This window comes from Dendrobates tinctorius, unplaced genomic scaffold, assembly GCF_039654945.1.
Source record: "Dendrobates tinctorius isolate UK_male_01 unplaced genomic scaffold, ASM3965494v1 ptg000231l, whole genome shotgun sequence".
Lineage (NCBI taxonomy): Eukaryota > Metazoa > Chordata > Amphibia > Anura > Dendrobatidae > Dendrobates > Dendrobates tinctorius.
In genome coordinates, this window is record NW_027361898.1 from 23572866 (window position 1) to 23717044 (window position 144179).

Consider the following 144179-nt stretch of genomic DNA (forward strand, 5'->3'; position numbering starts at 1 on the left):
ACAGTGGCATATTTACCAGTCCACCACCTCTTCAAGGAACAGGATTTAGCGGCAACTTTGAATATGCTATCAGCTCATTTATGCCTAGCAGTGACACTATCGATTTGGTGAAAACAGACCCTACATTCAATTGAAAAGGCGACTTTGTGATAAAGGCCGATGTGGCCGAAACGTCGTTTGATGTCGCTTCCTCACTGTCAAGCAATAAATTTACTTCACATTAAGTACAATCAGCGTGTGCAGTGACTATACATTGTTTATGCGATTCTGGGACTATCCGTTCCTTCTCACTGGCACCGCGAACTCGAACCCTCTGGCCGAGTGCTAACCATCTGTATTACCTACTAACCCCAAATGTACAGCCACTTAAAAGCTACATTCAGCATCAAGGGCATACATATAAATCATGGGCCCCATTGCAGACGTTTTAATCGGATACACCTTACACACACACACACACACACACACACACACACACACACACACACACACACACACACACACACAAAGAAAAACAATATTATTCGATGGGGCACAGAAGAGCATATCTCACAACTTTCCAGCACTTGCAGAGCAACTTTTCTTCTACTGAAGCCCTAGATTCCCCTTTCATTACCCCATAAAGTATGATGCAAAAAAAGTGCTCCCCTAACACAGGTCCCCAGCACAGCCCTCCATGCATTATATTGGCCCCCTCACACAGTATGATGGACCCCACACATGCCTCCGCACTGTATAATGGCCCCACAATAGCCCTCCAAACAGTATAATTGTCCTCACATATTCACCAAAACAGTATAATGGACCCCCACATAGCCTTCCATATAACATAATGAGCTCCACATAGCTTTCTATTTAATATAACTGGCCCCACATAGCCCTCCATATAGTATAATGGGCCCCACATTGCCTTCCATACAGTATACTGGGCCCCACATTGCCTTCCATACAGTATACTGGGCTCCACCTAGCCCTCCACATAGTATAATGGGCCCCACAATGTACTGTTTGATAAAAAAAATATAAGCTCCCCACTGCTCTGCTCTCTTTAACGCATCTTCTGCAGCTGTGCACTGCTCGGCACAGTGGGTGGGCTTTAATGACATCATCGCGCCCGCTGACCTAAGACGTCAGACGCAGAGGGAGAGTGATGGAAGAGGGAGTATCACCTGACGCTCCCTCCTCCATCACTGTCTTCAACTGTATCCGCATCCAGTTGAAAGTCGGGCGGGGGGAGACCCGATGGACCCTTCTAACTCACAGGCTCCTTAGTGGCCACATTGTCCACTGTTCAGTATAAAGAACAGCAAAGAGTCCTAGAAGTGATTATATGGTTCCACAGAGCCCTGATCTCAGCATCATGCAGTCTGGCTCGAATTACATGACTGAGACAAGGATTTGCACAATGGCATCCACAGAAGGTCTGTGGATAGTGTGAATAGTGGACAGATGTGTTTGAATGTAAAGGTGATATGTGTGAGTGTTAAAGAGAACCTGTCCACACGATTTTGTAAAGACATTACTGTAATTGTGCTGTAATACTGATTACATTGATATCTTTGTTGAAGAAAGCCATTTTGTGGTTCTTTAATCACTATTTGTAGTTTTCTGCTAATTAGCCTGTTATAGATGCAATGTCTTTTGCAGAAGCTACATGCGAAACCAGTGGACAACACTATTTTTAACACTCTGGCGGTATAGGAGGCTCTCTCGTTCCTGGAGGAACTCGAAAGAGAGCTCTCCTAATGTACATTCCCCACTTCTCCTTGTGCCCTTCTATTGAGATCTTTAATAAGTTGGTCTTGGATGACTTGAAAACAATACCCAATACAAACAAAGGGGATTATTTGACGAGGGCACACTGAATAGGTCTGAAGGAATTAAAATCAATAGATGACGTTGTAATTAAACCAGCAGATAAGGGGGGATGTGGTCATCTGGCCAACGTGCAAGTACAAAAAAGAATCTTTCTGCCTGCTCAGGGAACGTGACTCCTACACTACGCTGTCATATATCCCTCCGGGTAGCTTCTCAAAAAGCCTATATCAGATCCTTGAGAGAGCCCATACATAGGGTATAACATCAAAAAAGATCTTTGAGGGGTTGTATGTGAAGAATCCGGTGGTCTCTACTTTCTTTCTCCTGCCAAAGATCCACAAGGTTCCAATGGATCCCCCAGGACGTCCGATTGTTTCTGGCATAGGCGGGCTATGTGATCCTATTTGTAAATTCATTGAATATTACTTACACCCATTGGTAGAAACACTGCCCTCCTATGTCAGGAACACTATGGACGTCCTGAGGAAATTAGATGGCCTACATCTTGAACCCGATATGTTCTTTGCAACAGTGGATGTGGAATCCTTGTATACTAGCATTAAACACTCAGATGGACTGGAGGCAGTGGAGTTCTTTGTAGGCATGAGTAATTTGGATTCAGAATGACGATCCTTGGTCTTGGAACTTTTAGAGTTCATTCCATCTCATAATTATTTCACACTTAAGGACCGGTTTCATCTTCAAAGTTGTGGCACTGCGATGGGCATGGCGTGCATGCCGTCTTACACTAATCTGTTCCTCGGGTATTGGGAGCGGGAGATTTTCGGAGACGGCGCGTGCATTGCCTCCCAGGTGCCGTGCTGGTATAGATATATTGACAATGTTTTTATTATTTGGCAGGGTCCTGAGCCTGGCTTTCTGAATTTCATCCGTGGCCTTAATCAAAATGGATGCAATATCAAATTAACATATAAAACTGCAACAAGTGAGATTGATTTCTTAGACATTAAAATCATGTCATGCAGTGATGGCACAATTCAAACTGATGTGTTCCGAAAAAATAAACATCAGTTAATGTGTTGCTTCATGCTACATCTGCAGATACATCTTCTACTATATGTGCACTTCCTATCAGACAATTTTTGAGGATGAAACGAATTTGTTCAACGGATGGAATTTTTGAGAGCCAGGATCGAGGATATAGTATGCGTAACATCAAAAAGGGCTATTTTTGTACAAGGAGGGCTCCACGACACCAACTCCTCTGTAGGACATCAGTTAGTGCTAACAAGGACCCACCACTTAGATGCATTGCAACATATAGCCATCAATGGGATAAGATACGGCAAATGATGCAGAAATATTGGTCAATATTGAAAAATGACGCTACAGTAAAATATATTTTACCTGATCGACCACTTTTGATGGCAAGAAGGGGGAGAAATCTCAAGGACCTATTAGTGAGGAGCCAATATGTGGTTAATCCTCCGAACCTCTTTGGAGCTAGCCGACAAAGGTGGGGCTGTTATCCTTGTGGGTCTTGTTTGGTGTGTAGAAACATCACACGTGCAACCATATTTGGTGGGAGTAGGGACTACTGGATCACATGCTATATCTCATGTAGCACTAGCTATGTTATATACTATGTTATGTGCACATTTAATTTGATTTTATGTGGGCTTCACCCCCCAGAAGTTCTGTATTAGGGTGAGGGAACGTGTCAGAGACATCAGGGTGGCCAAGTATGGGTCATAGATAGGGTACATTGTGGGATTAGAGGCTGTGACCTCAAAAAACTCTTGGCTCAGCTGGAATGTCGTTGGATAGTCTCCCTAGGAACCATGTCACCTCATGGGTTATATGAGAAGCTATCATTTTACCATTCTTATGAGGTTTAGTGTAGGGGTGTTGTTTAGTTTCCTTCAAGCTGTTTTTTTTTTTTTTTAATTTTCTTCACCCCTTCTTTTTCCCCCATTTTTTCCCTCCCTTTCCCCCCTCCTCTCCTCACTTATTATTAAGTTGTTCATTTTCCCCCTCACAATCTTTTGTTTTTAATTGTTGTTGCTTATTGATTTTATTCTACTTTTACTTATATTTAGTATTTATGTTTGGACATTGGCTGTGGATTCCTATCTGCTCAATGGATTTGCCTAACTGCCCTCTTTCTATGCTATCACACCTGGACTATGTATCTGGTACATCTGGAGACAAGCATGGACATCTAATACTTGTATTGTAACTATTTAAATAATATCATTTTTGCACAGTGCTATTGCGTTGTAGTTGCATTATGCAGGTGCATCTGTGCCCTTGATGTAGATTTATTGATGTCTCAATATGTGGTCAATTCTGTGCTCTCTCTCTTTACCATTGGTTCCAGACTTACTTGTTGCCCAGCCTGTAACCCTTATCAAAGGTGCGTGCAGGGGTGGCGGATCTGATCTCTGCCCCATCCCCAAAGGCATCCAATTGGTGCTTTGCGGGCCACTGACGTCACAGGAACTTTTTCTTTGACCCGCACGTCAACTGAATTTAAAGCATAGATCCACCTAGATTCTATTTGTAGCAGTGGTTTATGCAAACTGCCGCCCCTACCACTCAAAAAGATTTTTTGTCGCCAACAATTTTTAGGTTCCTAGAGGAACCCCCATATACCACCAAGAAATGGGCGGCTATAGGTGTAAGGGTCTTGCCCTTCTCTTGATCAATGGCTGCCAGATGTATCGTAGATAAATGCTTAACTCTTGGGATGTTTGCCCAACATATATTTTATTACATGGGCAAATCATGGCATAAATCACATCTCTTGATTTACAATTCACATAAGTTTTCAACAAATGCCTCTTAGAATTAGCGGGATCCACAAACGTCAGTGATGAACCTAATCTGTGGGTTCTGATTATGTCTCATTGGGGACAGAAGGGACACCTGGCCGTGCTTCCTTGCACGTTGAAAAGCCTTAGATACTACTCATTTCGGATACACCCTTTGTCGAAACCGATCAGTAAGATGACAAGCCTGTGATAAAAAATCCCAGTCACGGGTGCAATTTCGTCTTATTCGTAAGAATTGGCCAATGGGTACACCCACCTTGGTATGCATTGGGTGAAAGCTATTGAACTCCAATAAGGAATTAGTTGCCGTTGGTTTACGAAAAAAATTAGTAACCAATTGATGACCTTCAACCTCTATCTTCAAGTCCAGAAACATGGCGGAGCTGTTGGAAATAGCGTGGGTGAGGAAAATGTTATAGGAATTAACATTGAGACCATTCAAAAACCGTATGCAGCCTCCTTCAGTACCCATCCATACAAAGAAAAAGTCATTGATGTAACGATGCCAGTGACGAACCTGGGCTTGAAAGGTCTCAGATGGATATACAACATTCTCCTCCCACCAGCCTAAAAAGATGTTGGCATAGGCTGGCTCACACTTATCCCCCATCGCCACTCTGGACATTTGCAAAAAGAATCTCCTATCAAAAAGAAGAAAGTTATGATATAGGACAAACTTAAGGAGTTCATGAAGAAAAGAATCATGTCGATGGTCCGTATGACTAGCCTTTTCCAAAAAGAAAGTGACGGCATCGATGCCATCAGTAAGACTGATATTGGAAACACAAAAAAAGGGAAGTACAAGACAAAATAAAATATGGAATTTTTATTGATCACAATTAAAATGATTCATATGCAAGGAGTTATATAGAGCAAGGCAGAGTGTACCCAATGACACCATAAAAATAAAATCAAGTGATCAGGTATACGAAGCAATAGAAACACTACATTAATAGCAGACCAGAATCATAACCACTGATTTCATAATAATAAATCCAAGTGGATACATGAGTGGTGGACTAAGATCCTGTAGGACACTGTATGGAATCAAAGTATATCATACAAAGTGCACAGTGCCAGAATACAAAGTGCCATGTTTCATAAATTCATGCCAAAGTGCATTGTGCTAAAAGAGATTACAGTACTAAGATAACTCTGTGGACCCAGGGGTTGTCCCAATTAATTAAGCCTCATACTAAAGCAAAAAAAGTGCTATGAGAAGAGTGGTAAGGGCCGCTAATCACAGATCAGCCAAAAGGCTGCAAATAGTAAAGTACAGTATATACCTGTCAGATGGTGACACAGAGGTGAGGACCCCCATGCGCGTTGTCACTTCTTCTAAGGGGACATCAGTATATACAGCGATAGTGTCAGCTATATAAAGGGTGTAAAATCCCTGCGTCCAATGTGGCGCTGATGGAATCCACATGGATTTATTATTATGAAATCAGTGGTTATGGTTCTGGTCTGCTATTAATGTAGTGTTTCTATTGCTTCATATACCTATTCACTTGATTTTATTTTTATGGTGGCATTGGGTACACTCTGCCTTGTTCTATATAACTCCTTGCGAATGAATCATTTTAATTGTGATCAATAAAAATTCTATATTTTATTTTGTCTTGTACTTCCCTTTTTTTTGGGTTTCTAGAGATGATCGGCCGACCGGGTTTTTTTTGTCATTTTTGTGCACTTTTGGCAGCAAATAAAATGTTCCAATAACAGGATTATCCATGTATCTCTTTTCACTACTAGTGATGATGTCATATCTGATCGCTTTACATAGTAGTGCTTGAAGTTTAGAAAGAAATACTTGTGTGGGATCAGAATGAAGTTTCTGATAAAACCGAGAGTTATTCAGCTGCCTGTTGCCTCTTCCAGATGTAAATGGATAGGTCACAAAATGACATTACCCCCTTTGTCGTCCTCCTTAATGATTATTTCTTTGTTATTCCTGAGATCTGCCAAAGCACGTTTCTCCACCAAAGTCAAATTAGGCGAGGTACCCACCAGGGGAGACATTGAAGAGATGTCCCGTTTGACCAGTTCCAAAAAGATTTGAATAGCAGGTACCAATGAAAAAGAGGGGGCTCTTAAGGTTTTTTTTTGTATGGAAATCTCATCCTGTTTGTAATGGACTCATTTTCTTCTAATAATTACAGTAAATCCTGAAAGGCATGCCATTCATGTGAAGGAATTGATTGTATCTGGTCTGGTTTCTTGTAAATGACCTGGAAAGTAAAGGGTCCGTTACACATAGCGATATCGCTAGCCATATCGCTATAACGTCACTGGTTTTGCGACGCAGCAGCGATATTGCTAGCGATATCGCTACATATGATACTTACCTCCAACCGGCTCCCCCGCTGGTTATCGCTGAAAGCGCAAGAACGTCCTGGGCGGTTTCTTGTCGTCTGCTTCCTGCTGGGCTTCCTGCTGTGGCGACGAGCGACGCGTGGACGCGGGCGGGAGGACGTCTTCTTCGCCTCGTCTGACAGGTAAGTAGCGACCGCTGCTATGTCGCTGGTGAGATCTACCTGTTTGGCAGCTCACTAGCGACCACTTAGCGATGCACCAGCGATCCTGACCGTGTCATATCGTTGTCGGGATCGCTGGTGCATCGCTAAGTGTAAGGGTACCCTAAGGTTCCTGCAGAAAAGATAGAGATCCTTGATTAAAGAAAATTTGTCTACTTTGTGTGTAGGCACAAAAGTTAGACCCCTTTGTAGTACAGATAATTCCACAGATGACAATGTATACCCCGAAAGATTAATTACCTGTAACTCATTAGGCAAGATTTCAGGGTCACGCACAATGGGGCCAGGTGCAACCTCAATGCTTACTTCCGTCTGGTCTGATACGTATGCAGATATAGGGAGATCCGACCCCTGTAACGATTTGGCCTTCTTTTGGCGATTTTTGCGTCCTCTACCGCGTCTGGTCCGCGGTCTAGCTCGCTTCCCGTTGAGGATAAAAAAAATCACTTGAACTAGCTTCCCTCAAAGAGGGTTCAGTTGTAGGTGGAGGAGAATTATTTCTACTTGGTCTATTATAGCGAGCATTGCCTCTGTGCTTCCATCTATAGACCATTTTTTATTCATAGTCAGTTTTCTCCCTTTGAAACTTGCCTCGTTTTCTCAGAGTCACCTCTGCTTCATATCTATCCAATGTATCTTTCAATTTAACCTTAAATGCATTAACCTGAGTAACTTCAAATTTGCTGAGGTTAGTCTCTAGGTCTTTAATATGCATTTTAGTAGAGGCAAAGAGACCTTTATCATGTTCCAAAAGTAGATTAATCAATATATTTGAACAACCTGCAAGACCTTCTTCCCAGGTCTGTTGAAAAGAAGCAGAGGGTTCCCATGCCTGGAAAATAGAAACACGTAGGCCATGTGGTACAAGACCTGCTTTTAGATATTCTTCCAAGTTTCTCATATTCCACCAAAGCCTAACTCCAGTCTTAAGAGCCTTAGTAAGCTCAGAACATACTGCAGAAAAGCCAGAATCTGATATAAAGGAATCTGTGGTTTGAAACAAATGAGATGGTTGTGCCAACCAGGTGGCCTCCCTAGCATCCCAATCCATAATAGATACACACCAGTATAAGTAAATATATGAAGCAACAATCACATGAGACAACGTTACTATAAACGTGGGCAACCCTAAGAAAAAAACCCTGGGACATAGGATAAACCACATATGAATAATTGAAAAAAGAGTGCACTATTGTCAGTAATATTAATAAACAGAGAGCAATACCTAGCCTGTATAACAATGGAACCAAGAAAAAAGAAAAAGAAAGACTAGACTAATAATGGTATGCACCTCCATATATTAAAATATGAAAAAACCTTTATTTCATCTTGGACATAATAAGCTTAAAAACATTTAAAATACAACCCAATAACCAATACCTCCAAAACCCCCCAAAAATGACCAAACTATACAAGCCTTCAATAAAGCCTTCAATAAAGCCCATACAATGGGTAAATAACAGCAATAACAGTCCCTTAACATATTATTGCAGGGATACATGTGTCATTATAGTAATACAATTGCATGGCATATATCACAATACATGAAAAATACAGGCTGCAAATAATGCGAGTGGCCAAAGGTCGTTACACACACATATATCTCTGATGAACATCAGATGGCACTATCAAACCTAAGCCACCTTCTTGGGAAAGGCTCCTATAATGATCAAGAAATGCATGGCCCCCAAAAAATACCAATGTGCAAGATGAATTACCAAGAGGAATATGCCCAAGGAGCTAGATATCTGAAAAATATCAGGTATATAATCACCACATGATCGCCAGACCACCAGCTAGACACAGCCCTGGGGGCAATAAAAAGTCCAAATGGGGAAAGAAAGGGGGTGAGGAAGAGACCCCACGCGTATCGCTGCTAAAGAGCAGCTTTGTCAGGGGAAGTGAATCCAAGAAAAAAATGAGCTGGTTTATATACACATACCGACGTATAAGCATGATCCAAGGAATTCAGTTGCTCCAGCAGGGCTTAATGAGGAACGTCTCTTTACTGTTTTTTTTGGGTTGAATAGATTGGTAATTTTTAGGGGGTTTTGGGGGTGTTGGTTTTGGGGTTGTGTGCTTTTAAATGTTTTTAAGCTTATTATGTCCAAGAAGAAATAAAGGTTTTTTTTTCCCAAATTTTAATATATGGAGGTGCATACCATTACTAATCTAGTCTTTCTTTTTCTTTTTTCTTGGATGTCAGACCTCGGCTGATCAGACATCGATGACCTATCCTAAAGATAGGCCATCAATGTAAAAGCAGTGGACAACCTCTTTAATGCTCCTCAATGTACTGTATCATTACAATTGGATGAATTGAATGAATAAGATGCCAAAATTCCTGAGGAACAGAAATAGAAAACACACAGAACAAGTGATTAATAATTGTTTCTGAGCAGGAAATTAAAAATTGTAAAATCATTATGGAACTATATGCACTTTGCTCCTTTTTACAAATCTATATATATAAAATTGAATGTGTGTAAGTGTGTATTACCAACCAATCACGAAGCATCTTTCATTTCACAAGAGCTTTTTAAAAGAAGCTGAGCTGTGATTAGTTGCTATGAGCAACAGTTTTCCCACTCCAGGACAACACTTCAGCAGACACTGACATGGTGGTAGAAATCTAGCATCCCAGGGAACATAAGCTCCCAGCCATTGTCTGCCCCCCCAGAAAGAAGCAGAGAGCACGACTGAAATTAATCACCCCCTCCCATACCCATATACCCAATCACACATCCATCCTCCATCCCATAGGCACATCTTCCATCTTAAAGGGATCTCCGGTATGGAAGTTAGGGCAAATCCCTCAGCGCTGATTCTGATCCTAGGCTTCTATTAAAGGGATCATTGGTTTGGAAGTCAGGGCAAATCCTTCCAGCGCTTTGTTTCTGACCCCAGGCCTCTCTTAAAGGGATCCCCGGTATGGAAGTTAGGGCAATTCCACTCAGTGTTCTGGTTCTGACCCCAGGCTCTCTAAAGGGATCCCCCATATGGAAGTCAAGGCAATTGCCTTCAAATGCTCTGGGTCTGACCCCAGGCTCCCTTAAAGGGATCTCCTGTATGGAAGTTAGGGCAAATCCCTCAGCGCTCTAATTCTGACCCCAGGATTCTATTAAAGGGATCATTGGTATGCAAGTCAGGGCAAATCCACTCTGTGCTTTGGTACTGACCCCAGGCCTCTCTTAATGGGATCTCCAGTATGGAAGTTAGGGTGAATCCCTCAGCACTCTGATTCTCACCGCAGGTCATTGGTATGGAAGTCAAAGCAAATCCACTCAGCGCTCTGGTTCTGACCCCAGGCTGACGGGATGATGTGGGATATTAGGGGTAGTAGTTCGGTGGCTCTGGCTGACGGGATGATGTGGGACATTGGGGTAGTAGTCGAGTGGCTCTGGCTGACGGGATGATGTGGGATATTAGGGGGAGTAGTCCAGTGGCTCTGGCTGATGGGATGATGTGGGATATTAGGGGGAGTAGTCCGGTGGCTCTGGCTGACGGGATGATGTGGGATATTAGGGGGAGTAGTCCGGAGGCTCTGACGGATTGATGTGGGATATTAGTGCTAGTCGTCTGGCAGCTGTGACAGGATGATGTGGGATATTAGTGGTAGTTGTCTGGTGGCTCTGGCTGACAGGATGATGTGGGATATTAGGGGTAGTAGTCCGGTGGCTTTGACGGGAAGATGTGAGATATTAGGGATAGTAGTCCAGTGTCTCCGACGGGATGATGTGGGATATTAGTGGTAGTAGTCCAATGGCTCTGGCTGACGGGATGATGTAGGATATTAGGGGTAGTAGTCCGGTGGCTCTGGCTGACGGGACGATGTGGGATATTAGGGGTAGATGTGGGACATTATAGTGAATGTGGCTCTGCGGAGTAGGCGGGGCTCTACACTCAGCTTGTACATATACAGTATATATATATATAATCATTATAATTTGTTATAACTAACCGTAGTTAGTTACTATGACCGGGCAGCGCCGGGCTCTAAAGCTAGTTGTATCTAAAAGCAAAATATATTTTTTCCTCTTCCCGCTCCTTTCAAAAGAATGTAGAGCATGGTCCAAAATCTTGAGTTAGTCATTGCTGTACCAATGTTTGGTTTTGTTCTTCCTGTTTAACAAGAATGTGAGACTTAATACAAAAGGAATATACGCTATATACATAACCTAGGGAGCTGTCAGTGACACATCATAATGTATACCATGCCTTTTAGTGTTGCAAGAGCAGAAATTTATAGAAAGTCAATTACAATTCCTTGTAGATGAATTCATTGTAGAGTTGTGGCCAAAAGTATTGACACCCCTGCAATTCTGTCAGATAATACTCAGTTTCTTCCTGAAAATGATTGCAAACACAAATTCTTTGGTATTATTATCTTCATTTAATTTGTTTTAAATGAAAAAACACAAAAAGAATTGTCCTAAAGCCAAATTGGATATAATTCCACACCAAACATAAAAAAGAGGGTGGACAAAAGTATTGGCTCTGTTCGAAAAATCATGTGATGCTTCTCTAATTTGTGTAATTAACAGCACCTGTAACTTACCTGTGGCACCTAACAGGTGTTGGCAATAACTAAATCACACTTGCAGCCAGTTGACATGGATTAAAGTTGACTCAACCTCTGTCCTGTGTCCTTGTGTGTACCACATTGAGCATGGAGAAAAGAAAGAAGACCAAAGAACTTTCTGAGGACTTGAGAAACCAAATTGTGAGGAAGCATGAGCAATCTCAAGGCTACAAGTTCATCTCCAAAGACCTGAATGTTCCTGTGTCTACCGTGCGCAGTGTCATCAAGAAGTTTAAAGCCCATGGCACTGTGGCTAACCTCCCGAGATGTGGACGGAAAAGAAAAATTGACAAGAGATTTCAACGCAAGATTGTGCGGATGTTGGATAAAGAACCTCGACTAACATCCAAACAAGTTCAAGCTGCCCTGCAGTCCGAGGGTACAACAGTGTCAACCCGTACTATCCGTCGGCGTCTGAATGAAAAGGGACTGTATGGTAGGAGACCCAGGAAGACCCCATTTCTTACCCCGAGACATAAAAAAGCCAGGCTGGAGTTTGCCAAAACTTACCTTAAAAAGCCCAAAACATTTTGGAAGAATGTTCTCTGGTAAGATGAGACAAAAGTAGAGCTTTTTGGGCAAAGGCATCAACATAGAGTTTACAGGAGAAAAAAAGAGGCATTCAAAGAAAAGAACACGGTCCCTACAGTCAAACTTGGCGGAGGTTCCCTGATGTTTTGGGGTTGCTTTGCTGCCTCTGGCACTGGACTGCTTGACCGTGTGCATGGCATTATGAAGTCTGAAGACTACCAACAAATTTTGCAGCATAATGTAGGGCCCAGTGTGAGAAAGCTGGGTCTCCCTCAGAGGTCATGGGTCTTCCAGCAGGACAATGACCCAAAACACACTTCAAAAAGCACTAGAAAATGGTTTGAGAGAAAGCACTGGAGACTTCTAAGGTGGCCAGCAATGAGTCCAGACCTGAATCCCATAGAACACCTGTGGAGAGATCTAAAAATGGCAATTTGGAGAAGGCACCCTTCAAATATCAGGGACCTGGAGCAGTTTCCAAAGAAGAATGGTCTAAAATTCCGGCAGATCATTGTAAGAAACTCATTGATGGTTACCGGAAGCGGTTGGTCGCAGTTATTTTGGCTAAAGGTTGTGCAACCAAGTATTAGGCTGAGGGTGCCAATACTTTTGTCTGGCCCATTATGAAGTTTTGTGTGAAATGATCAATGTTTTGCTTTTTGCTTCATTCTCTTTTGTGTTTTTTCATTTAAGACAAATGAAATGACGATAATAATACCAAAGAATTTGTGTTTGCAATCATTTTCAGGAAGAATCTGAGCATTATCTGACAGAATTGCAGGGGTGTCAATACTTTTGGCCACAACTGTAGATGTTGTCCTTGGTGGGATTTGAACCCAGGACCCCAGCGCTGCAATGCTAACCACTGAGCCACCATGCTGCCCAATTGCAAATGCATTGTAAAATCAAATGCATTTATGAAATGCTAGCTGTGGTTTCCGCATGGTTTTTAAGCGATAGCTGTTTTCTCCACTTATGTGTGTGATAAAATCGCAAATAAACCACATACCGTAACAAATGAGAAAGACTTGGCAGGTTTTTGTTTTTTAATAAAAAAGCTACTGCAGTGGAAAAGGGCAGAAAGTGTAAATGTAACTTTCTAACAGAGCAATGCAATAAGTGGTAGTAGTTTACACCTAAACGGCAATTATTTCTACATTTTATCACCTTTCAGAATGAAAATGACTCAGAACTGACAGATCTGAGCCGTGTAGTGATGATGACTGCAGGCTCGGGCTATATGGACCCTAGTTATTATACTGTAAAGATTAAGAGAATTAGAAGTCATTTGTCGTTCAGTGAACATTGCCGATCTGTCAATTTTAATCAAACTTCTTTATTTTGTAGTAATTGGTCCCTTTTATTCATCTATTGAAGGATAAGGGGACTTACTGGATCTTGGACTATCCATTGCAGACAGGACTTTTTATGAATACACAATGGAATTCAAAGATTACGGTCTACAAAATGACAATATATCAAGCAGGGAATAAATGGTTAAAATTTGCCGTGGTGCATCTAGACTCCAAATACACTAGAGGTTTATTTTTTTTTACATTATTCTTGGTCTATACTTAATGTGCAGGTAACAAACCACAAAAGGGAGGTTACGTCTGGGACAATCAGTTGATTGCTAAAAGTGTGGCTTTGTTCCAGCTTGTGTTCCAGCATTTTCAGCATTATGGAGCACTGGTTGGTCTAGATGGGGAACCAGAGCTAAAGGAACCATACACTTTAGATAACTGTTGACAATCAGCAATCTCTTCCGACTCACCCATGCAACATAGGAGTTGCAGCACGCCTGCTTTCAGACACGAGTACAACTGAAGCTCTGACCGCTGGGTCAAGACAACGTCAGCATCGTGATCAGGTCATGTGATCACGCTGCTGATGTCACTCGCTGGCACTGCAGAGGTGCACATTTGTTGGTAAATGCTTCAGTGGAGCTAAAGACACTGAAGATTTATTGTAGCAAGGGGTTTTAGGGGGATAGATTTGAGGACACAGTGTGGGCAATGAGAAAAACATCAGTGCAGACACAATATGGGGGGGGTTAATATTTGAGGACAGTTTGGGGAATGAGGAAAGAATGTGTACAGACACAATATGGGGGGGCAAGAACTGATGACAGTTTGGGGAACAAGGAAAGGATGGGTGCTGACACAATATGGATATGGAGGGGAGTAAGATTTGAGGCACACTTTGGGGAAAGGGGAAGAGATGGGTGCAGACACATTATGGGAGGGAGTAAGATTTGAGGACACAGTTTGGGGAGCAAGGAAGGGATAAGTGCAGACAAAATATGGGGTGGGGAGTGTGGGAGCAGGAAAAATTTGACTACACAATATGAGGAGCAAATGGTGGGATGAGGGAAAGTATGAGTCAAAATGTGGCCAGAAGTACTGTATACAGATTGCATACTTGTGCTCACATGACTGTCCACTCATACCACTGGCTAGGGAGAATCCTAAAAGTGTGCAGTGCACACTGTGAGCATTAAGAAGCCTGTAGTGACCTAGAGTGGCTGCAGACTTTCATCTCAAACCTGTACGAGGCCTTTAATTTTAAAATGAAACCCTACAGCTAATCCTAACAGCACGTAATATACTCACTGCCAGGATCCAGCTCTGCTTGCTGATTCCAGAGATTTCACTCATGCGATTTGCATACTTACGGTCACCTGAGCTTTTCTTCCTGCTTCTCTCAGTTTTTCACTGAACATTGAGAGAATTAGGGAGAGCAGCTCGTTGGCACGTAACTAAGTGTGGAAATCACATGTGTGCTTTGGTTGGGGGGGGGGGGGGCACCGATCTGAATTCTTGCCCTGCGTGCTGGAAAACCTAGATACACCTCTGCCATACACCGAAACTTTTGTCTCAGTTGGGTGCTCCTGTGTTCTCTATGAGAAGGCTGCCACCAGAACCCCCTAGCGGCGGCTTATCTACTCGCCTAATAAAAGGATCGGCTGATCAAATTGCAATGACTGAAACTCTCTCTCTCCAGCATCGTCTGTTACAGGAGAGTTGGGAGGCTCCCATACACATTATCTGTTCTGCTGATCATGATGAAATTGGCGGCTTTGGCTGACCTTTATCTTACATGTATGGCGTACTTCACGAGCAGCTCTATCTTCTGGATAGGGAGGTTTTAACAGTTCTCTAGAGACCTTTCATATAGACCAGACTAACATGTCAATATTGGTATTATGGCCTCACAGGGTCAAGTCCTAACTTTTGGTGACTACAGGGTTCCATTTGAAAAGATCCATAGAACTTTCTAAGAATATATGTGCTCTGCTATGAGAATCTTTTGAGAGGAGTGGATGGTGTATCCTGGTATACCTGCATACATATAATGTGCTGGGTTCAGAATTGGGTGTAATAAGTTGTGACTATTAGCAGGAATTTCTGCAATGAATCTGCCTTGTGTAATTATACTCCTAGGGCTCATTCAGAAGTCCGTGCAAAAAGGTCCCATCTTGAACTGCAATGCACGGACTGGCCATGAGTCTCCTGACCGGAGCAATGCAGCATGTATTTCTATGAGGCTGTCATGCTCGGGTCAGTAGAACCGTGGTCATTCTGTGCATTGCGGTACCAGATCACATTGATTTGCATGGGCGTCTGTATGAGCCCTTTCACCCGTCATGTGCAGTATTAGGGTCTATGCGACACTTCTGAAGAATGCATTGCTGTCACAATACTTGGATTTACAAGAGGTCATATCCATTTTGTGCACAGGTCACTGAAACTGCCATCATGGGTCTCTAATAGACAGAAAATTGCCCAAACAAAGAAGAGACAGGAATGTAAAACAAGATTAACTCCTGAAACTGGATTTCCCACTTACACCCAGAAACTAGGAGCAGATAATAAAACAACAGTTCCTTGTAGAATCCCTCAGTTTTATGGTCAGAATATTGGTAATCACATATAAAATGAGTAAGAATAGAAGTCTGGCTCAGATCGTTAAGATAAGAATATATTGTGGATTTTATAGGATATTTTCTATTTTGGGCATATTATAGATTTCAAAGTATCTGACACCATATTCTGACAATATTCATTAGATGTGATATTCGCCAAAACATTTCACCAATGCCATGATATTTTATGCTGTAAGGTGTTTATTATGGGATACTCAATAGGAGTTTGTGTGGATTAAAAGATTTGACAGGACCGCATTTTATATAAATTTATAAGTGGCTATCTTCAGAAATAAGCATCTACAGAACATACGGGAAGCTGCTCATCTGCCGCAATAAATCATATGTATGACAGTAAAGAAATCAATAACGACCAATCATAGCAACCTAATCTACAAATTTTGATTGGTTGTTGGTTATTTTCATGTGATTTTCCCGCTTTAACTGAACAATGATATCCTGTATAATCCTTCCAGCTGAGCTCCGCACTGAGACACTAAGACACAGTGGAAACCGGTCTGAGAACGGTCCGCTAATGCCCGGACTGACCGCGGATCTCACAACCCGAGCATGACAGCATCATGTATTTCTATGCTTGGGTCAGGAGAGCCTCGGCTTGCAGGGAATTGCGATCCAATCTCAGACCGATTTGCAAGGAAGTCTGTAAGAACCTTAAGTCAATGTGCACACTAAGTATTTGCTCCATTTTTGTTGCGTTTTTTCTGCATGGATTTTGACACAAAAGCTAAAGGATTTCCTAGTGCTAAAGTGAATATGAATATTCTGAAGTCTCATACACAAACTGCTTATTGTTTCAAATCTGCAGCATGTCAATTCTTTGTTTTTTTGCAGCGTTTTTCACCTATTTCAACAAATGGAGAAAATACACAAAAAACACATGCAAAAAATATGTAAAAAACCCATGTAATTTACGCTGCATTTTTCATATCATCACATCAGTATTTTTAGCTTCTTCATGCAGGTCATGTGATTAGATGGTGACCAATAACCCTGCATTTATCTTTTCTCAAGGGGTTACCATCTCAGTAACCACAACTGCCTGTATGATGATCCTGAATTGGCTGAACATAATATTTTTTCACAGGGGTGATAGAAACTTTTATCGCAGTTAATGCTGACAATTCTACAGCTCCAGTCACTTAGTTTTAGTTTTAATGACAGTTCAGCCTCATTGACTGCTTACTTATAATCTACCTTATTTAGAAGAATTTAAAAACAATATGATAATAGCCTCTTAGCAAGGAAATCGATAGCTACCCATGTAATGCTATCCTGATGCATTATGGGACTGATAAAAGAGTACATAGGAATAAAATGTGGGATGATAGCTAGGAATCAAGATGGAGTATGAAGGAATAAAATATTGGTCACCTTGTTTTATAATTTGTTAATTACTATAGTTTTTCAGCTTTTTATCCCCTCCTGTAAACAGCGATGTACCAGTCATTAGCATAGGGAACAGGCTGGAAGACAAGTGATTTCTAAAGCAAAATGACAAAAAAAAGTACTATAATTGTTACATTATGTTTGTTGTTTGAACATCGCCAGCTCACTAGATCATGAATCAGTGGTCATTTTTACTAATTGATCTTTACAGTGCCTTGCGAAAGTATTCGGCTATCTGGAACTTTTCAAACTTTTCCCACATATCATGCTTCAAACATAAAGATACCAAATGTAAATTTTTGGTGAAGAATCAACAACAAGTGGGACACAATTGTGAGGTTGAACAAAATTTATTGGTTATTTTAAATTTTTGTGGAAATTCCAAAAACTGAAAAGTGGGGCGTGCAATATTATTCGGCCCCTTTAACTTAATACTTTGTTGTGCCACCTTTTGCTGAGATTACAGCCGCAAGTCACTTGGGGTATGTCTCTATCAGTTTTGTACATCAAGAGACTGAAATTCTTACCCATTCTTCCTTGGCAAACAGCTCGAGCTCAGTGAGGTTTGATGGAGATCGTTTGTGAACAGCAGTTTTCAGCTCTTTCCACAGATTCTCGATTGGATTCAGGTTTGGACTTTGACTTGGCCATTCTAACACCTGGATGCGTTTATTTGTGAACCATTCCATTGTAGATTTTGCTTTATGTTTGGGATCATTGTCTTGTTGGAAGACAAATCTCCATCCCAGTCTCAGGTCTTTTGCAGACTCCAACAGGTTTTCTTCAAGAATAGTCCTGTATTTGGCTCCTTCCATCTTCCCATCAATTTTAACCATCTTCCCTGTCCCTTCTGAAGAAAAGCAGCCCCAAACAAAGATGCTGCCACCACCATGTTTGACAGTGGGGATGGTGTGTTCAGGGTGATGAGCTGTGTTGCCTTTACGCCAAACATATCGTTTGGCATTGTTGATTTTGGTTTCATCTGAGCAGAGCACCTTCTTCCACATGTTTGGTGTGTCTCCCAGGCGGCTTGTTGCACACTTTAAACAACACTTTTTATGAATATCTTTGAGAAATTACTTTCTTCTTGCCACTCTTCCATAAAGGCCAGATTTGGGCAGTGTTCGACTGATTGTTGTCCTATGGACAGACTGTCCCACCTCAGCTGTAGATCTCTGCAGTTCATCCAGAGTGATCATGGACCTCTTGGCTGCATCTCTGATCAGTCTTCTCCTTGTTTGAGATGAAAGTTTAGAGGGACGGCCGGGTCTTGGTAGATTTGCAGTAGTATGATACTCCTTCCATTTCAATATGATTGCTTGCACAGTGCTCCTTGGGATGTTTAAAGTTTTGGAAATCATTTTGTATCCAAATGCAGCTTTAAACTTCTCCACAACAGTATCACGGACCTGCCTGTTGTGTTCCTTGGTCTTCATGATGCTCTCTGTGCTTCAAACAGAACCCTGAGACTATCACAGAGCAAGTGCATTTATACGGAGACTTAATTACACACAGGTGGATTATATTTATCATCAATAGTCATTTAGAACAACATTGGATCATTCAGAGATCCACAATGAATTTCTGGAGTGAGTTTGCTGCACTGAAAGTAAAGGGGCCGAATAATATTGCATTCCCCACTTTTCAGTTTGTGAATTTCCAAAAAAAATTTAAAATAACCAATAAATTTCGTTAAACTTCACAACTGTGTCCCACTTGTTGTTGATTCTTCACCAAAAATTTACATTTGGTATCTTTATGTTTGAAGCATGATATGTGGGAAAAGGTTGAAAAGTTCCAGGGAGCCAAATACTTTCAGAAGGCACTGAACATGACAAAGAACCTAAGATAACACTTAGACGTCATAGGTAAAATTCAAAATAACCCGCTAAGCAAGTTTGCAAGAAAAGTTTCATGAGGTTACTGTAAAGGGTTAGTGCCTTCTAATTAGAAAGCTCCCCTGAGGCTAATCGCACGACTCCATTATGATGACGGTTACATCAGACTATGACTCTGGAACAGGAACTGGATCTGGAAAAACAGAGTCTTACAAGATAATGATTATAGTGACGTAGTGAAGAGTAAATGCTAGTTATGGTGTCAGCTACTCTACTGCCTACAGAGAATGGGAGAATTATTCTCTGTGTTTCCTGGGTGTAAATTCTTAAGTGAACTCCACCTATTTCCTTTGGTATGACAATGATGTAAGGATACAGATGATATATATGGACCAAATAAATATCTGTGGACAGAACTAGAGACACTAGACTGCAAAACAGGACCTCAAAAATCACAGCGCAGACGACTCAAGAGTCCTCACAATGCTTTCTGCACTCGTCAATGTAAGTGAGATACATGAGAGTATTCAATTCATTTTCTTAAAATTTCCTTTTTTTTTTTCTTCTCCCACATTTATGACCATAAGGACACACATACATATTTAGATAGATGCACTTACTTTTCACATTTTCATTCTGTAACATTAAAATCCACCTGTGGATATGCTATGAATATATTATATTTCCAGCTTGCTAAAACAGCATGGTATAATTAATATTGTTTCGTATTATATTATTTTATGCATGCCACAATTGCATTTCAGCAAGAGATCACATTTCCCCACATTTATTTCTTCTATATTCATTTTGGAAATTCAGGCTATTTTTTTAAAAAACATTCAATGTTTATTTTGTTAAGTCAAATTCATCTAATTGTATACAAATACGTTGCAATTTTGTTTTGTATATTTCCATCGCCTGCTTTTTACAAGTGGTGAAGATGGAGCACCCTCTATTGGTTGGATCAAGTATTACACTCAAATTCACTTCCAAATTTAGACAAAATTAACTAACTAATCTCTTAGCATCACTGGCATTTTACGGAATAATCTCCATTACTTTTTACATATATTTTTACATATTAACTATAATTAATAATAATAATTTAGAAATAATCATTTATAAGTTAATATACTAATAAAATAATGACAATTGTTACATTACATATATTTTATAAATTTGCACTTCTAAATTAAAGTGAAAACATATGATATAAATTAAGCTATATAGTGACTATACTATTGTATATGCAGCTGACCCTGTTATTTCTGTATAAGACAATGTTTTTATAGCACATTCAGAATAGCATCTAAGGATTGTTTTTATTTCCGTTCTGCAGTTTAAGAGGACCTGTCAGCTTTCCGGACCTGTTTTAGGAAATACTTACATTTATGAATAAATAATTATTTCTTAGAATTTAGATTTGTGATGTCCATCTCTTTTATTCCTCCGGTAAATGTAGGAAGAAACGCAAAACTATTCAACTGTTCAAAAAGCTTTTTTTTGCTATAATTCTGGCATAAAACTGCTTATAATATCACAACATTTTGCACAACTTAAATTTGCTAAAAAAAGTTGCAATTTTTGGCATTTTTACGCCAGTCACACCCAACTCTATCAACTTTTTAAGAAGTAGGTGAAGCAGCCTGACACATTCATATTTTATGCTCTAGAGGTAGTGTACATTACCAAAGAAATGTGCGGCGTGGACATTTCTGGGGGTGGCACATGGCGGCTGCAAAATATGACAAATTCATTAAAGAGGTGCATGCCTGCTAATGAATTCAGCGCATCTTACTCCAGGGATCCCTTCATTAAGACAAGTGTACAAACGCCAATCTTAGAAGATGCATGCTTCCCGAACCACGAGCAGCATGAAACACGGAAATCAGTAAAAGGTGATAGGGTGTTTAGTTAACGCTATTTTGATCAAAAAAGCATAAAAGCCACCCCACTAAGTGAAGGTGTACCCATGGGGTAAATGTATGAAAGTCTCATGTTCTCCACAAATATTCTAGTTACAATGTTTCTTTTTCTTCTAGAACACTGGGAAGTTTCATCAATTATCAAGGCATATTCACAAGTCTGCTGTGAAAGGTAAATAGTTATCATGTTACCCCCAAAGTTGTATCTTTGCCTTCATGTGACCTTGTATCATGAGGCCAGAATGATAGTAAGGGCTCATACTCACATGCGAGAAACTCAGACAAGTCTCGCACGTCAATACCCGGCACTGCCGCTGGCACTTAGATCGGAGCGTTCAGCTGCGTAGAAATACATGCAGCCGCACACTCTGGTCTGAGTGCCGTCGGCAGTGCCAGGCAGTGACATGCGAGACTCGTCTGACTTTCTGAAATGTTGTATCAAACACAGATTAAACAAACAAATGTAAGAAGAAAGTACGAATACTACTGACCAGTAGAGGATCGGCACTGTTAATAATGAGATACGTTTACTTTCAGTGATTACTGGAAACCAGTTGGAAGACTCGGTAACCAACAGTTTTGCATCATTTATTGATGGGATCCGCCCTGAGCATCTGTCTGATGTTGTCCGGCACAGAAGTAAGCGCATGATACTGGACAACATTGGTGTGGGACTGGTTGGAAGCAACACACACGTCTTCAAGATTGTGGTGAAATACTGCCAGGTAAAGTAACAACCGCGTCCTATGGGATTATAGAGGAACATTCAGAAGGAGCAAACACTATACAAAAACACAGCAGATTGTGACCGCAATAGAGCTAGAACTTTTTACAAGAAAAATATGTTCTTGTAATATATTTTTTGTGGGTCAAAATTATACTGAAATAGATACTCCACCAGATATAGGTGTAAGGTAGGGTTTAATTGTAAATGTTGGAAGCATTGCAGAACATGGATTTATCCTAACGTCATTGCCACATTATTAGTTACACAAGCGATCTGGCACTTGTTTTTCGTGTGAGAGAGGCTGTATCCATAATTGTATATTTATCATGGAAATATTGTAATGGTTACATTATTCTGTGTATTATTCCTTATCTTAGGACCTGCACTTCTCATCTTCTGGAAATTCTGCCTTTTGTTCAGTCTACGGCCAAAAAGGTTTAAAGCTTTCACCGACCCTGGCAGCCTATGCTAATGGCGTTGCTGTAAGTATATATTAAAATGAGGCATAGTATTAGGAAATCTAAGCTAATAATCAGTATTAACTAGTAATCATGTATTAAAGGGATTGTCTGATCTTGTAATAACAGTCTGCAGTCACTCTATGTGACTGCAGATGTCTCAATCCTAACAGCGTACACACTTCACAGTCAGGATTCTCTGATGTTGCCGGTAAAAGCAGGCGGGCATGTGACCACGAGTATGAAACCTATGTAGATAATCTCACCAAATAAGTAATGTAGAACACGCATATACTCTCATGGAATATAAATCATGGAGATTATTAGGGAAATCAGAAGAAGCCAATAAGTAATATATACAGTAAAATACTTTATATATACGGTATATGATATCAAAAATATAAACAATATGAAAATATATGAGACTTGTAAAAGGACATACAGAGAAAAGGACAGCCGGGCTGTATGGGGAAATTTACCCTCTTAGTCCTACAAATCAGGGGTCTATGCACAGAAGATATAATTAGATGTACATATGCATATTGGTATATAGGTACACAGAAAGGTCATTATAGAGAATAAAAGCTTAATAGCTAGCTAAATAGTCCTCCATCCATATTAGCATTGAAAAAATAATTAGCCATAGATACAAGACTTGTCTAGTAAATGACAGACAAAATCAAATGAGGAACCCTCTCATTGTCATATATCCTGAAAGTACCAGCCAGCATCTATAGGGATTAATAGCCCAGTAGAAGAAACATTTTTTTTTTATCTTTAGATAGCTATGTAAGGTGGAATAGCACCTGAGGCAATGACTCCTGTGTGGAGGGACAAATGTTCACCACAACACCGTGCTGAGTTGCACCTCGATGCGCGATTCGTACTCTAGGCTTCACCCTCTAGGTGGCATGTGACCATCAGTATGAGATTTGCATAAATGTGATCACATGCCAACTAGACATAATTGGCCTTGCGCAATTCACTTGTATTGAGTGAAGTCAAGCACATCTAGTTGGAATGTGGCTGGAAGTAAGCAAATTGCATACCTGCAATCATTGACTGCCCACTTTTACCGGCAACACCAGAGAATCCTGACAGCATGCAGTGTGAGCTCTGTAAGGATTCAGAAGTGAGTGATTGCAGACTTGCCACAGTAATGAAGAACCCTTTTAATCACAGCACAAAATCAAGCTTGCATAGCTAATCTGCCTGTTCTCCCAGGTACACTCTATGGACTTTGATGACACATGGCACCCTGCCACCCACCCATCGGGGGCTGTGCTTCCTGCCCTTCTGGCACTGTCTCAGATGCTTTCAAATGACAGAAGAGTCAGTGGTGAAGATCTCCTGACCGCTTTCAATGTGGGGATTGAAATCCAAGGAAGACTGATGAGTTTCTCTAGTGAAGCAAAGAATATTCCTAAAAAGTGAGTAGTTAGCCTTATTGGTTAAGAAAATTCTGTTACCTTGTTTAATGTAATGGAAGTAATCCATGAAATGTTTTCTTAATGCAGGTTTCATCCACCTTCTGTTGTTGGCACCATGGGAAGTGCAGCAGCTTCAGCCAAACTTCTTGCACTAGACAAAGATCAATGTACCCATGCCCTGGCGATCGCAGCCTCTCTCGCTGGTGCTCCAATGGCAAATGCTGCCACTCTAGCTAAGCCATTACACATTGGCAATGCTACTAGATTAGGTCTTGAAGCCGCCATTCTGGCTGCTCATGGTATGGAGGCCAACTCTCTCATACTTGATGACGTGCCTGGATGCTCTGGCTTTAGTGCTTTTTATGGTGATTACCAGCCTAAAGCTCTTGCTTCACCTGGAAGGCAGTATGAGTTTCTTCTTGAGAAGCAAGACATTGCTTTCAAGTCTTTCCCAGCCCATCTAGGAATGCACTGGATAGCTGATGCTGCTGTCTCGGTGAGAAGCAGGTTTGAAGAGCAGTATGGATCATTCGACCCATCTGCCATTCTGACTATTGTGCTTAAAATTCCAGTCTCCAAATATATCAATAGACCCTACCCTGACTCTGAACATCAGGCTCGTCACTCCTTCCAGTACAATGCCTGTACTGCACTGCTGGATGGTGAAGTCAACATTAAGTCTTTCCATGATGACAAAATATTTCGTAAGGAAATCCATAATCTCCTGAGCAAAGTGGTAGTGGAGCACCCACAGGACAATGAAGCCAACTTTGATAAGATGTATGGAGAAGTGGCCCTGCTGCTGAAAAATGGAGATGTGATTATTGGAAAATGTGACACTTTTTATGGGCACTGGAGGAAACCTTTGAGCCGAGAATCTCTGCTGAAGAAATTCTTGTCCAATGCTGGAGACATCCTACAGAAAGACCAAGTTCAGGGTGTAATAGAGATGGTAGAAAACCTAGAAAGTATCACAGATAGCTCACAGCTTCCACTTCTGCTCCAATAAAGGCAAAACATTCTTACTATTTGCAATATTTTGTAGCTGAGAAAAGAAAAAAAATGTGAATTCAGATGTTTACAAAGAGTCTTATAATCTGCCCAATGTAAAATGGTTGTTTAAAGCCTCAACACATGATAGTGTATAGTGTATGTTTAATAAGTCTTAGATTGGGTGTGAATATTTATGTATATTTATCTTGTCTAAGTTTATTGTCTAAGTGTATTCATTGTTGAGGGGATAGCTGTCAGACTGGGATTACAAGGCAACGTCTGTCAAAGATATGCAAGTGAATCATATGTACTGGGTGCACATATACCCCAAGTCAATGGAGACTGCTGAGCACCACTTGGATCTTTCACATGTTGGATCAATGATGTAGCTTCTGTAAAAAAGTTCAGCATGGAAAAGTTGGTGAACTCTGCTGATTTGTGCTCCTAATCACAAGGTTCTAATTTAGCATATTTACATGACTTTTTTTTTTTTAATTTATGTACATTTTTTGTAAATTGTTAAATAAACTTTTCTTCATAAAACACTTAATATACAGCTTGCATTCTTCATTGCAGTCCTTTAGAAAAGTTCTTTATAACATCATAAAAGCTTACGGTAATTATGTGTAATGGGTCCCATATAGCGCTCCATACATTGGTATGGGCCCCACATGGTACTCCATGGAGTATAATGGGCCCCACATAGTGCTCCATACAGTATAATGGGCTGCACATAGTACTCCATACAATATAATGGGCCCCACATAGTGCTCCATATAGTATATTGGTCCCCACATAGTCCTCCATACAGTGTAATGGGCTCTACATAGTCTTCCATACAGTGTAATGGGCCCCACATAGTCCTTCATACAGTGTAATACGCCCCATATAGTACTCCATACAGTGCAATGGGCCCAACATAGTGCTGTATGAAGTATAAAGTGGCCCTGCACTGCCTTCCATACAGAGTTTTCCATATAGTATAATGGTCCCACTTATTGCTTCATACAGTAAAATGACCCCACAGTGCTCCATACAATATAATGTGCACCATATAGTATAATGGGCCCCACATGATGCTTCATATAGTATAATGGGCCCCACATGATGCTCCATATAGTATAATGGGCCCCACATGATGCTCCATACAGTATAATTGGCCCAAGATAGTCCTCCATACAGTATAATGTGCCCCACATAGTGATCCATACAGTGTAATGGGCCCCACATAGTGATCCATACAGTGTAATGGGCCCCAGAAACTCCTTCATACAGTGTAATGGTCTCCACATAGTACTCCATACAGTGTAAGCGGCCCAACATAATGCTGTATGGGGTATAAAGTGGCCCTGCAGTGCCTTCCATACAGAGTTCTCCACATAGTAGTTCCACTAATGGTTCCACTTAGTGCTTCATACGGTAAAATGGCCCCACAGTGCTCCATACGCTCTAATAGGCCCAACATAGTGCACCATAAAGTATAATGGCCCCATAACATGCTTCATACTGTATAAAGGCCCCACATGATGCTACATACAGTATAATGGGCCCCGCATGATGATCTATACAATATAATGGGCCCCGCATGATGATCTATACAATATAATGGGCCCCGCATGATGATCTATACAGTATAATGGTACCAACATAGTCTTCCATACAATGTAATTGGCCCCACATAGTGCTTCACACAGTATAATGGGGCCCCAGCATTGCCTTTCGTACAGTATAATGGGCCCACAGTGTCCTCCATACAGTATAATGCTTCCATAGTCAGTGAAAGAAAAAAGAAACATCCGGCACTGTCCCTGAGAAAGAAATACCCGCAAAGTCACTTATAACTGCTATCAGTGTGACACCTGTAAACCTTGCTGAACGGGTGCTTTATCCATGTGAAGAAAAAACATGAAATATCATAGTAGAAAAAGACAGCAGGATGGCACTCACCGTTCTCTTGAAATGATTCACTTTATTTCATATTAATAAAGCATAGGCAATTGTCCGTCTTTTTGCATTTCTCCCGTGCCATTGCCTATGCTTTATTAATATGAAATAAAGTGAATAATTTCAAGAGAACGGTGAGTGCCATCCTGCTGTCTTTTTCTACTAGTATAATGCTTCCACTTACTGCTTCATACAATAAAAAGAGAGAAGAGCCAGCACTGCCAGTGGTCAGAACGCATAACATGAGGTGCATATGCACATATCTTACTGCATTCAAAATGAGACATTTAGCAAAATATTGATCAATATATTGAGCCACCCCGCCACGCCAAGGCAATCTCATATGGGGGGTCCTACTCTACATTTTTATTTATTCACTGTGCCATTGCAGCCTCCTAAATGTTTTAAAAGCAAGACCATATCAAATGCAATCCATACCTGAAGCATATCTGCATCACTCCCGTGCAGCCAGATGGAGCTGGTGCAGATGAAGGACAACCAGGTCTGAACACAGACATCTCAGGTTTGACCTCCACACACTGCCCGTCCAGCAAACACAGATGAAGGGCAATGCAGGCCCAGACATGGATGCAAAAATAAATAAAGCCTGGGGCAGGGCGGGGCTGCCGTGAGTGTGCACAGCAGCCTAGATCAATCACAATAAACACAGAAAAGATGGCGAACATGACCCAGCGTGCACGGCAACAGTGGTGGTCAGCTCAATATATTGATCAATATTTTGCTAAATGTCTCATTTTGAATGCAGTAAGATATGTGCATATGCACCTCATGTTATGCGTTCTGACCACTGGCAGTGCTGGCTCTTCTCTTTTTTTTGCAAATTGGTTTTGTGGCTGACCACCACTGTTGCCGTGCACGCTGGGTCATGTTCGCCATCTTTTCTGTGTTTATTGTGATTGATCTAGGCTGCTGTGCACACTCACGGCAGCCCCGCCCTGCCCCAGGCTTTATTTATTTTTGCATCCATGTCTGAGCCTGCATTGCCCTTCATCTGTGTTTGCTGGTCAGACAGTGTGTGGAGGTCAAACCTGAGATGTCTGTGTTCAGACCTGGTTGGCCTTCATCTGCACCATCTGGCTGCACGGGAGTGATGCAGATATGCTTCAGGTATGGATTGCATTTGATATGGTCTTGCTTTTAAAACATTTAGGAGGCAGCAATGGCACAGTGAATAATAAAAATGTAGAGTAGGACCCCCCCATATGAGATTGCCTTGGCGTGGCGGGGTGGCTCAATATATTGATCAATATTTTGCTAAATGTCTCATTTTGAATGCAGTAAGATATGTGCATATGCACCTCATGTTATGCGTTCTGACCACTGGCAGTGCTGGCTCTTCTCTCTTTTTTTTACTGCTTCATACAGTATTATGGCCCCACACTGAAAAAATAAATACATAACTACTCGCCTCTGCCTGTTCCCCCGCTGCTCCAAACTTCACATATCACAGTCCTACCCGTGAGCACGTGCGTCATCTCAGCACTACCGCCACACTTGCCCCCCTCAGCACGTGCGCGGCCTGATGGGACGGTGCGCATACAGAGGAGAGTGACGGGGGCGCTAGTGATCAGGATCTATGTAGCTTAGCCAATCGAGTTATGGCAGCTTCTGGTCTCCTATGGAGGCTATTGAATTGAAGCATGCAAAAAGTAAAAAAAAAAAAATGTGTTTAAAAATATAAAAAGATATAAAAGTTCAAATCACCCCCCTTCGCCCCATTCAAAATAAAACAAAAATAAAATTACACATACACATATTTGGTATCGCCGCGTTAAGAATCGTCCAACCAATAAAAAAAAAAAAAAAAAAAGGATTAACCTGATCGCTAAACGGCATAGCGAGAAAAAAATTCAAAATGTCAGAATTACGTTTTTTGGTTGCCACGACATTGCATTAAAATGCAATAGTGGGCGATCAAAAGATTGTATCTGCACTAAAATGGTATCATTAAAAACGTCAGCTCAGCACACAAAAAATAAGCCCTCACCCAACCCGAGATCACGAAAAAGACGCTACTGTGAGCCCTCGCGGGCAGGGTCCCCTCTCCTTATGTACTTGTGTGTCCCTTGTCTTACACATGTTTATTATAGTTGTCTATATTTCCCCTTTTCACATGTAAAGTGCCATGGAATAAATGGCGCTATATAAATGCATAATAATAATAACCACCCTCTGCTTTCTATCACTAAGCCAGTTACTTACCCATTTACACATATTTTCCCCCAGACCCAGCATTCTTATTTTGTGTACCAACCTCTTGTGTGGCCCGGTATCAAACGCTTAGGAAAAATCAATGACTCACCTTGGTCCAGTCTATAGTTTACCTCTTCATAAAAACTGATCAGATTGGTTTGATAGGAGCGATTCCTCATAAACCCATGCTGATATGGAGTTAAACAGTTATTCTCCTTGAGATAATCCAGAATAACATCCCTCAGAAACCCTTCAAATATTTTACTGACAATAGAGGTTAGACTTACTGGCCTATAATTTCCAGGTTTACTTTTATGGCCCTTTGTGAATATTGGTACCACATTTGCTATGCGCCAGTCCTGTGGAACAGACCCTGTCGCTATAGAGTCCCTAAACATAAGAAATAATGGCTTGTCTATTACATTACTTAGTTCTCTTAGTACTCGTGGGTGTATGCCATCTGGACTCGAAGATTTATCTATTTTAATCTTATTTAGCCGGTTTCGCATCTCTTCTTGGGTTAGATTGGTGACCCTTAATATAGGGTTTTCTTTGACTCTCAGAAAACTGTGGAGAAGGTGTTTAATATATTAGCTTTTTCTACGTCATCTACAACCATTCTTTCCTCACAATTTTTTAAGGGGCCTACATTTTCACTATTGATTCTTTTACTATTGATAACAGTTTGGGATTAGTTTTGCTCTCTTTAGCAGTGTGCTTCTCCGTTTCCTTTTTGGCTTCTTTATTTTTTTTTATATTATTTTTCTCCCTATAGTTTTTTAGAGCTTCAACGGTGCCATCCTGCTTTAGTAGTGTAAATGCTTTCTTTTTACGGTTAATTGCCCCTCTTACTTCTTTGTTTAGCCACATTGGGCTTTTCCTATTTCTTGTCCTTTTATTCCCACAAGGTATAAACAGCTTACAGTGCCTATTTCGGATGTTTTTAAACATTTCTCATTTATTATCTGTATTCTTATTTATGAGGACATTGTCCCTGTCAACCAGATTAAGGACATTTCTAAGCTGGTCAAACTTTGCCTTCCTAAAGTTCAGTGTTTTTGTGACTCCCTGACAAGTCCCCCTAGCGAAAGACAAGTGAAACTGTACAATATTGTGGTCGCAATTTCCTAGATGCCTGACGACCTGCAGATTTGTTATTCTGTGTGGTCTATTAGATAGTATTAGGTCTAAACGTGCTGCTCCTGTGGTTGGATTCTGCACCAATTGTGAAAGATAATTATTCTTGGCTATTAGCAGAAACCTGTTGCCTTTATGGGTTTCGCAGGTCTCTGTTTCCCAGTTAATATCCGGGTAGTTAAAGTCCCCCATAACAAGGACCTCATTATGGGTTACAGCTTCATCTATCTGCCTTAGAAGTAGACTTTCCATGATTTCTGTTTTATATGGGGGTTTGTAACAGACACCAATGAGAATTTTGTTACTATTTTTCCCTCCATGTATTTTGACCCATATGGACTCGACATCCTCATTCCCTTCGCTAATATCCTCCCTTAAAGTGGACTTTAGACAAGACTTTACATAGAGACAAACCCCTCCCCCTCTCCGATTTTTACAATCCTTTCTAATCAGACTGTAACCCTGTAAGTTAACTGCCCAGTCATAGCTTTCATCTAACCATGTCTCGGTTATTCCCACTATGTCATAGTTGCCTGTAGATATTTCTGCTTCTAGTTCTTCCATCTTGTTTGTCAGGCTTCTGGCATTTGCAAGCATGAAGTTTAGAGAATTTTGTGTTGTTCCAATCTCCTCCCTGTGGATTGTTTAAGAAATTTTCTTACCTTCCTTTCGTGTATGTTGTCTTGGGTCTCCTTCGCCGCACCTCATATCCTTCATCAGTATATTTTCTGGTTTCATGTTCGAATCTAATGTTTTTATTCCCGCCCCCTCTTCTTCTAGTTTAATGCCCTCCTTATGAGTGTAGCGAGTTTTCTGCCGAATGTGTGTTTCCCATGTTTGTTGAGGTGTAGTCCGTCTCTGGCGAGGAGTCTGTCGTACAGGTAATTCACCCCGTGGTCCAGGAATCCAAATCCTTGTTGTCTGCACCATCGTCTTAGCCAGTTGTTTGCATCAAGGATCCTGTTCCATCCCTTGGTGCCATGCCCGTCTACTGGAAGGATAGAAGAAAAAAAAAAAAAAACAAAAAAAAAACACTACCTGTGCATCGAGTTCCTTTACTTTCTTCCTCAACTCTTCAAAGTCCTTGCAGATTGTCGGTAGGTCCTTTCTTGCCGTGTCATTGGTGCCAACATGTATCAGCAGAAATGGGTGGACGTCCTTGGAACTGATGAGCTTTGGTATCCTATCGGTCACATCCTTGATATTCGCACCTAGGAGGCAGCATACTTCTCTTGTGGTTATGTCCGGTCTGCAGATGGCTGCTTCTGTGTCTCTCAGTAGTGAGTCTTCCACCACTACCACTCTTCTTCGCTTTTTGGCTGTACTTTTTGTTACTACTTCTGAGTGCTGCTGTGTGTCCTTTTCTTCTTTGCTTGCTGTTAGTGCCTCATCCTTAGGTGTGCCACCTTTGTCTTCCACAAGGCCTTAGTATCAGTTTCTCAGTTGTGTGATTGGTGATGTCTTCAAGGTCTCCTTGAGTCTATTGGTCACATGCTTCCGCTCGTCTGCTTTTGGAGGTTCTCTGACACTTTATTCAAAAATTTTTTTTTCTTTTTTAAGCAAAGTTTGGAATTTTTTTCTACCACTTAGTTAAAAAAGGACCTAGACATGTTTGGTGTCTATGAACTTGTAATGACCTGGGGAATCATAATGCCAAGTCAGTTTTAACATTTAGTGAACCTATCAAAAAAAAGCCAAAACAAAAAACAAGTTTGGGATTGCACTTTTTTTTTGCAATTTCACAGTACTTGGAATTTTTCTTCCCTTTTTCCAGTACACGACATGGTAAAACCAATGGTGTTGTTCAAAAGTACAACTCGTCCCACAAAAAACAAGCCCTCACAAAAAGCTCTGGGGGTTAAGGGGTTAAAATGGCACAGTTTCTTAAAGGGTCTTGTCACCAGGTTTTTCCAACATAAACTATATAGTTCCATCATAACAAGCAGTCCGGTCCGATAGGCATCACTGGTCTTGCTTGACGTCGCCTCTATCCCCTGCAATCACCGTCATTCTATCTTCATTGATGTGGATGATGCAGTCTTACATCATCCACACACACTTATACAGATTTAGATTCAGGGAGACTACCTGAGTTATGGAATATAACGATTGGAAACAAAGCTTTAGCTACAGAAAACCAAATATATGAGTACATGTCTGTCACTAAATAAACAGAGGCAAAGACAATTACAAGAAATTAAATTGCAATATCAGTTTATTTTTGCTGAGTAAAGCAAGTGGAGATATTTTGGTTTTCTTATATCCGACAAGTAAAAGCAGAGTAACTTATATAATGTATAAGAAATAAATACATTTGTCTCAAAAAAACAAAAAAAAACCCAACATAAAATCATTAAATATGATATATACAGATGGACATTACTGCTAGAATTCCACATAACTGTGAAATACAGAAGTGGGAGAATGTAGTTACTGATAATTTAGTGAAGAATATAGGAAACATAATACAATACATGAGGCTCTCTGAGTTCTGTATAAAATCCTTTCTCTGGGTTTTTAGAAATGGGAGGCTTTAAATATTCATATAAATATTAGATACAAGTCATCCAAACCCACAAATCCTATACACAATGTATAAAAGTCATCCAAACCGGCAGAGTTCACCTGCACCACCCGACTACCTGATGTGTATGGGGGCCTCCTGACCCATGCCTGACAGAAGATGTTCAATAATAGTGGAAATTCAACTCAACATTTTCTTTACAGGGTAGATAAGCAGCTGACAGAGGTTTCTATTAGTGCTAACTGCCATTAAAAACACATGAAAGTTTGGCCGGGCTGAGTATTCACGAGTAGGGGGGAGTATGGAGAAGTAGCTGTAGGCCAACAAGAGTGGAGTTGACTGTTCTAGCAAGTATGTGGCCAATCTACCAAGGTATGCCATAAATGTCAGACAGATAAGGGTACCACCTCTGATTCTACACCTACCTCCAAGAATAGGGGTCCCATCTTTCCATCCACTTGTATGGAAGATCTTAGTTTTTGGAACTTCCAAGGAATGGAGACAGTCGCACATATCTGACCACCTCTATTCACTGCTGTCACCTCAACAGAAAGAAAGAACAGACTGCCCCCATTTCGTAGACAGATGGGGTCTCTGGGAACTATCAGATGCATCATATATCCCTATATAAGACATATATGGACACTGGATTAGAGATGAACGAACCCAAACTGTAAAGTGCTGACCTCCAAACACAGACATCTCCTGGAAGTCAGTTTTAGAGTTCAGAGAGGAAAAAGAAAGTGTTCTGTTACCCAAATCAAACTTCGGACTACAGTTCGGTCAAACTCAAACATCCACGGGTCCGCTCAGCCGTACTGCCTGAAACTAGGATGAGCTTTTACGCTGGTATACACAAGGGATAAGAGAGTCTCTTGCACAAATATAGGGGTGAGTCTTATCCTTTCACACCACTTTTACTGTATCTAGCCTGTGGATATACCATAAAGGTTTTGATTATACTTTCAAGTATAGTCCAAAACAGTGGTCCCCAACCTTTCTGACCTTGAGAGCCACATTCAGCTCAGAGAGGGTCACAAACCATATTCAGCTCAGAGAGGGTCGCAAGCCATATTCATCTCCGAGAAAGGGGCACGAACCATATTCAGTTCTGAGAGAGGATCGTGAGCCATATTCAACTCCTAGAGAGCGTTGCGAGCCACATCCAGCTCCCACCACCTTTCAGTAGTGGTAACCAAAGCCCCCCATTACGGGTATAATGATAACCAATGATTTTCCACAGAAATCACCACAACACAGTATACCAAGATCCAGGGGTCCCACAAGACCCCCATTGTCCCATCAAGAACTCCCATATCAAATTATCTCTAAACCCAAGCCCAGTATATATGCATCCACATCTGCTCTTCTCTGCATGACTACTGACAAAATTCACCATTTTGAGATGTGCTCTTCATACCTGTTTACTAGACGCTAATTTACCAAACTGGCAGACAGCCGCGAGCCACAATTCATGGGACCACAAGCCACAGGTTGGGTACCACTGGTCCAAGGTATAAATCAGAAATTTCAGCTTTGAGATGACGTCTGCTGAAACCTCCCTCATTTCCCCGACATCGGCATTGGGTCAGCTCTTATACACACAAGATTGTCAGTTGATACAATGGTGTCAGGGACCTAGATTATTTTTCTAGTGACCAGTTGGCTCAACTCTGGTAAAAAGCTTAAAAGGTAAATGGTCATTAGATTTCTGGTCCCCGAACCCCAGGCAGCATAAATAGGCAGCCAGTTTTATATTTATCAGAAATGCTGCAACATTTCAGAAACACAGTTAGTAAAGCCAGCTGGGGACTATAGACCTAGACCTCACTAATCTGATGATGTCCATGGCCATCTTCTCGCCACCCTGCCCCAGTTAATTGACAAACCTCTCTCCAAATACACACCCATGGTTCATGCAGCATGAATCTAATGACTGGTTCCCTTTAAAAAACGTTAAATACCGTTTTCTTGTGTCAAGTTATCAAAAGTTGAAATCAAAAGGTGGAAAAGTTCTGTTGTCTGTCTGACTCGCTTATCACTCAACTCCACTGAAGGTGAGGAGTTCATCACAAAGACACTAGGTCTTATACCATCCATTCATATTTCTTATTGTATTTTTTTCTGATGCGATAAAAAAAATAACAAACTGCTTGGTAAAGGCTGTTACAACCTCAGTCACTATGATAACATTGGGCTTTTGGAGCACAGCAGGAAATGGAGCATATACAGACAATCTTACAGAACAAGACCCAGAAATTGGACATTTAGGAAATAAACTTCGCCCTTTTAAAAACACAGCAGGGAATTATATATAGAACTTTCAGAAGTTTTCCTTTAACACCTAGCAGCGGGCTACAGGAACGGAGCAAAAAGAATAAACTAAACCTATATCGGAGCACACAACATATGAGATGAGGGCCTCTTCATAAACACACTGGTAATAAATTAAGCCAAAATAATCTTCCATGACGTGAACATTTTATCTGACTCTTGCTTCTTTAGAAGGTCTTTGCAGCATGTAGGATCAGATTAGGGAATTGGCAAACAAATATTTTTAATGGATCTTCCACTCTGAGTGAGAGTAAAATAATACCCAAATATATATCACATCACAAAGTGCAGAAGTTCGATCAGGAGGTGAACGTAGGTTTGTCATCTTTTCACGTTGACGGTGCACTTAGCAAAATTAATGTAAAAGTCTCCACTGCTTTCACAAAATGTCAACACTGATTCTGTACGTAGATTTTCTATTAATGTTTGGTAGATAGGTCACCGGGATGACTTCTCTCTAACATATCTGCCATTGCATATGTGAAAAGCAAAAATTTGTTTAAAAAAAATAAAAAAAAAATCAGGACATACAATTTACCCATTCAAAATGGGAACGTAAAAAGCAGAATGATCACCAACAAAACAAAACCAAACAAAACAAAAAAAAAAAAGAGGGGTGTTAATGTCCTGACAGCATTCCAAAGCGTCCTGATTAATATATGATAATAGTCTCAAGGCAAAAATAAGGCACATATGTTTACAAGTCAATGGCTCCCCGAACCTTGCTACTACAAGGTGATGCTGCATGGTATTGATATGACGCTACAAAAGGCTCATTGGTACATCACTTTTGTGACAAGTGTCCTTTGTCCGCCAAGTCCGGCCACATTGGCTCTTAGGTATGTTCTTCCATTCATCTGCATTCCGCAGACACAATGAGCAGTCAGTACAAGAGTCACTAGAGTATTTTGGTGCTTCTGATCACAGGAAGGTGTCTTCTTCCCCTCTTGGGTCTTCTAGAAGTAGTGTATGTTTGTCGGGGTCATGTAGTGGGACGCTGTGCTGAGAATGTTTATCAGAGAGGAAGGAATTGAGGGAAGCACGGCTGTAGGTAATAAAGCGGTCCAACATGCTGAGCTTTGGCGAACTTCTCCGATTTTCAGAGATACCGATATGAACGCTAATTTCTGATGGGGTCTTTTGTTTTAGCTGACCTTGAGACTTCAGTTCCAGTTTCTCTGGACTCGGCTTGCGGTAACTGTAGAGAGAAGTATTTAATTAGTATTGTAAGCAGCACACTGAATGCCCAGTGAATACAGTCACTGGCTTGCAGGGTGGATACTTAAAGGGGGCACTTGAAAGACAATTTTTTGTTCAAACTGAATGACAGCTATTCTGCAAGTTTTTCCCAGCAAGCATTGTTCATAAGTCTCCCTATACAACCACATATTAACAAGGAGAATATACCCTTCTAGACCTGCTATATAGGCATCTCAGCTATACAGTTAAACACTATTCTGTACTGATGAGAAGCAAAAAGTCAGAAACATTCCTGGAAAATAAGGTCTCTGGTTTGCCTAAATATCCCTCACCATGAAAACGGATTTATGGTCGATCAGGACCTAGTTCACCGGTCATGCCATTAATCTGTAGTCACTGAACGGGATCCCTGTAAACCATCTCTTACATGACAGCATCCACGGCTCCTCATTTGATTATCCAGCCTGCCACGACGCTAAATGCATGTGCAATCACGTTGTGGCAGGACGACTAATCAAAAGGAGAACCGCCAATGAAGTCAGGCAAGAGGAGGTTCAAAAGGCTCCCATCCAGTGATCACAAATTACCGATGAGGCAGATGGACTGGGATCTGTGAACTGATATGCACCCTTTCTAATAATCAGTAGTACATTGGCCTACAGGGTAGCTACCTAAAGTTACTTATGGGGGTAAAACTATGTATCAATGTATCATAAAAACAAAATCACAGGTAGAAGTAGAAAAATGAAGCACCACTTACAGTTTAAGCAGCAAAGAGGAGAAAACAACAGAGACTGAGGAGGCAGCCATAGCGGCAGAGCCCATCCAGGGCTGCAAAATCAAACCAACCGGCATGAACACACCTGAAACAGTGGACAGGATTAGGTATGTAACAAATAAGTGATTGTTTATTAATAGGTCAACACCTACGATTACTCCTAACACCAATTGTGTTTGGTAAAAGTACAGTCTTCATTTTATAGTACCCATGTAGTTTTAAGATGAGCCACCAATAATTGGGGTGTCTACTCCTAGTACACTAGCTCGTCCCATTCACATTAGGGATACGTTTCAGTACCACAATCGTTATATGGCGGAGCCACTGTGCATGTAAGCCAAGAAATGGAATAGATGTGCAGAAAGGTGAGGGTGCAAACAATACAGTCCCAAAGACCTCTTTAATATCTATGTGAAATTTTGTGAAAATTATGGAAAGCTAGAATTACCAGCAATAAAATGCTTAGCTCATGAGATATTGTGGTATTTCTCAAGAATAGCATCTAAGGAGCATCTCTGGGTCGGCATTACATACCTGCAGCTATAGGGATGCCAATCAGATTGTAAATTAAGGCAAAGACAAAATTTATTCTTATTCTTTTCACAGTCTTGCGTGATAAGTCAATGCTGGCGACTACATCAAGGAGATTATTCTGTATGAGAAAAAAAAAAAATAGATTTAATGACCTGTTAATGTCATGTATGTGTCTGTTAGCAGGCAACACTCTCAGGGCCAACAGAGTTCCAACACACTGTGTATCCACCAAGGGTGACCAGGAAGAGAATAAGCTCTCTTATATGGCTACCTGACTGCTAGATATGGATATGCATGTATGGGAATATATTTAGGCTAAAAAAAATCGTTCAATAAAAGCAATGGAAACTGCCAACAAGTAGGTCATTTGGCTACTGCATTGTGAGAACATTGCCTAGGAAAGTAGAAGTAGATTATGTAAGGTTTTAAGACTTACCCGTATCAGTACCACATCAGCAGCTTCAATGGCAACATCTGTGCCAGTCCCAATGGCAATTCCCACATTGGCCATTGCCAGAGCAGGAGAGTCATTTATTCCATCTCCCACCATTGCCACTCGGGTACCTTGGTCCTGCAGCTGCTTCACCTTGGCTACTTTATGAGATGGGAGAACCTCCGCGAACACTGTTGTTATACCAACCTTGGGGGGAAAAATATAGGTTATAGTGCATAAATTATATGGATTTTAATAAAATCACAAAACACAAATGGCAAATTACAAAAAGCAAATTGTTATTTTTCAAGGATACATGAAAACATTAAAAAATTGGTATAATCTCTTTAAAAGGGAATATGTCAGTAGGATCAATCCTTCTAAACAGTCTACATGGACATGCAGGTCATAGGAAGCTCAATAATATGATACCGTGATACCTGAGATCTGAGGTCTTATTCCAGAGAAATCCATGGTTTTCTTAATATGTAAATCAGCTGTTAAGATCTATGGGCTGGACATAGATCGCCGAGAATCTGCCTCCAGAGATTATTATAAATGAAAGGAGGAGTTACCAGTGTGAGATGTGTAGACAGGAGAGCAGACTGTTAGTTATTATATGTCTCACACCAGTAATATCCCCTTTCATTTATAATAATCTCTGGAGGCAGATTCTAATTGAGATCTACAGGGGTTGAACAAAATAATGGAAACACCTGGAAACATCAACAAAAGTTAGTTTAATATGGTGTAGGTCCACCTTTTGCGGCGATTACAGCCTCAATTCTCCGAGGTATGGATTCATACAAGGTGTGAATCGTTTCTAAAGGAATTTTAGCCCATTCTTCAGTTAAAACACCCTCCAGTTCTTTGAGTGACGATGGCGGCGGAAATCGACGTCTAACTTAAATCTCTAAAATTGACCATAAATGCTCAATAATGTTGAGGTCTGGGGATTGTAGGGGCCAGATGAGATGCTCAACTTCATTAGAATGTTCCTTGTGCCATGCTTGAATGATTCTATCTGTATGAATTGGTGCATTATCATCCTGAAAGATGGCGTTCCCCTCCGGAAAAAGTGCTTGAACCATACGATGCCCTTGGTCGCCCAAAATGCCTAAATAATCTCGGCTGTTAATTCTTCCATGAAGGAATATCATTGGCCCGGCGGATCTCCATGAAATAGCACCCCAGATCATCACAGAACCTCCACCATGTTTTACTGTTGGGAGAAGGCAGTCTGGATGGAATGCTTCTTTCGGCTGTCTCCAAACGTACACTCGGCCGGAGGTCGGAAATAGGGTAAACGATGATTCGTATGAGAATATCACGTTTCTACTGCTCGAGGGACCAATTCTGGAGGTTTCTACACCACTCTAAACGCTTGGAAACATTTGTCATTGAGAGCAGCGGTTTTCTAATTGCAGCTCTTCCGTGGAATCCAGATTTGTGCAGCTCCCAATGAACAGTTTTCGTGGAAACTGGGTTCTGTAGGTGTTCATTGAGCTCAGCAGTGATTTTCGGAGCTGTGGTCTTGCGATCTTCTCTCACAATTCGCTTTAGAATCCGACGGTCTCTCTCAGTCAACTTTGACTTTCGGCCATTTTTCCTTCTCTTTCAAACGCAGTCATTACTTTGGAGACAGTACCGCTTGACACGCCAAGCATTCGGGCACTTTCTGTTACACTAGCGCCTGCCATACAATTTGGCCAACAATTTGGCCTCTTTGAAAATCCGAGAGGTCTGCCATTGGGATCAGGTTCTCATCAATGTTCTTACAATTCTGCAAAACAAACAGTTAATTTACATACACATATCACATGACACAAATAATCAACTACAAAACATTACCATATGTCACAGTTTGCATGTTTATAACATGTTTGAAGATTATGATGCCAAACCGTTAGGTGTTTCCATTATTTTGTCCAACCCCGGTATGTCCAGCCCACAGATCCTAACAGCTCATTTACATATTAAGAAAGCCATGGATTTCTCTGGAATAAAGGGGGTTTTACACATAGCGATATCGCTAGCAATATCGCTAAAGCATTACCGATTTGGTGACGCAGCGATATCGCTAGCGATATCGCTATGTGTGATAGTTACCTCCGACCGGCTCCCCCGCTGTCTGTCGCTGATCGCGCGGCTCCATTTCTCGTCGGGCACTTCCTGCTGGCGCCAAGGAGCGAAGCCTGGACGCGGACGGGGGGACGTCAGCATCGCTGCATGTGAAAGGTAAGTAACGACCGCTGTATCGCTGCTGCATCGCTGGAAAGATCTTCCTGTGTGGCAGCTCACTTGCGACCATTTAGCGATGCACCAGTGATCCTGACCGGGTCGTATCGTGGTCGGGATCGCTGGTGCATTGCTAAATGTAAAGGGGTCTTAAGACATCAGATCACAGATATCAAAGTATCATTGTATTCAGCTTCCTATGACCTACATGTCCATATAGACGGCTTATCCTACTGACAGATTCCCTTTATTTCATCCCCTATCAATAGGATAAGGCACAACTTAAATGATCTCTGAGACCCCCAGTGATCCAGACAATGGGCTCAGCAGTTACTGTATTCCCTACATTACTCCCAATTATAAGGGCGCAGACAAGGCCTCATGGGCAATACTAGTCATCATACTCTACGTTTGATATATTAACAATGAGGTTTTCCAATCATATTAATAAGGTGACTGGACAGACTGCACCTGTTCCCAGAATTATTTAAGTTACCTGAGAGGCAATGGTCCTTGCAGTTTTGCTGTTGTCCCCAGTCATTAGTACCACATCTAGCCCCATTGAGCGCAATGTGTTAACTGCTAACGTGGCTTCCGGCTTCACAGTGTCCGCTATGGCTATTAATCCGCAAAGGACACCTGAAAAAAGCGCATAGTGCATGAATGTCTGATGCCACTCCATACACGTTTGTCAGTGTGAAGATGCTCAATCACTTCAGGTCATATTACTTACCATCCACTGCAACCAGGACTGCGGTGTGCCCTTTATTCTCATGTTCAGTCATAAGAGCATCCGTATCGTTCTGCAAACTAAGGAAATTGCGATTCATCCACTCCCGGTTGCCAATAAGCACAGAATATGTCTGATATGACGCTGTAAGGTGTAGAGCACAGAAAACGCAACTCTTCATTATTTGTTCTGCAAATTATCTCTTCAGGAGGAGGAAGAGGGCTACAACTCTAGCGCCACCTATAGGAAGCTGCGATCCTAAGAGTCAGGCTTGGCGCGTCAATCTCCACAAGGAGAAACATTACCCCATAGACCCCACTCCAGAGACACTCAGCTAGCCAAATCAGATCTCATACTTAGCACTGACGAGGGGCAACACTCCAACACAGTGTGCTTGCAAACTGAGATTTTGGCATTGGCTTTTATCCTAAATCATATTGCAAGGTTTGTTAAAGAGCAGCTATTGACTTTAAGTTCACTGCTTCCAACAGGTGGCGCTAGAATTCAAGTCATCTTTCTCTCTGAAGAGGCAATTTGCATATTTAATTTCCCAGAGGAGCATGCAAGGCCTATAAGTCTCCTCACTCTGACATGCCAAACTTGGGTCTTTACTCTCCACAAGGAAAAACGTTACCCCTCAGACTTGATTATGTGTTGACAGACCAACAATTTTGCCGGTACTGGGACTCTCGGCGGGGTTTCATACTGCGTCTTTGGTATTGTGTCCACATGGGGTATATTGGCTCTAAAGACATTTTTTCCGCACACCTGCATAGCATTAACAAGCCACATCTTTGCTCCTGCTGCACCGACACTCACATCTCCGATGCACAAGCTGGATGGTGGCACAGGGCGCTATCGGCTCCATAGTGACTGTAGGGTCTGCCACTATGGACAGTACATCACTGTCTCTGAGCATTGCCCTGTGTGACCTGGGGTGCCAAGACATTCACTCCAGAGAGTATAGTCAGCTGCCTTATTTTCCAATAGTGCCTTCTGTGTGCTCGAAAAATATGTTCAAGTCCCCTCGGCTGCATGTCTCACGGCTCTTCGACAGCTGCAACACATGTAGGGAAGTCCCGTTTGTTAGACAATCCCTGCATGTTTTGTGGCTGTCTAACATCCGTGAGATGTGCAGCTGCGGGGGTTGGAACATGGTATTCGAACACACCGAAGACACTTGGTTAGCACCTGAGCATGCTCAGATAACACCTTATCAGAGAATGTTTGCTTATTACTCATACTTAGCTTTTTTTTCATCACAATCATACATAAATACACTTCTCGAATTATAAATTACAACATAAAACATTTGAAGGTGGTCACTCCAATGGCATAGAAACCAAACCCATATGTTGTGAAAAAGCCGGACACTTTCTAAGCTGCTAAAGTGCGTGTGCCCGGGTTCTACACCACAAGCCAGTGCTGATAACGGCGCTCTCTGTGCGCATTTCATACATTTTTAAGAGGCTACACAAACCCTTTAAATAGTTAACTGCTGGTAATAATAAAATGCGTGCTTACCTGCTTTCTGGGAATTAGCCAGAAGATGAATCTCAGATTCCCCGTGTCCGCCGTCAATGTGCACAAGCAGGGCGTTTCTGTTGTTGTTTGCGCTCGTTGTTTGGTTGCTGCTGCTTAGAAGATGCTCGATGTTACTGACTTTACAGCTGATGCCGCATCCAGGGACGGCTTGAAAATCAGAGCAAGTGCCCAGAACCTCTTTATTCAGCACCTATTCAAAAGGGTGAATAACCTCATTGTGCTCATGCAAATATTAGAGCAGGTCGTACACGAGATCAGAGACGGCAAGACCCAAAACTGCTGAAAATAATACAATTCTTTATATCAAGAAATGTCTCCACCCCGTGACTGCAATGCTTAGCTGGATGGTGCAGATTATTTTATTTCTGATGGACGTGAATGGAAAAATAGGCACAAGTAGCACATGTGGAAGTCTAGGGGATCTAGGACTGCTGAAGTCAGACTTTATTCCCAAATACGAAGTTTTCACGCATTTTGTACAAGAGATGGTTTGATGCAAAATTGCAGAATGTTTCCTTAAAGAGTACTGATCGGCAGTCTGAGGCTGCGCTTTATATTTAAGAAATTATTTGTAAAGCAGCAGACGCATGATTTTACTAAATACTTATTAGCAAAAATGCCCAGACCACTTCCTCATGCCAGGCTAAAGGACCCGACATTCTAGGGAAAGTCCGGGCCAAACTGCTGGGTTTTATGGAATCCTGGCATTTAGAGCAAGATGCCGCAAGCCCCTCACTTTCAAAGTGTGAGACTTGTGTCAGGTGGTATTGCGAGATCTCGCGCTTAGTAAAGGATACGGCAGGGCTGGTTTAGTGTAAAGAAGCACTCCTCCTCCTCCCATCAAAGTCTGTATGCTCTTAATATATTGTGATCATCATATTATACAGCACTGTGCATTTACAATTGCTCATTTTGCCTTTCTACCCAGATAATTCTTCTCTTTTCCATTAGGTCTATGATCTCATGTGATTAAAAACGGTCTAGCTGGATCCTTCTCAGCTCTACATAGAAACAGGAGGTCAATTTTCCCTGTATGAATCATAAGTCACTGCAAAAGTCCCTGGCATTGGGAGGGAGCAGCTGAGTCAGGAGGTGAAGAGGGAGACGATAAATGCAGGGACACGAGACCTATTATGTCTACATGAAGTAGAAAAAAAAGAGAAGAATTATCTGGGTAGAAAGAAAAAATGAGCAATTGTAAGTACTCAGAGGTATATAATATGATGACTGCAATATATTAAGAGGATGCAAACTTTGATGGGAGGAGGAGGAGGGCTTCTTTAATGTGGGAGGTCGCCCACTTTGCCATTGAGGGTGGCTGTGGAGGGTTGTGGGATTTAGTAAAGTTGTTTATCTGAGGCTGACACTATTTTCTTAACTTAACAGGGGCAGCCTCAGACACGTGAAACATACTCCTAAAGTCACTTTCACAATGTTCCTGGTATCTAGTTTTAATATTTCTATCCATACAATAGTTATCTGCTCTGTCTCTGCTGGATCTAACAGCTGATTTGTGGGATGATGGGGGTCTCAGCACAGCGATCTGATAGGGATGATCTCTCTCAAAGATAGGTCATTAATATCCAAGTCCTGGATTGGCAATTTTACTTGATATGGTTTTGTAGTTTTTGCATGGATCACCATTGCAGCAGATACTAGAAGGATGGGGCATCATCTTTTTGTTATGTATTAGCCATTATTCTGCTGCAGAGACTGTACTTGTGTGTGAACACGGTCTTACCTCTTTACAATGCTTTGTGACTGCTGCTCCAAGGGGATGTTCACTGCTGCTCTCTGCGGTCCCCACAATGGCCAGCAGCCTGTTTGAAGGCATCCTGTTACTTTCAACCAAAATCTTCACTTGCATAACAATGGGCGAGCCATGGGTGATGGTCCCCGTCTTATCAAACACAACAGTTCGGATCTGATAAAAAGGGAAAACTTGTAGTAGCTGTTTTTACATCATTCTACAAGTTAAAAGACAAATAGTGCATTACCTTGTGTGCCATTTCCAGGGGTTCTCCTCCTTTTATCAGGATGCCATTCTGAGCACCAACCCCCGTACCGACCATAACCGCAGTTGGCGTCGCCAAACCAAGTGAACAAGGGCAAGCTATGCACAGCACAGTGATGGCGGCTTGGAAAGCAAAGCGGACAATGACTTCTCCTTTTGAAATACTCTTGTTGTAACCCTGTGGAAAGAACAATTACTGCTTTAGGACATAACAGAGCAAGCGAGACACTAAAATCAAGTGCGGTGGAAAACACCCTCATTTACTACATCAACAAGCCCTAATATGCTTTCTCCAACACAGATTACCTCCGGAAATATTCATTCTACAAATGAACACAAGAGGGCGCTGAAACGCTTCATAATGCAATAGACCTGCTGCAGATGAGCATTGCCAGCCTGCTACTGCATATATGCAATTCCCCACAAGATGGCAGCAGGCGCTAGTCTCCTCTGTTTCATGGACATGACAGTGCTGGCTGCAATTAGTGGATATGAATTGTAAGTGAATGTGAACATGTGTCCGACCATAGCCATAGAAACAGAATAACACATTATGGATGGTATGATCAATACATAGCAATATTACAACTAAAGTTAGAGGTTTTGTGGGGTTCTATTCCTAAAATACATTTATCACTAATCCTCAGGATAGTATATGTCTGATTGCTGTGACTCTTCCCAATCACTATCTGGATTGAACAAAGCTGCACGACTATTGGTGTTCTATTACATCTCTCCAAGAGGGACAGACAGCTGAGCACGGTACTCAGCACGGTATGAATTAAAGGGAATCTGTCACCACGTCTTTGCTAACCAACTGATGGCAGCATGATGTAGAGGAAGAGACCCTGATTCCAGTGATGTACCACTTACTAGGCTGCTTTCTGTAGTTTTACTACAACCACAGGTTTATCTGCTGCAGATCTAGCAGTTCTCTGAATGTCCACAACACACCACTGATAGGTAGACTTCTGGCTATGCACTGTGTACACCGAAAGCTGTCAATCATTGGTACAGGCGGGGTTATACAGAACTCATGAATATGGCGGATTATCTGTCAGCAGGTTATCTAGTTCTCTAGTGATAAATCTCTTGCTATTAAAAGAGGGATTTTCTAAAAACTATAGCAAATAGCTCAATAAGTGACACATCGCTGGAATCAGGTGTCTGTCTCTACATCATTCTGCTCTCAGATTAGGTGCTTCTTTTAAAGAGAACCTGTCAGTAGGATTGTGCACAGTATCCTATAGATAGTGTCAGGTCGGTACCATTATACTGATTACAATGATATCTTGTTTGTTTAAATCTGTCTTGTGGTTGTTGTGTAATCTTTATTTGTAGTTTTCAGTCAATGATATGCTCGTGCTCCATGGCGGGCTGTGAGAGTGGCTTTATGTGGTGCTCTGATAACAAATTCATCTGTATGGCTTCTGACAGTGACCTGCTCCTATTTCACACACTATATATAATGGTGTTGGCTTTGAAAAAGAGAATTTAACGTCAGCGGCGAAGCTGAGCCCCACATAAAGCCCCGCTCACAGGCCACTACGGAGCACGAGCATATCATTAACTGAAACAACACATCATTAACTGACTACAAATAAAGATAAAACAACAAAAACAACCACAAGACGGATTTCAACACCCAAGGTATCAGTTTAAGTATAACGGTGCCGACCTGACACTGTCTGTAGGTTACTGTGCACAATCCTGCTGACAGGTTCATGATCAATTATGCCACATCATTTAATCAAGCAGTGAGATTCATTGTGATAGGACATTCAACACATATTCTGTGGATACGTGATAAATATCTTTCATAGGAAACCCCCTTGAACCTAAAACCACAGTGTATTCAGACTCCTAATACTTGCTGGATGGGAGGTCTGTGTGTCCTGGGGGCTGCTGACTATATATATGACTTCTAACACTGCTCCTGTATAATCTTCTCAGCCCTATACTTACCCTGATGTGGCCTGTGTCCCCTCTCCTGGAGGTTCTGCTGTGGGATCGGTCCATGGAGATGCAGACTGTGTGATCCCTCCTCCTCCTCTCTCCTGCACGTTCTGCTGAGAGCTCAGTCCAGGGTGATGTAGCCTGTGTGATCCTTTCTACTCTCCTGCAAGTTCTGCTGAGGGCTCTGCCAATGATGATGCAGCCTGTCCAATCCCTCCTCCTCCTCTCCTGCTGAGGGTTTTCCTGAGGGCTCAGTCCATGGTGATGCAGCCTGTGGGATCCTTCCTCTCCTGCACGTTCTGCTGAGGGTTTTCCTGAGGGCTCTGTCCATGGAGATGCAGCCTGTGTGATCCTTCATCCTCTTCTGCACGTTCTGCTGAGAGCTCTGTCCTTGGTGAAGCAGCCAGTCATTTCTCCTGTCCTGCAGGTTCTGGTGAGGGCTCTGTCCATGGTGATGCAGCCTGTGTGATCCTTCCTCCTCTCCGGCACGTTCTGCCGAGGGCTTGTGTCCATGGTGATGCAGCCAGTGTCATTTCTCCCCTGTCCTGCAGATTCTGCTGAGGGCTCTGTCCATGGTGATGGTGCCTTTGTGATCCCTCCTCCTCTCCTACAGGTTCTGCTGAGGGCTCTATCCATGATGATGCAGCCTGTGTGATCCCTCCTCCGCCTCTCCTGCACGTTCTGCTGAGGGATCTGCTGAGGGCTCTGTCCTTGGTGAAGCAGCCAGTCATTTCTCCTGTCCTGCAGGTTCTTGTGAGGGCTCTGTCCATGGTGATGCAGCCTGTGTGATATTTCCTCCTCTCCTGCAGGTAATGCTGAGGGCTCTGTCCATGGTGATAGTGCCTTTGTGATCCCTCCTCCTCTCCTACAGGTTCTGCTGAGGGCTCTATCCATGATGATGGAGCCTGTGTGATCCCTCCTCCGCCTCTCCTGCACGTTCTGCTGAGGGATCTGCTGTGGGCTCTGTCCTTGGTGATGCAGCCTGTGCGATCCTTCCTCCTCTCCTGCACATTCTGCTGAGGGCTCTGTCCATGGTGATGCAGCCTGTGTGATCCTTCCTCCTCTCCTGCAGGTTCTGCTGAGGGCTCTGTCCATGGTGATGCAGCCTGTGTCATTTCTCCCCTGTCCTACAGGTTCTGCTGAGGGCTCTGTCCATGGTGATACAGCCTGTGTGATCCTTCCTCCTCTCCTGCACGTTCTGCTGAGGGTTCTGCTGATGTCTCGGTCCATGGTGATGCAACCTGTGTGATCCTTCCTCCTCTCCTGCAGGTTCTGCTGAGGGCTCTGTCCACGGTGATGCAGCCTGTGTCATTTCTCCCCTGTCCTACAGGTTCTGCTGAGGGCTCTGTCCATGGTGATGCAGCCTGTGTGATCCTTCCTCCTCTCCTGCACGTTCTGCTGAGGGTTCTGCTGATGTCTCGGTCCATGGTGATGCAGCCTGTGTGATCCTTCCTCCTCTCCTGCACGTTCTGCTGAGGGTTCTGCTGATGTCTCGGTCCATGGTGATGCAGCCTGCGTGATACTTCCTCCTCTCCTGCAGGTTCTGTTGAGGGCTCTGTCCATGGTGATGCATCCTGCGTGATACTTCCTCCTCTCCTGCAGGTTCTGTTGAGGGCTCTGTCCATGGTGATGCAGCCTGCGTGATACTTCCTCCTCTCCTGCAGGTTCTGTTGAGGGCTCTGTCCATGGTGATGCAGCCTGCGTGATACTTCCTCCTCTCCTGCAGGTTCTGTTGAGGGCTCTGTCCATGGTGATGCAGCCTGCGTGATCCCTCCTTCTGGCCTGCATGTTCTGCTGAGGGCTCTGTCGATGGTGATGCACCCTGTGTGATCCCTCATCTCTCTCTGCAGATTCTGCTGTGGGTTGTTTGCCGATCTGCATATTGATGTTACCTATGTTACTCCTCTCCCTCTCGCATACAGTTTACATTGCTGGATACAACCCTCTCCCACTTGCTCACTGCTGGTACTTCAAACACAGAGGAGAGATGGGAGATCAGAGATAGTAATGTTGGACCATTAATACTTACTGGGAAATACTTTTCTACTATTTCAAAGTTTCTGTAGCCAATAAAAATCCAGACAAACAGGGTGAGAACAGAAACTATGACAATGAAAGGAACAAAGTAACCACTGAGCTTATCAGCAAACTGCTGGATTGGAGCCTGGAAGAGAAAACAAATGACCTTTAGGAGCGGATAACAATATACAAATCAAGTAAAAATTGCAGTAACAGCATAATAAATCCACATAGCACAAGTGATAATAGTGTATAGTAAATACTTGTCTGGTATAGTAGTATTTCACATATCCAAAAAACCAGAGAAGACGTTGTGCATAAAACAACATTACAGATCCTATTATACAGCAGGGGGAACAGTAATGTTGATTCGGGGGAATATAGTTAGGTGGAATGGAATTCTACTCTAATTTTCTAAAAATCTGTATTCTACAAAATGCAGATTCTTTGTAATTTGATCGGCACGATTTGAGTAAAATGGTTAGTGGTTAGTGGCTAGAGGCCATTTTGCCAAAACATAAAGGGCTGGCAAAAAAAGTGAAAAAAAACCAAACCAAAAAACAAGAACAGTCAGTCACCTCAGCGCTCATTAATACTCCATCTCTGTGCATGCAAGTCATGAAGTCAAGACTTCCGCCACAACTTTAAGACATGCTCTCGAGGCCAGAACTTCTCTTCACGACTAAGCTCGGGACGTCCCTGCCAAGCATGAAGATGCCTGGGATTTCAGCACAGGGGCAGGAAGAAGACGCAGCAAGGATTGTACGGGGATCAGTGAGCAGTAAAGGCCCTTTTACATTTAGCGATGCACCAGCGATCCAACCAGCGATCCGACCCGGTCAGGATCGCTGGTGCATCGCTAAATGATCGCTAGTGAGCTTTCATACAGAAAGATCTCACAGCGATGCAGCAGCGACGCAGCGCACGATACTCACCTTTCACACACAGCGATCCTGCGTCCTCCCGCCCGCCTCCACGCGTCGCTGGACGTCACAGCAGGAAGCCCAGCAGGAAGCGTCCGACGAGAAATGGAGCTGGACATTCTCGCGCGATCAGCGATGGACAGCGGGGGAGCCGGTCGCTGGTAAGTATCACACATAGCGATATCGCTAGCAATATCGCTATAACGTCACAAAACCAGTGACGTGCTAGCGATATTGCTTAGGGTAAAACCCCCTTAAGAAGAAATCCTGGAAGAATGTCCTGAGCAGATCAGATTTTTATGGCCATCAATGGACACCGGTTATCACAGCCCTGGACATGCAGTATAGTAAGGGAGATAAGGGACCACTTCTAATCTGAATTCAAAAAAGAAAATTCATCATCCTGTGTGACTTCACGGAGGTAACGGTTACCTTGGAGGTCTGCGCTTCTTCCACAAGTTTTACTATTTGGGATAAGGTAGTGTCTGAACCAACATGAGTGGCGGAGATGAGCAAGGAGCCATTCTGGTTGATTGAGCCAGCGATGACGCTGCTTCCCGGCTTCTTGGTCACAGGCATGGCCTCACCTGGGAAAGCACATGGTGGAGATTCAGGTCATAGAGTAAATGGAGAAATTCAGGTTATGTACATGGCATCCTGCATGTGCACTTTATATAAAACCACCCGCACGTGGTTACACAATCTGCCAGCAATAGGATAGTGTGAAACTACTAATTATGCATAATAGAACGATTAATAAATGTTCCAATCATTTTACAAATGTAAATAACCAAGATTAGAGCAGTCATCACAAACACAAGGCTGTTATATCAACAGGCACTCAATAATAAGTCAGGTTATAAACAGACAGTGGCTCAGTGGTTAATAATAATCTTTATTTTTAATAGTGCTAACATATTCCGCAGCGCTTTACAGTTTGCACACATTATCATCACTGTCCCCGATGGGGCTCACAATCTAAATTCCCTATCAGTATGTTTTTGGAATGTGGGAGGAAACCGGAGGAAACCCACGCAAACACGGGGAGAACATACAAACTCCTTGCAGATGTTGTCCTTGGTGGGACTCCACTGTAGCCTTGCAGCGCTGGGGTCCTGGGTTCAAATCCCACCAAGGATAACATCTGCAAGGAGTTTGTATGTTCTCCCCGTGTTTTCGTAGACTTCCTCTGGGTACTCCGGTTTCCTCCCACATTCCAAAAACATACTGATAGGGAATCCAGATTGAGGATAGTGAAGAAAATGGCTAAGGTGCTGCAAAATATGATGGTGCTATAAAAGCGAGATAAATAAAAAAAAAAATAAATGTCAATATCATTAAAGGGACTCTGTCACCAGGTGTTTGCGACCTAATCTGAGAGTAGCAAAATATAGGCGCAGACACCCCAATTCTTGCGATGAGTCACTTGCTGGGCTGTTGGGAATAGTTTTGATAAAATCTCTGTTTTAATCAGCATGTGATTATCACTAGAGGACTAGTAAACCTGCTGCCATGTACTTCTCCATATTCATGAGCTCTGTATAACCCTGCCCCCACCACTGATTAGCCGCTTTCTGCCTATTCACAGTGTACACAGAAAGCATCCAATCAGTGGTGTGGGTGGGGTTATATAGAGCCCAGTACTAAGAGAACTGCTAGATCTGCAGTAAAGAAAACAGCAAAATGGCAGCAAGCAGCTCTGTAAGTGATACAGCCGTGGAATCAGGGTCTTTGCCCCTACATTATGCTACTCTCGAATTTGGTAGCAAGAACATGGTGACAGATTCCCTTTAAAAAGGATTGTGTGCCTAGGATTGGGGTCAATAAGCCATCAGTATGTCATTATACAGGTGAGGTTCAGCTTTCCAATTATACCCATGTCAAAAGCAGGTCGTTAGCGTTGGCATTAGGTGGTAAGAAGACCAAAGACAAGTTGACCAGGAATGGGTACAGGTACACTGTGCCCATAATTCTGAGAAAAGTACATCTTGTTTCACTATACGTGCAGAGACTGATGGGGACAATAAAAAAAATTAAAGGGGCTATGCAACCTCATTACCATCAGTGTAGATCAGCAGCTTTGTAAGCTTTATTGGTAATGATGGAAAAGTTATTAGAACATGATAACACATACAAACACCAATCATAAAAATCTACACAACCAAGCCAAAGCCGTCCTCAGCCAGAGGCTGCTCTACAGTGTTAGCAAGTACCTGTAATAAGAGACTCATCCACCATAGAGTGGCCTTCAATTACTCGTCCATCCACAGGAAACTTCCCACCGGGCACCACTTTCACAATATCCCCTCTCTGCACCAATTCCACATCCACCTGCTCCTCACTGTGACACAGAAAAACAATTTCCATGAGTTTGAATACTTTACATTACTTTTAGAAAACATGGAAGTTCTGCCACGTTCACACGTCGGTGTGTTGAGGTTCGAGGTTCCCAACCTGGCGACCATCTGGGGGTCTCCAGACCCAAAGTCAGCAGCCTCAGACATATACAATGCTGTGAATTTCAAGACAAGTCTGTGTATCGTGGTCCGTCCTCTGACTCCGGCTTTATCATTGTAAAACGATAAATAAATGTGTATTAGTAAGAATAATGTTACCTTAGGACAGAGCGGTCAGACCTCAGCGTCACAATGGTGGCTTCAGTTGCTTGCAGTGAAATGAGTCGTGCCAGAGCTTCCGATGTTTTACTCTGGAGAAAATATTACCACACTAGTTTTTCTTCAACACCAGAATTGACGAATAGTCATTAGGGAGGAGCGAACATGCTTGGGTGCTAACCGAGTGACTTCGGCGTGCTTGAATAATATGTATGAATCGCTGCGCCTGCATGTCTCGCAGCTGTTCAATAGCTGCAACACATGCGGCGAATGTCTAACAAACAGGCTACTAAATCATCTGACCGAAGCCTCAAACCTATTTTAGTTAATTGCATCTTTGATGTAAAAATTCCAAAGCAACACAATAGTGTGGGAAAACTTCCAAGACTGGGTATTCACACATCAGAAGCCTAAAACCAGAGCCGACGCATCTCAGACTGTCTGCGTGCCAAAAATTGAAATCTACACCCATAATGAGCAGGCTTAGATGTGAACCACTAATGACACAATTTTATTGTGTAAATTATAGTGAATCGGACACTCTGTGGAGTAATCTTTTTTTTTTTTTAAAGTGGCGAGAGAAGGAAAAAGATGCAAATTTTAGGCTTTTTATGGTGTGCGGCAATATCTAGGTATATACTATAACAAAAAGGAAAAAAAAAAATGGTCAAACGTTTAATAAATCATCCCACGTATCAAGCTTAAGCCCTGTTGGTTTTAACCCAGCACCAAGCAAAACTATCATGTGGTCCACACACACACAAAAAAACTGAAAAATCCACAAATTCTGTAATAGACAAAAAGGACTATCCCACCCTGAAATAATGATGGAGATCAGCAGGTTGACCTCACTACTGAGAAAATGTCACTGCCGCCACCGATTACTGTTATAGTCATGCCACATGTAGACACCATGGACAATGCATCAATACGAACAGCGGGAATCGGATATGAATTTTTTTTTTTTTGTCAATTCCATGAAAAAAGTAATATACAATAAAGACACATGATATGTGATGTACGATCATTTGCTGGACCCCCCGTATTTTGAATAAAGGAATGTAGACACGGGAGCAGTTCAGAAAAAAGCTCCAAAGTCAGATCCTGGGTGTACGAGTTCCTTCTAAATGTCCCCTTGATCCTTTGACGACTTCTATACCCTTCCTTTAACACTCCCGTTTATGGTCAAAGTAAATTACCGCTTACCTTTGCAACATGTTCCAGCCACCGGCCCAATGCAATGAAGACGAACAGCATCGGTGGGGTGTCAAAAAAGGTAATGGGGTTTATTTTGGCTTTTTCAAACATTGCGACCAGAAGGATAACCAGTGAATAAATAAATGCAATGGAGGTGGCTAGAACTATAAGTACATCCATATTAGCAGTCTTATGCTTCAAGGCTTTGTACGCTTGAATGTAGAAGTACCATCCGCCTAAAAACTGAAACATTGACAACAGATTACTAAAAGTAGCCTATAAAGAATATGTAGAATCAAAAAAGGTGTCGATGAAAAAGTGCTCCCCATTATCCCATATCAATAGCAAAATGGTTCTCCATGTAGCCCCAACATAAAAGGGGCTGGTGGAAGATTTTCCCTACACAACCTTATTATCTTTGGGCCAATTTTTGACTAATATTCTAGTTCTAGTTCCAGTAGTATGAGCGCGAATAGAACATGGCTAGGCCCCTTCTTTCCAGCAGCAGCATGGTCAGTGTCTATGCCACGCATGCACTTACGTAGGACTGACAACTACGGGTTTTCCAGCTATAGAGAGAAAAAGGATTGTGACTGCTTACATAAACTTGGAAATACACTGCAGAGAACTAAATACACTGCGTTTCGGGGTAAATACCACCCCTTCCTCAGGAAAATACCACATATAGCTTACCTTGATAAGCTATATGTGGTATTTTCCTGAGGAAGGCGTGGTATATGTGGTATTTTCCTGAGGAAGGGGTGGTATTCACCCTGAAACGCGTCGACTAAACCACTTCTTAACTGTTACTACGTCTTGGAAATCTATTATTTGGGCAGTGCGGACTGGAATACACATCTTCTCTGCAGTGTATTGTATTGTCGGGTCGTTGACCGACCTGTGGATCTGCGGCAGCCATTCCTACATGTGCTTTAACCACCTAATACCAGGTGAGCAGCTTCCTACTTAAAAAGTGCTAACTTAATATCGAATAAGACCCTATTGCGCTTTGTGTCTCCCTTGTTTTATCTAAAACTTGGTAAATGACATTTGTGTTCATCAAAAGTGATTCCTCCAAGGTGATTTACCTGGACGGGAAGACACAGCAGGAAGGACAGCAGGTTCATGATGGACAATCCGGGCATGATCTGATACTCCAGGACCATGGTCGGGTGATACGTTGTTATATCGTCCATTGTAACATTGTGGTGGTGAAACATCATGTGATGGTCATCCATGAACATCATATAGATCATTAACCCCATTACAGGAATGCAAAAGATCAAACTGATCAGAAACGATCGCTTCCACCTGTGAAGGGAAACGTCAGATCACATCTAAGATTAGCAATAGAAGCGTCGATGCAAAGGAATGTACACTTATTAGGTTATATATAAAGTTCTAGCAAAGACAATAATGCAGAATGTGCAATCTTTATATAAAAAGTATTGAAGATGTAACCTTTATACAAGAAGAAAACATAGTATCAGATGGGAAGGTCCTTCACCCTGCTCTGCACTGATGAGGGGAAAGCAGCCACTTTCAGGAGACGACTGGTGGGACTGTCCTTGGATGAGACCTGGATAACAAGTGGGTGGCACTTCATAATGCTGGAGAAATGCAAAGAAATTCTGCATGTTGTGAATATATTAGATGTATCGCCTGTGTCGGAGATTGTGTGCACACTTGGGCAGATTGGTCAAAAAGGTCAAAGATAAGAACTATCTTTCTTGCCTATCAATCATAATGCAGCTTTTAATTAATCAGAGCTGTCCAAAAAATAAAAGCCAAACTGTGAATGGTGGATTTGGGCGGGTAAGTCTTCCTTGTGGTGCTCCCCATGAAAAGCATTTTTTGAGGTGGTGTATTCCGCCATCCCCACTGTAAAAGTGACGGCTCTTCGCGCTGTTGTCTTCCAAGAAATCCCTGTCCATGTTCTTAGGACCACTGAGAGGCTTTGAATTTTCTCAACATTAAAATTGTAACATCAAGAAGGAAGAGTTGTGGACTTATGGAAATCACAGGATGGATAGATATATGTTACTGATAGGCAAATGCCAAAAAAAAAAAAAAAGGGGAAATAAGATTTTCATCAAAAGATTTCAATTTATTCAGTATAGATTATAAGCAACAAGTGGAGAAATCCCCACCCTTACAACCCTTGGTCGTTATCGGTGAGGTTATTAATGGCTGAGGAATAGTCTGCCATGCCGAATGCACTTGGGCAAATCATCAAGCTCCTCTGCTGGCAGCTGCCTTTGTAATTGCTGACCAATGATGCCCCAGATGTGCTCGATCAGAGACAAGTCCGGAGATGCTAGGGGCCAGGGTAGCAAGTTTAGGACACGCAGGCTGCTCACGCTAGAATGAGTACCATGCGGCCTGGCCTTGTAATGTTGAACATTTCACCGCTTTTCCCTCTTGGTGTTGCAATTTCAATGTTGAGGATTGTATGTTCAATCTTATACAATCCACGTGCATTTATAAGACTAGGCAATCCCTCCATGGATGTTAGATGTGTATGTGATAGTTTAGAAATAATCTGCACTGCATTAGTATTGGAACCAGGTATTGGTAGGTAGGACTTATTTTTCTGTGATGTTTTCGGATCTCCTATCTAAAAGTAACACTGATTATTGCATAAATGGAGGACAGGACTACATTGAATCTAAAGGAGGACATCAAGAGGTTTTACTATCCTTTTCCAATTATTTATGCTTTTTTCAACTTTCAAAGTGATGGAATATTTCCTGGCAAGGATCTTCGTCACTTAGGGGGCTGCTCTGCACAACTTAAAAAGCATGCAATCACTATGAATACATAATATATAGTGATGAGAGAACGTGCTGGTTGGGATAGGGTGTTATCTAAGCAAGCTCGGGTGCTAAACAAGTGTCTTCCACGTGCTCGAAAAGTATGTTCCAGGCCCCGCAGCTGCATGTCTCACGACTGTTAGGTAATCCCTGCATGTGTTGCAGGCTGTCGAACAGTTACGAGACATGGAGCCGCGGTGACTGGAACACTGTTTTCTGCATGCTCGGAAACACTCAGTTAGCACCAGAGCATGCTCAGATAACACCTTATCCCAGAACGCTCACTCATCACTGATAATAAACAAACTGACCTAATAAGGCTCTGTGCACACGGTGCGGATTCTGCTGCGGATTTGGCCCTGCGGATCTGCAGCAGAACTGCAGGTGATGAACCGTACCATTAAAGCCTATGTAAAAAAAAAACAAACGCTGTGCACATGCTGCGGCTTTTTCCGCGCTTTTTTTGTGCGGGAAAAAAAAAAGCAGCATGTGACTTCTTTTGTGCGTTTTTGCTGCAGTTTTCCACCTGCTCCATTCTACAAATCCGCAAGTGGAAAACCGCAGTGGAAAACCGCAAAAAAAAAGGAAGAAATCCGCAGGAAAAATGCAGGTCATTTGACCTGTGGATTTAGTAAAATCAGGGCGGAAAAATCCGCGGGAGGATCCGCACTGTGTGCACATAGCCTTAAAGTGCATTGCCTCCCACCCATGAATAGCTCTAATGCAGCTGTTCCTTTGCACCACCATGAATCCACTATGTAAGAAAACAGCATGTTATTTTTTCATCATTCATTTATCATATTTGATGATCTACTGTATCAAATCAAATAAATATCAACTAAATTATGAAATGTTCAAAATGCTGAATGAAAGGATAAGAAATCTACATGGATAAGGATAATAATGAAAAAATAAATTAACATGCCATTTTCTTATATAGTGGATGCGATCGCTATTAGACAGGAATACGCCTGGTAATAAAAATAAGGCTTGGAAGTATTCATACCTCCGGATTTCAGTCCTGTGATCCAGATGACTTGCAGATCTGTCTTTTTTAACTAAAGATGTAGTGAATCCTAAATCCTAGAAAACAAGAAAAAAAAATGATGACTTAAAAGCTAAATAAAGTCTAAACTAATAATGACAGTGGTGCACATCTCTACACCCTACACAGAGGATGCATAGAATAAGAATCATCACTTACATGAATAATCTTCATCAGGTCTCTAGGTCCAATAATCTCTGGATCATATTTAATATGGGCTTTATTTGTTGAAAGGGCAACGGAGCTGTACTGTACCCCTTTAGTTTTCATCAAGCAGGATTCGATCTTATGTACACAGGAGGCACACGTCATTCCTCTAACCTGTAAGATTAGAAAAAAATGGAAAAATGCAGAAGTCACAACAGCAAACTACACAGAACCAGTAGTATCCAATATCTCCCTCAGATATGAGATATATTAGAACATCCATAATTAATGAAGGGGACATCTCCTTTCCAGAACACCCCATCTATGTAGTGAAGGGTGTCAGGGGGATCCACAGAAAACCATGTACCGTTTCAGTGGATGCTATCCCATGGCTATTTTTCTCTCTGTGCAGGCAGGGGGTGATTGTCGAAGAAGAAAATCCCTGTTAAACCGATTATCTGTGATATATCAAAGGCAAGATAAATTAAAGGGCTTGTCTTAAGAATAAAAGTACTATATGTTTTAATAAATCTTTGAATAATAAAAAATAAGTTACACAATTGGATGTGCTAGAATAAATGTGCCTGTGCTGAGATAATCTTATAAAAGTGCTCCTGCTACATACAGTTTTATTTGCTGGGTCATACAATGAATAGATGGTCTAGTTCAAGGTTGGCACTTAAGGCACCGTCTCACATAGCGAGATCGCTGATGTGTCAGCAATTTTGTGCCGCAACAGCAATCTCGCTACATGTGAAACGTACCTGTGACCGGCCTCCCCGCTGCGATCTCGCTGATCGTGATCGAAAGTCCTAGGCCATTTTTGATTGTTGGTGTCCTGCTGGCCAGCATGCATCGCTGTGTTTGACGCCGACGAGCAACCTCGTTGGTGATGCAGAACTCAGGGACGCAGGCTGGAATCGTTCAGAATAGCTGCTGTGTGACAACGCACCAGCGATCCCTACCAGGTCGTATTGTTGTTGGGATTGCTGGTGCGTCATTGAAGAGATCTGCCTGTTTGGCAGCTTACTAGCTACCATGTAGTGACACACCAGCGATCCCTACCAGGTCATATCATTGTCGGGATCGCTGGTGCGTCGCTATGTGAAAAGGGACCCTTACCAAAGCTCCTCGCCAGAGGAGGAAACATAAATCACTTATGATAAGTGAGTAAACAGAAGAGCGGGCAGGGGTCCACAGCTGCTGCTTTCTGAGGAAACACATTTCCCTGCCTGTTTTATCACAGGGGCGAGTGATGTTAATGTGTCGCCAGCTCTCTGAGGTCATCATAAATCAAATCAGTGAGACAGGAATTCAGGGGCCACCAGAGCTCTTATGTCACTGACTTGACTTACCATGAACTAAGAGTGCTGGAGATGTGGCAGAAACACTCACTACTGTGATAAAACTGGTAGGAAAATGTGTTGCCTCATAAAGAAGCAACTGTGAGACCCTGCTATGTCATCTGTATACACTCTTATCCGCATGGCTGGACACAGCAAATAAAACAGTATATAGCAGGGGCACATTAAAAAAAAAGTTTCTGTGCAGAAAATTTTATAAAACACTATTATCCAAATTCTATTGATTAAAAAGTACTTTGTCCATGGGAACACCCCTTTAATGATACATCAGTGATGCAGAAAAACCATGGACAACATACACTCCTCAATATTAAAATTGTGACATCTAATTTCAATTGATACAGAAAGGATCTATTGTGGAACCAGTGGTACAGTGATTTCTCCAAAGACACCAACACTAGTCCACATTTTGCTAACATAATCAGCCTGCGTGGCTTAAACATGCTACCATGGGCTGCAGTCTCTGGATTTGTCTCCTATCGAGAACATGTTTTATTATTGGTCAGCAACTGCAAAGAGAGCTGCCAGCAGCGGATTTTGATTATTTGTGCATTCAGCATAGCAGAACATTCAGACAACTATTAATTACTTAACTGATAGCTGCTGTATAATGAATAAATCGAATGTTTTAAAAACGGCGTTTCATTTTTTCATAATTTAAACATCAATAAAACATGTCTATCCATCCGGTGATCTCCAAAATTCCACCACTTTTCCTTCTTCGTGTTACAATTTCAATGTTAAGTAGCGTATAGAAGTAATAGATATAATTTGGAAACAGTGGCAACAGACAAAGGTAAATTGATTAGCAGGAACTCACAATTGTAAGACTGAATTAAATAGTAAAATGGGTCTTTGAAATGTTCCTTGAGATAAAAACATGATTTTAATTCTTTGCGTATTATTTTTAAACGGTGTTAAATCAACTAATATTTAATGGCAACCTGCATGTAAAATAACTGTATTAATCTGCAAACAGCTGGATAATCTGCACGGTAATGGCAATCTGGAACCATATGGCCGTCGCACTGAAGGCCCGGCTGAGGGGAAGAAATTAATTTTCTTCCCGTCAGCAGCCTTTCAGTCAGAGGCGCAGCTGGCACGGCTTCAGAGTACAACTTTGGTATTTCGTTAGTGTTATAAAATTTGGAAATGCGTAACAAGAACATTTTACCTTTTTCACCAATTTCTGAGAATCTAAATGTTTTCCTTACAGGTCGATGATGTTTGATTAACTTGTTATTTTTGCATGGCGAAATGACATTTTTTATTTGTACCATTTCGAGGTAGATATGACATTTTGATCACTACCTATCCTCTTTTTTTTTTTTTTTTCTTGCAGTGTTGTAATCATCGTAAAAAATCTTTTTCTGTTTACAGTTACCAATTGGGTTAATTATTTTATACTTTGATCAGCCAGAATTTTACAGACGTATTGATACCAAATTTTTTTTATTTGTCACTTTTTTCTTTCTATTGCCATTTAGGGGAGTTGAACCTGCCGATCATCTGATCGCATACTATACACAACTGCATGCAGTAATCGTGAAAATTATGGTCTCCTTTTAATGCCAACCACAGTCGCAGAACACACTCCCGACGAGAGAAGTACATGTACGTCACCCGTCGTTTAGGGGGTTGTTTCAAAAGAGAACTTATGACATTATGCCCTATAGAAATTTTAGAGAGGCCAGATTGAAACGCTACATTTCCTCACAAGCGGCTTCCTCTGGCAACACAAACTCATCACTGGAAGTTAGATAATCCAGATCTATAGCTTCAGTTCTAAAACACAAAAAGAAAACACAGAATGACTAATGTCCCATTAGTCATTCTGTTTTCATTTTGTGTTTCAGTCAGTGGGTGGTGTGACCACTGTCCGACCGACTTGTTCACATTTGTGCATGTCACGTGTTTTTAATCCATTTTTTCCTTGCTTTTGCATGGTTTGTGAGACCCCACCCCTCTCGTGTGACATGCACATAAAGAGCCGTCTTACACCACGTGCCCATACCAGGAAGCGCCTGTCTGAATCCTGTTCATTTAGACACTGTTCATATGTTCAGGTTTTAAATACATTAAATAGGGACTGCTCCAATAAGGGTTACCTTGACGAGGTGGAGTGGCTTGGTATATACTTTTTTGCAAAAAAAAAGTATCAACTAAATACCCTGTATTTGTTGTCATCTTTTTACCAGCACTTGCGGACTACTGTCATATTTTTTACTGCAGGGTATTTTTTGCACATTAGTCATTCTGTGTTTTCTTTTTGTGTTTCAGTCAGTGGGTGGGGTGAACAATGTCCGACCGACTTGTTCACATTTGTGCATGTCACATGTGTTTTTAATCCATAGCTTCAGTTCTAAGTAAAAATCGAATGTCTTGGCTTAATGCCCTTGTGGAACATACAGTTGCCCATCTCTAGATATCCTGAGTTCTTGGCTGACATGAAATAGATGACAAAAAAATATTGAATTAATCAAATCAATAAAATTCCACCAATGTGTCATTCCACAGTACATAGCTTATCACAACAGATCTGCACAGTGAGCTTACCACCAGCTCCAGGACACCATCTCCTTCATCAGAGTCATCTAGTACCGTTGCCTCAAAGCCCAATTCTTGGATGAGCTCGGCAATGCCCGACGGCTGTATAATTATTGGGTTGTATCTCACTTCAGCTTTGCCGGCCATTAAAGCTACTAAAACTGAATTTATACCTAAAATAGGACAAAACAATGATATTTGTGGTTGACTGCAATTACATTATCAAATAGCACAAAACCTCCACATTTTTTTCTTTTAATAAGGGCCCAAGATAATGCTCTCTATCCAAATGTGAAGGAAAACATGAGTAGTGTCACAAAAAGTACACAAAGATGTGATCTACTGTAGCCCACTCCAAAATGAGAGGGATCTCCATTAAACCTCTCTCCATTTGTCCGGATCAGAAGGCCACTGTGAAGGTCAAGGATCTGATGAAGGTAGACCATCTTGCTTCCAGCATCCACCTTGGCTGCCACACCAGTGGAAATGAGAATTCATGGAAGAGACGAGCGAGGGGTTGCAGGAACACCCGATGGCCATACACTCCCCACCTTAGACAGTTCAGAAGGGAACTGCACCCACAAAAAGTCCTTCTGACAAGGACACACGAGGAAATACATAAAAAAGTGATTTTTCAGTGCAACCTGAATCGGACTTTCCGCTGAGAAATTTAAAACATACCCATCCGAGCCAAAGGGTCATGAGCATAGGTACATGCTTAAAAGAGTGAAGGTGAAATGCATACAAATGTGTCATCGCTCAAGTGGAGTCTCACACCCAGTGAGTTCAGCCACCCCAGGGTCACCATTAATAGAGATTGTCTGCACCTTGGGCTCTCAAACTACTGGGACCATGGCTGTGAACCTAGGGGTTGGGGATCATCTGACCAGATGGTTCTCTAAGCCACAAGGCGTACAATCTAAAGAATACTGCAGCCAGGAAGGAAGGATCTAGCCTTCTTTATCTGTAACTAGAGACGCCTGGAAGACACTGGTTGTTCTTGCGGACATCCAACTGGTGTATAGGAGCCTAAAGCTGGAGTCACACATAGCGACTTACCAGCGATCCAGACAACGATATCAACGAGTCAGGATCGCTGGTGAGCTGTCAAACAGACAGCTTCACCAGCGATCAGCACAGCGATGCCGAGCGCTCGGCATCGCTGTGTTCGTTAGCGCTGATGCCATATCCCTGTAAAAAAAATAGAATTAAAATAAAGAATATTGCTATTCTCACCTTCCGACGTCCCACGCAGCCATCCTGCCTCTCTCCACGCTCCGGTCCCAGTAATCCTTTGCGAGAATGACCGCGAGAATGTCACGGTCTCGCGGCAGCGCGACGTCTCGTGGTAATTCGTGCAAAGGATCACTGGGACCGGGAGCGTGGAGAGGGGCAGGATGGCTGCGCGGGACGTCGGAAGGTGAGAATAACAATATTTTTTATTTTTTTTATTATTTTTTACAGCTGATCACCGGTTTCCCTCCTGTCACACGCAGCGATGCGTGCTGGCCAGCGGGAGACCAGCGACGAAAAATATGTCCAGAGGTTTCTTGCAGCGATCAGCGATACCGGCAGGGGGGCCGGTTGCTGATCGTTGTCACACACAGCGATCTCGCTGGTGAGATCGCTGTTGTGTCACGAAAGTTGTGACTCAGCAGCGATCTCCCTAGCGAGATTGCTATGTGTGAGTCCCGCTTAACTGGTCTGGTCCTTGGGAAAGGTATGCAAATCAGCTCACCTTCTGAAGGAAAGCTAATTTGCACACTTAAGGAAACTATCTTGTATTGCCCATGTTCAGTAATAAACAGAAAAGCGATTTAGTGTCTTGTGTGGACATAAAGGTGGAAAATGTGATATGAGCCCTAGAAAATATAGCAAGGGACAATAAGGGAGGAATCAAACTCACATACATAAGAGATATAGTTTATTAAAGAATAATCGCTATTGTGCATCCACCACTCGCACCGAGCTGTACTTTACCACAAATACATTATAAAGCCCGTTAATATTGTGCCAACTGAGTCTACAGAAAATACTATATCAGTCATTGGGCTGCTAATTACTTGGCCCCAGCACTCAGGATACAAGACTTATGTAACGTATATCAGGGGAACTGACCATCCTCCCTGCGGAGATTCCTTTCTATGTTGGCCACGCAGGATGCGCACGTCATGCCGGAGACCTGAATGAAACACTTGTTGGTTGTTCTGGCTTCCTGATTGCTGGGTTCCGGAGATTCTTTGCTGAAGCCTTCTTTTGGGTGGAAGGAATTTTGCTGAGGTTTCTGAGCAGGTTCAAGAGAAATATCCGATAACACAGCTAATGTGCAGGTAGAAAACAAGAGATATAAAAAAAATATATATAAAAGACTAAAAAAATATCCATGGATAATAAAATTGTATAACAAACTAGTGAGCATCATATTCCGCTTAGTGGAGGGGAACTGAGTAAGAACCCACACCAAATCACAAAACAGATGTTAAAAGCCTAGTTCTACAACTCCTCATGGAGCAGATTTTTTTTTATTACACATTACATATATATTAGCTGAAGAGCCCGGCATTGCCTGGGTATAGTAACCAACTGTCGTTAGTTATGACAAATTATAATGATTATATTGCACATAAAAACATTTCACATCATATATTCAGCACTACAGATTTACAACACAAATTAACTAAACGAAAACTCAAGTATTGATAGTATTTTACTTTCAACTCATTCAAGATGTTTGGTTTTTCCTTTCGGTGCAAAGATGAACAGATTTTTGGCAGTTCCAACTCTTGAACAGAACAAGTAAAGTTGACCATGAGAAAAGCATGGAGATTGCAAATCGATCCCTACTACTTTCAAGGACTGTCCCTGTAAATTGTTAATGGACATTGCAAATAGCAGTTGAACTGGAAACTGGAGGCGCTTAAAATCAAAAAACAAATCAGATGGAATGAGTGGAATTCTTGGAATGAAAATGGCCTCTCCTTTGGCACATCCTGTTTCTGAGCTGTGTATCTAACCCTATCCGGTGTGATAATGTCTGCTGAGCTGTGTACGTAATCCTCTTCCTGTGTGATACTTTCTGCTGAGCTGTGTATTTAATCCTATCGTGTGTTACTGACTGCTCAGCCGTGTATCTAATCCTATCCTGTATGATACTGACTGTTGAGCCGTGTATCCATTCCTATCCTGGGTGATACTGAGTGCTGAGCCATGTATATAATCCTATCCTGTGTGATACTGACTGCTGAGCCGTGTATCTATTCCTATCCTGTGTGATACTGAGTGCTGAGCCATGTATCTAATCCTATCCTGTGTGATACTGACTGCTGAGCAGTGTATCTAATCCTATCCTGTGTGATACTGGGCTCCCCCTGCAGTCTGTGTCAGAGGGTGGTCTGTGTTGGCACGGTAATAAATTGTGTTATTTCCAGCTTTATAGAAGGACGATAACACCACAGAAATGATAATAATAATAGGCCAAATTGTCTGGTGAATTGGAACGCGTGGGGTTAAAATTTCACCTCATAACATAGCCTATGACGCTCTCGGGGTCCAGACGTGTGACTGTGCAAAATTTTATGGCTGTAGCTGCGACGGTGCAGATGCCAATCCTGGACATAAACACAGCTTTATATATTAGAGATCTCTAAATTATTATTTATATTTATATATATATATATATATATATATATATATATATATATATATATATATATACAGTGGGGCAAAAAAGTATTTAGTCAGTCAGCAATAGTGCAAGTTCCACCACTTAAAAAGATGAGAGGCGTCTGTAATTTACATCATAGGTAGACCTCAACTATGGGAGACAAACTGAGAAAAAAAAAATCCAGAAAATCACATTCTGTTTTTTTTTCATTTTATTTGCATATTATGGTGGAAAATAAGTATTTGGTCAGAAACAAAATTTCATCTCAATACTTTGTGATATATCCTTTGTTGGCAATGACAGAGGTCAAACGTTTAAGTCTTCACAAGGTTGCCACACACTGTTGTTGGTATGTTGGCCCATTCCTCCATGCAGATCTCCTCTAGAGCAGTGATGTTTTTGGCTTTTCGCTTGGCAACACGGACTTTCAACTCCCTCCAAAGGTTTTCTATAGGGTTGAGATCTGGAGACTGGCTAGGCCACTCCAGGACCTTGAAATGCTTCTTACGAAGCCACTCCTTCGTTGCCCTGGCGGTGTGCTTTGGATCATTGTCATGTTGAAAGACCCAGCCACGTTTCATCTTCAATGTCCATGCTGATGGAAGGAGGTTTGCCCTCAAAATCTCACGATACATGGCCCCATTCATTCTTTCATGTACCCGGATCAGTCGTCCTGGCCCCTTTGCAGAGAAACAGCCCCAAAGCATGATGTTTCCACCACCATGCTTTACAGTAGGTATGGTGTTTGATGGATGCAACTCAGTATTCTTTTTCCTCCAAACACGACAAGTTGTGTTTCTACCAAACAGTTCTAGTTTGGTTTCATCAGACCATAGGACATTCTCCCAAAACTCCTCTGGATCATCCAAATGCTCTCTAGCAAACTTCAGACGGGCCCGGACATGTACAGGCTTAAGCAGTGGGACACATCTGGCACTGCAGGATCTGAGTCCATGGTGGCGTAGTGTGTTACTTATGGTAGGCCTTGTTACATTGGTCCCAGCTCTCTGCAGTTCATTCACTAGGTCCCCCCGCGTGGTTCTGGGATTTTTGCTCGCCGTTCTTGTGATCATTCTGACCCCACGGGGTGGGATTTTGCGTGGAGCACCAGATCGAGGGAGATTATCAGTGGTCTTGTATGTCTTCCATTTTCTAAATATTGCTCCCACAGTTGATTTCTTCACTCCAAGCTGGTTGGCTATTGCAGATTCAGTCTTCCCAGCCTGGTGCAGGGCTACAATTTTGTTTCTGGTGTCCTTTGACAGCTCTTTGGTCTTCACCATAGTGGAGTTTGGAGTCAGACTGTTTGAGGGTGTGCACAGGTGTCTTTTTATACTGATAACAAGTTTAAACAGGTGCCATTACTACAGGTAATGAGTGGAGGAAAGAGGAGACTCTTAAAGAAGAAGTTACAGGTCTGTGAGAGCCAGAAATCTTGATTGCTTGTTTCTGACCAAATACTTATTTTCCACCATAATATGCAAATAAAATGAAAAAAAAAGAGACAATGTGATTTTCTGGATTTTTTTTTCTCAGTTTGTCTAACATAGTTGAGGTCTACCTATGATGTAAATTACAGACGCCTCTCATCTTTTTAAGTGGTGGAACTTGCACTATTGCTGACTGACTAAATACTTTTTTGCCCCACTGTGTGTATATATACACACACACACACACACACACACACACAGACACACACACACACACACACACACAGTCTCGTGCCCGCGGCATACTTCATTAACGGCCATGTAACATGTACGGCCGCCGAAGAACATCTTTGAATTGGCCACAGACACAACATGAATCACTTTCTTTCCTTTAAACATTAAAGTAAATTACTGTAGTTACAGGAGCATTGTAATACGAAGAACACCAAAAAGGAGAACATGTCTGGGGCAGGTAATAATCCCCCACGCACACACCGCCTCCGATTCTTATTCTTCCATGCCAGGCCGTCTTTGAACCATACTTCTGATGTCTCCCTCTCCAGTAAAATAAAACAATTCCGATGTCCTCCTCATACTTTACTCATACAACTACAGACCAGTCTCCAATCTCCCCTTCATCTCTAAAGTTTTGGAAAGCCTAGTTTACTCCCGCCTTACCCGTTACCTCTCCACTCACTCCCTTCTAGACCCTTCACAGTCCTGCTTCCGCCCCCTACATTCGACTGAAACCTCACTCAAAGTGACCAAGGACCTTCTGACAGCAAAACGTAACGGTGACCACTCTCTGCTCATTCTTCTTGACCTATCTGCAGCTTTCGATACTGTTGACCCCCATCTCCTACTCTCTAGGCTCCAGTCACTAGGCATTAAGGACACTGCACTCTCCTGGTTCTCTTCCTATCTCTCTGACCGCTCCTTCGGTGTTTTGTTCTCTGGCTCCACGTCATCTCCTCTTCCTCTTGCTGTCGGGGTACCTCAGGGCTCAGTCCTTGGCCCCCTTTTCTCTCTCTCTACACGGCCCCAATTGGACAGACCATCAGCAGATTTGGCTTTTAGTACCATCTTTATGCTGATGACACACAACTATACACGTCTTCCCCCGACCTTACCCCCGCTGTAATACAGAACGCCAGTGACTGTCTGTCCGCAGTCTCCAATATTATGTCCACTCTCTATCTGAAACTCAACCTCTCCAAAACTGAACTTCTTCTGCTCCCGCTGTCTACTAACCTCCCTAAATCTGACATTTCCCTCTCCGTGGGTGGTACCACAATAACACCCCGGCAGCAGGCGCGCTGTCTGGGTGTTATGTTTGACATCAATCTCTCCTTCACATCCCATATACAATCTCTTGCCCGCTCTTGCCACTTACACCTAAAGAACATCTCTAGAATCCGCCCTTTTCTCACTATGGAAACAACAAAAACCCTCACTGTTGCATTGATCCACTTCCGCCTGGATTACTGCAACGCTCTATTAATTGGCCTCCCCGTCACTCGACTATCCCTTCTCCAGTCCATACTTAATGCAGCGGCCAGGATCGTCCATCTGGCTAATCGGTACTCTGACGCGTCCGCTCTTCGCCAGTCCTTACATTGGCTGCCCATTCATTATAGGATCCAATTCAAAGTACATGTTCTCACCCACAAAGCTCTCCACAGTGCGGCACCCCCTTACATCTCTTCCCTCATTTCTGTCTATCGGCCTAGCCGATCGCTGCGCTCTGCAAACGACTTTCGACTAACCTCTGCACTAATCAGTACCTCCCACTCCCGACTCCAAGTCTTCTCCCGTGCTGCTCCTATCCTCTGGAATCTTCTACCCCAAGAAATCAGGACTATCCACAATTTGCATAGTTTTAGGCGTTCCCTCAAAACACACTTGTTCAGAGCGGCCTATCACGTTCACTAATCAAAGTCATTCTATGTGTAAGTGTGCGTGTGTAGCCCATTCACTATCTCCATCCATCCTTCACTCCCTCAAGATGGCTGGACCATCATTGTAAATACACAATTATAAATACACACCTGTACTTTGTATCTCCCTCACCTCATTGTAGATTGGAGTCGTCTTATTTTGCTTTAATTATTGCATTGTTAACGTTGTTACTTATAACTTGTGTTTTGAAACTGTTAAACTGTAAAGCGCTGCGGAATATGTTGGCGCTATATAAAGATTATTATTACTTTACCTGCCAGGCTGGAATTACAACCAAATGCAATTACCGTACTTTTACTGTGTTAATATGACATTTTTATTTTTCTCTAGTACGAGAAAAACTGATGTCTGAATGAGCCCCAAAAGTCTATGTCACAGAGAAGCCAAGAAGAAATAGAAGATGTAGGCTGTGTAAGTCTGTACACTTTTTTCTTCTTGCCCCACTAGCATATGGGGCAAAACATGACAGCACAATCACATATATTCCAGAAGAATAATATAAAAGTGTAATTCCCAAATAAAGACCCCTAAGAAATTCATACACTAAGGTTTTCCCCTATATTTTGAAGCTCACTCTACATAAAATTATCATCCTGCATCATCATTAGCCATTTCCTATATCTTACAATCACTGGGTGGATTCATTCTCATGTTGGGTGATGTACCTTGTGGCTTTACATTGGCCGGCTTCTTACAAATGTGACATGTAACCTCTGATAGTGAGGCGCCATTCCCACAGCGTTATTTACCCCACTGATTCTGTGCAGTCACAGACGACTGGTAATTATTCTTAGCAGCAGGTGAAACATAAAATTACACCATGTACTCATGCCTGGTCTCCGTTTTGGACAACAGCAACAACAAAGGGGTTAATAACTGAATAAAAGGTTGAACTTTTGGCCAAACATACCATTTCTCCTGATTTGTTTGGGAATACTCCACTAGCAGTAACCTCTCCATAAGAATACACATAAACAGAGAGAAACAGCATACCGTATATATTGTGGATTTAGCTAAAGATTTCATCTACTGTTCTAGTGAATAAAGAGAATCATGCATTTTATTATGAAAAAAAAACAAAACAGAGTAGTATGTAAAAGTTTTATCTTAGTCTATTAGACTCCTTGCTGATGCAGTATAACTACCTTATGTCTTGTTGCGGTGCTCAGTTTTGCCATGGTGTATGACCTGTGATTTGAAACGGTCTTCCACATTCTCACCTTTGTAGAAAAATTTGGCTCCTCTTCACAGCTTTTTAAAGGGAACCCCTCATCTGATTTATACTGCACAAACGGCAGGCAGCATGAATTGCAGCAAGGCATATTTTTTTCTGAAGTGCTCCAGTGTTTCCGGGAAAATATACTTTAAGGATACATTCGGAACTTCCCAGTGCTGCTACGTGCAATTGACAGGTGTCTCCCTCATGTGTACATACGGAGAGCCATGTGACTAATAGTGATGAGCGAGCAAGCTGGGATAAGGTGTTATCTGAGCATGCTCAGGGGCTAACCGAGTGTATTCAGCGTGCTCTTATAATATGTTAGAGTCCCTGCACCTACATGTCTCGCAGCTGTTCACAGCCACAACACAAGTAGAGATTTCCTGTTTGTTAGGCAATACCTGCGTGTGTTGCAGTGTCAGACAGCAGTGAGACATGCAGCCGTAGGGACTTGAACATATTTTTTGAGCACGCCGAAGACACTCTGTTAGCACACGGGCATGCTCTGATAACACCTTATCCCAGCACATTCGCTCATCTTTAGTGAATAACCTAGTGCAGACTGGGAAGAGACAAGGGTTAGGGCAGCACTAGTCAAACATCTGGCTATGGTCCCACAGCTGAATCATTAAAGCAAATGCTCTCTGAAAAACCAAAGTGTTGCAAAGAGAAAAAACAAAAAACATACCTTGCCCAGATTTCTCAGCCAGGCTGCGATTCATGGTGAACACGGTTTGGGTAGCATGAAATAGATTCTCTTTAAGCCTCCTACACAGCTGTTTCAGTTCATGACTGTGTTTCAATCTACATATGAAAATGCTGACCATATCATCTGTATGGTATAATTGGTAACTCATATACCCAAGTAATCCTACAAAATCCCTGACTTTATACAAGTGTACCCAGAAGAACCAATACTTTGATGCTGTTTTGAAGGCAAAGGGTGGTCACTTTCCATTTTGTTAATGGATGAAAACTTTTGCACAGTACATTACATATGACATTTCTGATGGTAATAGTCCTGTGACAGTATTAAGTTGTCCTACAGCAGTATATGAGCTACACTTACCAGCTAGTGAGGCATCAAATCCCATATCTTCTATGGCTGCACAGATAGTCTCAGGGTTGGTAACAGACGGGTCATATTCCACTGTCCCACTTTTGTTTGCCAAAGACACGCTGACGGTTTTTACCCCTGGCTTCTGAGAGATGAGATCCTCAATAGATTGCACACAAGAATTGCAAGTCATCCCTTCAATGCTCACCACGGTGACCTTAGATGATGTCTCCTGATGTGCTCGGTTAGAGGACATTTGCTCTGCACTGCTGGTTTCTGCCGAACACTGGACGATGTAAGGAGTACCACAATCCAGACCATTAGAAAGTCGGACTTTAAAAACGCCCGGTGATAAAGACTCTATAGCCCGACACAGTACATCTGAATTTAAGACATTGGGATTATAATGGATCACTGCAGATTTCTTTTCTAATGACACTTCAATGCTGTGCACCCCCGGATGGGAAGAAATTTTGTTTTCAATGTTCACAACACATGATTTACAGTGCATGCCCTCCACCTGGAATACCGCTCTACATAGGTCACTCAGAGACTTTGGTCTGGCCAGTGCCACATCTTTGATGCCATTAGTCAAGGGTCCAATGTCAATGGCTCCCAGTTTTGGAAGGGGTTTGTTCTTAATTGATGCTGTAAAGCCAGCTTCTTCTATTTGGCTCCTGATTTCATCAGCGGTGATGAGGTGAGGTTGGTAGATTATTTGAGCTTCTTGACTGTCCAGGGACACTGCCAAAATGGAAAACTTGCACATCAATGACAAGAAATCCTACAGACCTGAATCAATCACGATAGTGGTGATCAACGTCCAGTGTTCTCGACTCAAACAATGACGTTACCTTACCTTTTAAGGTGTATTCCCATCTGGACCACCACTCTATTAGAGAGAGTCCTACTAAACCCAATGCATGATAATGTAAAGTATTAGATGAATTATGTAATTGTCCATTTCCTATAACGTTGGTGTCTGCATTTAGGTAAAAAAATAATCCCAATTGGTTCATTTTTCTGACTTTACATTAATTGATCTTACAATAGTACATTTATGAAATAGTCAGGAATACCCCAATACATGAAAAATTGGGTCTCAGTTACTTGATAAAGGAGTCTCAGTACCCTGAAACTTATTGTATTCACATGAGACTTTTCCAATAGAGTGATCTTGTATTCATCATTACGGCTATTGGGACATCTGTTACAGTTTTTCTTTCTTCGAAACTCACCTCTCCTCAGCACAGAATGGCATCAGGGATTTCGGACATTGGCATCAGTGACACCCATTTACATGCCTACAATGGAGTTGTGCCTCTACTAAAACAACCCTTAAGGGTGAGATCCTTACTTTCATCTTAATTGTATTTTCTATGAAGGTACTCTACCATGTGCACCATTTTTGGTTATTCTCGTGAAACCAACACCTGAAAGTTATTCCCATTTGCTGAGCCAGTTCCATCTGTATGTTAATATACAGGATGAGGGAACAAAACTAAGTCATCTAGTATACTAGAGTAGGCAAATGGCATTTATTCAATCAACCACGGTAGACTTAACAGACAGAACATGTTACCTTTGATACGTTTGACTCCTTTCAGTTTCCCGATCTTGCCTTCTATAGTACTGGTACAAGAATGGCACGTCATGCCTTCCACCTTCATTTTCACCAAGACATCTGTAGTTTGATGGTCTCGAGAAGGTGAAGATTTCTTATGTGTGCCCATCGCTTCTAGACGGAGTCCGGGAAATTTCTGAATAATAATGTCAGTATTCATGATTGAGGGTATGAACGTCACACCGATTACTCCGTCTGGAGAGCTCTTAGCATCCAGGACTCCTTTGAGCTTCAGGAGTCCACTGCAGATGTTCTCCACAGATTGCTCCAAAGACATGTAGAGAAAGGTGCTCTCTGTAGGTACGTGCTGAGGGTTTGTGATGACAGGTGCACTCTCAAATCCCATGTCCTCAATAGCTTCCTGCAAAGCAACTGACGTCTGTAGCATAGGGTCGTAAAGAACTTCAGCATTTTTCCCCTCCAGCGACACCTGAAATGTAAACAGAGATAGATGACAAATGGCAGCCAAAGAAAATAGAGGAACATCCACGCCAGCCAAAAGTCTGGAGGTGATACGGATAATAAAGTGAGTGGAACTGGTTTTGTCACATTTGCATTCAAAGTTTATCTTGAGTTTTTTTTCTTAATGGGTTTAGAATCTTCAGCTTTATCTCACTGTGAAATATAGGTCTCAATAGCAATGTCATAAAGTGCCAAATCCAATGTACCGTTCACACAGAGTGAGTTTATTGCATTTGGATTTTTAGGGAACTTGTCAGTGCTACACACCCATGAACTATATATACGACTGTGTAGCACATTAAAAGATAAAGCAAGCTGATCTTTTTATGACCTCGAAGTGCTGCTTGATTAGTGAGAAATCATGTTTGTGTATGTGTGTCTGGAAGTGCAGTGGGGCATGACAATGCACTTACAGCTCTCCTTAGCCTCACGTGGTATTCCCTGCCTAGCGCTACTCTACTCTGGTTGATTAACAGGTCATTGGCTCAGATACATAGTAGGGAATACAGAATGAGGTTGAGGAGCTTTAAGTGCATTGTCACGCCCCAATATACTTCCAGACATATATACAGACCTTCAAAACGTGACCACTCCCTGCTGGATCAGTGTTTTGGAGCTAAAAATGAATAAACTTGCTTTTCTTTTAATAGTCTACACAGTCATTTAACTGGTTTGTGGGTGTAGAAGTTAATAAAATTTATATAGTGCCAACATATTCCACAGCACTTTTTCTGGCAGGTTCCCTTTAATTAGCTCCCATCAATAATAAAATCTGACATCAAAAATCTGCACGGACGCATCATGAACCATTACAAAAACTATAGGCACACACTTAATAAAAAAAAAAAAAAGTGGAGAGTACTTTAAAAGTTACCAAACTGTAGAGATGCTTGTTACAGAAAGAAAAAAGCCACCAAAACATCCACCAGACCAAAATGGATAAAGTCTTGACCACCATTCACTGGTGGCTGGAAGATCATCACTTCAAAGAGGACTGGCGGATTCCAGTGGCAAGTACAACTGGAAAGGTTTATGTGATGGGTCAACTTTGGCAGGTGTAAAAGAGACATTGTCACTGCACTGTTGCAGGATATCCCAGGGTTAGGGGCTCCTTCACTATCCCTAAAGCTATGAACGCACTAGCTATCCCTGCTCCCCGGATTATTTTTGATGGTGGAGACATCAAGGCCACATACCTTGCTGAGCTCCTAAATCAGCCCTTATCTGTCCACTCCCCCACCTGGAGAAGTGGGGAGTTGTACTGTATAGCAATACACAAACCAGACTAACGAGGGAAAACGTACAGGGATAAATAAGAATACCAATCACACCAATATGTACTCACAAAGAACAAAGTGGAACACTGGGAAGTAAAGGCAGGAAAAAACAGATAGGAGGGGATGAGGATGTGCACAAATCACCAAGCAACAGTTTTCTGAACAACTCTCCAAATGCCACCTCAAACAACACCTCCAACTCCAGAATCAGGCAGTATGATACTAACACTGGCAATCCCTGCTTGCCAGAGCTGAGTATATATAGCAGAGGGGAGCGGCCAACACTGAACAGATGACACCATCAAAGCTCCAGAAGCTCTCAACTGAGAATAACCCCAGCACTGATAGCAGAAACCTGCACTCTTTAATCTGATGGTGAAGTGTTTCTAATTAGTGCAAGAGTACGTGAAAATACAGTAGACACTGCAGTCTTCTGGCCCCCTCTCTGTCACGGTAAACCTGTGATAGATATTGACCTGCATGAGAGGTTTAATTTCTATCATTTAAAGGGAATCTCTCACTAGGCTTTAGCTATGTAATCTGAGAGCAGCTTGAGGTAGGGGCAGGGAGCCCAATTATGTAGATGTGTCACTTACCAGGCTGTGTTTCGCTCTTTCAATACATTAAATGCTTTATCAGTAGGAGATTATGACTACAGGACAACTGACCTTGTGCCTCCTAGTCCAACCACACAACCAGCACTGATTAGCAGCTCCCTCACTATGCAACAACTGAGGTCTGCTAGATCTGCAGCAGAGAAAATTAATAGTTGCTGCACCCAGTAAACTAAGTCATACATCACTGTAATCAGAGTATCTGCCCTTACCTCATGCTGCTCTCAGATGACAGAGCAAAAATCTGCTGACATATTACCTTTATAGGCTATGTATATCACTACAACTACATTAACTGCATCTAGGATGAAGAAACTTAAATAGTCTTAATTAAAACTACCATATTTATGGATACCACATAGGCACAGATATCTTAATCCAGGGCAACAGGTGGGGACATGACGCCAGGGACCCATCTGTCTGACTCGTCTACAGCCAGTCTCCGGTGAGACCTTTATATTATGTTTTTCTCTGAAATGCCACAGCCTTTCAGAGGTCATACAGCCAGTGCTTGATACATGCTGTTCATAGATTGTCAAGGAACTGTACATGCTGACCAAAGTATTCATATCCCATGAACTTTTCCATATTTTTCCACATTACATCCACAAAATTAAATGCATTTTATTGGGATTTTATGCAATGTACCAGCACAAAGTAGCAAGTAATTGTGCAGTGTAAAGGAAATTATACCTGGTTAACTAAATACCCCTAAATAAAATTTTGAGTGACCAATTGCCTCCAGAAGTCACATAATTAGTAAATTAAGTCCTCCTGTAATTTATTCTCAGTATAACCACAGCTGCTCTGTGAAGGCCTCAGGGGGTTTGTTTGAGAACATCAGGGATCAAACAGCTTCATGAAAACCAAGGAACACACCAGACAGGTCAGGGATAAAGCTGTGGAGAAGAGTAAAGTAGGGTTAGGTTATAAAAAACAACCCAAGCTCTGAATATCTCACGGAGCACTGTTCATTCCATTATCTCAAAATGGAAGGAATATGGCACAACTGCAAACCTACCAAGACATAGCCATCCACCTCAACTGAATTAAGCAGAGCACTAACTAGAGACGCAACCAATAGGCCCATAGTCACTCTGTTGGAGCTGCAGAGAGCCACGGCTCAGGTAAGAGAATCTGTCCACAAGACAACTATTAGTCATGTCGTATACTCCACAGATCTGGCATTTGTGGAAGAGTGGCAAAAAGGAAGCCATTTTGGAAAGCAAGCCAGAAGAAGTCACAGTTGCAGTTTGCAAAATGCCATGCAGAAGACACAGCTAGCATGTGGAAGAACACGCTCTGGTCAGATGACATCAAAGTAGAACTTTTTGGGCTAAATGCAAACCTATCACTGCATACTACCCTGAAAACACCAACTCCATCGCCAAACATGATGGTGGCAGCATCATGCCATGAGGATACTTTTCTTCAGAAGGGACATGGAAGCTGGTCAGAGTTGATAGGAAGATGGATGGAGCCAAGTACAGGGCAATCCTGGAGGAAAACCTGTTAGGAGCTGCAAAATACTTGAGACTGGGGAATAGGATCCCCTGTCAGCAGGACAACGACCCTAAATATACTGCCAGAGCTAGAGTAGAATGCTTTGAAGCAAAGCATAGTCATCTGTGTGAAAGGCCAGACCAAAAGGTCATTGAGAATCTGTGGTAAGATCTGAAAATTGCTGTTCACAGACGCTCTCCATCCAATCTCACTGAGCTGGAGCTACTATATGAACAAGAATGGGCAAATATTTCAGCCTTTAGATGTGCAAAGCTGGTAGAGACAGACCCCAAAAGACTTACAGCAGTAATTGAAGTGAAAGGTGGTCCTACAAAGCATTGAATCAGGGGGAAGATAAATACAAATGCATATCACAATTTTCATATTTATATTTTTAAAATATTTAGAAAACCATGTATTATTTACTTTACACTTCACATATACTTGCTTATTTGTGTTAGTATATCACATAAAATCCCCATAAAATACATTTAAATTTGTGGGTGAAGGGTGAAAAAAATTTGGAAAAGTTCACAGGGTATGAATACTTTTTCAAGGCAGTGTTTTAGCTGTCCGGTTCATTTTTCACAATTTTACACACTTACTGACTGCATTGTTTGCAATTTACTGGCCCCTTCTGCCCTCCCCCACCAACCCCGCCAACAGCCCGGCCGGCCATGCCAACAGCCCCGCCGGCACTAACACCCCGCTTGTCCTCCCACCAGTCCCGCCGGCCCTCCCACTGACCCTGCCTGCCCCCAGCCCCGACGGCCCTCCCACCGACAATGCTGGCGCTCCCAACACATCAGCGCTGCAGAATATTATTACATAGATCAGTCATTTAAGTTAAAGAAAAAAACATTTCACTTAGATGAAGAACAATCTCTTTCCTATACAGAGAGACACTGCAATAAAAGCACACACCACGCGGTATACTGTTTTTTTAACAATGGGTCCTTATGGTAGACAGATGCCTGGGCATCCATCCCAGGGCCGTCATCAGGGCATTACTGGCCTGACTGGCGTATGGGGCCCGGTGGACAGATGGGGCCTGCACTTTCGCCCCACTGCCCATCAAATAACTGAACCTGTGTCCAAGACGCAGGCTCAGTTACTCTATTGCCGTGCGCGGTCCCGCGCACGGCAATAATTAAAGCTGCCAGCCAATTGGAGGCTGGCAGCTGACGTCAGTGTGCATGCACCGGTGTCTGATGTCCTTGTCAGTCGTCGGCAGTGCACGCTACAAGGGAGTTGATGGATCTTCACCGCAGGACCACGGCCTGGTAAGGAGAAAGTGTTTTGTTTTTTTTTAAAACGGCAAGTCAGGGCCAGAATGGATGAAACAGGGGGCAGGAGAGGCACAGTGGGGCAGAATGGATACAGGGGGCAAAATGGAGGCATGGGGTTAGAACGGAGATGTGGCAGAATGGACATAGGGGGCAGGATTGGAGACAAGAGGGTAGAATGGGCGACACAAGAGGGGACAAGATGGGAGACACATGGTGCAGGATCATGGGGCAGAATGGAGACAGATGGGGTGGCAGAATCATGGAACAGATGGGCCAGGATCAGGAGATCATATGGGGCATAATGGATACTCATGACGGCAGGACGGGAGAACATATGGCTGGAGCCAGAAATGAGATACACGGGGCCAGGATGGGGGATATTAGTACCATAGGGGATAATTAAGGGATATTATTACTGCAATGATGTATTTATTTTATTTTTTGGAGGATGCTGTTTTAAATGGGGGGGCGGTCCTGTTAATGTGCAGAGCAACACTGTCGCCTTTTTTTTTCTTCATTTTGGTTTAGTGTAGAAGTTGGGAAAAAATTAAGTAATGTGTTCGGCAAGCCGAGCTCTAGATAACTGTGTTATTTCCTGCAGAGACGAGCCATGGCTGGAAGACGTGATGGCGTTCTGTGCTGGATGAAAGATGAGAAGCGAAGATAAAGGACCACCTAGAGACATCACTGGTGAGTCAGTGTGTTACCTGTACACTGACACTATACACTGTATACAGTGCTCCTGTGTACAATGTCACCAGTGATCACTGTATTACCTGTATACTGGCACTATGTACAGAGCTCCCATGTATAATGTCACCAGTGATCACTGTATTACCTGTACACAGACACTGCATACTAAGTACAGATCTCATGTGTATAATGGCACGTATGGTGATAGTATTTGTTTTTTTATTAATGATCAGGATTATAGTATTCAGTCACCATGTGGTGGTAATATGTGGTCTGGTCATGGTGTGGCTGTATTTGTTCCTTGTATGTGGTATTATAGATCAGTATGTGGTGGTAATATGTGGTCTGGACATGGTGCGGTGGTATTTGTTCCTTTTGGATGTGATATTATTGGTCATTTTAAAAATTGAAAAATAAATTAAAATATACATAAATTGTACTGGATATTGTAAGAAATGTTTAATAGAGTAGAGTAGGGCCTGGCCAAAAGAGTCTACTTTGTGGTGGTGGATTTAAAAAATCTTTTGGCCAGAACAAGAGCTGCTGGCTATATGTGTGATCTGGTGATGGGAACTGTTAATGTGTGATTGGTGAGAAGTGGAGATTTTCCAAGATAGAGCATTGGTACTGTGGACAGTTCGAAAGGTGGAGGCGGGGGATGGGGTGGAGCCTGGGCGGAGTCTCAAGGGGGGCAGGAAAATTTTGCCAGTATGGGGCTCCGAAATTCGTAGTGGCAGCCCTGATCCATCCTGCCTGTGGCCACTGTCGGCATATACATCCATCAGTGGGTACAAACGCAGCATGTCCTTAGCCTAAAAGAAGGGGGAAAAAACAAAGACGAAACCACATAAGCAAGCTAGAGGCGCAATACCAAGAAACATAATTAGAATAATTGGAGCAATGAGAACATTCAATTCCTTGTAGAAACGTGGGTAAAATCTAATCTTCTTGGTAGCTGCACACTATTGGCCATGACACTCCTCTCCAACATGCCCTGCGGGGAACGTGCTGCTGCAATTACCAGGGAGCTGCTGCTGTTTGCAATGGGGATTCAATTATAAAGTAAATCACTGAGATAATAAATGAAGGTGGAAGCTGCTATGGGGTTGTGTGTTTGCTACCTATAAAGGTACATTATATGGCCATGGGGGTTGTGCTCCCTCTCACACAACACAAAAATGGATCAGATGTAGTCAGAACAACATTTCCCTATGTCCCCTATGTGTAGAAACGCTGCCTCCACGTGACCGCACAGCAGTCAGCGACTGCTGCTCCACAAAGCAAGGACGAGGGTGTACAGGTAGTGTCAGGCCCCAGGCAAAATACACACACCGTTTCCGTGTCCCGGTGATGGCTGAATGATCTTGACAGGTGCTGCAAATACTGATGTGTTGGCAAGAAAAACGTCACATAAAAGGTGCTTTTTATGGCCTTGTCCCCCTCGTTAGTATGGGTGATTTCTGCAGCAAAAAGTGCAGAAAGAATTGACATGTGGAACATTTAAATCTGCAAGGAAAAAATAAGCAACGTGTGCATGAGACATCGGGAATCTGATTCACTTTGCTGACATCAGGAAACCCTTCAGATTGGGACAAAACTGGGCAGAAAAAAACGACAAAACACAACGTGCACACAGGCCCTTACAGGATTATCAACACATTTTACAAGGGCTGTCCCACATAATCTTTCCTGAGCGCTTCCCCTTCCTCAGCTTCCGGATGGCTTGGGACTAGGAGTCAACGAGCCATCAACAATACAATAAAAAAGGTCTCCGAAACAAGAAACTTTCCCATCTTCAAGAAGCAGATGGGAAAGTTTCTTGTTTTTACAAGCACTTTGCCATTTTACGCACTTAAAAAGATGGGTGTAACCCTTTAATGATGATATTTTTAAATTTGACATTATGTACTCATGACAAAAAGAAACATGGTAAGGCTGTGTGCCCACGTAGCGCTTTTTTAAGCATTTTTTATGCGTTTTTCGGGGTCAAACCGCATCCAAAACGCTTAAAAGAAGCATCCCATTCATTTAAATGCATTTTTGCTTTTTTGTGCCAATGGATGCGGTTTTTTTTACCGCTATGGAAATGCTTAGCGGTAAAAAAACACAGCATGTTCATTAATTTCCGCTTAGGTCCGCGTTTTTGGCTATTTCCTATAGTCCAAAAGATGCGCGGAAAAAAACGCAACAAAAACACGCGTTTTCTGGGAAGGAGAACCAGTTTCCTGAGCGTTTAAAAAACGCTACGTGGGCACATAGCCTAAAGCTCTTAGATGGTGTCAGTTATGTAACCCAGATCCGTACCACGGGGAGATGTACTTGAAACGGATTGTCACTGATTACGCAACCCATTTGACCTTACTAGCAACATGACAACACAGGCAGCCAAGCTGTACGTCCCCTGGCGACAGGCAGCCAAGCTGCACTTCCCCTGGCGACAGGCACCAAAGCTGTACTTCCCCTGGCGACAGGCAGCCAAGTCCGTCCTCTAGAACTAAGAAAGTAAAGCTGCATTCGGAAATGTCAAAGATAGCAAATTTGGAAAATAGGAACTGCATTACATAGTAACAGTTATTAAGGTTGAAGGGAGACTTTAAGTCCATCTAGTTGACCATATCCTATCCTAACTTGCCCTAACATGTTGATCCAGAGGAAGGCAAAAAAAACCCATGTGGCAAACAGTAAGCTTCACATTGGGGAAAGAAATTCCTTCCCTACTCCACATACGGCAATCAGACTAGCTCCCTGGATCAACGCAATATTAAGGAAACTAGTGTATATACCCTGTAATATTATACTTTCCGAGAAAGGCATCCAGTCCCTTCTTAAATTTTAGTAGGGAATCACTCATTACAACATCATATGGCAGAGAGTTCCATAGTCTCACTGCTCTTACAGTAAAGAATCCGCATCTGTGATTATGCTTAAACCTTCTTTCCTCCAGACATAGAGGATGCGCCCTTGTCCCCGTCACAGGTCTATGAGTAAAAAGATCATTACAAAGGTCTTTGCACTGTCCCCGCATATATTTATACATTGTAATAAGATCACCCCTAAGTCTTCGATTTTCCAAACTAAATAACACCAAGTGTAATAACCTGTCTTGGTATTGCAGACCCCCTAGTTCCCTAATAACCTTGGTCGCTCTTCTCTGCAGCTGCTCCAGTTCAGCTATGTCTTTCTTATATACCGGAGACCAGAACTGTACACAGTATTCTGTGGTCGCACTAGTGACTTATATAGAGGTACCGTCATAGAAAATAGGTAAATGCTACATTATGTACATGGAATATTGGAAAAATTCAACCTCAATATTGCTACATAAATAACACAAAAAAGTGTACTTACTTTGCAAATTTATGGGAGCCCAAAAGCCATCAACAAGGTTTACAACATTGTTGGGGACCTAACCTCATTATGACACCTCTCCTGAGATGGAAAGCCTAAAATTTATAGGGCAGGAAGGATCCAGCTAATTAAAACCTTACGTTGATGGCAGTCCCATCCCGAGCCCACCTGGAAACAGACTGCCACGTCCAACGGCACCAGGATACAGGCCGCCACGTCCCATAGCATTGGGAGACAGGCAGCCAAGGACGCGCACACAGTAAATTTTTTTTTTTTTTTTTTACAATAACCGCTACTGTATCATTACCTCCATTGATATAGTAGGAGGGCTTACTCATCTCCTTTCCAAATCACACCTCACCACCTGGGAACTTGACCCCATCCCTTCCCACCTGCTCCCCAACCTCACTAACACACTCATTTCAGCCCTCTCTCATCTCGTCAACCTATCGCTATCTTCTGGTACCTTCCCCTGTGCGTTCAAACATGCCACCATCACACCCATCCTCAAAAAAACCAAAACCTTGACCCAATTGCTACGCCCAGCTATCACCACATATCACTGCTCCCATTTGCTTCCAAACTCCTTGAGCAGCATGTCCATGCTCAACTTTTCTCCCACCTCTCATCTAACTCCCTCCTTGACATGCTCCAATCTGGCTTCCTCCCCCACCACTCCTCTGAAACTGCCCTGACCAAAATTACTAATGACTTACTCACAGCCAAAGCTATCAGACAGTTCTCCATCCTCCTCCTTCTCGATCTGTCCTCTGCCTTAGATACAGTCGACCACTGCCTACTGCTACAGATTCTTTCTTCCCTTGGCATCAAAGACCTTGCCATGTCCTGGATCACCTCTTACCTTTCCGACCGCACATTTAGCGTTTCCCACTCCCACCCTCTCTCTGTGGGAGTCCCTGAAGGATCTGTCCTAGGGCCCTTACTTTTTTTCTATCTATACCCTTGGCCTAGGACAACTCAAAGTCCCATGGCTTCCAGTACCACCTGTATGCGGACAACACTCAAATCTACCTCTCTGGCCCAGATGTCACTTCTCTGCTGTCCAGAATCCCGGAGTGTCTATCAGCCAAATCCTTCTTCACCTCTCGCGTACTAAAACTCAATGTAGACAAAACCAAACTCATCATCTTTCCTCCATCTCACATATCTTCCCTACTGATCTATCTATTATGGTAAATGGCATCACGCTCTCTCCAGCACCTGAAATACGCTGCCTCGGAGTAACTCTCGACTCTGCCCTGTCCTTCAAACCACACGTCCAAACTCTTGCCACCTCCTGTCGCCTCCAACTCAAAAATATTTCCAGAATTCATCCCTTCCTCAGCCCTCAATCTACTAAAACTCTTGTGCATGCTCTCATCTCCCGCCTTGATTATTGCAACACTCTCCTCTGTGGCCTTCCCGCCAACTCTCTTGCACCACTCCAGTCTCTCCTCAACTCTGCGGCCCGACTAATCCAATATTTCTCCCCTCGGCAAATCCCTCCACTGGCTCCCAATTCCCCAACGAATCCAGTTCAAACTGCTAACACTGACCTACAAAGCCATCCACAACCTGTCCCCTCCCTATAACTCTGAACTAATCTCCCAATATCTTCCCTCACGTAATCTTCGATCCTCCCAAGACCTCCTACTCTCCTCCACACTTATTCGCTCCTCACACAACCGCCTCCAAGATTTCTCCCGAATATCCCCTATCCTCTGGAATTCCATGCCTCAACACGTCCGATTATCCACCACTCTTGCATCCTTCAGACGGAACCTGAAAACCCATCTCTTCAGGAAAGCTTACAGCCTGCAATAACCATTCTGCCGCCTCACCACCACCCGAGCTGCTGCACCCCCGACCTTCTGTCTCTTCCCCATTATCCCGTAGAATGTAAGTCCGCAAGGACAGGGTCCTCTCCCCTCTGTACCAGTCTGTCATTGTAAATTTGTTTACTGTAAATGATATCTATAACTTTGCATGTAACCCATTCTTGGCGCTATATACATAAATAATATAGTAATGTATATGGCTTGTATACAGGGTGGATAAAAATCTTGATTTTTTTAAAAAAATCAAAAAAATCAGATTTTTTTGATTTAAATCAGATTTTTTTGATTTAAATCATTTTTCTTTTCATAGACTTTAACCATCCCAGTAAAATGTCTGTTAAAAAAATAGGTTGTAAATTAATTGCCAGACTTACCACTAGTACTAGGCTCCTGGTGCATAAGAAGCTGTGGGGGTTCATTGACATTAGTTGTATCACTATCAACATCTTCATTTCCCTTCTGGTTGCAGTTTTCATAATGTGATTTCAAACGGCAAACAAGTCCTTGGATATCCTTTTGACAGTATTTGCACTTTGCTCTTGCACCTTTCTTTCCAAGATCTGCTGCTGGCATCTCAACAAAATGAACCCAAATAGGGTCTCTCTTACGACCTGCTGCCATGGCTCACACAGATCACTTATGAAGTTTGATTGTTACTACAGCCTGAGCCAAGCACTGCTGATGTTACTACAGCCTGAGCCAAGTACTGCTGACTATCCAACAAGTTTGGGCATGTCAACTGAATGCAGGGAAAAAGAAACTAAACCAAAACTGAAACCAAGCTAGAAGTGTGGAATTAAAGGGGCAGTATGAACAAAATGTGGAGGCTATTAATAGTTTATACAATTAAGACATGCTGCTTTTAAACACCTACCTATTGCCATATAGTAAAACAAAAAAGATTTTTACTTACTTTGGGGTCCCCCCCTCACCCTGGCGTTAGATCGTTGCCCCTAGTTTCGTCCGTGTAACTATGGGCGCACATGCACACTGCTCTCACTTCTCATTTTAATCGTGATTTATATTAAAAAAAAACCTTTTGATTTAAATCAGTGATTTAATTCATGATTAAAATCATGATTTAAATCGATCCGATTTAAATAGAAAAAAATCTTTTGATTTAAATTGTGATTTAAATCATGATTTAAATCGGCGTGATTTAAATCAATCCACCCTGCTTGTATATATTGAAAACCTGAGTGTTTAGGTTTTAATGCAGGGAAACAAACATACATGTATATTATTTTGCCTCTGACGCCACTTAACCCTTCTTGCGACTATCAAGGTCCAGGGACAAGCTGCATTTCTATCTCCCTTATCTTTTTTTCCTTCCATTGGTCAATTGACAGTGTCAAATCCCCTGGAAATCCAGAGTAGGTTGTTGGCAGAACACCAGGAATCCACCATGAATATATCCATTGTGGACTGCCTGATATATTTATATATACATACACATAGGCTAAAATAACTGCATTGAAAAAGTCTCAGACATTCACAAAACCAAATTTTACAAGAAAAAAAATGAAAATAGGTCACTGGGATACACTTATCTACTAACCTGAATACTGTGAACTCCACTGAGAGTGCCAATCTTCTGCTCGATGGTCTGGACACAAGAGTTACAGGTCATCCCCTCCACAGGGATGACAGCCAGCAGTGCCATTGATTCCAGCTCCATTTTTCTCCTACCAAAAAAGGAGAAGAATGTTTAGTGGTGGAAACACCGAACACAAAGGACGGTACAGAGATGTTTATCTAGTACTTCAGATGCGTTCGCAGCACTATTCCAGGCACAAGAAGCTGAACGTCTGAAACTCCTAATACATCCTGGAAACCAGGGTAAGATTCTGCTAGCGGGAGACAGAGATGCTGTATGGGCAGCCTTGGCTACTGATGTCTCCAATACCCTGCAGCATCTGTGCAATAGATGGCTAATTAGATTTCTCGGAAGCTTCTACGTGCATCAGTGCTCTCCAATCTGCAACCTTTCATCCATAAGCACAGTCATTCTTTACTCATCTGTTACAAAAAAAAAATAAACTTGTAGCCAACAGTGGTGCACTGTATGGCGATACATAGTGTCTAACTGCACATGGGCTCTACTCAAGCATGGACAAGAAGGTTTGTCCTCAAATTAAATGGCAAAAACCTGGCGACAGATTCCCTTTAAACAAGCATTCCCATGAAGATTTTTCTATTTTCTATTATGCTTTGCTTACGATATACAGTGAGTGCAGAAAGTATTCAGAATCCTTTACATTTTTCACTCTTTGTTTCATTGCAGCCATTTGGTAAAGTTAAAAAAGTTCATTTTTCCCATTAATGTACAGTCTGCACCCCATCTTGACTGATAAAAAACAGAAATGTAGAATTTTTTGCAAATTTATTAAAAAAAGAAAAACTGAAATATCTCATGGTCATAAGTATTCAGACCCTTTGCTCAGTATTGAGTAGAAGCACCCTTTTGAACTAGTACAGCCATGAGTCTTCTTGGGAATGATGCAACAAGTTTTTCACACCTGGATTTGGGGATCCTCTGCCATTTTTCCTTGCAGATCCTCTCCAGTTCCATCAGATTGTATGGTGAACCTAGGTGGACAGCCATTTTCAGGTCTCTCCAGAGATGCTCAATTGGGCTTATGTCAGGGCTCTGGCATGGCCAGTCAGGAATGGTCACAGAGTTGTTCTGAAGCCACTCCTTTGTTATTTTAGCTGTGTGCTTAGGGTCATTGTCTTGTTGGAAGGTGAACCCAAGGCCAAATCTGTAGTCCAGAGCACTCTGGAAGAGGTTTTCATCCAGGATATCTCTGTACTTGGCCGCATTCATGTTTCCTTCAATTGCAACCAATTGTCCTGCAGCAGCACGGTGGCTCAGTCCACCAAGGACAACATCTGCAAGGAGTTTGTATGTTCTCCCCGTGTTTGCGTGGGTTTCCTCCGGGCACTCCGGTTTCCTCCCACACTCCAAAGACATACTGATAGGGTATATAGATTGTGAGCCCCATCGGGGACAGTGATGAAAATGTGTGCAAACTGTAAAGCGCTGCGGAATATGTTAGCGCTATATAAAAATAAAGATTATTATTATTATTATTGTCCTGTCCCAGCAGCTGAACAACATCCCCATAGCATGATGCTGCCACCACCATGTTTCATTGTTGGGATTGTACTAGGCAGGTGATGAGCAGTGCCTGGTTTTCTCCAAACATACCATACCAGAATTATCACCAAAAAGGTCTATCTTTGTCTCATCAGACCAGAGAATCTTATTTCTCATATGTCTGGGAGTCCATGTGTTTTTTTTTAAGCAAACTATGCGGGCTTTCATATGTCTTTCACTGAGGAGAGGCTTCCGTCAGGCCACTCTGCCATAAAGGCCCGACTTGTGGAGGGCTACAGTTATAGTTGACTTTGTGGAACTTTCTCCCATCTCCCTACTACATCTGTGGAACTCAGCCACAGTGATCTTGGGGTTCTTCTTTACCTCTCTCACAAAGGCTCTTCTCCCACGATTGCTTTGGCTGGACAGCAAGGTCTAGGGAGACTTCTGGTGGTCCCAAACTTCTTCCATTTAAGGATTATGGGGGCCACTGTGCTCTTAGGAACCTTGAGTACTGCAGAAATTCTTTTGTAACCTTGGCCAGATATGCGCCTTGCCACAATTCTGTCTCTGAGCTCCTTGGCCAGTTCCTTTGACCTCATGATTCTCATTTGGTCTGACATGCACTGTGAGCTGTGAGGTCTTATATAGACGGGTGTGTGTCTTTACAAATCCAGTCCTATCAGTTTAATTAAACACAGCTGGACTCCAATGAAGAGGTAGAACCATCTCAAGGAGGATCGCAAGGAAATGGACAGCATGTGACTTAAATATGAGTGTCTCAGCAAAGGGTCTGAGTACTTATGACCATGTGATATTTCAGGGTTTTTTTTAATAAATTTCCAAAAATTTCAACATTTCAGTTTTTTTTCAGTTAAGATGGGGTGCAGAGTGTACATTAATGAGAAAGAAAAAATATAACTTTTTTGAATTTACCAAATGGCTGCAATTAGAGTGAAAACCTTAAAGGGGTCTGAATACTTTTTGTACCCACTGTATAGTGCCATCATATTCCACAGCGCTGTATAGACATTATCATCGCTGTCCCCATTGGGGTTCACAATCTAAATTCCCTATCAAAATGTCTTTGGAGTGTGGGGGGAAATAACTCTATGTAATGTAGTGTGTATGTGTTCATATACTCACCTATCTCCATCCTCTCTGCAGACTCTCGGTCACGCTGTGTTCTGTGTGACCCATAAGTGACTTTTACAATGTAAGTCTATGTAGCGTCAAAACCAAGCTCCATAAACTTACATTGTAAAAGTGACTTCCGGCTCACACAGAGTGATCCAGAGAGTGCGAAGAGCGGTGACATCACTGAAAAGAGCAGAATGGCGCACAGTATAGTAGAGAAGGTGGAGGTAGGTGGGTGTACTAACACACATACAGTACACTATACTACATACAGTGGGGAAAATAAGTATTTCATACACTACTGATTTAGCAAGTTTTCCCACCTACAAAGAATGGAGAGGTCTGTAATTTTTATCATAGGTACACTTCACCTGTAAGAGACAGAATCTGAAAATAAAAACCAGAAATTCACATCGCATGATTTTCACATAATTAGTTTGCATTTTATTGCATGAAATAAGTATTTGATCACCTACTAACTAGCAAGAATACTGGATCTCACAGACCTGTTAGTTTTTCTTTAAGAAGCCCTCCTAATGTATGTTGCTCTAACCAGTGTAGAGGGGCTACACACAGATTACTTCTCCACCCAGGAGCTGGGATCACATCTCTGGCGATCTGTCCTCTTTATCACCCGGATTTATGAGGCATCTTATAAATCAGCACAGTAGGGCACATCGATCTTCCTTCCCTTGGCTCGTGTAGAGTGCCAGCAGAGAGCAGGATTTTTCCAGTAGGAAAAAAAAAAGCAGCAAAAACGCAACATGTGAAAAGAGCCTTAAGGTATGTTCACACAGTGCTTTTTGGCTACATTTTTTTCCCTTCCATGAAAAAAACATGGATTAGCAGGAAAAGCGCTGAATACACTCTACATGGATTTTGATGCATTTTTCACATGTTCAATTGAATGAGTAAAAATAAACAAAGGAAACATTCTGAAAATTTTAGTGATGTTGCCCTTTAAAGAAATCCAAAGGAACTCAAAAAAATGCACCGTGTGAATCAGGTTTTTCAAATATAATTTATTTTGCTATGATAGTAAAACTGATTTCCCCCCCCCCCCCCACACACACACACACACACACACACACACACACACACACACACACACACACACACACACACACACACACACACACACACACACACACACACAAAAACCAAAAAAAAATCTCACCAAAATGCTACATGTGATCAATCCCTTATAGCCTGGTCTCTCCAACTCCCATGCAGGCCATTGCATCTCCTTGGCAACAGAACGCGAACTAAAGAGTATGATTGTTTAATCCGCAGTTATACTCCATACTGTCTGCTCACTGGTAAGAAATATGGGGTAGATGGAAGGGAATTTGCAGATCAGACCACGCAGGATTCGTTGTCGTCTGCTACCATGGAGACACATAGGTCTGCATAACGGCTGTGCACAAGATCTGTAGTCACTTGGCTACAAGACAGGTTGGGATGACTGCTGATGGTGGCACGTGAAACTGATCTGTGTTTGTAAACTATTATAACCTTTTCAGGAAATGCAATGGTTGTGCCAGTTGCCGATGGTCTGCCAGGCGATCCTTGCACAAACACACACTGCTGAAAAGTAAGTGAACACTGAAATGTTAAAGCAATTTGCTACACAAATATTCCATGTTTCCTTGGATAAGAAGTCTCTACAATATTTCTCTCCGGAGGCTGAAGTGACTGTGGAAATGTCACCTGCGCCCTCGTCAGTTATCAGGACTATGGCCGCTGGCCAGTGAGGTGGTGGTAAATGACTAGGTTGTGGAGGCTCATTAGAAGCATCTGATGTAAAGCGGCTTAGCCCTTATCTAGAATAAACACATTTACAGCAGTATAAATTACCAGTAATCTGCAAAACTACTCCATCAGCAGGGAACTGGAGAGCACAACTTCCCCATTCATCCCTGTATGACGGTGCACTTGGGTCACGACGTCCGACACATGACAAACCAGGAACAGTCCCATCAAATGACCAGGAAGCCTCAAAACCTAAGAGTCATGAACGTGTCCCATTGTTATAAAAAGTGCAATCACAAAGTACAGGACTCTCATATTTCTAATATCCTACCAAGTCTTCACTAAATAGGAATAAACTATTAATTTCCATTGCTAACAAAATGTCTAAAAACCTCAGCATTACGGTTATAATAGATATTACACAATTTCAAAATATACAAATATTCAGTGTCTGCATATACTTTGGCTTGCCATGAGTGGAACGGTCTTAACTTCCATACCAGAGATCCCTTTAAGAGAGGCCTGGGGTCAAAACCAAAGCGCTGGATGGATTTGCCCTGACTTCCATACCGGAGATCCCTTTAAGAAAGGCCTGGGGTCAGTACCAAAGCGCAGAGTGGATTTGCCCTAAATTCCATACCAATGATCCCTTTAAGAGAAACCAATCACAGCTCAGCTACTTTTAACCAGATCTGGTGAAATGAGAGATGCTTATGATTGGTTGCAAGGAAAACTGTTGCTCGTAGCCACCAATTACAGCTCAGTTTTGAACAGCTTTGGTAAAATGAAAGATGCTTCGTGATTGGTTGGTGATACACACACACACACACACACACACACACACACACACACACTCTTATATATAGAGATGTAACTTATCATACCAGTGAATTCATACAGTATACTGTATGTCACTCCATACTGTTTAAAGTTAGCAGCCAATGTAATAGAAAGTAGATTACTAAAGTAAGTCAGTATATAGACAATGCTGCCCCACTGAAGTGGCTATACTCTACATTAGCCTGTGGATATATGGATGTAATGCAATCTCTAAAGCAATCAGTATCAGATAGTAAGGCTATGTGCACACGCTGCGGATTCACCTGCGGGTTTTTCCGTGCGGATCCGCAAGTAAAGTGACCTGCGATTTTCCTGCGGATTTGCCTGCGGTTTGACACCTGGACAATGGAACAGGTGCCAAACCGCTGCGGAATCCGCAGAAAGAATTGACATGCTGCGGTTTGTAAACCGCGGGGAAAGAAACGCAGCGTGAGCACAACGGTTTTGAAAACCCATAGGATAACATGGTACTGTACCATGTCTGTAGAACTGCTGCGGATCCGCAGGGCCAAAAACGCTGCAGAACTGCAGCAGAATAAGCAGCGTGTGCACATACCCTAAGTAGCAGATAGTCTGCGTGCCTGTAGTGCCGCTGACAGATATTTTCTGCACTTACAAAACTGCAGAAACAAAACGAAGCCAGCCTGCAGCTTTATCCTGACTGATATGAATAGGTAAAATCCACACCAAAAAAAAAAAAAAAAAGGAAATTCTGAATAAAAAATAAAATAACATGCTGTAGATTTAAAAACACAAGAGAAGCCAAGTGAATTCCACAACAAAAAGAAAGCAAAAACTGCATCATGTGGATGGATTTAAGGTAATCCACTCTGCTAGCACTGTAAAATCCCGTGGACATACGCAACAGCTACACCAAATAAGCAGCGTGTGATCCATGCCTAAAACAGCACCATATATGAATAGACTGCATTCAATGTTTACAGTAATGATATCTATGAAAAAAAATTCTCTTACAGACCGCTGCATACACACACATCGCGTAGGGTAGACAGACCGCTGTATATACATCACGTAGGATACAATGAGATTCTGCCATTTATGTACATCATATAAACCACTCAGACTGCTGTATACACATCATATAGGACACACAGACAACTGTAGACACATCTTATAGGATACACATATAGGATATACTTCACTTGAAGTCAAGCAACCATGAATGACAGCAAGCAGAGACGTTTAAAAAAAAAACGAAAAAAACAAAACGTGAGGAACGTAGTGGAAAGTTATACAAAGAATATCATTTATTTGCTTTAACAAGAACATCTCTTTAATACTGTAATCACTTAAACATTGAGATGTATCATGAAGCTGCTACTTTATGTCCTGTCAGTCATAGGAGATTAGTCTGAAATGAAGAGAACAGAAAACAATGTTTTTTACCAAGTATGTTACATTCTGTAAATGTATTTATTTCACAGTCCTGGATATGAACTTGTGTGACTGTAACACACTTAGGGTATGTGCACACGGTGCGGATTCTGCTGCGCATCCGCAGCAGATTTAGGTGTGTTGTACAGTACCATTGTTTTCAATGGTAAGCTGGAAAACGCTGTGCACATGCTGCGGATTTTTCCACGCGGCTTTGCTGCCGTTTACAATCCGCAGCATGTCAATTCTTTTGTGCAGAAACGCTGCGGTTTCACATCTCATCCATTATGAGGTGTAAAACCGCAGGGCAAAACCGCAGATAAACCACAGGACTTTAGTCCTGCGGATTTTACTACAAAATCCGCACCACCAAAAAACTCGGTGTGCACATAGCCTTAACCTCTTCTGAAAAAATGCTGAAATAATGAAACTGACTACAATCTATCCTATTGTAATGATGCGCCATGATGCCTAGGGCCTTATTCACATGACTGGTTTTTGGTTAAGGTTTCATCAGTATTTGTAAGCCAAGACACATCCGTGTGCCCCTCTCAGTGATGGCTCTCTCTGTATTTTCTGCTGTAGGTTTTAGCGCAAATACTGATGGAAGTCCTGGGGTGTAAGAACGGCCTGAAAAAAGAAACTGTGCTAAGTAAAAATACTTGTGCAGATTTTATAACTGGAAGCGAGTAAAAGAAGGAAGACATGCAATATACAGAAAGGCTATGGAAAGCAGATCTCTGCTGGAGCTTCTGGGAACACACAGCAGTTTGAGATTTTCCTAACTAAACAAAATAAAGTGAAAAAAAAAAAAATCCGCCCTTCCTTCCTAATATTGTATGTAATTAATGGTGCTGGAAAAGTACATAGTTCTGCTCCGGAAATCACTGACAAGCAGAACACATAGTTGGGCCAGGAGCAGGAATGACACTGACCACAGATGGGGGGGGGGGGAGCAGAATGTCAAATTGTAGATCAAGTAAACCAGTCTTTACTGAATAGGGTCAAGCAGCAGGGCAGTAGTATTTATTTGCACATAACACAGCCTGTCACCGGTATAACGTGCTATATCACAGCTCAGATTGTGATCGCCAGTCTGACCAATACACCAGTACATGCTCCTTCCTCTGGCCGAGGAGTCAGACTGACATCACCTATGAAATCCCTCTCCAACCCCAGCTCTGCCCTCCTTGTCCTCTGCATAGTCAGCCACGTAAAAGATACTGGGAGACATAAAACCACCAGTCTTGTCTGCTGATGTTAATCAGACACAGCACAGCTTTCATTTTGTATCTTGCTCTTGAGAAATTAAAGCTGTGCTTAGCATTGGTTGCTATGGCCAACAATGTATTATTCTTTTTAAATAACAGAGCAGTAATGTATTAGGTGAATTCACACAGGTAGGAGAGACAGGCTTAGGCGCATCACATAGGAATAATAATAATAATAAATTTTATTTCTATAGCGCCGACATATTCCGCAGCACTTTACATTTCAGAGGGGATTTGTACAGACAATAGACATTACAGCATAACAATAATCACATACAGTAGATTATAACAAATACCAAGAGGAATGAGGGCCCTGCTCGCAAGCTTACAGTCTATGAGGAAAGAGGTAGACACGAAAGGTGGGTGGTAACAGTTGCTCTGATTGTATGGACCAGCCATAATGTTAAGTGTGTAACAGTACAGACACAGAGGGCTAATGGATGCATAAAGCATTCTATAATGCTGTAGATAAGCCCCTGATCCGATCTGAAAGATAACTTTTATTATACTCACCTGCAGGGCGGTCCGGTCTGACGGGTGTCACAGGTCCGGGGCCTCCCATCTTCTTGCGATGCCGCCTTCCTGCTTTCTTCATCGCTCCTGGCATCATTCTTCTGCGCAGGCATTTGTATCTGCATAAGTATCCATCAACAGGACAGATCAGTACGTCTGTGCAGAAATGCGATGCTGGGAGCAATGAAGCAATGCGATGCTGGGAGCAATGAAGCAATTCTGTGGATGAACACAGAAATTAAGCACATGCTAAAAAGGAAGAAAAAAATGTTTATAAAATGGAAAGAGGGAGGCATATCTAAAGAAGAATATAATGCTGTCTGCAGAACCTGCAGGGCACAAGTCAGATTATCTAAAGCTGAAAATGAATTGAGGCTTGCAAGAGATGTCAAAAGCAATAATAAAGGATTTTGGGGATATGTCAAAAGTAAAAGAAAAGTCAAAGATGCTATAGGATTTTTACGGGATGAAAATGATGAAATGGTAAGACAGGATGTTGAGAAGGCTGAACTTTTAAATTCCTATTTTGCATCTGTTTTCTCTCAGAAAGGAAATGTAACATCAACTGTTATTCATTGTCCTATTAAGGGAATAGAAGAATCCAGGATATCTATAAATAGAAAGATAGTGAGGAAACACTTAGCTAACCTAAATGAATTCAAGTCTCCAGGTCCAGATGAATTACACCCCAGAGTACTGAAGGAGATAGCAGAAGAAATTTTTGAACCCCTCTCCATAATCTTTGAAAATTCTTGGAGAACAGGAGAAGTACCAGAAGACTGGAGAAGAGCAAATGTTGTTCCTATCTTCAAAAAGGGGAAGAAGGTGGACCCAGGCAACTATAGGCCGGTGAGTCTGACTTCTATACCAGGAAAGATCTTTGAACAAATTATTAAACAACATGTATGTCAATACCTGGATAAGAATGAAGTGATTAAACAGAGTCAACATGGGTTTGTAACTAATAAGTCATGTCAGACTAACTTAATTTCCTTCTATGACGGTATCACTGATTGGGTGGATCAAGGAAATGCTGTAGATATAGTATATCTTGACTTCAGCAAAGCATTTGACAAAGTCTCTCAAACAATCCTTATTGAAAAAATGACTAAGTATGGAATGGACAAGGCAATTGTTAGGTGGATTCATAACTGGCTTAGTGATCGGACCCAAAGAGTGGTCATAAATGGCTGCACATCCAGTTGGAAGAATGTCTCAAGTGGGGTACCACAGGGCTCTGTCCTGGGCCCTGTATTGTTCAACATCTTTATCAACGATTTAGATGAAGGAATTGAGGGTAAACTGATTAAATTTGCTGATGACACAAAGCTAGGAGGGATAGCTAATACTAGAGAAGAGAGAGAGAGGATTCAAAAAGATTTAAATAAACTGGAGAAGTGGGCAGCAACTAACAGAATGGTTTTTAACAGGGAGAAATGCAAAGTACTACATCTGGGCAATAAAAATGAAAAAAGCATATATAGAATGGGAGGAATAGGGCTAAGTGACAGCACATGTGAAAAAGACTTGGGTATACTAATAGATCACAGACTGAATATGAGTCAACAGTGTGATGCAGCAGCAAAAAAGGCAAATGCAATTCTAGGATGTATTAACAGAAGCATACAGTCTAGATCACGTGAAGTCATTATTTCCCTGTACTCCTCTTTGGTCAGACCTCATCTGGAATATTGTGTCCAGTTTTGGGCACCACATTTTAAAAAAGACATCAACAAACTGGAGCAAGTTCAGAAAAGAGCGACCAGAATGGTGACCGGTCTGCAAACCCTGTCTTATGAGGAAAGGTTGCAGGATTTAGGAATGTTTAGTTTGCAAAAGAGAAGACTGAGAGGAGACTTAATAGCTGTCTACAAATATCTAAAGGGCTGTCACATTGTAGAAGGATCAACTTTATTCTCATTTGCACAAGGAAAGACTAGAAGCAATGGGATGAAACTGAATGGGAGGAGACACAGATTAGATATTAGAAAAAACTTTTTGACAGTTAGAGTGATCAATGAGTGGAACAGGCTGCCACGAGAAGTGGTGAGTTCTCCTTCAATGGAAGTCTTCAAACAGAGGCTGGACAGACATCTGACTGGGATGATTTAGCGAATCCTGCTTTGAGCAGGGGGTTGGACCAGATGGCCCAGGAGGTCCCTTCCAACTCTACGATTCTATGATTCTATGAGGGCAGCATCGCAAGAAGATGGGAGGCACCGGACCCGGACCGCCGTGCAGGTGAGTATAATAAAAGTTATTTTTCTTATCTTTCAGATCGGAACGGGGGCTTATGTTCAGCATTATAGAATGCTGTATATCAGCCCTGAAAGGCGGTGGCCGCAACTTGTAGCGGCCAAAACTGCTGACAGGTTCGCCACAAATTGTCAAATAATCAAGAAATGGTACCTATCACAGGTATTTGCAGGGAATAACCAAGAGCTTTTACAGTAATCCTTAGTAATTAGTATATGGTACACTCCTTAGACGAAAAAAAAAACCAACATATGCTGGAGTGCTCCTTTAAAGTATAACCATTGAGTTGTTTTATTTCATACATCCTATCCTTCACGGTAACCCCTTGACAATATCTTATTAGAGAAATCCACTACATTCTCCTCCTGGACTGACACTTCATACTCAAAATTTTCAATTCATGCATACAATATATCTTCAGTGAATACAGGCTTTCCCATTATCGAGATAGGAAATGACAATTGGTGCCCATGAAGCTCTATGGAGAACTGTAACTTTCGGTCCAGGAGAACTTATAGCAAAATGTCTGCGTGCCTCTAGCACCTTCCTCCATAGAATTTTACAAGCACCAACCGTCATCTCAGTAATGTGAAAAACTGTAATATATGAATTCAATGAAGACACACTTCTACGATGAATTGGGAGTAAAAGATCAGTCCAGGAGGAGAAAGAAGCAGATTTCTCTGATAGGAAAGCAACTGCAAGTTGTGATTGTCATGTGTAATATGATTTATTAAATGAGAATTCAAACAGCGGGTACTCTCTAAAATCCCTTCAACAATCCATCCTAGCTAAATAGCAGTCTGCTCTCCTGATACCGTTATTTCCTACAAAATAACAATTCTTCTGTTTCCTTTCCTAAATCTCTGCACGGAACTGTGAATCATGGTCTTATGAAGAAACGTACGGGTACAATATATTTTGGCTTGTGGCACTCGGCGTATGCCAGTAACACTATGATGCCTCTAGCTATGCTTCCTTCCGGTAGCACGGCCAAGTAATATACTCAGGACACATTACGCAGGGTGTTTATAATATATCTACAACTCATTAACATTATAAAATATTTATACTTTAATGAAATTCTAAGCAAACTGAGTTATAATTAAATCCCCCAGGCCGGATAGCTAACCACCTCGAATCCCTCTCAAGACATATTGTCTCAGAGAAAAACAAGCTACCTCTGCATCGAACTCCTCTGCCCAAGTTCACACATGACGGGTCTCTGGCAGATTTTGTTGCAGATGCTACATCAGAAGAAAAAATCTAAAACAACTCAAAATGGCTTGAAAAAAATCTCAATCATGATGAGATAACATATGAATTTGAGGAGGTGTTGCAGTGATCTGCAGGAAAAGCAAGTCTCAGATTTCTTAAAAGGACTTTTCTGGGTAATTTACCTAAATATTGATTTGAGTAAAGGGAAAAAAAAAGGGCCTTTCATCAAATCTTCCGTGTTAAACCTGGACACATCATGGGATAGTGGCTGCAAACTGGAATAAAACATTTTTTTTTTTTAATTTGTTTTTTTATTTCGTCTCTTCGTTGTGAAGATTTTAGCAATCAAATATTTGGCCCCTGAGGAGTTAAAGTTAGTTATGTCCAAGTGGGTGTTAACAGATAGTTTTTACTGGGGGCGTGTACTTCTGCCTCCCTGTATGATGCTGACCAATTATAAGCAGACAGCAACATAGAGGTGCTGAAGGAAAAGTGATGATGTCATCAGGGTCACAAGTCACAAGTCCACAGCCTAAACAAGCACTGAATATATATTACACAGCATTCCATGGTGCTGGAAGGTGAGGAAGCAAGAAACGGTTTATAGGTCCAACCTATTCTTCTGCAATACTCGCTAATACAAGGAAAAATGACACGCTTAGGGGTTTTCCCACAAACACACACTTTAATCAATAGATCTTAAAATAATAATGATTTCCACAATTGGATGTGTCTAAAATAAATGATCAGGAACATGGTCTGATCACACCACAGCTCCTGGGCAGGGGGCAGGAAACAAAAGAGGATACAGACAGGACAGCATGGGATCGCAGCTGCTTATTTCTGTGACGTAAAACACGTTTAAGAACAGGCAGTGAAACGTTTTGTCTCACAGAGAGAATCAGCAGTGATCCCGTGCTGTCCTGTCTGTATACTCTCTTTTGCTTCCTCCCCTTCCCAGGAGCTGTGGTATGATCAGACCATGTTCCTGTACGGTCAGACACAGCCATTACACAGTACGGGCACATTTATCAGATTATCTCAGCACAGGAACATTTTATTTAAACACATCCAATTATGGAAATTATTATTTTTATAACATCTGCTGATTAAAATATACCATACTTTGTTCATGGGAAAACCCCTTCAATAAAAAGGCAAAATCTTTGATAAAAAGTACTAGTGTCTGCAACTAAGATCACCATGCCTCCTCTACTATTCATCATCCCAATTCCTTGTGGTCCAAACACTTAGACGAAATATATTATTATATGTATCCAACCAGATCTAAAGAGGACTGTAAGCAGGTATCAGGAGTGTGGGTCAGGAGACCACCGGCCAGTCCAGAAGCCAAGGTCCGCACATGGACTGTGAACCCACCTTACGGACCGTCAGGCCTGTGAAGATTCAAGCATCAGAAGAGCGCAGCTTGTCAAGTACATAATACGAATGATGAGAGAGCAATGACTAAACCATGCCGCGGCCATGCACCATTGATTTAAAGGCTGTCGACAACAAAATGACATAGGTTGACGGTGGCCAATAAAGACAAGCTTTCCCTTGTGCAATTGGGAATTTAACATGACTGCTCGTAAATAATTACATGTAAAAACAGATGAGGCAGACAGAAGTGCACGACGCAAACCAGGTGTAATTAGGTCAATTAAGCCTCGAAATATACAAGGAAAACGCAGATGAAAAGTTACATAAAATAGCAAAAGCTCATTACAGAGGCGACATCCAAAAACCTATCCGACAGGAAATATCAACTACAATCAGAAGAAATAAATGATGGGTGCGAAGCTGAAGAGCAGAGAGAACAAGGAAGAAGCTCGGAACCTGAAAGGGTGTGGAGGAGAAGACGGACGGATGACGTGCGCCCATGAGGAAAACCAGATCAAGCTGCTCTCCCAGGAGCGGACTCCTATACGGCCCCCGATACGGATGGATTACACAGACACTAACAAGGACCGCCCGTCAGATACATACGGATGGACCTGCATGGTGGATAGAAGTCATGTTATTCACCAAGACTGTGGCCACTGGCCGGGAAATACATCACGAACACATACGCTGTAAAGAAGTACAAACAGAGCAGGCACTAAACTTCCCGGAGATACAAAGGAAAAGAAGCAAGACAATAAAGTGCCACTGAAAGGTGCCGTCAGCCATGGTGGCAATCAGACGGCAGCTACAGCTGGAAACACAAACACATAGGATCAAAGGATTGCAATCGCACAGTTTAACTATTTTCACTGATCACAATTTTTTACAACGGCTCAATGACTGGCTGCAGCGGTCATGGGTGCCGTATTTCTGATGTCACAGCTACACACCAGCTAAAGACCGACGCAGTGGTGGAGAGGCCGTCCAGAAGTGGGGGAGGACAAGTACAGCGGGGATTGATCACCGAGCCCTTTATAGGCTCAGTGATCATCTTTACAGATGAAGAACAATGGATAGCTCACACACGTACACATTTCTCTAGTCTTGGCCTGTGATCATACTTCAGATATTTTCAGGCCACTCAAAAAGTTTGTTCCGTTGCTTTTTTTTTAATATACTGGTACTTGTTGAAAATCATCTCTGGATTCTTAATTCCAAAGTTAACTGCTTGTTGCCCAAGTTACTGGTTACTGTTGCAATACAGTGCAGAGGTGGCCGATCTCCTAGGCAATGAGCACTGCGCTTACAAACTCTTGCTATAGAGCTTGTAAGCACTGTTGTGAAGCCGGCCTGATCATCGGACCCACTAGCTATAGAGTGCCTGCGCTCCTCCTTTGCTTTAGAAAGCCTCTGATAGCAACACAGAGCGCGCTGTTCACTCCAGCAGCTCAGCTATGCAGCGGGCCTGAGCGTGAGGAGCGCATGGACCCGAGGCCACCAGGAGGTCAGGAGGCAGAGGAGCCGAGAGATCCAGAATATAGAAGATTAGGACACCGACAGACATATACTTCTCCCTAGGATGGGCCACCAATATTAGACAGCTGGGGGTCCACCTATCAGCACCCCCCATTTCCCCTCATTAGGTGCTTAGAGGCTGTGGCGTTTCTGTGAGCACTGCGGCCTCACCAATATCAGGTTACAATTGTTGCTCTTTTTTTAATCAAGAAATTATAGCAGTGTTCCATTAATATGAATAGGATAACACAAGCAGCGGCGGCCAGATCATTGGTACAGTCTAATAATGAGCTGGAAAACCACAATAATATCCATGTCTGACACCAAGTACTGGGAACAGCGGCCAGTGTGTGTGACAGACAGCCAGGCATGAAGATAGATGCAGGCAGCCAGGCCGGCAGATAGATACGATAGATACAGACAGCCAGGCCGGCAGATAGATACAGACAGCCAGGCAGGCAGGCAGATAGATACAGACAGCCAGGCAGGCAGGCAGATAGATACAGACAGCCAGGCAGGCAGGCAGATAGATACAGACAGCCAGGCAGGCAGGCAGATAGATACAGACAGCCAGGCAGGCAGGCAGATAGATACAGACAGACAGCCAGGCAGGCAGATAGATACAGACAGACAGCCAGGCAGGCAGGCAGATAGATACAGACAGACAGCCAGGCAGGCAGATAGATACAGACAGACAGCCAGGCAGGCAGATAGATACAGACAGACAGCCAGGCAGGCAGATAGATAAATAGATACAGACAGCCAGGCAGGCAGACAGATACAGACAGCCAGACAGATACAGACAGCCAGGCAGGCAGATAGATAGATACATACAGACAGCCAGGCAGGCAGATAGATACAGACAGCCAGGCAGGCAGGCAGATAGATACAGACAGCCAGGCAGGCAGGCAGATAGATACAGACAGCCAGGCAGGCAGGCAGATAGATACAGACAGCCAGGCAGGCAGGCAGATAGATACAGACAGCCAGGCAGGCAGGCAGATAGATACAGACAGCCAGGCAGGCAGGCAGATAGATACAGACAGCCAGGCAGGCAGGCAGATAGATACAGACAGCCAGGCAGGCAGATAGATACAGACAGCCAGGCAGGCAGATAGATACAGACAGCCAGGCAGGCAGATAGATACAGACAGCCAGGCAGGCAGATAGATACAGACAGCCAGGCAGGCAGATAGATACAGACAGCCAGGCAGGCAGACAGATACAGACAGCCAGACAGATACAGACAGCCAGGCAGGCAGATAGATAGATACATACAGACAGCCAGGCAGGCAGATAGATAGATACATACAGACAGCCAGGCAGGCAGATAGATAGATACATACAGCCAGGCAGGCAGGCAGATAGATACAGACAGCCAGGCAGGCAGGCAGATAGATACAGACAGCCAGGCAGGCAGGCAGATAGATACAGACAGCCAGGCAGGCAGATAGATACAGACAGCCAGGCAGGCAGATAGATACAGACAGCCAGGCAGGCAGATAGATACAGACAGCCAGGCAGGCAGATAGATACAGACAGACAGCCAGGCAGGCAGATAGATACAGACAGACAGCCAGGCAGGCAGATAGATACAGACAGACAGCCAGGCAGGCAGATAGATACAGACAGACAGCCAGGCAGGCAGATAGATACAGACAGACAGCCAGGCAGGCAGATAGATACAGACAGACAGCCAGGCAGGCAGATAGATACAGACAGACAGCCAGGCAGGCAGATAGATACAGACAGACAGCCAGGCAGGCAGATAGATACAGACAGACAGCCAGGCAGGCAGATAGATACAGACAGACAGCCAGGCAGGCAGATAGATAAATAGATACAGACAGCCAGGCAGGCAGATAGATAAATAGATACAGACAGCCAGGCAGGCAGACAGATACAGACAGCCAGACAGATACAGACAGCCAGGCAGGCAGACAGATACAGACAGCCAGGTAGGCAGACAGATACAGACAGCCAGGCAGGCAGACAGATACAGACAGCCAGGCAGGCAGACAGATACAGACAGCCAGGCAGGCAGACAGATACAGACAGCCAGTCCGGCAGATAGATAGATACAGACAGCCAGGCAGGCAGATAGATAGATACAGACAGCCAGGCAGGCAGATAGATAGATACAGACAGCCAGGCCGGCAGATAGATACAGACAGCCAGGCAGGCAGATAGATAGATACGATAGATACAGACAGCCAGGCCGGCAGATAGATACAGACAGCCAGGCCGGCAGATAGATACGATAGATACAGACAGCCAGGCCGGCAGATAGATACGATAGATACAGACAGCCAGGCCGGCAGATAGATAGATGCAGATACAGCCAGGCCGGCAGATAGATAGAGGCAGATACAGCCAGGCCGGCAGATAGATAGAGGCAGATACAGCCAGGCCGGCAGATAGATAGAGGCAGATACAGCCAGGCCGGCAGATAGATAGAGGCAGATACAGCCAGGCCGGCAGATACAGCCAGGCCGGCAGATACAGCCAGGCCGGCAGATACAGCCAGGCCGGCAGATACAGCCAGCCAGGTAGGCGCGGCAGATAGATACAGGCAGCCAGGCAGGCAGATAGATACAGGCAGCCAGGCAGATAGATAGAAACAGACAGCCAGGCAGATAGATAGAAACAGACAGCCAGGCAGATACAGACAGCCAGGCAGGCAGGCAGATAGATAGATAGATACAGACAGCCAGGAAGATACAGACAGCCAGGCAGGCAGGCAGATAGATAGATAGATAGATACAGACAGGCAGGCAGATAGATAGATACAGACAGCCAGGCGCGGCAGATAGATAGATAGATACAGACAGGCAGGCAGGCAGGCAGATAGATAGATACAGACAGCCAGGCGCGGCAGATAGATAGATAGATACAGACAGGCAGGCAGGCAGATAGATAGATACAGACAGCCAGGCAGGCAGATAGATAGATAGATACAGACAGCCAGGCAGGCAGATAGATAGATAGATACAGACAGCCAGGCAGGCAGATAGATAGATAGATACAGACAGCCAGGCAGGCAGATAGATAGATACAGACAGCCAGGCAGGCAGATACATAGATAGATACAGACAGCCAGGCAGGCAGATACATAGATAGATACAGACAGCCAGGCAGGCAGATACATAGATACAGACAGCCAGGCAGGCAGATACATAGATACAGACAGCCAGGCAGGCAGATACATAGATAGATACAGACAGCCAGGCAGGCAGATACAGACAGCCAGGCAGGCAGATACAGACAGCCAGGCAGGCAGATACAGACAGCCAGGCAGGCAGATACAGACAGCCAGGCAGGCAGATAGATAGATATACAGACAGCCAGGCAGATACAGACAGCCAGCAAGATACAGACAGCCAGGCAGGCAGATAGATAGATAGATACAGACAGCCAGGCAGGCAGATAGATAGATAGATACAGACAGCCAGGCAGGCAGATAGATAGATACAGACAGCCAGGCAGGCAGATACATAGATAGATACAGACAGCCAGGCAGGCAGATAGATAGATAGATACAGACAGCCAGGCAGGCACGGCAGATAGATAGATAGATACAGACAGGCAGGCAGGCAGATACATAGATAGATACAGACAGCCAGGCAGGCGCGGCAGATAGATAGATAGATACAGACAGCCAGGCAGGCAGATACATAGATAGATACAGACAGCCAGGCAGGCAGATACAGACAGCCAGGCAGGCAGATACAGACAGCCAGGCAGGCAGATACAGACAGCCAGGCAGGCAGATAGATAGATATACAGACAGCCAGGCAGATACAGACAGCCAGCAAGATACAGCCAGCCAGATAGATACAGCCAGCCAGATAGATACAGCCAGCCAGATAGATACAGACAGCCAGATAGATAGATACAGACAGCCAGGCAGATAAATAGATACAGACAGCCAGATACAGGCAGACACAGATATCCACCTATGTGGAAGTTCCCATTCTGCTCCATGTATCGCACTGTGTATGGGGGGTGCAGTAATGATGATAGATAGATGACAGGCGATTTGCGCCCATGCTGCAGTATCGGTTGGACGAGATGAGTAGAGAGCAGCCCCAGCACTACCTGCACCACCAGCCCCAGCACTACCTGCACCACCAGCCCCAGCACTACCTGCACCACCAGCCCCAGCACTACCTGCACCACCAGCCCCAGCACTACCTGCACCACCAGCCCCAGCACTACCTGCACCACCAGCCCCAGCACTACCTGCACCACCAGCCCCAGCACTACCTGCACCACCAGCCCCCGCACTACCTGCACCACCAGCCCCCGCACTACCTGCACCACCAGCCCCAGCACTACCTGCACCACCAGCCCCAGCACTACCTGCACCACCAGCCCCAGCACTACCTGCACCACCAGCCCCAGCACTACCTGCACCACCAGCCCCAGCACTACCTGCACCACCAGCCCCAGCACTACCTGCACCACCAGCCCCAGCACTACCTGCACCACCAGCCCCAGCACTACCTGCACCACCAGCCCCAGCACTACCTGCACCATCAGCCCCCGCACTACCTGCACCACCAGCCCCAGCACTACCTGCACCATCAGCCCCCGCACTACCTGCACCACCAGCCCCCGCACTACCTGCACCACCAGCCCCCGCACTACCTGCACCACCAGCCCCCGCACTACCTGCACCACCAGCCCCCGCACTACCTGCACCACCAGCCCCCGCACTACCTGCACCACCAGCCCCAGCACTACCTGCACCACCAGCCCCAGCACTACCTGCACCACCAGCCCCAGCACTACCTGCACCACCAGCCCCAGCACTACCTGCACCATCAGCCCCAGCACTACCTGCACCATCAGCCCCCGCACTACCTGCACCACCAGCCCCAGCACTACCTGCACCACCAGCCCCAGCACTACCTGCACCACCAGCCCCAGCACTACCTGCACCACCAGCCCCAGCACTACCTGCACCATCAGCCCCCGCACTACCTGCACCACCAGCCCCCGCACTACCTGCACCACCAGCCCCAGCACTACCTGCACCACCAGCCCCCGCACTACCTGCACCACCAGCCCCCGCACTACCTGCACCACCAGCCCCCGCACTACCTGCACCATCAGCCCCCGCACTACCTGCACCACCAGCCCCAGCACTACCTGCACCACCAGCCCCAGCACTACCTGCACCATCAGCCCCAGCACTACCTGCACCACCAGCCCCAGCACTACCTGCACCACCAGCCCCAGCAGTCAGTGCGGCGCTCACCTGGAGGAGCAGCAGTCAGAGGCCGCGACACCCACCTATCTCACAGCCCGGAGCCGGGGCGCCATCCCTGGGTCCGCGGTCGCTCCTCACTCTCACATTCTCTCTCCAGCCGCGCTGTCACTTTGTGCCCGGGTCGGGAGTCACACACTGAGATCCGGGACTAGAGTAATCTCGCGAGAGTCAGAGATCACATGACCGAGCTTCCCGTCTCCCTGGTAAAAAGGGAGGAGTCATCACCACATGACAGCGGAATGTTCGTGACGTGGGGTCCTGTCCTGTGCTGGTTATATGCGGTATATAGCGCTGTTATATACGGGGAATGTGCGGTATATAGCGCTGTTATATACTGGGAATGTGCGGTATATAACGCTGTTATATACGGGGAATGTGCGGCATATAGCGCTGTTATATACGGGGAATGTGCGGCATATAGCGCTGTTATATACTGGGAATGTGCGGTATATAGCGCTGTTATATACGGGGAATGTGCAGTATATAGCGCTGTTATATACGGGGAATGTGCGGTATATAGCGCTGTTATATACTGGGAATGTGCGGTATATAGCGCTGTTATATACGGGGAATGTGCGGTATATAGCGCTGTTATATACTGGGAATGTGCGGTATATAACGCTGTTATATACGGGGAATGTGCGGCATATAGCGCTGTTATATACGGGGAATGTGCGGCATAAAGCGCTGTTATATACGGGGAATGTGCGGTATATAGCGCTGTTATATACGGGGAATGTGCGGTATATAGCGCTGTTATATTCGGGGAATGTGCGGTATATGGAGCTGTTATATACGGGGAATGTGCGGTATATAGCGCTGTTATATACGGGGAATGTGCGGCTTATAGCGCTGTTATATACGGGGAATGTGCGGTATATAGCGCTGTTATATACGGGGAATGTGCGGTATATGGAGCTGTTATATACGGGGAATGTGCGGTATATGGAGCTGTTATATACGGGTAATGTGCGGTATATAGCGCTGTTATATACGGGGAATGTGCAGTATATAGCGCTGTTATATACGGGGAATGTGCGGTATATGGGGCTGTTATATACGGGGAATGTGCAGTATATTAGCGCTGTTTTATACGGGGAATGTGCGGTATATAGCGCTGTTATATACGGGGAATGTGCAGTATATTAGCACTGTTATATACGGGAAATGTGCAGTGTATAGCGCTGTTATATACGGGGAATGTGCGCCATATAGCGCTGTTATATACGGGGAATTTGCGACATATAGCGCTGTTACATACGGGTAATGTGCGGTATATGCAGCTGTTATATACGGGGAGTGTGCGGTATATGGAGCTGTTATATACGGGGAATGTGCGGTATATAGCGCTGTTATATACGGGGAATGTGCGGTATATAGGGCTGTTATATACGGGGAATGTGCGGTATATAGCGCTGTTATATACGGGGAATGTGCGGTATATAGGGCTGTTATATACGGGGAATGTGCGGTATATAGCGCTGTTACATACGGGGAATGTGCGGTATATAGCTCTGTTATATACTGGGAATGTGCGGTATATAGCGCTGTTATATACGGGGAATGTGCGGTATATAGCGCTGTTATATTCGGGGAATGTGCGGTATATAGCGCTGTTATATACGGGGAATGTGCGGTATATAGCGCTGTTATATACGGGGAATGTGCGGCTTATAGCGCTGTTATATACGGGGAATGTGCTGTATATAGCGCTGTTATATACGGGGAATGTGCGGTATATGGAGCTGTTATATACAGGGAATGTGCGATATATGGAGCTGTTATATACGGGGAATGTGCGGTATATAGCGCTGTTATATTCGGGGAATGTGCGGTATATGGAGCTGTTATATACGGGGAATGTGCGGTATATAGCGCTGTTATATACGGGGAATGTGCGGCTTATAGCGCTGTTATATACGGGGAATGTGCGGTATATAGCGCTGTTATATACGGGGAATGTGCGGTATATGGAGCTGTTATATACGGGGAATGTGCGGTATATGGAGCTGTTATATACGGGGAATGTGCGGTATATGGAGCTGTTATATACGGGGAATGTGCGGTATATAGCGCTGTTATATACGGGGAATGTGCAGTATATAGCGCTGTTATATACGGGGAATGTGCGGTATATGGGGCTGTTATATACGGGGAATGTGCAGTATATTAGCGCTGTTATATACGGGGAATGTGCGGTATATAGCGCTGTTATATACGGGGAATGTGCAGTATATTAGCACTGTTATATACGGGAAATGTGCAGTGTATAGCGCTGTTATATACGGGGAATGTGCGCCATATAGCGCTGTTATATACGGGGAATTTGCGACATATAGCGCTGTTACATACGGGTAATGTGCGGTATATGGAGCTGTTATATACGGGGAGTGTGCGGTATATGGGGCTGTTATATACGGGGAGTGTGCGGTATATGGGGCTGTTATATACGGGGAATGTGCGGTATATAGCGCTGTTATATACTGGGAATGTGCGGAATATAGCGCTGTTATATATGGGGAATGTGCGATATATATCGCTGTTATACATACCTCCCATCTTTTGAAGAAGGGAAAGAGGGTCAAAGGCAAATGTTAGGCCACACCCTGACCACACCTATTTCACAACTAGTCACACCCATGTCCACGCCCAACCGTACCCATTTAGCACTGCTGATCACACTGGCTGGTACTGAGGGCACAGTGGCTGGTACTATGGGCACACTGACTGGTACTGAGGAAAAGAAAGAAAGAACAGAGAGAGAATGAAAGAGGGGAAAGAAAGAAAGAACAACAGAGAGAGAGGGAAAGGAAGAACAGAAAGAAAGAACAGAGAGAAAGAAACAGAGAAGGAAAGATTCTAGAAACATACTATAGCAGCCCGGCTCCCATTGTAATGCCCACCTGAGCCTCCCGCTGCAGGACATACCATGATCCGCTCACATGGCCGTCATCCCCGATTCCAAGGCGATCCTGCTGTCCGCGCTGACGGAGGAGGACACGGTGATGGATCTGAAGCATTCCCTGAAGTGCCTCTATGGTTCCGTCACAATTACCTAATTTCCAGTCAGCTTCCAGCACGTCACTTCCGGTGGAATGTCACGTGCGAATTTTAAAGTGCTCCTCGGGCTCCGCCATGTAATCCTTTGTCCATGGAAAAAGTAAGCTCCCGGCCGGGACAGCGGGGCAGACTCTCAATATTGGCACTGTCCCGCTGGATCCGGGACGGTTGGGAGGTACGAATGCTCCCCACCATGCACCGACCTCATACACACACGGTTCCGCTTTGTATGTCTCGTACGCACATGGCTCCGCTCCGAACATCTCGCACACACGGCTTCACTCAGTACACACAGGGCTCCACTCCGTAAACCTCGTTAACGTGCGGCTCTGCTCCGTACGTACGCGGCCACGCTCTTTACACCTCCTACTCATGCAGCTCCACTCCGTACACCCCGTAAACACACAGCTCTGCTCCGCACACACACGGCTCAGCTTGGTACACTTCATACACAGGGCTCCGTTTCGTACGCCCCGTACACACACGGCTCCGCTCCGTACACCAAGTACACACATGTCTCCGCTCCGTACACCAAGTACACACACGGCTCCGCTCCATACACCTTGTACACACGCAGCTCCGATCCTCACACCTGGTGCACACACAGTTCAGCTCCGTACACCTCGTACACGCATAGCTCTGCTACATCCACCCTGTAAACCCCTCCTGACCCCACACATAAAGTTCCTCTCATCCAGCACCATGACACGTGTCACAGCATCGCACAAGAGTCCTGGGAAAGCGGTTGCCGACACCACGGAAACGGTGCCAGCACCAGAGGTGTACATTAACTTTTTTATTTTACCGGGGCCAAGTACGGGGTATGACAAGGAGTTGTCCAAGTAGTGGACAACTTCTTTATCCATGGTAGTCTGCAGTGGCAGGAAGCAATGTCGGGGCTGTTCTGTTCTACCCCCAACTTTGTTTGGTTCTGTGCGCTGACAGAGTAGATTTCACCTGATCAACGGAAGGCGCCAGACCCTTTCTGATCTCATATTGATGACCTATAAGTCATCAGTTGTTAGGTCTTGACCCATTGCTTTCAGAAACTGAAGCTTTATTTCCATGTTACAAATGCTGTGACAAGCAAGGCATGGCTTTCTAGTTTTGGGAATGAATTCTGCTGCTCATAGCTGCCACCAGTTTGAAATAAAGACAATGAAACATATAGCTAATCATAAAAGAAAAAATAAATCTTATGCATTTAACAATAACCAGTGAAACATTACTGAACCTTTGTGGCTCCATGCCAGAATGTGCAATATCAAACAAACTAACAGCAGAAAATTGTCCAGTAACACAAATTGTGCTTCTGACTGCTAATTCTCCCACTCCGGGGGGAAATGACCATTGTATGACCCTACTGAGAATATTGTATATTGAATTAGTAACTGTGACAGCTTAGTGACTCCAGGTGTGTTGATATGCATATATGTCTGAAGGGAAATAATTTCTACAGTTTACACCAATGAGGTGACAGTTCTGTATGTGTCTGAGATATTAGTAGTCTAACATGTACTAATCAGTCCTCTTTAGTTTTTTGGTGGTACAACCAACATAAAGCAAATTGCATTCAGTGCCCTTATGATGGTTGCACCATCAGCAAATTGCATTCAGTGAGGTTACTGAATACAATTTGCTTTTTGCCAGTTGCTGAAACTCTTGAAGCAGTTCTAATCTATGGTTCAGAAAGCACAAACTCTCGCTCTGATATGCCTGCTTATCTAGTGGTATGACTCGGAAGATAAGTTGATCTGCTGGCTTTCGTCTACACCTTCACACCCTACTGAGTGCTATAATTATGTTCTTATGTTAGCTCATAATAAAGCTTCAAGATACTTGGAAAGTGTGAAGTGGGCTGTGGCAGCTGGATAATTACTAACTTCGCTGTGGCTTATTCCAGCGCTGCTCAGTTATCACAATTCGGCTCATGACCGTTCTGCTCCTTTGTCGTGGCCAGGGAAAGTTCTCATCTAGTGGTGGACAAGAACTGTTCGTTCACCAGGTGCTGATCAAGAAATCCAAGTGTGTATGTTTTGTAAAAAATGTAATAATTTAATATATAAAATTAAAACCTGAATAAAAGTAGCAATATTAGAATAGGAGCTTCAGTTTATTTGATATTGTGCGATATAATTCACAGGCCTACTATGTGGGTTTTTTGTGCAAATTAAGACCTTCAACATATACCTTGTGGTGGAGTGCCCAGTTTCAGTGTCATGATCTGACAGTTTTAAATTGCACTGAGTGAACTTTTTTTACTTTGGAAAGTTCCAAGGTGTCTTGACTGTCCCCAGTGGTGGTTAGTGGTATTGCACTTTAGGTTTTTGTGCACTTAATTATGTATCAGGTGTGACACCCTATAAAGGTGTGCTAGGGGTGTGCAATCACTGCCTGTGATATTGTGAGATTGTGTTCACTCTGAGTTGGAGAGCCTGGTGGAAGGATGGAGCTGGAGAGGAGTCCTGCGCTGCTTAGCCAGGGGGGATGTGTTTCAGCTATGGTGTCTGGACGAAGGGCTGGCATGGTGTGGTGGGGTCGCAGTGATGGTGTCGGCGGGAAGTGTCTGCATGGACTGGTGGAGAGGCGACTATGGAGAGTGGCACTCACCATGTGGGACTTGGCTGCTGAGCTGGATTCAAGCATGCTCGACTTCGTGGCAGAAGCTGGACTCATCTTGGGGACTCTGTTTCTAAGCAGCAGCAACTGGTGGTGGACTCTGCTCCAAGGCTGCACTAAGGTGATGGATCCAGGTGGAGGAGAAGATGCACGCAGGTGGTGGGCTCTGTTGCTAGGAGCGCACGCAACAGAGCAAAGCTAAGTGGTGTTCCCCCTGTATTGTCTCTTTCCTCGTGTGTTATTAGTGCAGGGGTGGGATTAGTCTCCGCACCGACCCATTCCCTAGTGAGGGTTTAGGGTCAGGGCGAGCAAGGGGTTAAGGTTCGCTTGCAGCGACAGGTTCGGAGCCTGTATAGGGAACGTTAGGAGTGCAGGGACGCTGGCTCAGGGGAGCTTAGGAGGTCTCCACTTCCCTATTCCCTATTGCAGGGCCCACCATTGTTAATGTGATCCAGGTTCCCCTTTATTATTTAAATTCGCCGTACTGGAGGCGGGGTTTCCAGAATTTATATTAACGTGTAATACCTAAATTCGCCAGGTGGAGGCGGTGTGTCCATCTACACGTTTTATTATTTAAATTCGCCCCACTGGAGGCGCTGTATCCAGGGTCACGTGTGTTATGGGTCCGCCTTGCGGTATCATCTGCGTCCAGACACACGTGACCATGACATTATCACAGGCCATACAGTTTTTTTTTTCTGGTGAGCTTTGGCCATGTGGAGACCTGTTAGTAATTGCTGCCGGGCCTCACTGAGGTGAGTGGGGAGCGGCATGGTGTGTTAGAGCCGCTGCAGCAGCAGTTATCAGGGTCTGGGGCCTCTGCTCAGCTAACCAGAAAATCAAAAAAATGGCGGCTGCGGTCTGGCTAAAGCCCCCTAGAGTCGCTGCTGGGGAGCGGGACTGGTTCATGCATGCGGGCGCACCCAGGCAGGTGGGAGGAATGGTGCCCCACGGAGCTGCCTGGTATTCCCCGAGGTGAAGGGGTACGCCCCTGTGGTGAGCTGACTGGTGTGATAGTCCGCGGGGTTTACGCCATATCTTCTATACCATCGAAGAAGCCGCCCTCCTGGTTGTGTGGAGGCGACCAGCGAGTGTATATTTCCTCCATTTCCCGTCCCCTTCCCCTCCTGGTGTGTGCAGCAGGTGTGCTGCGGGGGAGTAGGGACAAATCTCAACCCTCACCATTAACCAACCCTGGAGGCGCAGACCTCATGGTGATGAGGGTTGGAGGGTGGTGACCCCTTGGTGAATTGCGGGGGTGTGAGTGTGGTGATGCAGGGGGACGCCTTTGCTGTCTAGTTCAGAATGAGTTCACCAATTATGACAAACGAATGTATGCAATAAACGTTCAGGTCCGGACCTGTGTGTGAACGAGCGTGTATGGTGCCACCAAAAAACATCTTGTGGAAGTGTGTTGTGGAGCCTGATCAGCTCATAACAAACAAACATACACATACATAAACTCGTTCCCCAGGTTGGCGCTGTGGAGATGAGTGGTGCCTCCAAAATAAACTTTATTGCCAATGCCAGCGGTGCGTTTGTCATAAACCTGAAATGTCAGGTAATGGTGGGGTGAACTCAGGATCTGGGTGTCCCCGCTGTAGGTGTTTCCCTAATGAGGGGTGGTCTTGAGGGTCCAGAGGCCCCTCATTAAGGAGGGGGTACTGTCATGATCTGACAGTTAAATTGCACTGGGTGAACTTTTTTTACTTTGAAAAGTTCCAAGGTGTCTTGACTGTCCCTGGTGGTGGTTAGTGGTATTGCACTTTAGGTTTTTGTGCACTTAATTATGTATCAGGTGTGACACCCTATAAAGGTGTGCTAGGGGTGTGCAATCACTGCCTGTGAGATTGTGTTCACTCTGAGTTGGAGAGCCTGGTGGAAGGATGGAGCTATGGTGTCTGGACGAAGGGCTGGCATGGCGTGGTGGGGTCGCAGTGATGGTGTTGGCGGGAAGTGTCTGCATGGACTGGTGGAGTGGCGACTATGGAGAGTGGCACTCACCATGTGGGACTTGGCTGCTGAGCTGGACTCAAGCATGCTCGACTTCGTGGCAGAAGCACCGACCCATTCCCTAGTGAGGGTTTAGGGTCAGGGCGAGCAAGGGGTTAAGGTTCGCGTGCGGCGACAGGTGCGGAGCCTGTATAGGGAATGTTAGGAGTGCAGGGACACTGGCTCAGGAGAGCTTAGGAGGTCTCCATGTCCCCATTCCCTATCGCAGGGCCCACCATTTTTAAAGTTACCCAGGTTCCCCCTTTATTATTTGATTTATTGTATAACGTGTAATACCTAAATTCGCCAGGTGGAGGCGGCGTATCCATCTGCACGTTTTATTATTTAAATGCGCCCCACTGGAGGCGGTGTATCCAGGGTCACGTGTGTTATGGGTCCGCCTTGCGGTATCATCTGCGTCCTGACACACGTGATCATGACATTCAGCATGAAATGCCGTATGTTTTATAGCACACTTAATTCTAGATAAAAAATACTAGAGTCCAAAGTGACTCTGCAAGGGTTACTGGGACAGTGTGGCACCAGAAGACCTCAGCATCTGATTGCTCCTACTCCAGTGTTGAGAAGAAGCACTTCTTCATTTTAAATGTTTATTCCTTCTAACAGAACAGCGGTTAATCGGCCATGTTGGAAATTCTTGTACACAGCTGAGCTTGGTTAGCCACTCCTTCCCCTTTTATAATCTGGGCTCTGTTACAAATCATTGTCAGGGCTAGCATTTGCTGCATGGCTAACTGAGGGAGAGGAGTTCATATGAGGAGAGTTGGAGGAGTTATTAGTGACTGTTGCTTGGATTGTATGTGTGGTAATTCCCTATCCTCTATTTTGGTTTATCCTACTACCTCCACATCCTGGTGCATTCCTCTGTTATATGTGAGTGAATATTTTGTATGCCTGAAATTTTCTGTTAAACCCTTATTTGTGTTGCCTTGTTTGTCGGGTTGGTGTACTACGGTGCACAGTAGCACCCCTTCTTCCCTGGGTGGGGGAAGAGAACAGATGGAGGGCTAACTCAGGAGATAAGGCAAGGGTGGAGGCCCGGCATCTTCACCTTCAGAAGTATCCTGGGGAGTAGGGCGAGCTAAGGCACCCCCTAGTTTTAGGGACAAAGAAGGAGTCCCTGGTCACATGACATCTGTGTCGTGACACTGCCTCTGTTATATTGAATTATTCATTTATATTACTCACTTATATAGCTCAATTTATTCCGCAGCACTTTACAGACATTATTGTATGACTTTGGGAGTAAACTGTAGAACCCGGGGGAAACCAATGCAAAAACGGGGAGGACATACAGTGCCTACAAGTAGTATTCAACCCCCTGCAGATTTAGCAGGTTTGATAAGATGCAAATAAGTTAGAGCCTTCAAACTTCACACAAGAGCAGGATTTATTAATAGATGCATAAATCTTACAAACCAAAAAGTTATGTTGCTCAGTTAAATTTTAATACATTTTAAACATACAAGTGTGGGTCAATTATTATTCAACCCCTAGGTTTAATTTTTTGTGGAATAACCCTTGTTTGCAATTACAGCTAATAATCGTCTTTGATAAGACCTGATCAGGCCGGCACAGGTCTCTGGAGTTATCTTGGCCCACTCCTCCATGCAGATCTTCTCCAAGTTATCTAGGTTCTTTGGGTGTCTCATGTGGACTTTAATCTTGAGCTCCTTCCACAAGTTTTCAATTGGGTTAAGGTCAGGAGACTGACTAGGCCACTCCAACACCTTGATTTTTTGCCTCTTGAACCAGGCCTTGGTTTTCTTGGCTGTGTGCTTTGGGTCGTTGTCTTGTTGGAAGATGAAATGACGACCCATCTTAAGATCCTTGATGGAGGAGCGGAGGTTCTTGGCCAAAATCTCCAGGTAGGCCATGCTATCCATCTTCCCATGGATGCGGACCAGATGGCCAGGCCCCTTGGCTGAGAAACAGCCCCACAGCATGATGCTGCCACCACCATGCTTGACTGTAGGGATGGTATTCTTGGGGTCGTATGCAGTGCCATCCAGTCTCCAAACGTCACATGTGTGGTTGGCACCAAAGATCTCGATCTTGGTCTCATCAGACCAGAGAACCTTGAACCAGTCTGTCTCAGAGTCCTCCAAGTGATCATGAGCAAACTGTAGACGAGCCTTGACATGACGCTTTGAAAGTAAAGGTACCTTATGGGCTCGTCTGGAACGGAGACCATTGCGGTGGAGTACGTTACTTATGGTATTGACTGAAACCAATGTCCCCACTGCCATGAGATCTTCCCGGAGCTCCTTCCTTGTTGTCCTTGGGTTAGCCTTGACTCTTCGGACTAGCCTGGCCTCGGCACGGGAGGAAACTTTCAAAGGCTGTCCAGGCCGTGGAAGGCTAACAGTAGTTCCATAAGCCTTCCACTTCCGGATAATGCTCCCAACAGTGGAGACAGGTAGGCCCAACTCCTTGGAAAGGGTTTTGTACCCCTTGCCAGCCTTGTGACCCTCCACGATCTTGTCTCTGATGGCCTTGGAATGCTCCTTTGTCTTTCCCATGTTGACCATGTATGAGTGCTGTTCACAAGTTTGGGGAGGGTCTTAAATAGTCAGAAAAGGCTGGAAAAAGAGATAATTAATCCAAACATGTGAAGCTCATTGTTCTTTGTGCCTGAAATACTTCTTAATACTTTAGGGGAACCAAACAGAATTCTGGTGGCTTGAGGGGTTGAATAATAAATGACCCTCTGAATAAACTTTTCACAATTTAAAAAAAAATTAAACAAAGAAATAACAATCTTTTTTGCTGCAGTGCATTTCACACTTCCAGGCTGATCTACAGTCCAAATGTCACAATGCCAAGTTAATTCCGAATGTGTAAACCTGCTAAATCTGCAGGGGGTTGAATACTACTTGTAGGCACTGTACATAATTACGCAGATATTGTTTTTGATGGTATTTGAACCCAGGACCCTAGTACTGCAATGCTACAGTGCCACCCAAAGAGTCATCGAGCTGAAGTGAATGGCTTCCTCACTGTCTACAGTAAGATGAGTATACCGAGATCTGGGGAATCACTGACATTTGTGCCATCAGAATCATTTGTGTTTTATGTACTTAGTGATATAATCCACAAAAATTATAGCTTGATATGTGTACATTGAGCACTCCCCCACTTCTCTAATAGGTGCTAGGAAAAGTTGATAGCAGCAGTCCATTTTCTTTCACAATGAATAAAACCCCATAATAATGTGTGTTACCATATGTGCAGTCTTTTGGGCACATCAGAATATTTTCCTCCTTCACCACATATGCAGTCTTTGTATATGGATGGAAAAAACAATACCGGCATTGTTGGAAATGGAACTTCATCCTTTCATGTTTTTGAAATGGATTATCTCAAAACATAAGGACCTCAGAAGTATTGGGAAAGTAATTCTGCTGTCTGTCAACACAAGCAATTCCCCCTTTAACCGCTGAGTTGTCATCTAAAGCCCCCGTTACACACTGCGATATCGCTAGCAATATCGCTGTAAAGTCACCGATTTTGTGACGTTACAGCGATATTGCTAGCGATATCGCTGTGTCTGATACTTACCTCCGACTGGCTCCCCCGCTGGTAATCGCTGATCGCGCGAGAAGCTGCTGGATCATTCCTCGTCGCTCACTTCCTGCGGCGCTTCCTGCTGTGACGACGAGCGACGCGTGGAGCCGGGCGGGAGGACACAGGATCGCTTAGTGTGACAGGTAAGTAGCGATCCCCGTCCTCTGCGATGTCGCTGGTGAGATCTGCCTGTGTGGCAGCTCACTAGCGACCACCCAGCGATTCACCAGCGATCCTGACCGCGTCATATCGCTGATCGGGATCGCTGGTGAGTCGCTAGGTGTAACGGTACCCTTAGTTTTCAGGAGCATAGTTGTCTCCATGCCCTAATAGGAGACAGGAAGTACAAAGAGGTTAAAAGACCCCTCCCACCTCCCTCTCACCAGTGTCTTTCCTGTCCTCCATGGGGCATGGAGAGGTTTAGGTATGCTGTGTGGCCGGCTGCTGCAGTGTACCTGATGGATTTCAATAGCCGGGCAGTGGTGGTCGGTGGCTCTGCCTTCCCTCCTCCGTACTGCTCCCGTCTTCCTTTGAATTCGGGACCTTCCTGGCCCACCTGTGCTCCTTGGTTAAAGCGGGCCAGTGATCCCCGACCGGAGGCCTCCCGCAGCTCTCTGGTCTCTCCTCCTCCTGCACGCACGGCTGTCAACGTCCTAGAAGTGGCACACTTTCTAGGTATGCGTTCCACCCTGGAGCGCAGGTGACTTCCGGTCCGGCTTATGGCGAGCCCCCGGATAGCTGATAGCGTGCAGAGCACGCCAGATACGACTGTGCCTGCTCGGACCTTGGGAGGAGGAGGGGGAAAAATAAAAGAAGCGCTGAGGGCGGGTTTAACCTTTTTACAAACCCGCCGGAAGACGCCGACAGGTAAGACGAACCCCCTGTCAGCATGGATAGTTCTTCCTGCCCTGCATCTGCAGAGCCCAGCGCTGCCCCAGCCACGGTGAGTGTCTATTGGGGTGGGTCCTAGTGGTGCTGTCCTGGATATAGGGGTCTAAGTTCTCAAAATACTTCTCTCTTGTAGGGAGACAAGTCCTCCCATAAAGGCACCAATACCACCAAAAAGTCTGTTAAATGCGCCTTATATAACATAAAACTCCCCACAGCATGGGGGGGGTTTGCAGCGGCACTTCTAGGCTGTGCGTGAGTGCTCCCGTCAGGTGTCTTAGACGGAGTGGTCAGGGCGCAAAGCACTGGTGCTTTGCAGCATGGGTGGATGACATCTGCTAGGAGTGTGTATGTTCTCCCTGTGCTCAGGTGGGCTGCCACCTATCCTCCAAGGTTCTCCCCTCCTCCACCTGCGGGCTCACTTCCCTAAAAAAAGAAAAAAGGGTTTCAGACGACTCATGATCTGAGAGATGAGGAGCCGAGAGCCCCTAGAACCTCTAAAGCCAGAAGATATCTTTTTTCTTCGGCGTATGTGGAGGAGCTGGTTAGTGCAGTTCGTTCACCATGGGACTAAAGGACTGGATAGGAATCCCTGGTCCTGTGACATAAATGTGTTGGAGGGAGCCAAACAGACATAGGTCCATAGCGGACATGATCTCCCAGGAATGGGAGTACCCGTAAACTATTCCGCTCCATCAGAACTTAAACATAGGTTCCCTCTGGAGGGTAATGCATACAGATGAGGTGCTGCCTGCCATTCTAGGCTGAGCGTGACTGCATTTGTCAGATAGGCTCGCAATCGATTCCGAAAGTGGATGTTCAGGTGGCAGGAGTCGTAAAAAAGACAGCTCTTCCATTTGACGATGCATCCCAGCTTAAGGTCCGAGGGAACGTAAAATAGACACCCTTCTCAGAAAAGTCTGGGAGACCTCTGCCTTAAAATCGGGAATTGCTTCCACGTGCGTTTCTAGATCCCTCTTCCAGTGGGAGGAGCTAGAAAATCATATTTCTCAGGGGACCTCAAGGGATGAGCTTCTTGACTCCCTTCCCTACTACAGAGGCCTACAGGCCAGGCTTCCTGGCGAAAGCATCTATGGCGATAATTGTACCTCTGCTAGATCTTTAGTGCAATCTAATTCTGCCAGACAAGCATTGTTACCTTCAGGGTTAAGCTCTATTCCATCCCCTTCAAAGGTGTACACGTCTTTGGCCAAGCTCTGGATGAAATCCTCGAAAAAGCCACAGATAAAAAGAAAGCGCTTCCTGAGCAAAAGACCTCAAGGAAGCGTTTTTTTCGAGCCCCCCAGAACCAGTCATAACAGCCAAAAGGGAAGGGATGGGGCTATACCAAGGGGAGAGGCAGTAATATCCTAGTCCCCCAGCAGCAACAGCAGGAGAAACAATAACTCGGATCTGGTGGGGGGGGAGGCTTTCAAAATTTTTCCACTCTTGGCAGTTAATCTCCAACAGCCCCTGAGTCCTCAGAGTAATCAAGGATGGCCTTCTTCTAGAATTCGAATCTTCCTCCCTGCGCGGTCTGAGAGTCACCTCCCTGCCATCTCGGGAGGCTTTGGCAATGCTAAATAAATATGAGCGCTCCTTTTCATAATGATATGATACATACTGGATAGCGCCGATTTTCATTTGGTGTCTCTTCACAGCTCCACTTGTCTGAAGAAGGTCCATCTTAAGGACCGAAACGTTACATATTTATTGTCTTGTGGAAAATTAAAGCTGTGAATAAAGCGAAAATTCTTTTTTCTGCAATTGGGAGTGCCGGATTTCATATTTATTCATACATATTGGGATTGGTATCCCGGTTTCTGTGCACCCCGCCTTCAAACATCGGAGTGACGTGACTTATAATAAGATTGGCAATGCTAAAGTCCGGCATTCAACTCTTCCTGCAATCAAGCGCCATATCTCAGTTCCCTGTGGGAGAGCATGAAAGGGTCATTATTCCAGGCTATTTCTAGTAAAGAAACCCACAGGAGAGGATAATAGTAAGCTTAAAGGAAAATGGAGTCAGTAAAGGCTGCCATTCCCTTGATAGGCCCTCATTCCTTCAGGGCAACCATAGACCTGAAGGATGCCTATTTTCACATTCCTATACATCCTGCTCTCAGGAAATATCTAAGGTTGGCGGTCCGTCGGGGTCCAGAAAAAAGTGCTTCCCTTTGGGATATCCTCTGCCCCAGGAGTATTTTCAAAAATTAGGGGCTGTGTCCCACATCCGAGGCCAGGGTTTATGTATTGTTCCTTACCAGGATGACCTATTGATAATAGGAACCTCCAGACTCTGGAAAACCAGGTAGCTCAAACTCTGCATATTCTCCAATCTCTGGGGTGGATCCCGAATATAAAAAAATCACAGAGCCAACCCTCTCAGGAAATAAGGGTTTTGGGAGTCCCCTTAGGCTGGTTTCACACTTGCGTTTTTTTGCGCTGCATTTTAGCGCTAAAAAATGCATGCTTTTTTCCCCCTATATTTTGCATGGGATGCGCTTATGTGCGCATACACATGCGTTTGTATGCGTTTTTCCGCGCATGCGTTTTTTTTTGGTGTGCGCTCGGGCGCACAAAATGCATCCTGTTGCATTTTTTGGGCGTCCGACTTGCCTCAAAAAAACACATGCGCGCGCAATGCGTTTTTTTTTTTACAGCAAGACACCTATTATAAGTCTATGGGTGCGCATATGTGCGCATTGCCATGCTCATGTAAGCGTTTTTTTGCTGACCATTAGTTAGACAATGGAATTTAGGGGTTTGGTTTAGAGTTAGGGTTAGTTAAGGGGGGTTAGGGTTAGTATGGTTTGGTTAAGGGTTAGGGTTTAGGGTTAGGTAGGGTTTGGTTAAGGGTTAGGGTTAGTATGGTTTGGTTAAGGGTCAGGGTTAGGGTATGGTTTGGTTAAGGGTTAGGGTTAGTAAAGTTATGGTTTGGGTTAGTGTGAGGGGCCAACTAATGTTGGAAAAAAACGCAAACGCAGTAAAAACGCACTAAAAACGCATAAAAACGCTGCGTTTTTTTCATGCATGCTCATAAAAATGCTTGAAAAAAACGCAGCATTTGTATGCGTTTGTATGCGTTTTTTCCATGCGTTTTTTTGCGGGAAAAACGATCTGCAAAAAAAAGCAAGTGTGAAAGTAGCCTTAGACTCAAGAAAACAGATGTCCTTGCTTCTGGAACATCATCAAGTGACTATAATATCAAAGATCTCGAGCTTCAGAAAGCAGAGGTCCCCGACCCTCCGGTCAGCTATGTCAGTACTAAGGTCGAGGACGTCCTGCATCGGGGCGCAGGCCCATTCCAGAATCCTCCAGTCCCATATCTTGGGAAATTAGGCAATTGTGACCTCTGTTCCAAACAGGAGAGTCCTGACCCCAGGGAAAGTAAAAACCTCACTGGCTTGGTAGATGGACCACAAAAATCTGCGCAGAGGCGTCAGCTGGTCCCACGTCCCCTTGGTCGCAGTAACATCAGATGCCAGCAAAAAAAAAAAAAAAAGGCTGGGAAACCGTGGTATCCCAGTTGCCATTCCAGAGGTTATGGAGTCAAGGAGTGAGTACAAGATCTTCCAATTTCAGGGAGCTGAAAGCAGTGGAAGAAGCTCTCCTGGCTGCAAGACACCTGGTCCAGGGTCATCATATCAGAGTCTATGACAATATGACAACAGTGGCACACCTCAAACACCAGGGTGGCACGAAGTTCAACAGCCTAAAAAATCTTTCAGGACAAATACTTTTCTGAGCCGAAAGGCACCTCCTTTCAATAACAGCAGTCCACCTAAAAGGGACCTCCAATCTTCAGGCAGACTTCCTGAGCACAAGATATTTCCAGCCTGGCGAGTGGAGTCTGAAAGGAAGAATCTTTCAGAAGCTAGTAAACAAGTGGGGCCTTTCAGAGGTGGATCTGCTAGCATCAAGTAGGAAACTACTTCTCCCTGAACCCCAGGGACAGATCACTAGGGGTAGAGGCATTCGCTCACAGCTGGGAATTCCATTTGGCGCATGGGTTTCCCCCAATTCCAATCCTCGCCGCAACCCTGAGAAAGATCCAAGAAGATCGAACCCTGATCATCTTGGTGGCTCCGCTAGGAAGAGGAGCTGGTTTTCCTTAATTACAGCCAGATCCTGATGGCCAAGGGTCTATCAGGCGGTAGTTGAGAGCCTTTAGAAATCAAGGAAGCCAGTCACCAATGCCATATACAACAAAGTATGGAAGAGATTTTCATCATGGTGTCTGTCGAATCCTCCTGACCCATCGTATCCTGGATTTCTTACGGAAGGGGCTCGAGTTAGGCCTAAAACCTAGCACCCTGAAGGTACAGGTCTCGGCCTAAAGCTCCATGCTCGACTGCGACTTAGCCAGCCACTGCTGCATAAGAAGGTTCATGACATCAGCCACTAGGCTACATCCAAAAAAGCAAATTGTCATTCCACCATGGGACTTAAATGTGGTGCTTAAGGGGCTCACGCAATCCCACTTTGAGCCCCTATCATCTTATACTCATCAGCTCCTCTCCTTTAAAGCGGCCTTCCTTGTAAGCAATAATCTCAGAGAGGCGTATAGGAGATCTCCAGGCTCTTTCAAATAGAGAACCCTACCTAACCATTAGGGATGATTCCCTAGTTCTCTCCCTTGATCCATCCTTTCTCCCGAAGGTCGTGTCTAACTTTAATAGGTCACAGAATATAATTCTTCCCTTGTTTTGCCAGAACCCAGTGTTAGCGTGGCTGGTCTGGAGCCGGAATCTCCAGGAGTGGACCCTCTGGGCCGTGGCACCGAGGGGCCCCAGGCGAGCTGCCAGGTGGAACCGACCCCTATACAGGGACCGTTAGGAGCAGGCCCAGGGGTTCGAGTACCACGGTAGCCGGTACCGAGGGACGGCTCAGGATAGACTGGAGTAGGAGTGTGGGACTGAAGTGTAGATGACAAGACAGAGCTGGAACACAGGAGACAGGAGTGGAGTAAGACTGTAGACTGGAATGTGGAGGGATGGCTGGAGCAGGAACACAGGAGACAGGATTGGAGTAGGACAGAAGGACTGGAGCAGGATAGGACAGGAACACCGGAGGCAGGACTGGAGTAGGATGGAAGGACTAGAGCCGGATGGAACAGGAACACCGGAGGCAGGACTGGAGTAGGACGGAAGGACTGGAGCAGGATGGAACAGGAACACCGGAGCAGGACTGGAGTATGACGGAAGGACTGGAGCAGGGAACACGGATAGCAGGACTGCGAGGCTGCTGCAGGGAGCACACGAGAACGGGACTGAGAGACTGCAGAGAGCACACGAAGAAGCGAGGCCCAGTGTGCTAGAAAACACAACGATCAGGCGCCTCCCTCAGGGGGAAGTGGCCTGATATGCCCCTGTCTGGTCTGCCATTGGTCAGGGGGTGCTTCCGGGTCGGCATAGCCGGAGCACAAGAAGCAGAAAGGAGTCGCGGCCTATGGCGCATGCGCATTGCATGCAGAGACACCGTTGGCTGCGTGCCTGTCAGAGGTGACTGCCGTGGCTGTCGGGCGGCGAGGGGCTGCGGCGTGGGAGCATTGGCCGGGTGAGTATGCAGAGACGGAGTGGGAGCGGAGGCCGGGTGAGTATGTCGGAACGGCGTGACAGTACCCACTCCCCGGAGATTAGCAAGAAATCTCTTGAGGATACGGGGAGCATTGATATTCTCCCGAGGTTCCCAGGATCTCTTCTCAGGACCAAAGCCCTTCCAGTCAACAAGAAAAAATGTCCTACCTCCAACCTTCTTCATGGCGATAATGTCCTCCACTTCAAAGACATCATCGGCACCCACCAGCTGAGGACCGGAATCAGGCGTGGGAGCGAAGGCCGTGTGAGTATGTCGGAAAGGTGTGACACCCAGCAAATCCTAAAAACGAAATGTTTCATACGCTTGGTGTAAGGTGCATAATCCTTCACTACTTGAGTTGTACTAAGCCCTAAAGAATCGACCACAACCGGTTTATCCATTCGTCGGGTGCAAATAAAGGAAAGGTGACAAAAAACACCATTGCCAACTGGATCAAGAAGGTCATCTCTGAAACATATCTAGCACAGAACATCACACCCCTTACGGGAATCGGGCCTCCTATGCTGTCGTGGAAGGTTGATAGAGAAAATAGAATTAGACTTACCGGTAATTCGGTTTCTAGAAACCTTCCACGACAGCACTATTTCCCTCCCTGTATTCTTGGACAAATTCTGAGAATCTTAAGGTAACCGTGCTACGGAGTTCAGTTAGAAGTCACTGGTGAGAGGGAGGTGGGAGGGGCCTTTTAACCTCTTTGTACTTCCTGTCTGATATTAGGGCGTGGAGACAACCTCCTATGCTGTCGTGGAAGGTTTCTAGAAACCGAATTACCGGTAAGTCTAATTCTATTTTCTCAAATACGGTAAAGATTTTTCTTTTGCTGCCTGATTTGTAGTTGTTCACACTAATTCTTTATGGTCTCTTCTTTTCATGGAGCTCTCTCATGTTTGTGTTTTTCTTTCTTTGCACGAGAGCATTACATTAGTAAGCTATTTTTCTTCTTTTCTTGCTTAATTTTACCTGATTATTTTTTTTTTATGGCTTTTCGTTGGTTCTTCTCAGTCTTTTTCTTTTATTTTGGACCTGTTGCACTCCCAATTGTATTCTCCTGCAATTTCTTGCTCCTGAACTGGTGCGGTGTGTGCCGGTTGCCAACTTTGGCATCACCTGGAGTTATTCCTTCGTATACAATTGTTATCATAGTTTATGGTCTATTTTTCTTTATTGCTTTTTGTATTTCACTTGTTACTAATAACTTTGTAGCTTTGTAAGTTGGACATTCATATATCAGTAGATCACTATGAAGGTCTAATATGAAATTAAAGTGTTTTTCCCACAAAGTACATTTTAATCAATAGATCTAGGAATAAAAATGACATCCTCAATTTGATGCATTTTAAAATGTTCCTGTGCTGAGGTAATCTTATAAATGTGCCCCTGCTATGTACTGTGTAATGGCTGTGTCTCACCGTACAGGAACATGGTCTGATCATATCACATCTCCTGGCAAGGGGAGGAAGGAAAAGAGAGTATACAGACAGGACAGCATGGGATTGCAGACGCTAATTTTTGTGAGATAAAACATTTCTCTGTCTGTTTTTAAACAGGTAGGGAAATGTTTTACATCACAGAATCGGCTGTGGTCCCGTGCTGTCCTCTCTGTATACTGTCTTTTGCTTCCTGTATCTTGTGTATACAGAGCCATCTCGCAAATCATATGTTTGGGCCTTTCTTTTAATGTGTAGTGTAGATACAGAATAAACAAGAAGAAATCTTTGAAAATGTTGAGGAACTGAAACAAGAAACACAGTTGCATAACATTTCACTTTACAAAGATTGACCTTTATTTTCATAAAACTAGAGAACCACCTTTAAAGCCACTCTCATGGCTTCTTCTTACAAAGGCTCTCTCATCTCTGTATATCTGCAATTTTAACCTAATTACCTCTCTCTTCTTGATTGTTTTGTGGTCCATACTTTAGTGTTATTCAATCTTTGCCATATATATATCATGCCTCCCTATTCGCTGACCTCACGGTGATCATGTAATAAACCTGTGGTATACACAGCAATCTATCTAAAGATGGAGAGATGTAGAAAGTGTTACGCTCCTAGATGTCACTCATAGTTCATGGCCCCACTGTGCCACAGACTGGACTTACCCGGACAGGCGTGACCTTGCAGCTTCCTTGGTGTTCGCTGGAACCTCTAGTAGCGAGGTCAGACTTGTGCGGCAGGTAGCTGCCATGTGCCACTCCAGGGCGACGTCTGGCAGTGGCTGCTGACCCCAAAAGAGCAGATACGTTGCTTCAGATTCACAGACAAAGCAGGGCGGCACTTGAGACAATTACAGACAGGACAGCCACAGAGACATTCACATGGTGCAGACTGGACGTCCACAAAGTTCACAGTTCTGGCCTGGGTATTTAACCCCCAGGGTGACAGTCGGGTACCATCGAGGCGACCACAAGGTACAGTGTTATGGCTGCGGCTGCAGACCAGCCAATGCCTCTACGCCGCCAGACCACGATGACGTGGGGCGAGCGTCCCAGGTGGGAACGTAATGTGGACCCACTGGACCACAGAGGGGATCTACACCTAGTCAGACTATGAAGGGCAGTGAGCAGGGTCTGTGGCAGCTGAGCATGTGGACAAGATGGTGACATGCAGGACTAGATGACACCGCACAACTTCAGGTATGAAGAAACAAAGTTTACTAAAACAAAGCCACAGTACATAAGCAGAACATAATGCCAGGCTCCCGATTCCGCACATCAGGGAAGGATACACGTCTCAGGTTAACAGACGAAGGCAGGAGGTCATCACGGGCAGATGCAGTCCAAGGGTCATCTGGCACAGGCATACTAGGAGGACCTCTCTCTCGGATCTCAGGCTTAGCACAGGCACAGCAGGAGAACATCAGACACCGATCTCAGAAAGACGTCAAACGATGGCAAAGGATCATCACGAGTTGATGCAGTCCAGAGTCATCTGGCACAGGCATACTAGGAGAGCCTCTCTCAGGCGTAGCACAGGCTCAGCAGGAGAACATCAGACGCAGATCTTGGACAGGCGTCATCACAGGGTGGACCCCAGGGAACCGGGGGACCATCGGGACCCAGGCAGGACATCGGGACCCAGGCAGGACAGTTCCAGAGACACCGGCGTGGCAGCTCAAGTCATCGGCTGGGACACGGATGGCACAGGACCAGAACCATCAGTGTGGCAGCTCAGGTCATTGACAGAGACACGGACGGCACAGGTCCTGGGACACCGGCATGGCAGCTCAAGTCATCGGCTGAGACACGGACAGCACAGGACCAGGAACACCGGCGTGGCAGCTCAGGTCATTGGCTGGTCAGATCCAGACAGCTGTCACCGAGGAACAAGGCTGGAGACTCCCCAGGAACACAGAAGAGGAGTCCATCCAGGAACATAGGCAGGACCACGGACCCTACAACTGGACACAGGCTGGACATCGAGACACCGGCACGACGTAGGTAAGCGGTCTTCAGGTTCCGGACATGACACGACCTTCAGGCACCAGTCAGTGATAGGCACCAGATAGCGGACGCCAAACATCGGACACAATCTCCAGGCAGCGGTAGTCAGACTCTGGGCGTTTCACCGCCGCTTGCAGTTTCGTCAGGAAGTGAAAAGGCGCGACGAGGTGCGCCACCACAGGTGGTCTTCCCCCATTTCATCATGACTGCAGGTAATGGCCTTAAAATATTCTTAGCAGTTTCTGATGATTTTGTATAGGGATTGTTTGCGGTGGTATTTCTTACACTGAGGATGCTTAAGATATTTTTGTTAATTACAATAGCCTTTTTTATGATAAGTGGGTGGCATACTATTTGAATATTGTTTGCACCTATATACCTCTCGCTATACTTATCAGGCTAGTTAGGCATTTATGCAGCTCTACTTATATAAACATACCTTTTGATATTGCTGGCTTTGGGGGATACACCTTCTGTGTGCTGCATTGTATTGTATTGTCCCTGTTCATTGGTATCCTATTTATTTATTGTGTTGTTATATGGAGTTTTTTAATTGGATCTAATAAAGTATATTTTTGCTAATATTTTGATCATTCTCCTTCATTAGCCTCTATTAGCTTCTCCCCATGTCTACAGTAAGACCCCCATAGGCTCCCTGTTCTGTCTAGCCATATAATTGCTATCTAGAAAGTTTAGTCATATTTTTTATGTCTCCGTTATTACAGACATTGTATTTTTTGTGTGTATTAATCATTCCTATATTTTATATTGTAAGGTAACAGCACCATCTGCTAGCGGTTTAATGTATAAATTCTAGTTTAATTTGCAATGTAATATGGGAAGTTCCTAGGGTATTGTGGGATTCTTCCTGTTGCATTGTGTTTTTATTATGACACTGTGAAGGGAACAGCAGCCATTGTTCCTCCATGCGTCTGAGGAAAAACCACTCCATTTGTTTTCTTCATGCTCCTTAATCAGCCTGCTCTAAGCATAGTTGGTAAGCACTATCTATGTGTTACAGTCCTGTGTTTATACGTTTGCTGTACTAAGTAGGTAATCATCACCTATGTATTACCTCATGTTACTGCATTACCTCATGTTACTTGTATATTACCTCATGTTACTGTGTATTGCAGACTATCTGTACTTTATGTACTGTACAGTTATGTATTCCGAAATGCTCCTGTTAATGCATCCTATAGTTTCACCCTTTCCTGTCACATCTACAATCAATAAAAGAAGGTTACAACTTACAGCCTCTTTTTCTTAAAGAAGACAGGGGGTTTAGCTACATGTCTCACTACACACTGTGCTAATGTGTATGAGGATATTATACTCCCCATGTGCAGCCAAACATCCAAAAATACATAAATAACTTAAAAAAAAACAAAAAACACTCACCTCAGTTCCGTTCCCCGGCGCTCTTTTTCTCCTCCTGTCTCGGTGTCTGACTTTCCGCAGTACACTGCTGACGTGATGAAATGACACACACTGGTGGACGAGGTGGCCCGATGCAGTCAGCGTGGATATAGACAGCAGAGACAGTGAGCGGGCGGACCGACCGTAGGCCACTGTTTTCAGCTCCTCGACTGTCTTGGTCCACGGGCCGGACTGAGACAGAGGGCCGGATGTGGCCAGGGGGCCGCACTTTGCCCAGGTCTGCTCTAATAGATGAGTTATCAAGCACCCAATCAACCAAAGATTCTGCCTCAAATTTCCATGGATTCAGGAGGAAAGGCATTTCATATTATTTACTATCTGAGAAAATAAAGAACCTCATCCACAACTACTACAAAAGACTTCAAGCTGTCATTGATGTTAAAGGGGGCAATACACGGTATTAAGAAATGGGGTATGTGATCTTTTGATCAGGGTCATTTGGCTCCTGGCGACTCGACCATGCAGCCCATTTTTCTTCAAATGCATCCTTATTGTGCATCTTGAAACAGCCACACCGCTAGTTTTCAGAGAGTCCAGTATTTCAGCTTTTGTTTTTTGTTGTTTTTTCTTTACATTCTGAACAAATTTCCTGGCATTTGTCACAGGTGAGGATGTTACCATTTAGCAGTCATTCAAACCCATTTGTGTCAACTTCTGTGCATGTTATCAGGCCAAAATCACCAGGGTATGTAAACTATTGATCAGGGTCATTATGATTTAAAAAGAGAAAACACAGTAGTTTGACAATAAATGGCTTCACCCAACCACTAACCATGAGTGGAGAAAATGTTTTGGTGTTAACATTCATATTCTCTGAAAAAAAGGCAAAGAAAGCAAAAATTCTGCCGGGGTATGTAAACTCTTGATCACAACTATATATATTTTCATCTTTTACATTTTAAAAATTACAAAAAGGAAAATGGACCAATGCAAATGTTTGGGCACCCTCCATGGTTAGTACATTTGTTCATTGTGGACAAAGAGTTCTATTTTAAACTCCTCAGTCCAAAGGACTTGTTTCTAAAATGCATCAGGCTTGTTTAGATGCTCTTTTGCATACGTCTGACACTGAATTTTTTTATGAGGACGCAGGAGAGGTTTTCTTCTAATGACTCTACCATGGAGGCCATATTTGTGCAGGTGTCTCTGAACAGTAGAACAATGTATCACAACTCCAAAGTCTGAAATCTTTTTGAAGGTCTTTTGTAGTGAAGCAGGGGTTCTCATTTGCCTATCTAGCTATGTGCAGCTGTCACTGAAATTTTGCTTGGTGTGCCAGACCTTATCTTACCTTATCATTGTTACGGTTAACTGCCATTTCTTAATTACATTTCAAAATGAGGAACAGGCAACTTGAAAACCCTTTGCTTTCTTTTTATGGCCTTCTGCTTTGTGGGCCTCTACTATTTTCAGAGCAGCTGCTTGGAAGAAACCATGGCTGCTGTTTATTGGCACAAGGTTAGAGGAGGCTGGGTTTTTATAAAGCAGGGAAATTATCATCACTTGGCCTTTCCTAACAATGCTAGTGAAAAAGCCATAACCGCCTAATTAAGGTCTGAAACCTTGGTCAAAGATATGAGTACACAAATCTTCAAGGGTGCCCAAACTTTTGCATTGGCCCATTTCCCTTTATGTAATTTTTAAAATGGAAAAAAAAGACAACCTATTTTTTATGTTATGTTTAACTTTAAGCCTTTTAGTGATAATTTCACCCTCCACTTGTTAACTCTTCACAATAACAGTAATTTTCACCAGAGGTACCTAAACTTTTACATGCCACTGTATACAGTACAGACCAAAAGTTTGGACACACCTCATTCAAAGAGTTTTCTTTATTTTCATGACTATGAAAATTGTGATTCACTCTGAAGGCATCAAAACTATGAATTAACACATGTGGAATTATATAATTAACAAAAAATTGTAAAACAACTGAAAATATGTCTTCTATTCTAGGTTCTTCAAAGTAGCCACCTTTTGCTTTGATTACTGCTTTGCACACTCTTGGCATTCTCTTGATGAGCTTCAAGAGGTAGTCACTGGAAATGGTTTTCACTTCACAGGTGTGCCCTGTCAGGTTTAATAAGTGGGATTTCTTGCCTTATAAATGGGGTTGGGACCATCAGTTGTGTTGTGCAGAAGTCTGGTGGATACACAGCTGATAGTCCTTCTGAATAGACTGTTAGCTGCTTTTTTCTTGCCATAATACAAATTCTAAGTAAAGAAAAATGAAAATAAAGAAAACTCTTTGAATGAGGTGTGTCCAAACTTTTGGTCGGTACTGTATGCACATGTGGTACCCATTTTTTGCAGTATGCCAGTGAATTGCTAAGTGCTGTGGGTGGGAGAATGTACTTACTGAAACTCGGCCTCCTTGGTTATTAACATTATTAATGCCTTTCTATGTCTGTTGACTTCTAACTGATTTTGCCTCTGACTTCAGACGCTGAACAGGAAATCACAGTGGTCTTTTCTTTATTTTTGTATTTCTTTTGTACAATTAATACACTCTTTGAAAGAAAATTTGTTTTGGGATCGCCATATTCTAAGAGCAATAAGTCTCGTAATTTTCCCTCAACTGAGCTATACAAGGGCTTATTCTTTTACAGGACAAGTTCTAGTATTCATTGGTGGTATTTTGTAGCACACGACTTTTTAATCACTTTTTATTAACTCTTTGAGAGGCAAGAACAAAAAAAGAAGCAATCATGTTATTTAAACACAAATCACAGCTTAGTATAGATAACAACATGTGATATAGAAGGGTTAATGGTTTGCCTTTAACTGCCTTTAATTCTTCAATTGCCTTTTATTGCTAGAATTTATTCTTATGACACAGCAGTTTGCTAATCTCCTCTTCAAGGAAAATATGCTTCTTATCATATATGTTCTCAATAGTCAGCCACAACGTGTTCTGGGTACATGGTAAACAAGGTCTGACCCTGGGTAAACGGTGGAGACTACATGAGCTCCATAGAGTTACATATTTGTTGTAAATGGTATAAAAGATTGCCTTGTGTTTCATTACGTCAGATAAAGTGACTTACTCACAATCTGTGTGCAGTTTTCTTTTTCTCCAAGCGCTTGTAGATTAAGGGCGTAAACTCCTAATTTGGCCTCACTAGTGGTCTGGCATGTCTGACTTTGGGTCAGAACAAAAACAGCTACGACTCGTTATTTATATTCTGTGGTTCAATACAATCAATTTAATACCAAATTATGGAGGTTTTTATGTTTTGCTGCTTTTGCACAAGAAAATACTTAAAAAAAATCTTTTTAGGGGGTCACTATATTTTGACACAGAAACTTTTTTTTTATTTTCTATAGACAGAAATGAATGAGGGCTTGCTTCATTGCGGAGAGGGCTTGCTTCATTGCGGGCCAAGCTGTAGTTTTTATTGGTACATATAACTTTTTTTATCACTGTTTATTTTTTTTGTAGTAGGCATGAACAAGAAAACAATAAATCTAGAATTGTTTTTAAATTTTATTATTTTACAGAGTTCCCTGTTATGTTAAAATTATCCTGTGGGTCGGTACAATTCCGCTTGTTTACTGGGTTCTTTCCAGCGGCTGACGAAGAATGATGGGCACAGAAACATTACCTGGAGCGCAATCTGTCCCCATTAGAGTTGAGCGACTTTTGGTTTTTTAGGGTCGCGTTTCGTTTCGTGAAACCCGACTTTTCCAAAAGTCGGGTCGAGCAAGATCGTCCGATTATAGGGAAAAGTCGGGGTCGTCCCGAAACACGAAACCCAATGTAAGTCAATGGGGAATAAAAGTCGGCAGTGAGAGGAGGACAGGAAACACACCTACAGTGCCCATTTGAATGCCAAAAGCATCAATTCTTCTTTCTTAAGCTTGTCAACCTTAATTAACTTCATAATACAAGTTACGCACTGAAAAATGGGGGTTATTTGGCTACAAACTGTGGGTGGGAGGGCTGGCTCCAGGTTTTCATGTGCCCTGGGCGAAAGAGCGCCCCTTTAACACATACCACAACTCATCATGCTCCGATACGGCAGAGAAATAGCGGTATAGTACAATGAAAAATACCTCACTTTTTACATCTCATGACGAGGCCCATCTATTTCTCCATACAGAATCATTGGTCCCATATAATGTTTGAAACAGTATATGATGAGCTCCACATAATGCTACAGTATATGTTGGTCCCCATGGATGAAGCTCCACTGTCTTATGGGCCCAAATAATGCTCCAAACATAATGGGCCCCATTTCTAATGCTCTAGTGTATAATGGGCCCTGTAAATGCTGCTCCAGTGTCTGATGTCCACCTTTGGAATGTTCCAGTGTATGGTGGGCCCCATCTATCATTCTCCAGAGTATAGTGCTCCCCAAAAATTGCTGTCCCAACATTGAAAACAATCAAATAAGTCTCCTCGCTAGGGAATCCCTGTACTTGTCCGCACAGGTGCTGTAGCTTGCTTAACAGCTCTCCAGCCGTTCTCACGCCCAGTATGGATTACACGTGATTGCACAAAGGTGAGAAAGGGTACCGTATCCCCAGATAACATGTATGGATAGCGTACACATTCAAAATATATGTCTCAGGAGGCAGGCTCAGACGGTGTTAGGCCCAGTATGGATTGCACGTGATTGTACAAAGGTTAGAAAGGGTACCATATCCCCGGATAACATGTATGGATAGCGTACACATTCAAAATATATGTCTATACAGCATGAGGCAGGCTCAGACGGTGTTAGGCCCAGTATGGATTGCACGTGATTGCACAAAGGTTAGAAAGGGTACCGTATCCCTGGATAACATGTATGGATAGCGTACACATTCAAAATATATGTCTATACAGCATGAGGCAGGCTCAGACGGTGTTAGGCCCAGTATGGATTGCACAAAGGTTAGAAAGGGTACCGTATCCCTGGATAACATGTATGGATAGCGTACACATTCAAAATATATGTCTCAGGAGGCAGGCTCAGACGGTGTTAGGCCCAGTATGGATCGCACGTGATTGCACAAAGGTTAGAAAGGGTACCGTATCCCTGGATAACAAGTATGGATAGCGTACACATTCAAAATATATGTCTCAGGAGGCAGGCTCAGACGGTGTTAGGCCCAGTATGGATTGCACGTGATTGCACAAAGGTTAGAAAGGGTACCGTATCCCTGGATAACATGTATGGATAGCGTACACATTCAAAATATATGTCTCAGGAGGCAGGCTCAGACGGTGTTAGGCCCAGTATGGATTGCACGTGATTGCACAAAGGTTAGAAAGGGTACCGTATCCCTGGATAACATGTATGGATAGCGTACACATTCAAAATATATGTCTATACAGCATGAGGCAGGCTCAGACGGTGTTAGGCCCAGTATGGATTGCACGTGATTGCACAAAGGTTAGAAAGGGTACCGTATCCCTGGATAACATGTATGGATAGCGTACACATTCAAAATATATGTCTATAGAGCATGAGGCAGGCTCAGACGGTGTTAGGCCCAGTATGGATTGCACGTGATTGCACAAAGGTTAGAAAGGGTACCGTATCCCTGGATAACATGTATGGATAGCGTACACATTCAAAATATATGTCTCAGGAGGCAGGCTCAGACGGTGTCAGGCACAGTATGGATTTGACGGCCCAGATTACACAGCGGAGGAGCAGGGAGAGGTAAAGATTGCAAATGCTGGGGCCCTGCCCAAGCAAGGGGGGCCCACTTGTGGGCGTCGGTACTGGCACTGGGCCCCTCATAGTACAGCGGTGTGTCTGACGGCGGGTGTGCACCACCACCGTCAGAGACACTTGATTGCACTATGAGGGACCCTGTGCCAGTGCCCGCGCCCAAGAGTCGGCCTACCCACCTGTCCAGGGCAACGGCATTCGCACGGTGTCGTGCGGTAGGTGGTGACCCCGGCCATGGGGGGGGGCAGCACAGTTAGGGAGTTTTAGAAAGTGGCATATGTTGATGTTGGACATTCAGCTGATGCAAAAGGCGAAATAGGTGAAGTACCAGGAAGAGGTGGACCAAAGCAAGCCATTTTTCTGTCACCCTATGTGTCATCAGGGGAAGGTGGGACAAAATCCTTGGAAACCCATGCGTGGTTCATTTTAATGAAGCTTAGATCAAACACATTTTGGGTTGACAGACGGGTCCTTTTTTCTGTCAGGATTGATCCAGCTGCACTGAAGACTCTTTCCGATAGCACACTTGCAGCTGGGCAAGCGAGCTCCTGTAAGGCATATTGTGCCAATTCAGGCCAGGTGTCCAGTTTAGCGGCCCAATAGTCAAAGGGGAATGACCTGTGTGGGAGAACATCGATATGGGAGGAAAAGTAGTTTGTTACCATAGTTGACAACTGCTGTCTCCTGTCACTTTCCATCGATGCAGTATTACCAGTTGTGTGAGCGGTATTTGAAAAATCAGTCCACAACATTGTCATGAAACCCCTGTCTCCAACGCCACTTCTGCTGTGTGCACCACGAACACCTCTGCCAAGCTGCCCCCGGCCCGTACGGCTCGTGTGAGAACCATCACCGCTGCTGTGTGCTGGGAATGCCTCAAGCAACCGATTTACCAGAGTTGCTTGTTTATTAGCCAATATTAGGTCAAGGTTCTCCTGTGGCATGATGTTTTGTAATTTGCCTTTATAGCGTGGATCCAGGATGCTGGCCAACCAGTAGTCATCGTTCATCATTTTGGCAATGCGGGGGTCCCTTTTTAGGATCTGCAAGGCATAATCTGACATGTGGGCCAATGTTCCCGGTGTCAATGATGCACTGCGAGTGCTGGGTGGAGGAGCACTTTCTGGCAAATCCACATCCCTCCAGTCACGCACAAACCCTGTACCAGACCTTGCCACGCCAACATTTTCACTTGCCCCACGAGATGCATCCTCCTCCCCTCAGTAATCATCCCCATCATCCTCCTCCTCCTCCTCTTCTTCCTCCACCTCGTCCAGGAGAGGTCCCTGAGTAGACAATGGCTGAATGTCATCAAGGATTCCCTCCTCCTCTTCCTCCTCATCAACATTGGCTGCAGACGCCTGCTCCTTAAGGTGCGTCAAAGTTTGCATGAGCAGACGCATAAGTGGGATGCTCATGCTTAGGATGGCGTCGTCTGCGCTTACCAGCCGTGTGCATTCCTCAAAACACTGAAGGACTTTACAAAGGTCTTTCAGCTTCGACCACTGCACACCTGTCAACTCCATGTCTGCTCTCAAAGTGCCTGGCCGTGTATCCTCCCACAAATGCATTATGGCCTGCCTCTGCTCGCACAGCCGCTCCACCATGTGCAGGGTGGAGTTCCACCTTGTTGCAATGTCGATAATGAGGCGGTGGTTGGGAAGGAGGAGCAATCGCTGCAGCTTCTGCATACGAACGGAGTGTACAGGCGACCGGCGGATGTGCGCGCACAGTCTTCGCACCTTCTGGAGCAGGGCTGTTAACTCCGGATAATTTTTGAGGAAGCACTGCACCACCAGGTTCAAGGTGTGAGCCAAGCAAGGTATGTGGCTGAGTTTTGAAAGGGCTATGGCTGCCACAAAATTACGGCCGTTATCACTAACTACCTTGCCTGCCTCAAGATGTACACTGCCCAGCCATGACTCAGTTTGTCGCTTCAAGTACTCGGCCAGCACCTCGGCGGTGTGTCTGTCGCCCAAACATCATCTGCAACACAGCCTGCTGACGCTTTCCACTAGCTGCTCGATAGGGGGACACATCGTGTGCAACAGTGGCAGCTGCAGATGGAGTGCTCGTACGACTGCGCTCTGTGGACGAGCTTTCGCTTCTGGAGGAGGTGGAGGAGGAGGAGGGTCGAACGCCTACAGCCAACTGTTTCCTATACCGTGGGCTAGGCAGCACTGTCCCACCACCGCTGTCCCCTGTGGACCCTGCATCCACCACATTAACCCAGTGTGCAGTGATGGACACGTAACGGCCCTGGCCATGCCGACTGGACCATGCATCAGTTGTGAGGTGCACCTTTCCGCTCACTGACTGCTTGAGTGCATGGACAATGCGGTCTTTCACATGATGGTGGAGGGCTGGGATGGCTTTGTGAGAGAAGAAGTGGCGACTGGGTAGGTCATAGCGTGGTACTGCATAGGCCATGAGTTCGCAGAAAGCTGTGCTTTCCACCAACCGAAAGGGCATCATCTCAAACGAGATTAGTTTGGCAATGTGGGCGTTCAAACCCAGTGTACGCGGATGAGAGACTGAGTACTTTCTTGACCTACTCATAGTGTCTGGGAGGGTGAGCTGGACTTGAGAGCTGCATATGGTGGAAGTAGCGGTGGACAGGGCGGACTGAGAGAGGGTTGATGATGGTGATGGAGTTGGTGTTCTTTCTGATGGCCTAGAATCAGTCTTTCGTTGATATAACAGTGGGATTCCCTGACTGCTGTGGCCTTGCAACGACACCTCAACATTTGCTGCTGTGCTAACCGGTGGGCTTACAGTGGGGGAAACAATGTAGCGTTGCTGACTACCTTCGTTGTGATCAGTTGCACATGTGGCACTTGAGGTTTGGTGTTGTGTCCACGCTTGCAAGTGCATGCTGGTTAAATGTCTAAGCATGCAACTGGTATTCAAATTTTTCAGATTTTTCCCTCGGCTAAAGGTCTTTGCGCACTTCTTACAGATAACCTTGGCCTGATCATGAGGATTTTGTTCAAAAAAGTGCCACACTGCACTCTTCCTACTTTGGCAGACATTTTGCGGCCTAGCACGCTGTGATCTTTTGACCCTCTGGACAAGCTGTCCAGCAACTCTTTTGATGTTTGGAACCTGTCTTTGGAGTGCTCCGGGCCTGCCAGATAACAGCTGTTGCGATGTCGATGTCTGCTGTGGATGCTCCTCATCTGAGCTATTGGAAGCAGCACCCTCTTCCCCCAATGGATGCCAATCTGGGTCAACAACTGGGTCATCCATCACCTCCTCTTCTATGTCATGTGCACCTTCCTCTGTGTCACCGTGTATGGTGGTATAGTGTGCGGGAAGGGGCACCTGAGTCTCATCAGGGTCAGAATCTGGCTCTGTACACTGCGAGGACAATGTAGTGCTCTGAGTGAATGTACCAGCAGAATCATCCATCAGCGGCTGTGCATCAGTGCACTCCATGTCAGATTCATCTTGGCCTGGGTAATTCACCATTTCACTTGATAATCCAGGCATGGTATGTGAAAACAGCTCCATGGAGTAATCAGTAGTATGGCCTGCGTCATCCTTCAGTCTTGGTTGGGGTGAAGGACACAAGGAAAGGTGTGGTTCATGAACATGAGCCTCCAATGACGACTCAGTGCTTTTACTTTTTACAACTGAAGAAGAGGAGGCGATAGAGCTGGAGGCTGAGTCAGCAATGTAAGACAAAACTTTTTCCTGATGCTCTGGCTTTAAAAGCGGTTTGCCAACTCCTAGAAAACTAAGCGTTCGAGGCCTTATGTAGCCAGACGATGACGCAGGCTCAACACCTCCTGCATTCGGTCCTATTTTGCTCTTGCCACTACCATCAGATCCACCACCAACACCATCATTACCAGCTGCCAACCCCCGCCCAATTCCACGGCCTCTTCCACCAGCCTTCCTCATTTTTGGTAGAAATGTAGACAAAATCCAACAAACTATATAGTATGTAAAACAAGGTGTCTATAGGACGGGAGATTTTGAATTTCTGCACACACTTTTGGACACTGGACACTTGGATTGTGTGAGGCCCACTGATATCTGAGCGCTATGTGACAGGCTCGATGGCACAGCTGTGACCTAAGTGACTAGAGAATAAGTGAGATTTTGAATCTCTGCACACACTTTTGGACACTGGACACTTTTGGATTGTGTGAGGCCCACTGATATCTGAGCGCTATGTGACAGGCTCGATGGCACAGCTGTGACCTAAGTGACTAGAGAATAAGTGAGATTTTGAATCTCTGCACACACTTTTGGACACTGGACAATTTTGGATTGTGTGAGGCCCAATGAATATCTGAGCACTATGTGACAAGCTCGATGGCACAGCTGTGACCTAAGTGACTAGAGGATAAGTGAGAGTTTGAATCTCTGCACACACTTTTGGACACTGGACACTTTTGGATTGTGTGAGGCCCAATGAATATCTGAGCGCTATGTGACAAGCTCGATGGCACAGCTGTGACCTAAGTGACTAGAGGATAAGTGAGAGTTTGAATCTCTGCACACACTTTTGGACACTTTTGGATTGTGTGAGGCCCAATGAATATCTGAGCGCTATGTGACAAGCTCGATGGCACAGCTGTGACCTAAGTGACTAGAGGATAAGTGAGAGTTTGAATCTCTGCACACACTTTTGGACACTGGACACTTTTGGATTTTGTGAGGCCCAATGAATATCTGAGCGCTATGTGACAAGCTCGATGGCACAGCTGTGACCTAAGTGACTAGAGAATAAGTGAGAGTTTGAATCTCTGCACACACTTTTGGACACTGGACACTTTTGGATTGTGTGAGGCCCAATGAATATCTGAGCGCTATGTGACAAGCTCGATGGCACAGCTGTGACCTAAGTGACTAGAGGATAAGTGAGAGTTTGAATCTCTGCACACACTTTTGGACACTGGACACTTTTGGATTGTGTGAGGCCCAATGAATATCTGAGCGCTATGTGACAAGCTCGATGGCACAGCTGTGACCTAAGTGACTAGAGGATAAGTGAGAGTTTGAATCTCTGCACACACTTTTGGACACTGGACACTTTTGGATTGTGTGAGGCCCAATGAATATCTGAGCGCTATGTGACAAGCTCGATGGCACAGCTGTGACCTAAGTGACTAGAGGATAAGTGAGAGTTTGAATCTCTGCACACACTTTTGGACACTGGACACTTTTGGATTGTGTGAGGCCCAATGAATATCTGAGCGCTATGTGACAAGCTCGATGGCACAGCTGTGACCTAAGTGACTAGAGAATAAGTGAGATTTTGAATCTCTGCACACACTTTTGGACACTGGACACTTTTGGATTGTGTGAGGCCCAATGAATATCTGAGCGCTATGTGACAGGCTCGATGGCACAGCTGTGACCTAAGTGACTAGAGAATAAGTGAGATTTTGAATCTCTGCACACACTTTTGGACACTGGACACTTTTGGATTGTGTGAGGCCCAATGAATATCTGAGCGCTATGTGACAAGCTCGATGGCACAGCTGTGACCTAAGTGACTAGAGAATAAGTGAGATTTTGAATCTCTGCACACACTTTTGGACACTGGACACTTTTGGATTGTGTGAGGCCCAATAAATATCTGAGCGCTATGTGACAAGCTCGATGGCACAGCTGTGACCTAAGTGACTAGAGGATAAGTAAGAGTTTGAATCTCTGCACACACTTTTGGACACTGGACACTTTTGGATTGTGTGAGGCCCAATGAATATCTGAGCGCTATGTGACAAGCTCGATGGCACAGCTGTGACCTAAGTGACTAGAGGATAAGGGAGATTGGATTGCTTATAAAAAAAAGCAGTTTGCGGAGCAGTGGGTAAACAGCAATGCCAGCCTGTCAGGAAGCCTTAAAAGGCAGCCCAACAACCAACACCACTGATACACCACTATATAGCCTCCCCTTGCACTGCACACAGTGACTGGTGTGTTGTGCAGGCCAAATTGCTATCAGCAGCAGAAGCAGTTTTTTTTTCTTCTCAGCAGGACAAAAAAAAAAAATTGGGATTGCTTTTAAAAAAGCAGTTTGAGGCCCAATGAATATCTGAGCGCTATGTGACAGGCTCGATGGCACAGCTGTGACCAAAGTGACTAGAGGATAAGGGAGATTGGATTGCTTTTAAAAAAGCAGTTTGCGGAGCAGTGGGTAAACAGCAATGCCAGCCTGTCAGGAAGCCTTAGAAGGCAGTCCAACAACCAACACCACTGATACACCACTATATAGCCTCCCCTTGCACTGCACACACAGTGACTGGTGTGTTGTGCAGGCCAAATCGCTAGCAGCAGAAGCAGTTTTTTGGTCTTCTTCCCTGCCTAACGCTCTCCCTACAGAATCAGCAGCAACCTCTCCCTATACTGAGATCGGCAGAAGTAAGATGGCAGTCGGCGTGCACGCCCTTTTATACCCCCTGTGACGCCCACCAAAGCAAGCCAATCACTTGCATGCCCTTCTGAAAGATGGTGGTGACCCGTGCCTATGTCATCACGTTGCCCACAGTGTCCGTGGATCCTGATTGGCTGAAAAAGAGCGCAAAACAAACTTTTGAAACGCGACTTTGGCGTGTAAGTCGCCGACCTCGTGGCCGACCTCATCCTAGGGTCGGGTGTCGTTTCATGAAACCCAACTTTGCCAAAAGTCGGTGACTTTTGAATTTTTTCGACCCGTTTCGCTCAACTCTAGTCCCCATGCAGTATCATGTTATACACATATGAACTCTTGTTGCACCTGGGATTTATTAATGGATGCTACATACACACAGTATGTGACACAAACACTATATGTTATACACACATAACACACGCATATGTACACATATACATACAGACAGACAGACACGTATACACAGAGCACATACATACTGTAACACGCTAGGGGCTTTGTAGGTCGGCATGGCTGTGACAAAGGTGGAAAACATCCATATAAAAGAAACGTGGAGCTTTTATTTTCAGCGAAAAGGCAGAAAAAAAAAATAAAAACTGAAAAACCACAAATACTTGCCCAACTTGGCCCTAACTAATACATCATACCTCTAACTCACACTACCAGGGATGTGTGCGGGGCTTGGCTCTGCAGTAATTTAATGTTTAGCACATTTAACTGGCATGCATATCCTCAGAAATACACCATATCAGTCCAGAGGCTGTGTCTTTCTCTGAATCTTTTCCTTCAGTCCTTTTCTGTGTCTGTAATGAGATGACCTCCCTCAGATAAGCTGGCTAAGCCTCAGTACTACCCGTAATGTAGTGGGAATGAGTCGTCCCACTACCAAATCCTACTCATCACTCCAATAAGAACTGTCCTGGAACAAACCAGGGGAAGAGTCCTGAGGAGAGAATTTGCATATTGCCAGTGCCTTCTGGGATAAGTGAAGAGTCTCTGCAAGCTCAACAATCACTGGATTTTGGACGTTGCAGCTGAAAAGAGGAAATCGGTAAACCGTGCGATTTTTCATCGCTTTGAATACTCTTTGACTATAACAGTATGGAAGAGGCCAGGAGCCATTTGGTGAGCTGCATTTCTTGCTACATGTTCACAGACTTACCAGTGGAAAAGCCGAACTTCACATGCCACAAATGCAAGCTTGTGTCCCTGTTGGAGGAAAAGTTGCAAAGTCTCGAAGAGAGGTTAACTACATTGAAGATCATTAAGGAAGGTGAAGAGTTCTTAGACAGAGCAGAATTATCTCTTCATGTTACAGAAAAAGAAGAAATTCGAAGTGCACCTGAAGAAACAGAGGAATGGAGACATGTGACCCAGAGAAGCAGGAGGATCGAGAGGCAGTCAGCGCCCATACTGCTCAGGAACCTGTACCAGGCTCTTACGCAGGAGAACAATGAATAAATACATCAGAATAAGACGTTGCTTACAAACACCAACCTTGTACGCCTTCAGAGTCCTCCTGGATGGAGAAAGAAAAATGTTGTGAAGCAGTTTTGGGCACCACATTTTAAAAAAAAGACCAACAAACTGGAGTTAGTTCAGAAAAGAGCGATCAGAATGGTGACTGGTCTGCAAACCCTGTCTTATGAGGAAAGGTTGCAGGATTTGGGAATGTTTAGCTTGCGGAAGAGAAGACTGAGAGGAGACTTAATAGCTGTCTACAAATATCTCAAGGGCTGTCACATTGCAGAAGGATCATCTTTATTCTCATTTGCACAAGGAAAGACTAGAAGCAATGGGATGAAACTGAATGGGAGGAGACACAGACTAGATATTAGAAAAAACTTTTTGACAGAGTGCTCAATGAGTGGAACAGGCTGCCATGAGAAGTGGTGAGTTCTCCTTCAATAGAAGTCTTCAAACAGAGGCTGGACAGACATCTGTTTGGGATGATTTAGCGAATCCTGCTTTGAGCAGGGGATTGGACCAGATGGCCCAGGAGGTCCCTTCCAGCTCTACGATTCTATGAACCATGAATAAAACTGCTCGGTAGCTAAGCAGCTGCACCAGCTAGTACTCCCTGGCTTTTAATATCTCATCCAGCTTTACTTTCTGGGAGAGATATACACTCTGTCCAGTGTCCTACCTGTCAGCTGCCAACAAATTGCCTCTCTCTTCTCCAGACCAGAGATCTGGATATTTTGGGCCATCCTACATTGAATTCTATATAATGCGTATGCATTCTCCTGTAATTTCCCTAGTCTTTGTCCTATGGAGAAATTAAAATTCTGCAGAGAGAAATCACTTTGACACCCTAGCGTTGTTTTTCCTTGATTCATCCACATCAGTGGGGCTTGATGTGACACAAGCTTTATCCTACCCAATACTTCAAAGATTCAAGTTCACACTTTGCAGCTAAGCATTTGTACTCTACAATGGCATAGTTTCTTTACGCTGGAGTCAACTTCCTGCTCAAATATACAGAGTGGGCCATTTATATGGATACACCTAAATAAAATGGGAATGGTTGGTGATATCAACTTCCTGTTTGTGGCACATTAGTATATGGGAGGGGGAAAACTTTTCAAGATGACTGGTGACCATGGCGGCCATTTTGGATCCAACTTTCTTTTTTCAATGGGAAGAGGGTCATGTGACACATCAGACTTATTGAGAATTTCGCAAGAAAAACAATGGTGTGCTTGGTTTTAACGTAACTTTATTCTTTCATGAGTTATTTACAAGTTTATGACCACTTATAAAATGTGTTCAGAGTGTTGCCCATTGTGTTGGATTGTCAATGCAACCCTCTTCTCCCACTCATGACACACTGATAGCAACACCGCAGAAGAAATGCTAGCACCGGCTTCCAGTATCCGTTGTTCCAGATGCTGCACATCTCGTATCTTCACAGCATAGACAATTGCCTTCAGATGACCCCAAAGATAAAAGTCTAAGGGGGTCAGATCGGGAGACCTTGGTGGCCATTCAACTGGCCCATAATGACCTATCCACTTTCCAGGAAACTGTTGATGGTATTGTCATGATCCCAGTGCAGGTTTTTGAGCTGCACACCTGGGGTTAATGTCTGGAGCTCGGTGCAGGTTTTGACCTGCACACCTGGGGTTAATGATTGTGGCCTCTTTTTGGTTCTGGGAGAGCTTCTTAAACCCCGGGAAGCTTCAATTCCTGCCAGTTATACTTTTGCCTTTGGCCTAGTGTGCTGACCCCTGTGTGCCTGTTTGTTGCTATAGCTTGTTTATATGGTTCTGACCCGGTTCTGTTTCCCGTTGTGAGTTTACCTGTTGATTTTGTACTGCGTTATTATCTCTGTGTATAACTCATTGCCTGTGACCTGACTACTCTCTGCTCGCCCCTCTTGTACCTTTGCAGCTATCTCTGTGTGTGACTCACTGGCTACGTCTTGACTATTCTCCCTGTCTATGCCCCCTGATAACTTTGTCTCGCAGTTACCCTGCTAGGAGTTATCTTGCAGCTCCTAGCTCTGTGGAGTTTAGGCCACGCCCCTAGCAGTCACGTGCTTCAGGTCCTGCGGCTCTGAAGTACTCATCTACTTGGCTGCTGCCCGCTCCACAGGTATCTTTGAGCACTGTTCACTTTACTCAGGACACGCGCACTGGCTCAGTGTGCAAGTTCAGTGCGGTGTTCCTGACAGGTATGGTGTGGTATATGGGGTACAAAGATAGTGGGGCCATTCTTCATCAGTGGAAACCTCAATGCCACTGGATACCTGAAATTGCTACATGATGATGTGTTGCCCTCTTTATGCACTGAAGATGGCATGTTCCCCGAGTATTTCCAGCAAGATGGTACACCACTGTTATGAGCTCATTTTTTGCTCCACCAGTTGAGAGTTCCCCTTCCGTTCTCCCTCTGGTGGTGACAGGAGGTAGTGAGGTTGGTTTGAGTGGTAGTGATCAGCCACTTGGTGAAGATAATGATTGGATCTCTGGAGTATCAGACTGGATATAAGACAGCCGACGCCCTATCCAGGTGCTGGTGATTGTCTGCTTCTCAGGTCTAGGACTCAGCTCTGTTCCAGTCTTCTCAAAGATAAGTTTGTTTTTTTGCTAAAGTTCACACTTGCTCTTGTTGGTCTTTTCAGTTTTTTGTGTGGTCAGCCAGCCTCTTTTTTGCTCTGTCTCAGAATATTTCAGAGTGCTGATATAGTGGGAGAAGTCTAGTGACTTCAGGGTTAATTTTGCTATCAGTTGTGTTGGACATTTTGTAGGGTTTTTTGGCAGACTGCAGACAGTGTCTTTCCTTTCCTGTCCTTTCTAGTTAGTCGGGCCCCATCGTTTGCTCAGCCTATTTTCCTGCCTTTGTTTGTGTTTTCATCGTTTTTCACCGTCAATACATGTGGGGGGCTGTCTTTCCTTTTGGGTCTGCTCTGGGGCAGTTAGTTTTCCTCTTTTCCGGCTTTAGGCTTATCTAGTTCTCCGGTTGTGACGAGGCGTCTAGGACCACCGTAGGAACGCTCCACGACTGCTGCTAGTTGCGTGTTAGGATCAGGGGTCTGCAGTCTGCATAGTTACCAATCTCTTTGGTTTTCTGAGACTTAGCTTGTATTGTTTTTTATTTCTCGGCTACCCGTTCATAACACACCACCACATTATGTCAC

At 43.9% G+C, this 144179-nt stretch overlaps 2 protein-coding genes across 3 annotated transcripts; one reads left to right on the top strand and one right to left on the bottom strand.

Moving 5' to 3' along the window:
* The first annotated feature begins 19862 nt into the window (after positions 1–19862).
* Positions 19863–25490, top strand: LOC141059776 (cis-aconitate decarboxylase-like). The gene is made up of 6 exons (XM_073555899.1): positions 19863–19937; positions 21476–21530; positions 21896–22083; positions 22463–22567; positions 23768–23973; positions 24061–25490. The coding sequence occupies exons 1-6, from the start codon at positions 19917–19919 to the stop codon at positions 24980–24982; spliced, it is 1497 nt and encodes a 498-aa protein (XP_073412000.1). The 5' UTR covers positions 19863–19916; the 3' UTR covers positions 24983–25490.
* Positions 25491–32458: 6968 nt separating this feature from the next.
* On the bottom strand, positions 32459–105116 carry ATP7A (ATPase copper transporting alpha). Of its 2 annotated transcripts, none has more exons than XM_073556197.1 (23): positions 104876–105116; positions 84753–84879; positions 72129–72600; positions 70559–71290; positions 63336–63536; positions 61227–61390; positions 57319–57480; positions 57121–57197; positions 54390–54612; positions 53311–53544; positions 52105–52196; positions 51703–51830; positions 49922–50076; positions 48577–48711; positions 44575–44769; positions 44319–44501; positions 42557–42767; positions 41036–41176; positions 40799–40941; positions 38068–38271; positions 37632–37749; positions 37080–37182; positions 32459–36317 (listed from the first exon to the last, which is right to left on the bottom strand). In XM_073556197.1, the coding sequence occupies exons 2-23, from the start codon at positions 84870–84872 to the stop codon at positions 36041–36043; spliced, it is 4470 nt and encodes a 1489-aa protein (XP_073412298.1). In that variant the 5' UTR covers positions 84873–84879; positions 104876–105116; the 3' UTR covers positions 32459–36040. The 2 variants fall into 2 exon arrangements, with proteins under 2 accessions (XP_073412298.1, XP_073412299.1); XM_073556198.1 differs by having other exon boundaries at positions 104841–105116.
* Positions 105117–144179: the final 39063 nt, after the last annotated feature.

What these genes read in the sequence shown, in the direction of transcription:
- LOC141059776 (XM_073555899.1), top strand. Translation starts at nt 19,917, where the DNA reads ATGCTTTCTGCACTCGTCAAT. An exon ending in CCTATGCTAATGGCGTTGCT is followed by an intron (nt 22,568 to 23,767) that starts GTAAGTATATAT and finishes CTGTTCTCCCAG; the next exon opens with GTACACTCTATGGACTTTGA. An exon ending in GCAAAGAATATTCCTAAAAA is followed by an intron (nt 23,974 to 24,060) that starts GTGAGTAGTTAG and finishes TTCTTAATGCAG; the next exon opens with GTTTCATCCACCTTCTGTTG.
- ATP7A (XM_073556197.1), bottom strand. Translation starts at nt 84,872, where the DNA reads ATGGAGCTGGAATCAATGGCACTGCTGGCTGTCATCCCTGTGGAGGGG. An exon ending in CAAGGACCATTGCCTCTCAG is followed by an intron (nt 38,272 to 40,798) that starts GTAACTTAAATA and finishes TTTCCCCCCAAG; the next exon opens with GTTGGTATAACAACAGTGTT. An exon ending in CTGATGTGGTACTGATACGG is followed by an intron (nt 37,750 to 38,067) that starts GTAAGTCTTAAA and finishes TTTCTCATACAG; the next exon opens with AATAATCTCCTTGATGTAGT.